At 43.2% G+C, this 122855-nt stretch overlaps 1 protein-coding gene across 1 annotated transcript; it reads right to left on the bottom strand.

The window, feature by feature from the left end:
- Positions 1-9398: 9398 nt before the first annotated feature.
- CASQ2 (calsequestrin 2) lies at positions 9399-72723 on the bottom strand. Its single transcript, XM_047727373.1, has 11 exons — positions 72260-72723; positions 46975-47059; positions 44158-44258; positions 42639-42750; positions 37191-37264; positions 31612-31742; positions 29969-30014; positions 23590-23644; positions 14564-14664; positions 12402-12476; positions 9399-10828 (listed from the first exon to the last, which is right to left on the bottom strand). The coding sequence occupies exons 1-11, from the start codon at positions 72491-72493 to the stop codon at positions 10610-10612; spliced, it is 1233 nt and encodes a 410-aa protein (XP_047583329.1). The 5' UTR covers positions 72494-72723; the 3' UTR covers positions 9399-10609.
- Positions 72724-122855: the final 50132 nt, after the last annotated feature.

Raw genomic sequence — 122855 nt, 5'->3', positions numbered from 1 at the left:
AAGCAGATGCCGACAAAATCAGACTTCAGGTCATGTTTTTGACAAAACGTATTCTGTTCAAACAAGGAAGAGAACGGTAGCAACACACATTTATCCGGTATTGTTGTGTGTTTGGGTGCTGTTCCAGAACGTGAAGTCCTTTGAGGCAGGGTTCTCTCAACTAAACAGGTGAGGAAGGGGACCATCAGAGAGCGGGGGACTTGTCTCACGTCTCATGGCTCCTGAACGGGATTTCAAATCTAATGTGATTCTAGCCCCTTGCTCACTGTGCCTTGAGGTGTGATCTAAATAATCTGGCATTTTGGAAAATGGGGAAGGAACGTGAGGACGCTTAACCTGGACTCAGAACCTAGGGTGAGGTTTCTTCACCCTAGGTGGGTGGTGGGATCCCTTCTGTTCTTGCACTTTGCACCAGAGCTGTGGCCCCCAGGGGAACTTCTCCAGTATGCTGGCAGATTTCTCAGGATTTCTAATTGAAAGAACTTGAGAATGCCCCTCCCCACCCCCCCCAGAAAACCAGCGCCGCCAGCACCACACCTGCTGATAGACCCAGGGACTATGGTTCAGCAGCCAGCCTTTGCTTTTGCCCCTCACCCTCCGCCCTGCCCATGCTGGCTTGGGCAGGTGGGCATCTGGGGCCTTGGGCATAGGGACCTGGGCCGAGGCAGACCTGGACTCTTCCCGAGCTGAGGAAGCCTCTTTCTGGTGCTCGGCTTCCCCGGTTAGGGCGGGAGAGGGAGCACCTGCAGGCCCAGCCCCTCCCGAGGTCTGGAACGGGGGTCCCCTGGCCTCCCTCCTTGACCTACGTGTTCTCAGCAAGCAATTGCAGCCTACTGTTTTCCCCCACATTTGCCCTCAAGAGTTTTAACAGACATAAAACAGAATTCTGAAAACACGGTTTTCCTCTCTTCCAAGGTCTTTAAAGTTTCATCCTGTTGTGCACAAACCACCTTTTTCTGTCCTGCTGTTCACTTTACGTGGAGCACAGGAAAACGAAGATGATACATCTCTCAGCGTGGCTGCTCATTTGGAATCAGGACAGATTTTCAAAGGGTAGAAAGGGAATGATAAAACTAACAGAATCTGGGGACTCTGTGACTCTCTGTTGCCAGGCCCTGTCCCATTTCTACTTAGATAGCCCAATTTGCTTGTTTGACCTGTAAAATAAATCTCTTGAATGGGTTGTTTTCAAGTTCCCCCAATAGAACAACAGATTTCTGACATCTTAAGCAGTACCGGGAAAGTCACATCCAATATGACACTAAAAATCTACAATTTATATAATTTTTATATATAATAAAAATCTACAATTTATATAAGATAAAAAATCTTACAATTTATCTTGCGGCTTAAAAACACCAATGTTTTGTCTTAGTGGGATAAAAGTACTTACTCATCTTAAGCCTGGGGAACAAACGTGACAAATCCCAGACTTCTAAGAGTGTCTTTGACATTTCTTTTGGCACTGAAATAATTCATAAAAATATTTGAATGTACAGTTGTCTGGTTTTTGTTTGCTTATATTTATCGGTGCTTTACCTTGTACTGTGAGCTTTCATTCAGAAGGAGCTGATCACTTAGGAGTTGTTAAGAGCCCCCCCAAAGCCCAAAGCCTAGGGAAGCTTCCTCTCTGAGGCCCAATGACTATTGCTCAGGGAATTAGCAATGGGACCCAGGCAGCTGGTCTGTGGGTGACAAGTCTAGTTTAACTCAACATCATAGGGAATTTAGACAGTTGCACATTGTCACCATTCCAGGGGCCAGGTAGAAAGAGGTGGCAGTGGCTTTTCATTTGCTAGTACCCCTCAGTCATAGAAATAATGGAATATTCACTTAATGTTGTTCATTATTTTTTTTTATGCTGTTCATCAATCTTAAGAAAAAGGAACGCAAAATTCCAACGGTGGTGGTAATTCCTTATTTTTATGATGGATTCACTGTGGGCTTTAGTTATATATAGCAGACTCCCCTGAGACCCCTGAGTTATGACATTGGCCAAATGTGATTTCCAAGCAGTTGTTTATGAGAACAACTATTGTGGAGAGTACAAGATGCTAGCCAGAGTGAGGATGGGTAGATACTGGCTCACTGGTGTGATCGACATAAATCGCCTTATGAATGACCAGTTCCTCAACCACGATGCTAGGGAGAAGCCTAGGGACTTCTAGGGACTAGAAGAAGCTAGGGACACCCGAATCAGTTCTTCTTCAGAGAAGTTCATTGGACAACTGCTTTTGTGTTAAAAGAACTTTTCACTTCTGGATTTCAAACCCAGAAAGTTCAGTGACAAAATCATCTGATGATTTTCTATCTGATGGAATCAGCACTGTTTGAACAAAGATGTGGCCAGAGGTCTTTGTGCTCTTTCTTAGTAGTTAGTACTGCACTTTATAACCAGGAGGGCAGTGCTTGTCAGTCTCTACTCCAGTCACCATCTATGTAGGAGAAAGTCTGAGTATGATTACCTGCATAAATGGGTAGTGGGCCCTGTTGAGGCATTTCAAACATCTAAATGAATGACTCTACCAGCAACTATCTGCGTCAGCACATTTATGAACATTCCTACGGTGTACGCTATGAAATGTCTTCTCACTGTGACATCCAACAGTAAGAATGTTAACGTTTACAACTGACATGGCGTACCTGGCAGCCAAGTTATTTGGTCCCCTTTTGGGTCCCCCATCCCAACTGACTGTAAAACATTTTACATGTTACATTTTTTTATACCGTACAACTTGAAAAATAAACTGAAATCCCAAATTGGATTTTGCTTCTTTTCCTCATGTGATTATTTCAATCCAAAGAGTTGTTTGCTTTTTTAGGGAGGGTTTTCACTCTTGTATAATTTTTATACCCTCTTAAAGACAGCCTGTCAAGGGACACCTGGGGGGCTCAGTTGGTTAAGTATCCCACTCTTGGTTTCAGCCCAGGCCATGATCATCAGTGTCCTGGGAGTGAGACCTACATTGGGCTCCACGCTCAGTGGGAGTCTGCTTGAGATTTTCTCTCTATTTTCCCCTCCCGCTCATTCTCTCTGTCTCTCTCTCTCAAGTAAATAAATAAATAATTTTTTTTAAAAAAGACAATCTATCAAGTTTCTCTGAAAACCAAGCTGATTGTTATAGATTGAATCAGAAAGTGGATTGTCATTGTAACGAAAACTATCTGTTGCAATCATTTTATGCTCAAGAGAATGTTTTAAATGAATAGATTACTGAAAATTAAAATCTTAGGGTCTAAAAAAATGAAGATGAAATGGGCCTTTTGAATAAATCAAGTGAATAAAGGTCTTTGAATCAAGTAAAGGAGAAGAAAAGTGTCAGACCCTGGATTTGTGAGGGGGAGTGAATATTGGATTGTTTTTGTGAGTGGCTTGGTAATTCAATTTTAATTATTGACTAATTTAAAAATAGGTCTATTTAAAAAGAAAACTTGATAGGGGCACCTGAGTGGCTCAGTGGGTTAAAGCCTCTGCCTTCGGCTCAGGTCATGATCCCAGAGTCCTAGGATCAAGCCCCTCATGGGGCTCTCTGCTCAGCAGGGAACTTGCTTCCCTTCCTCTCCCTCTGCCTGTCTCTCTGCCTACTTGTGATCTCTATCTTTCAAACAAATAAATAAAATCTTTAAAAAAAAAACTTGATAATATGAGAAAGAAATGTTGGCGGGGTGGGATGGGGGCATCTGGCAGGCTCAGTGGGTGTAGCATGTGACTCTTGACCTCATGAGTTCAGGCCCCACATTGGGTGTGGAGCCTACTTGAAATAAAATTAATTAAAAAAAAAAAAGAAACGGAACTTGGCTTCTGCTACACTCAGCTATTTTTTTTTTTTTTTATCTGCATAGAGTACTGATAGTACACAAATTCTTACCTATTCCTTGGACAGGAACTAGAGAAAGCAATCGATTTGAAGATTTATTGTATATCTCTGGGCCATCGGCCATGACGTGCATAATTTATATCTGCAAAGCAAACCCTGCTAGGGAAAAGATTCGAGTTGTCTGCAGACATAAACCAAGGACTCTTCTCTTTTTCATTCATTACCCGTCATAGAGCTATAGAGGTTTGGAAGAGTTTTCAGACAACCAGATGATAAACGATCAGATTATGGAAGTGGAGCAAGGGGAATCAGGATGGCACCCATTAAGTCACTGCGTGCATACCCAAGGCCAGAGACAGGGGGCTCCCCCGCAGCGGCAGAGCAATGGGCAGTATCCCAGCTTCCAGGGAGACTTGGCAATTTCCTGTCCGTGTCAAAACGTCATTCAAGCATCTTCTAGGTAGGTATACAGGCTCATGTGGATATGGAAAAACAAAACTACACTTGACCTCTGGCTGGGTTCTCTGTATTTACATCTGAATGTGTAACTGAGGTTGTGAGAATTTTAGTAGTTCAGACAAAAAGATGATAACACAAGGTACTTGAAACAGTTTTCTTTTCTAGACGTTTGCCCAGGCCTCTGATCTCACCCGCTCATTTTTGCCTTCTGGGATCTGCATTTATTAAACAAGCCTTGAATATTTGAGTGAATGAGTGAATGAGAACAAGATGGCTTACTCTGTGCAGAAGCTACCACCTATACCCTAATCATATATGATTATTTTATGGGAATAATTGGGATTTTGAAGGATCCTAGGGTTAACAGTAGGAATTCTAGCCATCACTACTCTGAAGAGTTCAGATTGGTAAAATACCAGATTAATTCAAAAGAGGTCCTTAATTTACCTTGCAAACATTTGGGTGGGTCAGCAGATACATTAAAATGAGTGATGGGCGCTAGGGTGGCTCAGTGGGTTAGGCCTCTGCCTTCGGCTCAGGTCATGATCTCAGGGTCCTAGGATTGAGCCCCACGTCAGGCTCTCTGCTCGGCGGAGAGCCTGCTTCCCCCTCTTTCTCTGTCTGCGTCTCTGCCTACTTGTGATCTCTCTCTCTGTGTCAAATAAATAAATAAAATCTTAAAAAAAAAGAAAGTGAGTTGGCACTTAGGTGGCTGTTGGCATTCTGTTCCCAGAGAGTGGGGCCTGGGACTTCTGCTGTCATCCCCATGCTGCTTTGCTTGCCATCATGACGCCTATATTTCTAGGAGACTTTGCTGACCTGAGTAAAGAGCACCGCACATCAGAAACTCCCCACCGCACCAAAGAGATTCTGTGTTTTGAGTTTTTTTTTTAATCCCGATTTGCTATTCTAAGTGGATACCATTGCCAAAAAGGTCCTGATTGACTTTTGATAGTCACTAGCATATTTTTAATGGTACTAAGAGCTTTTGATAATCACTAGCACATTCTTCGTGGTACTAATCACTGTTAAATTAGCTTTACATAGGGCTTAGAGAGTACTTAGTCAACTTGTCAGCTAAGTACTCTCTTAGGCAAACAAGTTGACTAAGTACCTATCAGATTATAGGCACTGAGGATAGAATGGAAGCCGCTAAAGCCTTTTCCCTAAGCTTGCTTTCAGACTAGCAGGGGGAGGAAGACATACATGCATGACAAATTGTGATTTCTGTAAGAGAGCTCTGTACAAAGTACAGTGAGGCTCAGTGCACAAGGGGGCCAATTCACCTGGGGTACGACTGGAACAGGCACAGAATGTACCCCACTTCACACCTCAGGTAATATAGTTGGGGGTTTGCCAGGCAGGTGCAGATGGGAAAAGACAGGCATTCTAGTAGATGGAAGAGCATGAGCCAAGGCTCGACATTATAAGCAGCCAGGCAGTTTCTCTCAACTTCTGGTTCTAAGTGTAGAGGAGGCAGGTGTCTGGGAAGCTTTGTGAGAGATGAGGCTGGTAAAGTGGACAAAAGGTAGCTCACACAGACCTTGCGTGCCCTGCAAAGGAAATTGGCTTTTACCAATTCTGTTCTACACCTGACCCCCTAGCCTGGTGCTGGGGATGCTGACCCAACTTCTGCTAAAATGACAACTGGGTGCTATAATCCCAAATGAGGCTTGTGGCCGCCCTAATTCCAGACAGATACTCCATGTACACAGTGGAAATTGCCCCATTCAGTCCGATGCTTTGCTAATCCAGGAACCCAGACATCGCCAGCATCAGCATCAGCCCTACTCAGACTTTGCTTTCCTCAAAGGGAGGAGAGACACTTCAAGGACTTTGGGTTTTACAAGACCTATCCCGTTGTTTCTCCTCCTCAACCTTCCACCACACAGCCCAGCTCTACATTCAGCAGCCAACAATCGTTCCATTCATAGCTCACTCTTTAGCCTCTTAGTCTTAAAACAAAAAAAGTTTTTTAAACACCTACTGGGAATAGAGAACCATTAACGAATTTTAAGCATGTGTGTGACATGATCAGCTTCTCATTTCAGAGAGATCACTTGATCACAGCGGTGAGATGGGAGAGCCGCTGGAACTTTGCGGCAAGCCAGGTGAGAGACCATAAAGCCTCAGTAACACAGTAGGGGTGGGCGAGAGGGGAGCACTGCACCTGTTCCCTATTCAATGCGGAAGCAGGGCACAACAAATGGCTCTAAGTCTTCCTGCTTGAGTGAGCATTGTTGGAGGAGGTTGTCTCTTCCCTACTCCACTGCTTCTATGAAGAAGGATCTTTTCCGGACTGCTGCTGGCCTTTTGCCTAAACCTTACTCCCATCCAGAGATAGAGTGAGTTCCCTGGTTAGTGGGCAATAGCCCTTTGTCCATGTTTCTTGGGGGTGAAGTTCTTGGCATGAAGTCATAATTGAAAGTCCAGTTTTTTCTCCTCCCTTTCATCCTTGCCCGCTGAGCAGCAATGGCCTGGGTCTGTTCTACAAGTCTGATTCCCTTGGGTGGCCTGCAATTAGAGGTAGGAAGCTGGGAAGCCCATTTTCCTCATCTCTAAGTCTCTCCAAATTGCTGTTCTTCTATGATAACAGTGATTATTAATTATTATTAATAATTACTATGTTACACTGCTGACTTCTTGACCTAATTTTGGGGAGATCTTTAAACCCCAAAGCTGTGTTGATCCAAGGTCCCTATGGGAGCTCCAGATGAAGCTGTCCAGGAGAGACAGTTGGGGTGAGGGCTTTGGAAACAGGAGAGCCTGGCTAGAGACAGAAGATGTTGGTAACCACCGGCTGGGTGAGATGACCTTAGGTTGTGGACGAGCTTCGGTCCCTGCCCTGGCTTGTGTCAGTCCCCGGTGACCCTTTCTAAAATACAGACTGTCAGGCCCCAGCTCTGGAGGTAGCATGTCACGGTGTCTGGGCTGGTGAAAGGCATCTGTGTTTTCTAAGTAAGTTCAGCAGACAATATTCTGATGCTCACTGAGCAGGGTTGAGACACCCTGGTGAGAGTGGGAAGTTGAAGGGCAGAGCCCCAGGACCCATCTGCACTTAGGAAGCATGTGTGTGTTTGCACATATCAAAGATTTTTGATCAAAAGCTACTTAGTAATGATCAAGTGACATTATTACCAGTGTGGGCCTCTTGCATTGTTAGAACTAGGGCCTAGACAGTACACAGCCTTATTATGGAAAAGACAAGCTTGTTTCTAGTGATGAGATGTTATTTTTTAAAAATACACTGAGTGGGGGTGCCCGGGTAGCCCAAGTCAGTTGGGCATCTGACTCTTGGTTTTGGCTCAGGTCGTGATCTCAGGGTTCTTGGATCAGGCCCCACATCGGGCCCCATGCTCAGCAAGGCATCTGCTTCTCCCTTTCCCTCTCCTCCTCCCCCCATATGCATGTGTGCGGTCTCTCTCAAATAAATAAATATCTTTTTAAAGAATACACTGACAATGATCATGCATTCTTGATAACACAACGATTTTTTTCCCCCAACAGGATGGCAAGTCCTTGCAATTTTAATTAGCCTCCATTTCCAATACGGGATAAGGTAATTATGGCCTCCAGAAGGAAAAGAAAAAGAGTATCTTGGCATAAGCTATGAAAAGGACTATGGGAAATTCACTTGAGTCCATCTCAAGACACTATCTGAGGAAAAGAAATGGAATCCTTTAATTGATTAACTTAAGGAATTTAATTTCATCGAAATCCTTGATTTAAGTATAAAAAAGGGGATTACGCTTATACTCCTTTATTTTTTTTTAAAGATTTTATTTATTTGACAGAGAGAGATCACAAGTAGGCAGAGAGGCAGGCAGAGAGAGTGGGGGATGCAGGCTCCCTGCTGAGCAGAGAGCCCGATGAGGGACTCGATCCAAGGACCCTGAGATCATGATCTGAGCCGAAGGCAGAGGCTTAACCCACTGAGCCACCCAAGTACCCCTATACTCCTTTAAAGTGATTGTGTGACCCTGGGAAAATTTCTTGGGCCTTCTGCATCTTAGTTTCCTCGTCTGTAAAATGAGGGGTAATAACAAGACTTCATAAGAACTTTGTAAGGATGAAATGACATAATACCTGTAAACCACGTAGCCTAGTGCTCCAGGCACATACCAAACATTCAATAAATACCAGTTTAAAAAGGCTTAGACCAATGACTAAACAGCACTACTTCTTACAGACAGTACTAGCTTACCACTCAGTCTTCTAACGCGGGACTACCACACATTAACTTAATGCATATTACTCAGGCCTCCAGGAATAAGAGAATTTTCCTGGGTTGGAGAATAGACCACTTTCATGACAGACCACATTCCTTGGCTATTTAACTTCAATGATTGCTTTGAAAATGTACCTCCCCAAGAGCTTATTAGAAGTGTGCTTGGATCTGGCCAGATGGCGTCATAGTCCAGCTTGGCACGTGTCTGCCTCGCTTTGTGAGGGCGAGAAATAAAAATAAGGAGGTCTTGTAACCATTGTTATCCAACAGTGCTGGGGAATTATAGGTATTCTGGTTAATCAATTATTCACCCATCAGTTCAATAAATGAACATCCACTTTGTGCTGGACAGAGTGCTAGCTGCTGAAGATACAAAGATAAATTAATTCGTTTCCTCTAAGAAGCCTACAATTTAACAAAAGGACAGACAAGTAAATATGTACTACAATTTAAAGGACAATTTCCATGACTGGGGGTATGTGTAAAATGCCCCTTCTGGTTGCCTAAACAAGTAGATACGTGGTGATATCACTCTTCCAATCTGGGACACCATTTAGAGGAGGAGAATTGAGGGCAGAAGGTAGTGAATTGGGGTTTTGCTCTATTGTTTGAATTGCTTGTGCACCCTCCGAACCAAGATGAATGGGTGGGTCTAAAACTAAGAGAGTGGTCAAGGTTAAAGACCCAAATTTGGAGGTCATCGTACACAAGAGGCAGCTGATGGACATGGATGATAGTACCTTGGAAGAATGTTAGGGTTGAGAGATACTGTGACACACTGTCATTTAAAGGGCAGGAAGGGGAAGAGGGGGCAGAAAGGAAAACAAAGAAGGAACAGAGAGGTAGAACAGGAACCAAGAGAGAATGACAGGATCAGAAAAACCAAGTGAGGATTTTTAAGATAGTCTCAATATTTTCAAAGTATAAGTTTAATGACAGTTAGTTGGCTACTATTCCATAAAAGGATTACTCTATTTCCAAAGAATTTGCACAGTGTCTTACACATGTGTTAAGAGATCGAAAATAAATTAGAACATGATAAATGCACACTTAATGCTAAAACTACAAGCACAAGGTAACCTCTAGATAGTTTGGAAGGCACTTTGGGGTTTTCTCAGTGCCTCAGGGCACCATTATGAACTCTAGCTATTGTCCTGCTCAAGTGTGGGAGGGCTGACAAATGGAGCATTGATCGACCTCTGGATAAACCAACTTTCCCTCCCAATGGGAGGGCTCACTCACAGCAACAGAAAAGGGTATCCAGATCCCAGCTCAGGCTAGGAAGCCAGCTGACTCAATCAGGGGCATGAACCCAGCAGGAAAAACTGAAAACATTTCATCCTTCCAGTTCCCCCACCCCCTTGCCTATCATGTGAGACTTGTCACTAAAGGGAAGTTCAGAAAGCAAATCAACCTCCCATCCCATATCCCAACATACCAAAAATGATTGGGACATCTGTACACATGTGTTTCAAGGCCTCCCGATAGCTGTCCAAACACTTGGATCTGAGTTCATAATGGCGTGACATACACTTGACATAATCAGTTTAATAGAGCCAAGAGAACCTGATTTAGAAACTTGTTTCTAAGGCTGAGCCTCTCCTAGGAGGGAACCTCTTGCCTTAAGGAGGGATTGTCACTGATGTTCTAGGCACAGGGGCTAAATGGATTAATCATGGGTCTCCCTGGGCTCTGACTGTGAGATCACTCTATGCTTTGAGTTTTCCAGCTGTCAATTTCTGTTACTGTCCCATCAAAGACAACAAGTAAACTTGAGTCAAGGTGTCAGGGGATTGTTGTCCCCAGACTGCCAGGTTCTGGCACTGCCATGACCATGGAAGTTCTGGCAAAGAACGGGAGCTTTTCCAAGACAATCAAGACAGTCCACATGGGAATAATTCCCCACCTGTCCCTGCTGAGTGGGATTACTGGGTTTAGAGGCATTTGTTGAACGGTACAGCTCCCAATAAGGGGGTGGGAAAAGGGATAGAAAAGGGGGAAGGTGCTGGTGGGAGGGGGCCAGGGCTGCTTGCCGCCCCCCGGGGCTATCTGCAGGGCAGTGGGCAGCTATGATTGTGCTTTCATCCACCAGCTGGAGTCAGAGCTACTCATCATCATCGTCACTGTCATCATTAGACTCCTCATCAGAATTATCACCATCATCATCGTCCTCATCCTCATCATCGCCGCCATCATCCCCATCTTCATTGTCATCATCTTCAGTGTTTATCTTTCCAGAAAGCACATCTTCGATCCAGTCCTCCAGCTCCTCGGCTGTGGGCAGGTCATCGTCATCAGGGATCTCCATCCAGACACTGTCAGCCTGCAGCAAAGGACAGAGAGAGTGAGTGAGTGATGGAAGGACCAGCCAGACCAGAGGATTCCAAGCAGCTGGGCCCTGTCATAGGGAACATGTGCACACGGTTTCATGGGAATGCCTCGATGCAGAATGCTATGTGTAGCAGCCTGCTTGTGCGATGTCAAAGGAAGCATGCGTTCCAGTGTGTGTGTGTGTGTGTGTGTGTGTGTGTGTGTAATGTGCCCACAGAAGTCTCTGGGGAAGGAGAGCAGGTATGGAGGTGAGGCTTTGAGGGTTGTCAGGGGAATGAGTAAGGCCCAGCATACCAGGACTGGTAGCTGCTCCCACCCCACCCCTCTTTGAAATGCCATCTTCCCTACCTTCTGCATTACCCCCCGACCCTGAAGTAGTCCCTCCAGATCAGCAGCACTGCCTGGCAGAGTCCCCGTCCCACCCTAAACTGCCTGTCCTCCTGATCCCCGCCATTAGGTCTAGAAAGTGCTGGGGGTGGCGGGGGAGGTAGCCCAGATTGGAACAGTTCCCAGGGGTATCAAAATCAAGTATTATTATGAATCATATATATTTGCACTGTTTTTTTCTTCTGATTTCATGACTGTATCTACAAGATACCTATGTAATAATAATGACAAACATGTATATGATGTTTCCGGTAGAATAGCCATGAAACTATCACCAATGTTTCCCTCAGGGAATAGGACTAAGAAAGAGGTCAGGGGAGTGGGAAACACTTTTGCTTTTCACCATATATATTTCAAATGTTCCATTTATAAATGTTTTAACTGGAGTAAATTTTTGACAGTATTAATTACTATTATTAATTTAAAAAGCGGTGTACAGAATAAATAAATGTAGAATCCCCCAGGTGACTGAACATCCACCAACAGGATAACAGGACATTGCTAACTGGCCCCCACTCACAAGCATTCCCACCACAATTAATTATGCCTCTAATGACTTCTCTGTGACCATCTCTTTCTGTCCATTATTTATTTGCTCATTATCTGTTGTATTTGTCTTCCCTTCTGTTTTGTTATGATGGAGTTGTATCAGCAGTCAAGACTGAGGTTCAAAATTCCCCACGATCTGCCTGTCTACTACACACCAGCTTTTTCCACCCTCGGTTCCAGCTGTCTGCCTGGTGAGGGATGGCCCTCCAAACTCATTCATGATCTTCCTCCTCCCCCCCCCCCGCCCCATAGCCCCCTCCATCACCCCCTGTGCAATGGCAGCTTCACCTGTGGGTTCCTTTGTGTAAGAATAGTTTGTTGTTGGGCCTTAGGAGAAAATACAGGGTGGAAAGTTGGTGGAAATACTTGGGTAGAAAGTTCCAAAGAGTCAATAAAACAAGATGGGCTGGCCCCGTAAAGGAAACGTGCCCATGCATTTCCCAGGAAGTGCCCAGTCCTGAAGCCATAGATTGAGACAGGCTCAGAGACTAGGCTGGGGACACACACAGCTTGGGCAAGGCCAAGGGTCCTGCTCATTTCAGGGGAGGCTAGACTCCTATCCATGGGGTCATAGTCTGGGCTGCATGGCAGAAAACAGGACAGGTTAGCAGTGACCCGGGTATACTCACATCTGTCACATTCACCACCCCAATCTGTGGCTTGAATAGATCAATCTTGAAAGTCTTTTCCCAATAGGCAACGAGCTGAAACAACAAAAAATAAGATTAGACAGCAGGCAGAGGGCATTCCCTGTCAAAGCCACATTTTGTGGCTGGACCCACCTGCCATCCCTTCATCGGTCACCGTCACTTAAAGGTTTCCAAGACAGCTGTGGGCACTTCAAAAATTGAAGCCTTGGCCTCAGCCCTCAAACACTTTAAATAAGTGTGGAAAAAAAAGAGGTCATAACATCAACTATGAAAACATGTACTATAAAAGCTTCTACAGCTGTAAGAAAGAATATTACAGAGATGGCCCAATGTCAATTCCCAAATGACCGTGGCTCTCTTATACTTCATGAGTGGTCAGGGAGCCATTTTCCTTCACTTCTCTTTCAATGTCCCATTTAAAAATCCCTTACCTTGAACTACTCGGATCCACAAGATGGTGGGGAGGGGATGGTGGTGGAGACAAGGAAGTGTCATGCAAGTAAAGGGAGGGCTTTTTTGTTCACCAGGCTTGGGATCTGCAGGGACTAATCCCTGACTGGGACAGGGCTAAAGGAATCAGGGGCCATGAGGCTAAGACAATGCAAATAAATGTTCAGTGGCAAAAAGTCTCCAATGCAAATAAGTGGCCTGATGGGGAGCGGGGATGGTCAGGAACCTGGATATCCAAACAGTCTGGAGATTTCTCCTTTGCAAACACCAAGGCAAACAAACAGACAGAGCAGGTTGGGACCACTGCAGACCATCTGCAAGCTTACACAACAGAACAGTCCAGATAAACTCAAAATATAGCCAGGCAGAGGCTAACTAAAAAGTTATACTAGGGGTGCCTGGGTGGCTCAGTCGGTTAAACGTCTGCCTCCGGCTCAGGTCATGATCCCAGGGTCCTGGGATTGAGCCCCACATCAGGCTCCCTGCTCAGCTGGGAGTCTGCTTCTCCCTCTGCCCCTCTTGCTGCTCATGTGCGCTCTCTCTCTCAAATAAATAACATCTTTTAAAAAAAGTTATAGTATTTAGGGTCTTATGAGGCCATGACTTTGTTACAATCACCCAAGAATTACTTTCATGATATCTGAAGCATCAGATATCATGAAAGTCTCTGCCTCATTCTGTAAGTAAGACTGGTTTTCAGGACCCTTGAAATCATTCAACTCCCCCAATTTGACTATTTAATCATGATATGATCAGTCAGGTCCTATGCAACAAATAATAATTCCCAGAAGAATTATATCATTTATAACCTAATGATAACTAAACATGTACTGATTACCAGCAGTTAGCTCTACCTAAAGTCTATTGACTGACTAGTAGACAAATCTTTGGCATCAGACAGTTCCGGGTTGTGATAGCTCATCTCCCACTTAGTAGCTTTGTTTTCATCTGTCAGATGGAGATTATGACGGTCCCTGCCTCACAGGATTGATAGGAAGGTTCAATGAGATGCTGCCTGTAAAGAATTTACTATACTTCCAGGCATACAGTGTATTGTTTACATCCATTGTCATCACCACTGGGCTCCTGTTTATTCCCTTTAAAATTAAGCATAATCAAGGCTTTCTGACCATTGATCACTGACACTAGCAAGAGTCTGGACCTTAACTTTCTTACACTTTCAACATGCTAGGACCTGGGAGAACACAATGAACAAAATAGAGTCTCTGCTCTCTGAGAGGCTGCTCCTGCTCTCCACGAAGTTCTTCACCCTATGCAAAATGGTCAAGTCTAATTTTTATTACTTAGCAACTCAGGTTACCTATGAATGATGGTCCCTGCCCAAAACATGAAAGAGGCTATAACAAGGGAGGTGGTGGGATGGGGGACAGGAATGGAAGTACTAGTAGAAGAATTTCACCCAGCTCACTCATGTGGGTGGTTCAGATCCCTGGTCTCCAGGGAGTGAGAATGGTGGGTCTAACCATGTCAGTGCCAGCACCCAGTATGAAGGTCAATGGTGTCCCACCATGTTGCCAAGGTCTTCCACACAAGATAGGAGTGGTCACACTGTGTTTCTGCACATGCTCCTCCTACTGCACACCCTCCTTCATGCTTCTGGGTCTCACACCGAACACACACACGAGACTATGAAGGTGACCAAGACCAGTGCCCAGGGCCGAGCCACTCACCAGAGGAAAGTCATCCGGGTCGATCCACACAATGCTCAGGTCAGGGTTGTCGGTATTGTCCCTGGCAACCTGTTTCAGGATTTCCAGGAACTCGTAGCCATCTGAAGCAGGATTCAAGAAGTCTGAGTAACCCCTGTACATACATGGCTTCCGGCATGTGGAGCCAGGAGTGTGGTCTTTCCACGAGAGTTTCTTAGGCCATTTGGTGCATACCCTCAATTATAGGATTATTCTACAAAGTGAGTCAGAGAAGAACTCCAGCCACGAAGCAGTTTACTCAAAGGAAACAATAAAAATTTTAAATAAAAAATATTAAAAGTTCACAGGGAAGTGGATGATTCTTAAAGCCAGGTTCCATTTGCTGATCAGATCAGAGGAACCCCTGCCTGGTCCTCAGTGCTCTGTGCCTTCTTTTGAAACCAACAATTTGCTATCACTCAGAGTTCTACAGACCAAGAACATGTAGCCTGGACCCTTAGTCTTCTGCAACCTGGAATCTGTAAAACCTTCAAACGAAGCTTCTGATTTACAGCTGGTTTCATAGCTTTGAGATAGTAAATGGGGTTTCCCTCCCTCTCTTACCATTTCCTGGTATGCTCTGCCCTCCCTCTCTTCAAGCAACAGCATTTATGGCCCCCAGGGGAGGGATGATTCATAAGAAAAGCAGAGACAAGCCCTGTGAGCCTCAAGAACACAATTTTTTTTTTAATTAAAAAAAAAACAAAAAACTAAAGCCTAAACCTTTAAGGACTGGTAGCATAAAATTTATACCATAAACAGAAAGTTTTGGAAGAACGTTTAGTAAGAGAAAGCACACCCTAAACCCTCAGCATCCCCACCCCACTCCCAGCTAGAAACAAAGATTCTGGAAAGTCCCTGAGAAGAAGCTCTGCCCCTGTGTGTATGTGGGCGCGCATGCGTGCGCACAGATGCAAGCCAGGGTGCGCATGTGTATGTGTGTCCACACGAAGAAAGTCCAGCTCCAGGCGATCTCAGAGCATAGGGCACTCATGCTGTGTGTCGGAATGAAACTCTGGGAAATGGAAAGGCCTCCAAATCTTTTGCAGAACCCCTTGGTGCAGCAGCATGAGGGCAGAAAAGTCTGCCAGGAGGCCCCACCAGTTCTCTGTGGCTCTGAACATGCACGAAGCCATGGCTGGGATGGACAGGACAGTGGTGGGAACAAGGGCTAGAGGCCACACAGAACCACAGCCAACTCCAACAAGATGTATCCCCCACCTGTCTATGCCTGGGAAGCCACGAGACACCAGACCTCTCGAGATGGTGAGGTGAAGTTGGGGGGCCATCCATGACCAGACCCAGTTCCCATTGGGTACAATACAGGTTTGATTCTAGACAGCAAAGTTATATTTCTGGCCTGGTTGAACGTGTGACCTGAAATGTACACCTTCTCTACCAGCAACTTTCCCCACCTATCTCAGAATTCCCTCTGGCGCTGCTTTTTCTTTGTAAATGTTTCTTCTTTTGCCTGAGGTCCCAGCCACTTTGAGCCCTTCTGTTTAACAAGTCTCTTCTCTTTCCAGGAGCTTTAGCCTTTGTTTGGCTACTTGGGGCCTCTGGGTAAAGGGTTTTCTCTGCACTTCCTCATCTCCTATACATTCCAAGCAAAAAGCATTGCCTTTCTTGGCACTTCTGCTTTGAGTGGGTGAAATCACTTTCAATGTTGTTAACTCCCCACTACTAACTGTAAGATCTAGACTGGGCCCCCTCGACTTTGCTACCTGGAAAGCAGAGGTACTGGTGGGAAAGAAGAGGCCACAGCCCCTTCCTGCGGAGCTGTGCTCTGCCTGCGTGATTTTTCCATCTATTGCAGAATTGTAGGTTTCCCCCGATATCCAAAAGTAGAACATTCCTAAGAACCTAAATGTTGTAAAGTGAAGAAGCAATAACATGTCATAAAATCAAAAATCCTCTTGGGACTTCTTTTCATCAGGAAAAACATATACTAATGTGGGTATTTTGTAAAAGCAAAGCAACATAATGAGAATGTTGGGAGAGCGAGGGAAGACTGTGTATCACTAGTTTCCAGGTATGGCAGACACCTGGGGTGAATAGGGCCACAGGCTTTAGAGTTCATTATCATTGTGGGAATTGGGTGGAGATGGGGTTGGGGGATTTTACTCCTGACTCCTGTAGGAGTGGCTGAGAAGGTCAAACCCCTCCAGAGTTCCACTGGCCCCTGCTATTTGAACCTTATAGCTCCTCCTTCCCTGGGCATAGAACTGTGTCAAAACAGGGAATCTGTGGATCATGTATCATAATACACAGACCATAATGGGAAATTCTCCAAAACACTTTCCATGACTACTTTCAAGAACCAGAAGGAAGTATTCTAGAAGGTGAGAACCAAATGCAAAAGTGAACTTGATAAATCAGAAATTCACGAAGAGGCTAAAATTCAAAGACACAGACCCTGATTCACATAGAAAGTACATCTGAGGATCAAAAGACAGACTTGAATAAAGGGAGGGGAGAAGCCATCTAGGCACCATATTGTAGAGGGACAAAGGCGTCATGAGTACCATAGCTGAACACGCAAGAAAGCATGGTAGATTTCTGATAGAAAACCCCACAGAATGTTCGAACTAATGAGAAGGAATGATGCATATACATCTTTTCTACTCTACATGCTAGAGCAGGTTTGGAGATAAAAATGAAAAGATAGAAGGAATAAAAAATGGGTTCTGCTAGAAAACTTAAATGGATGGCAGTTTTTTTATGTAAACAAGAAAAGTCAAAATTTTCGCTTAGTGCTTAATTTTAGGAATACGAAAAGTTTTTAAGTCCACAGAGGAGTAAGGAAAATTCAAAAAACATTCACAAAATACATCAATAAATGAGGCTGACATTAAAGCAGGAGAAACCTCATCTAGATCCAAGCACAGCTTTTTGACTTTTGAGATGATGAATTCCATAATGGACATAATCCTTCTGCATTCCTGGATATTTTCGAAGAACAGAATGGAGGGGAGGCAGCCCAAAATGATGCTTAAACACACAGACATTGGGGAAACAACCTTGGTCCAAATCCTGGTTCTGCCATTTTGAGTGTGACTTTGGGCAAGTTATTTAAGTCTTGGTCCCTCATCCATAAAATTGGGATGATGATAATAAAAGTACCTATTTCATAAGGTGGTTGTAGGTTACATGAGTTAGTACCCTCTAAATCACTGAGACAGTGCCTAGCACAGAGTAAGTTTAAGCCATTATTCCTAAATGATCTGGATTTTTCTGCCTGAACACAAGGAACCTGGCCATTCATCTCCCCATTCAGGGCATAGGTAACAAGTACAATGATCTGGGCATAAGCAGTGTGTTTGATACAGTCTTGGCACCACACAGTAGAGAAGACAGGCTCGTAGGAAGTCACGCCAGGAGATAGTATGTCATGGGGTGGTTCCTTCTGGCCCCTGCTCATGATTCTATGACTGAAGGCCTCAGGGGTGGCTGTGCCAGCAGTTGTGAATATGAGAACCTTGCCCCAATATGTGGATTAGAGCAAAGTTTAATTCCTTTATTTTAAAGTCATTAAGCTAATTTGGATATTCCTGATTCAAGGTTCACAAGCCTGATATATTCTCTCCCCTTTTATTTGCAGCCTTGGATATGGACCTGCTGGAATGGATTCTCTTGCATCTGGGAAAGCTGAGTTAAGGCAGCTGAACTGGTCTCCCAGGTATTTAATTGTTAAAATTGCAAGTTACAAGTTCAATTTCCTCTTAGGGAGAGCTTCTGTTTCTTTGTAAAACAGGTGTCCAGGCAGGTGTCTTGGAGAAGGGAAATAGCCACCGTGGACTCTCCCTTTTTGACCAGGAAGGCAGGTGCAGGAAGCCATATTTCACTTTTGTAATTCAGTGTAAAGACCAAGACGAGTCCACAATTGTGATTGCATGAATGAATGGATGGATTTGAATGGATAAATGTTTCCTTCATCAGTGATACCCTAAACTTAGAGCCCTTTTGAAACTGTGGCCATGTATCTTTCAGGAGGAAGAGTCCATAATATTTTTAAAAAGCTAGATTTTTTTTTAAAAGGAGGAAATATTATTCCATGATTTGGGGGCTAGCGATTATTTCATCACCAAAACTAGAGGACTAGTCAATGTTTTTAATCTTCACATCTAGTCCTGATGGCAACAGGAAGATTTTCTTATTTGCATTTTAAAGATGATGGAGTTGAGACACAGATAGAGTATGTGGCTTGCCAAGCATCCCATGGGAGCAAGTGGAAGAGCCAGGATTCTAACTCAGTTCTTTGGTCTGCACGTCTAGAACCATTTCCACAATCACTTTCCCTCCCAGTTCTTGGCATTCCTGCCAAAGCTATTGCCATCTTCCTTCCTCAAGATTGTGCTTGAGATTTGTGAGCTGAGTGGGAAAGTTTCCATAGGAGGTAAGCAAGAAGGCAGCACGGGGGCAGAATCCTCTGGAGGACGGAGCCCCTCCCCCTCCACCTCCATGCTGCTGAGCACCCTCCTCCTCCTGTCCACACTGTGTTGGGTGGGTGTGTTAAAGTCAGCGAGGTCCCTAAGTGACTGGAGTCTCAGAGATCCACCTAAATAAAGAAGAGGGACATGGTGTTGTGAGAACCGTGACTCCCTCCCATGCCACACTGACTTGGAACCTAAAGTCCCACGACCCAGGGCTGAGGGCTCGTGTGGAGCCAGGTTTCCCACGGCGAGCAAGAGGCCTCTGGGAATCCCATCTCTGTGGGAGGGGAAACCGGTGATTATGCTCTCCTCCTTCCCAGGCAGGGAGGATCTGGTGGGAATGAGGCTGCACCAAGCCCTGGGGGACCAGTTCCAGGCCACTCAAAACCCTGTCAGACCAGGGCTGGGTCTGGCAGAGAAGTGGGTATCTCAGAGCACAGCCTAAGAGCTGGGAGCCTGGGTTTGAATCCCAGTTCCACCACTTATTAGCTGTGTGACCTGGTGACATTATTTAACTTCCTATACCCTTGCTTCCTCATCTGTACATTGGGGAAGACCGTAAGGATGGTACCTAAGACACAGGGTTGTTGGGAAGATTACATGCATGGTTAGCACTGAGCAAGAACCAAAAGTCAAATTTGATAAACCAGATTTACATTGGGAAGCTCAAATAAGCAGTCAGCACTCTTACTTGAGACAACTGATCTCAGAAACATTTTCCAAGAACCCCAGGCGGTTGCAATCCTGTCGGAACAGGGCTTCGAGATGTTCATTGCAGGGCCAATCCACGCGCGCACACAGCAGCCTGTCCTTGCATTTCCGGCTTGTTAGTGCTAATGTTCCCTGGGCCCTTCGAGGATATCCATCCAGCATGCGCTCATGTGGAAACGCCGCTCCTCGAACCTTTTAGCAGGTGTTATAAAGAAGATGTCAGCCTGCTGCAGACACATCTGGGGGCAGCAGAGGAGAGGTGCTCATTTTCAAACCTGTCAAACAGCAGCTCCAGGGGCATCCTGAGCGCAGTAGCTGGACAGGCCCTGGAGGAGGAAGATGGAGCAGCACGCAGGGCCTGGGGCAAGAGCAGAGCGCCCAGGCTCATCCTTCCAGGGCCCAGAGAGCGGACACTGCAGCCTTGGGAGCAAGCTCACAGCTGGCAGTGTTGGAACTGCTCAGAGAAGCGCCCCCGGGGGACTCAGGTCACTCGGATAGTCGGTTGAATTCCAAATCTGGGAACATCAGTGGACAGCAGGGAGGACAGCTGACTTCTCTTCCTTAATTAGCTCTCAAGCTTCCAGGTGGCTGCGTTCTCCTGCTCTCCCTGCCCCCCTCCCCCAATAGTGCAGCAGCATCACTGGGCGTGCTCAGAGCCAGCCTCGGGCCGCACAGTCCCGCAGGTAGTGGGCTCAGCTGCACTGGGTGCTGAAGAGCCGGAGAGAAATCTAAGTTCGTGTGTCTGCTGTGCCCCTAGCCGCGTGATCTCAAGCAAGTCACCGAACTTCTCTGGGTCTTGCTCATGGTGAGGTGGCGGGGTAATGAAGGGTAGGAGAGAGGAAGGAGGGCGGGCTGAAGGATCACTGGAGGAGGTCGCCAGGGGTAGTAACTGCGAGGGGCCCTCAAGTCTACAGCAAGGCCTCCTGCCACTGTGAAGGAAGTCATACAGCCCTCAGCTTCATTCTTGGCCTCAGCCTCCTCACTTGTAAAATGGGAATAAAACGAGCGGCACCCACATGGGGTTGTGGCCCATAAGCATACAAGAAGTGATCAAGAAGTGATCATCACCAGCCTCATCATCATCAGGCCACGGTCAGAGGTCAATAAAGCCTGCCGGGATTTGAATCACAGCAAGTGATCTGGGCCCTTTAACCTCTCAGACCACTTTTCTCCTCTGAGCTGGGATGGCAATATCATGCATTTATCACAGTCTGGCTTTAGGGACCCAACTAGATCATCTCCATACAGCACAGTTCCTCGAGACTGTTAGCTCTTTCAGGAGAGCTGTATGGACTTCCCGGACAGATGACCGTCTGTCTTTAGCCAGTGGGCAGGGGTCCCGTTGGGGCAGTTGGCCAGGTCCAGCGAGAGCAAAAGTATAGAAGGAACCGCTGTCTGGGCAGCAGTGAAATTCCTGGTCCTACAGCCACGCCCCCTCTGCCCCCGGGTCACACATCAGTGACCTTCGGGTAATGACTGACTAGCTGCAGCGTCGGGACTTTCACAGAAAAGCCTTTCCTAGCCCTGAGTGGGCCAGGCCCTCCCTGGATGAAAAAATACACTTCGATCCCCCACACATTGCCCCCCCCTTCAGTGCCTTTCTTCCAGCTTCCCAGGAACAAGCCCCAGCTTGGGCTCCTTCAGGGAAAGACGCAGCTTCAGGCCCAAGGATATTTGTGTAAGGAGGAGGTGGAAGTAGTTTCAGGAGCTTGCTTCACTGCAGCAGCAATCTCGGTCAAACAGGTTCCAGCAACTTCTTGCAGGTTTCTTTGTTCCATTGTTCCAGAGGGCCAGACAGGCCTCCCCACAATCCTGGAAGAGGGCAGGTGGGGCAGAGGGAGGAAGCCCGCTGGGGTCTGGCCAGCAGGCTGCTGCGGATGGCAATTTCATCTCTGTTCACACAACACCAGGGATCCGACTCTGTTTGATTATAGCTTATAAACCCTGGGCAATTGGCTTCCTTCGGTATTTTCCCCTACAGGGGCAGAGGGGTGGCCAGAAAATGCTGGAACCATACTGGCATTTTTTTTTTCCCAGACAAAGACTAGATATCCTTCAAGAGTTTTGCCAACTCTGCAAGTCAATGATGGGAAAAGTGAGACCTCAGTGAGCATTCAAAAACTAGTAAAAACAAAGGGGGGAGGAAACCCTCAAATAATTTGGAGCATCAATTTGGTTTTGATACAATGGAACATTGTTTGGCCCTAAAAAGAAGTGAATTACTGATATGTGCTACATATCAGATGAATCTTGAACACATTATGGTAAGTGAAAGGGGCCAGGCATAAAAGGCCACTGATTACATAATTCCAATCACATGGAATGTCCACGATAATCAAATCCATAGAGATAGAAAGTAGATTTGTGGTTGCCAGGGACTGGGGGAAGGAGGAAGAAATGGGAGGGACTGCCAACGGGTATGGGGTTTCCTTTTGAGGTGATGAAAATGTTCCAGATTAGTGTACAACTGTGTGAATACACTAAAATTACCACCGAATCGCACACTTTAAAAAGGTGAATACTGTCATGTGTGGATTATCTCTCAAGATTAAAAACTGTATGATAATAGCATTTAGGTTTCCATCTGTAAGAACTATGGAAGCTAAGAGTGTATTAACATCAACAACAAAAACAGGAGTGGGGTTGAAGTGTTGGGGCTCAGTCTTGGTCAGTCATCTGCTTATCCTATCACCTCCTGCAGCTGCTTACTGAGTACCTACTATGTGTCAAGGTGCTGTACAAGGACCAGGTACATACTGAGGACCAAGACAACCTGTGGCTCCTTCATGGCCCACTATGAACTCCTTGTGCCCTCTTGGGCAGATTGCTCAACTCCTTGAAGCTTCCTCGTCTGTCCCTGTGAGTGTACAAGAGGTCTCAGGCAAATACCACAGTTCTGCAGTACCTGGGGCCATGGTTCCTAAACCGGATGGTGCCTTAACACTTGCCTCTGAGCTCTGTGCAATTACAGGTTTCGGAAGGTCCTGTTATAATCAGCCCCAGGTGGCTTTGGTTCTCATGCTGTCACGTTTGGGGACCCCTGCCCAGGCACCTCATGGCCCAAGGCTGGCTGCTGAGCCATCCTAAATGAAGTTCCTTGCCTTCTATGTGTGCTGTCTAGATCGTGCCTAGTCTCCCCATATGCGCTGCAGAATGCCCACTTATATGCTTTGGGGACCCCTTATGTCACAGCATTGCCAAAGGGACTCAGCATTCTACAACCAGCAATATTGATTTTTCCTGCACTTCCCTCTCCACCGATGCTAAAAAGAATGTGACCAGGAAAAAGTCATCCAGGTTCCAAAATAAAACAAAGCTGCTCATCCGTTTATAGGGTCATTTTGCACTTTAGAAATTAACTGCCAGTTTTGTCCAAGCCTCACTCTTTGAGGGAGTGTTTTCTATTAAGTTTCCCAAGCACAGACCATATTTTACGAAGCAAAGCATACTTTGGCTGTAGTTGAAATGTAGGATTGTTATTTATATAGACTAGAGCATAATACTGTTAAATAAACTTTTAATGTGGACGGACATTTCTCTCTCCCTCTCTCTCACATGCACACATGCGTGCACGCGCATACACCCTGTAAAGCTAGGATGTTTTTATATCCCTCCAGTACTCAGTGCTTCTTCCTAGTTTGGACAGCCAAGCAGAAAAGAATGAGGCTCTGATCCATCCACATCTCTTAGCTGTGTGCACAACTGACAACAGACTCATACCTAACTGGCGACCACCAGGGGGTGCCCAATATCTTGCAGTGGACTTGCAGACAAGCACTGAGGCAAGAGCAAGGAAGGAGGGCTGGCAAAGGGGAGAAGTCAGATCTTGCTTAAGGTGTCAAGGGACAGATGGCGGTTTCCTACCTGGGTCACTCCTCTCTGCAAAGGCCACAATGTGGATCCCATTCAAATCATCTTCCTGGAGGAGAGAAGAACCAGAGGTTACACTCCCAGGTGGAGAGATAGAAAGGAAAAAGTCAGGGATAGAGACAAAGGGTGGCATGGAGATGGGAAGGGGGGAGGTGTTGGGGTAGTGGACATGGGGCAGGGGAACTGAGGGGTGCACAGTAAGGAAGGAAATATTGATGAGCAACTGGGCAGAATGCGTGCTGTTTGATCCATGGGTTTACAAGACAGGAGAACACCCACTACACACAAGACATCAGCACTGAATGGGCCTCACTCCTGTGGGCTGTGGGGTCCAGGACAGCAGCAGTAAAAGGCAAAAGGAGGAAAAACATGATTCTGGTTATTAGGAGCTCCCAGGGCAACAATCACTCTGAATACAGCTCAGTAAATTGTCAGTCTGTGTTTTGAGAATTCACCACCCGCAACCAGCAATTATGGGAACGTCTGAATGCCCTCGACAAATCCTGAAACTGTCCCCAGACTGGCAGCAGACAGGAATCTTCTAGGTCAATTAAGACGTGGGTCTGTTCTGTTCACGCAAGAATCATATACAAATGTAGGGCTCCTCTGTGAACACTCCTCCTACTGAAAAACCTGTGTAGTCAGTAAGGGGTGCCTTGCTGACTGTGGCATCCAGGTTCCCACCTTGGGGTCCTTTCTGCTCAGGTCCAAATTTTGCTGAGGGCCTCTAACGCATTTCTGTGAGTGTGGGAGGCTATGGGAAAAGTGGATTTGGGAACTAGGGAAAGTTGAGGGTGTGACGTGACACGTGGGTGTGGCTGCGGGGGCTGAGGCCAAGGCCAAGAATTCAGTGAGTATGTCACATCCCTGAGCAAGCAAACAGCATTGCATAGTTCTATGTTCTGGACAGAAAGGACCGTACACCTGTGTCTCCTTTGCATCAATTCTTTGTGCCTCTTTTGGAGGAGGCTTTGTTGTGAGCAATGTGATTACCAAAAAAAACATGGAGAGGAAGATGTTTAAGAAGGAGGCACACAGGACAAATCTGAGTGAATACAGATTATCGCTGACACAGGGAAAGGGAGTCACAGGGTATCCAGGATATCATATCAGAATCATCCTATGGAAAAAACTCCAGGCATCTCAACCCTCGCATGATCCCCGTTTCCATTTCAATTGATTTTAATGCTGGTGCAATCCTATCTAAATGCTAATTTTTCCCCTTTGAGTTTGGAATGGATAAAAGCTCCAAAAATTCTGAGAGATTAAATGGAAAATATTATTATTAAAAACAAGAGAGTGGGCATGGGCTTGGTCAGATGCTCTGGGGAATTGAATTTTACAGATATATGTGTGTGCGTGTGCATGTGTGTGCAGGTTTATTACACAAATCCAACACCAACCAGAAGGGGAGTCCAAGGTTTCACTGTTTTACATTTGCTATTATCGCCAGACAGAATATCCTGATCAGTTCTCATTAGGCTGTCCTGTGTCTCTGTCTCCTGCCATCAGCAGAAAGTGAGCAGTGTTAACTCTGTAAAGCAGGCTTCATTTCTGTGTGCCCTTCTAGAACACACTTGAAATTGCTTTTGGAATTAAGAATCCATATTCATTTGTTAAGAAGCTGCTCACAATGAGGCTGTCACTCCCCAGGCCCAAGATGGTGCCTGGATGGAGGGCTCTAGCCATCCAGGCAAAGAACCCGTCTCTTTGTAGGAATCAAAGAGTCAGTTCACAAACCTGTAGAGAACACTGGCAAAGAGGCAGGTGCCTGCTTGGGGCCGGGTATTTTCAGTAATAGACTCACAGAGCAAGAATCCATGGGGGAAGCGTATAAATCAGGGTTCCTCAGTGAGAATCCAATGTGCACGGGGGAGGAAGAGCCAAGCTGACCATGCATAGGACTGAGACCCCCTTGGGGGGCTTTCTCGGAACCCCACAGCCTTTGCTCCAGATCACCCATTTAGCCTTTGGATCACATTGCCTTGGAAACTCTCTTTTTAATAGCACAAATCTTACCTTCTCAACCAGATGGCAAGCTCTCTGAGGGAAAGGATTATGCCTTAAAATAACAAGGATAATTACAATAGCCACAATAGTATCTGCCCCCTGCCGTTCTTTGTATCAGTTCTTTACAAGACCGTCATTTCTAAAACATAAATGAAAGTCTTATTCCTATTTAGTGCTTAAAGAATTGAAGTGACTTACCTAACGCCACAGAACTGGTACGTGACATAACTGGGATTCAAGCCCGTTCTGTCTGGCCCCACGTGCTTTTTCTTTCTCACTGAAGGGGTCCAGAATAAGCCACTGTGGCATAAAAATTATTTTGGGCTGAAAGCATATGAATTCCTGAATGCCTTATCTACCTAAAAACAGAGAATCCCAAAAGAACTCAATTGTCATAAACCCATACTCAAGAACCGTTCTAATTTCTCTTCTTAGACAGATATTATCACAGAACTAGCAAATCTCCCATCTATTCCCCAAGGGCCTGTTTCTTTTTCCAAGACATGGTTTGTTTTTCCATAAGTTCCCTTTCTCCCCAACCTTCTAATAAGTCATTTTTTTCTCTCAGAAGTGCCTCTTGCCTCTTCCATTTCCAATTAAGATGGTATATAAGCCCCTTGTTGAGTCACATTTCCTTGTAAACTCCCTTGCATAAATGGGTCATTAAATCTGTCTTTTGCCCATGCTCATCTGTGTTTTGTCAGTTTAATTTGCAGCCCTTTAATACAGAACCTAAGAGGGTAGAAGGAACAATTTTCCTCCTTGACATCATTAATAGCAACAAAATGAGTCTGGTGTCCCTGCAGGGTTTGCAGATGTTTCAAACTCAGATTAGTGACTCTTAGTTAAAGGAGCCTGGTAAAGGGGTTTTATGTAAAATGACTGAGCACCATATCCCCCAAAGAACTGGAGACTTAGGAATACTTTGGTGAATACCCTACTCTGAATTCTCTTTCACTTTGTACATTTATCTATCATAGTATGAGCATACTAGAGTGGTATTAATATGTTTTAAGATTGTTTCATTTGTTCAACCCTGAACTTCTAAGGACACAATAGCAATATTCATTTTTATAAACCCTGTGCTTAGCACAAAGTAATAAGTTCTTATGAATTTCCACTGATTTAAAGAAAAAAGGATATGTTGATAAAAAGCTTACACACTAGTTGAAGAAAATGGAAAGTATTAGAGATACCAAAAAGAAACCACACATCAGTCACCCACCAACCAGGTATATTACCACTGTTACTGTTTTGCTCTGTTTCCTTCCAGGTTCTGTTGAATGTTTGTTCTCTTGAATGAAGCAATGCAAAGAAAAAAACATGCACTTAAAACTACCGACTCCCTGGTGCAATGGAATGTTCTAGGGGCTTATCTGGAGGTTTCTGGCCCCCTTTTGGAAGTACTACTTTGTTATTGCCACAAAGAGAAAAGGTTCTTTCTGAAGGAACTGCTGACTCCCATCCCCATGCACTTTTGCCCAGAACTCCGACCACTTGCCAGGATGGAGAGCTGGTTGGAAGGTAAGAGTATTGAAAGGAAGGACAAGTCGGCACTCAGTCTGGACCACCTTGCCCCACCTTGACGTTCTTTGAATCTAAATAAGCAAATAGCTGTTTAATTTACACAAAGCAAGTATCACTAGCCACCAATTTCTTTAGTAATAATCAAGCATGTGTTTTTTATGGTTTGCTCTTTAAAAACCCACACAATGAGAGAAAGAAAAAGGTCAATAGTTGCTTTAGCTTGACTTAGTTTTCCTATCTTATTTAAATATTTTGCAACGTCTGGGAAAATGGGTGTTGAAGATAAAGACTTCCAAGGTCATAACTGGTCACTTTCCCCAGCTTCTGTGGTTTCATTTGCTGCAGCCCAGTAGTCCATGAAGATGCTGCTCTTTGGAGCAATGCTTCCCTAGGTGGCAAAGGTAGATGGGGAAGGCACTTGGGAAGTGGCTTCCCAGAGATCCCTTTGACAGATTGATTTCTGCTTCTCCTTTTTAAGGATGGAAAGATGATCCTGCCTTCCCTCCGTAGTTGGAGACTTGGGACCGGTGAGGTCTGGTTACAGCTCCTGGGATGTCACGTGGATAGTCCATGATGGTGTGCAGGTAAGAAGAAACCCAGTCTAGTTGCCCTTTTCTCTACCAGGTTAAATTTAATACAAAGCCCTTTCCTGATTAGAAAACAATTGAATATATAGTAATGGTGGAGAATATGAGCCATCAGTTCTATTATAGTGAAAGGAAGTAACTTATCTTTTCCCTTAAGTGAAAAGAGAGCAGAGAATGAGTTGCGGTGAATCCAGAGAGTGAAATTTCTGAACATCTGCCTGTGATATATGAGAGGGAACATTTCTACTGGGCAGTGTGGGGGGGCAAGGGGTATTTGTGGTCAGGGGGAGGGGACAGGACACAGCTCTCCCACCACGGCATATGGTGTCAGGGATGTGATATAGCTGTGTCATTAAGAGAAGGTCTGAAGGAAGGGCTTCTCTTAGGGATGAAGAAAATTAAAAGAACTAAGAACAGAGACATAGCAGAAGAGAGCAGTGACAATCGCTCCCAATTTAAAATGGTCATGAAAGACAGAGAAAGACCAGGTAGCAGATTCTGGTAACCAAGAACTCATACCAGGTTAAAGACTAAAGAATAGAACAACAAACCTCAGATGTGAGATCCAAGATCAGATCCTGGGCCAGGAAAAAAGAATTTTGTGTGTGTGTGTGCTATAAAGGACATTAGTGGGACACTGGTCAGTTTGAATAAGATCCATAGGTGAAATAGAATTATACTAATTTCCTGATTTTGATAAGTACACTGTGGTTTTGAGAGACATTCCCTGTTTTTAGAAAACATCTGAAGTATATAGGGGTAAGGAGATTTGTGTCTGCTAGCTACTCTCAAACAATTCAGGGCAAAAAAATGTTTATATCCATTATCTGTCAAGAAGTATGTGATCAAGCAAAGAAAGTAAAATGTTAACATTTGGGGAATCTGGTAAAGAGATCATGGAATTCTTTACATTATTTTTCGTAAGTGTGAAATAATTTTAAGTAAAAGGTAAAGCTATTTTTTAAAGGAATATTATTTTTAAAACACTGCTACACTCTTTTTAAATCTAGTAACAAGACCTTTTAAAGATTACATTTTTGAAAGGTTTAAATATTAAGAAAATAGGTTTCCATTACTGCTGGGTTATGCTTCGAAAGTCCAATTCTCCAGACTGGATGACTTGCTCTTCAGTGTCTTACGAAATGTTTGTTCTGCCTTCAGACATACAAATAAGTTACCAGCCAGTAAGATATCAAGTGATAAGTTACTTCATGGTTCTGTTCTTCTGTCATTTTAGACTCTGAATCAAAGATTAAATAAATAAATGCTTTCATGTTAATTCCTTTCTTCTCCCCCACCCCCTTGACAAAATGGCACCTCATGGGGATATGCTTACTCTGGGGAACTATACTGAAGAGAACATGAGATTTGGCTCCAGATGATCTAAACTTAAGTCCCAAGATCTAATGCTTATTAGTTATGTATCCTTGATTAATCAACTTAATCTGTACGATCATCAGTTTCCCCATGTAAAATGAGCTTAAGTAATATTTGTTCTACTTCACTTTTTAGAACTCTTGAAACATCCAGGTTAAAAGAATACTTTGGAATGCTTTGAAGAATGCTCCACAGGTGTTGGTTGTTATTGGTTATGGAATTTTATATAAAGCTGATGTGGGATGGGATGGGATGGGATGTTGTACCTCCATGGCCCTCTTTCTATACTATTTTGACTTGCCTGACACATTGTCTATGACATAGACCTAGGGGATAATCTGACTCAGCACCTTCCAGTGCCTTGAGTTGATATTAATGAAAACAGCTACCATCAGTTGGCCAAACACCTCCCAGGTTCTAGGCGCTTTGCAACCACTCATCCTTACGAAAAGCCCTGATTTGAGAAGCAGAAACTAACTAAAGCTCAGAAAGATGACATGACTTGATACAGGATGCAGAGCTACCAGGTAGCAGATTCTGGATGTGAACCCAAGTCTCTATGACTCCACAGCCTGAGTGCCTTCCATGATGTCACCCTGGTCTCTGGTAGTCAGTGACCAGAAGCCAGTAGTGACTGTGGGAAATGAACTCAAAGATAGAGTAGTTTTGCCTTGTGGATACTACCCAAGAGGCTTAAATTAGATCCATGGAGAACTGGGCTTTAATTGAGTGTGATGTTATCCACGTTTCAAATTCTCCATCATCTAGACATCCACTCCAGCAAAATAAAATGTGGTTTAAGTTTGGGAACTCAAAGGGGTACTCCACTTGGTGTGGTGTCTACAAGGCAGAAAGAGTTTCTCATTTCTTACCCATGTTTCAAACATGTCTTCTGGACGCAGGCGACGTAGGGTGGGTCTGAAAAAAACAAAGATGAGCTTCTTTGAGTGGGGATTACCAAGGCAGACACCACAGCCTCAGCGTAGTGAATATAAAATGAGATGCTGGTTCATTTGCAAGGGCATGAAGAGCTCTAGAAATCTCCCCTAAGGAAATGGAGCTGTTCTACCCTGTTACATCACACAGGGAGCTAGCTGGGCCTGAAGCTCCCAGCCTTTTCACAGACCCATTTGATCCAAGGATTATATAAAGCCTATTAGAGGGACCCCTGGGTGACTCAGTGGATTTGGCATCTAACTATTATTGATCTCAGTTCAGGTCTTGATCTCATAGTCATAAAGTTCAAGCCCTGTGTTAGGCTCCACTCTAAGTGTGGAGCCAAATAAATAAGGAAATAAAGTCGATTACAAACAATGGGTCAGAGGGTATAGGGTTAGCTTATTCCTAGGGCAAGAAGCCATTTCCTTCCTCATAGATAGGGCCCACTGCTCAAAGCCCAGAGCAGGCCCAGAATGAGGACACCTGGGAGAAGAAGCAGAAGTAGTGGTTCTCCTAGGCCAGGACTGCATTTTCATATCATCAGGATCATCATTCAAAAGCTCTTTAGGGATGTTTGGAGGAACAAGTAAAATTACATTTTGCTCATGGTTTTATTTCCTTCTGAATGTTGGCAAATTGTATTAGACACACAGAGATTTCCTTCTCCAAATGCTGCCTCCCTATGGGGACCAGGACAACAAGGTGATGGAGTCATAGTGCTCCAGGTTCAGTGGACATATCTGAGCGGGCATTGGAGAGGGAGGGTGGTGTGCCGAGGTGGTGAACCCACTACCACATTCCATGTTTCAATATTGTCCCTCCCTCAAGAGCAGGGGTCAGCCAACCATAGCTGGTGGGCCAAATCCAGCCAGTGCTTCCTGTGTTTATAAATAAGGTTTATTGGGATACAGCCATACCCATTTGTTTACATACTGTCTACAGCTGCTTTCACACTACACAGCAAGGCTGAGTATTACAACAGAAACCATCTGGCCAACAGAACCTGAAATATTTATTCTCTGGCCCTTTATGGAAAAAGTTTGCTGATCCATGCTAGAGCTACTCTAAGTGGTATCAAATAGGCCTCTCCCAGAAGTCTATGTATTAAACATTCATCCATGGCTAAGTTATTTAACTACTCTGAGCCCAATCCCTTGATCTGTAACATCAGGATAATAATAATACTCCATAATGTTGAATATTAGATAAAATAGCTTCCATAAGCACTGGCATGGTATTTGGCAATAAGAGGCTGACAGTAAATCTCTATTGTTATTATTGTAGAATATGACTTGTAACTTACTCTGACTCGGAGGGGATTTGCTGATTGTGGGGAGTTGGTCTACCTTGTTTGCAAGTATAGACCCATACTCAGAAAAGGTAGCAATATCCTGCCCAACTGATCAATGACCAACAAAGCCATACTACTGATTTCAGCTCTTCTGGGGTAGTAACTCCAGGTTATTGCTCTTGGGAGGCCTAAAAATGTTAGGACTGAGAGGTTCTTCTCCATCCCCCAGGCCTTAGACCACTGCCTGTCCCCCACCCACCATCCCCTGCATGTCATCTGAGGCACCTTTGGTGCTCCTTCACAAACTCCACGATCTCCTCTTCTGTGTAAGGTTTGTTAGGGATGGCAATGGGCTCATCCATAAATGGCTCGTAGAAGTCAACCTCATTCATCTTCAAGGACAATTTCTTTGCAACCTGTAACAATTAGAAACATGACAATAATTTCCTTGAATGCTAGTCTAGAGTAGCAGTGGGTTGCCCATCTATAAGAAGTGTGTGTGTTTTCTGGAAAAGATATGAGAGTATACCTACAGTTTTAACTTAAATGTTGAAGTGGTAGAAACTCATTGCCTAAGCCCTAGCTCGACCAGTCAGAGAAGGACAAATCAAGGAAAAACCCTTTTTGGCAAATGAGATCCAACCAGGAGAAGGGAGCGGTAGGGATGAAAAGTGGGGAATCTAACTGTACAATCATCATCACTCCGCTGTATGTGCCAGGGCTGGAAAAAGAAGCAAACGTCAACAGAATGGTCTCAGTGTTCTGAGATGCATGGATTTAATTGAACCAGTTTGGATAGCACAGGCAATTGACAGAAACCGTTTACAGCACACAAGTACTCAAAATCAGAGGTCAACCCATTAATTTGTCCTTGATCATCTCCTTACTCCTTCTTGTGATTTAGACAGAAGCAGGGTTATCTCTCAGTACTGGCTTGTCCAGTGGTTTCTCAGACTCTGGGAACTGTCTGCTTTGTTACCAGACAGAAGGTCACCAACCATCCTGCTTTGTCCAGAATGGAGGGATTTCCCAGGGTTCAGACTCGTAAGCTAGAACTGGGATATTCCCCCAGCAACCCAGGATGAAGGGCTCACCCTCTACCAGATAAAAAGCATGGGGAGCCAGCTTGCAGCCTGGAAGACGTCTGCTCTCTTGATTAAAGTGGCCACATAGTCTCACTGTTGGGGCAGAATGGGTGCTGTGTTTGCCTGCAGGGCTGCTGAGCTCAAGCCTCTTTTTGTGAAATGATTTGAGAGGCCTGGAATGTGCAATGCTTTGTAGAAAACCAAATGCCATTCTTTTCCCGTTTGAGCTGAGGTCCAAGAAAGCACAGGGATGAACAGTGGTTCCCTTGAAACGAAAGAAGAATTGCCTAAGAGCTGACGCCCTGTGGTGGTAACCAACGGTGCAGAGGTCCAGGGCAGCTGTGACTAATTGGGAAGGGGGAGGAACTGGGTATTACATAAACCGTTACACAAGTAAAGCCATTCTGAGCAAACACGGGTGTCCCTATGGCTTTTGTCATCAGTCGCTATTAATTCTGGGTCACCATATTCCAAAAGACATTTCTCATAGGACTTCAGGGAAAGAAACTCTAACATCCTACCCAGAGCTAAAGAAAACAGGCCACGTTAAGAGCTCCAGTCCATCAAAAGAGATTTATCATCATGTTGATATGGTTTTGAGGGACAGGGAAGTGTGGGGTCTTTTCTTACTTTTCCCCCTCTTTGACAGGGTGGGGGTGGTGTGGATGCTGGGGTGGGGAGCGTGGGAAGGAACCAGCGAACACATAACCAGAGGCTGGGTTTTCACATGTTCTTCACAGAGCCTGGCCCATCAGAAAATGGGCTGAAAATGACACTGGATTCTGGGTTGCTGACTTCACTGATGACATATTTTAGGAACCAGAAAACCGTGCTTAAAGGAAGTGGGGAGTGACCAGATGAAGGAAAACAGTAAAGGTAGTAAGCACCCCGAGGACTCACGCTGGGTCGGGCGCTAGTGCAATTGATTACTTTGTACATCTTCACCTGGCTTGCTAAGGTAAGAACCATTATTATTACTTACTTTACAGATAATGAACTGGAGGCCCAGTCTTTGTTTGCAGTTTGTCAAGATCTTGTATGTGGAGGGGAGACAGCCCAAAGCGAATCCCAGGCAGTGGTGTGTTCTAAACTATCACCTAGAATGGCAATCTCTTTTCATTCCCAACTTCTGAAGTGTGTGTGTGTGTGTGTGTGGTCCTTGAATGCCAGTGTCTGGGTATGCAATGTTAAGACCACAAACATGAAGCTGGATGGTGATATTCTTAAGTTTAGGTCTTGGGAAACCTGAAAAAAATTTTCCAGAGGGCTAGTCACTATATCCCACACCATGGAGTGCCCTCAGCCTGTATCCCAAGGAAAGCCCTTTCTCTCATTTTTTTTCAGTTGCATCTTGGCCAATAAACATGCCATCCTTAGCCCTCTGACTCTCTGACTCCATGGGATTCAGATCAGAGATGTCATAGCTTGGTTTAGGATCAGGATGCAACTATTAGTGCTGGTCCCAAACCTATTAGTGCTGGTCCCAAACCTGCAGGTCAGGTAGAATGCCCCCAAGGAGCTCTCTGGAAATGCATGTTCCTGGGCCTGGTCACAACACAAAAAAATACAAGTTTCATCTTAGTTGTGGGTCCAGGAATCCATGATTTTAAAAGCTCTTTGGGGGAGACCCCTACGGACAATGGTTCAGCAGTCCTGACATCCCAGTGTCTTCATGGTTCTCTAACTCATATACTATACTGAATATAACATATTTATTGTTTTGTCTACTTACTTTCTGTCTACCATCTTCTCCTTGTCCCCTCCCCCACCACACTAAACTCTAAATCCCACAGGGGCAGGAATCTGTTTTACTCCTTGTGGTGTTGCTGGCCTCTAGAAGAGATTCCAGCCCATAAAGTGCACTTGATAAATATTCTCTGAGTGAGCAAATGAATGAATAAATGAAAGATACTTCTAGTTGTACATCTTCCCCACTTGTAGTAAGAGAACTCATCAACCCCATCTTATGTTTTCAGTAGATTCTTTTCTTCGATTCCCTAATGTTTTCAGGAGCTTCAGGATCTTTGCTGTCTTGAAGAGGAGTCTTGTAGTCTTGTATTTTTGAATCTTCTCTGGTCTTTCTCTCCTTCACCTCAGTAATGACCAAGTCCTCTTGTCATCTCCATGTCTGCCAGTTGGCTTTTCATCTTTGGGACTGTATTAGTGCCTCCTTGGCGCTGGCCTCGCCTGACTTCACACCTCTAGGAAACACCTTCCCTCCCCCTAGTCCTTCTGGGCTTCCCTCAGTCTCAACGAAGAGTTCTTGCAGCTCCCTCTTCTGCATCAGCGCCCCCTGCTGGACACCATGAGGCTTCCTTGGGCTCTGGCTCCCTCCCTCACCCACAAACTTGAAATTTTCAAGTCCCAAATGGCACTGAGTCCTCTGCGTGTGACTACTCTTCTTTCCATGTTCCATGTAGAGGTAGAGAGTGTGTCTTTCTCCTTTTAAATGTTGTAAAATCCCACAAGGCTACATGAATGGGGGCACTTATGACTCAGTGTCTTACAGAGTTTGGAGTGAAGAGGCTTCTGAGTTTGTAATTATAGCCTGACCTCACCTTCTTCATGGGCCACGGACACAAAACCATATGGTTGGGCTGGGAGGCATGTCTGAAAACCGATACCACCCTGAACTGAACAGTGGGCCACCCTTTGAAGAACTAAGGCTTTCTTTCTTGGCCTAGCCTGCCTGCCTGATTGTGTTCTCTCGGATGAGTTCTGGCCCCCGGGAGCCACCTCAGTCACTGCTGGCCTGTCGTAATGGAATGGCAGTGATGTATTCAGTTTAGGTCTCCCTTTACCTCCCCTTCTCTGCTAAAGTTCTCACCCAACCTCCATTCCCCTGGGCTTAGATGGCTGCCTTTTATGCACAACAGGACTAGCTAACATTTACTGAATGCTCCCCACATATCAGACTTCAGCCAAGAGCTTCACGTGTATTGTTTCTTTCTCTGCACAGCAGTATGAACACTGACCTGAGATTACACCTCAGTCTTCATTGCTCCCTTACTGTGTGACCATGGGCAAATCACTTAATCTCTCGGTGCCTTGGCTTCCTTCTATGTAGATTGAGAATACTAATATGTCCTTTATGGGCACTTTGAGATGACTGAAAGAGCTATGTAAACTCTCAGCACAGAGTCTAGCACGTAAAAGCTACTTAGTAAGTGGTAGTTATTCTTGCTTTTGGTATTCTTGCTCTGGATCTCTCTTGACTCCAATCCAACCAATTAAGGTAAATTTTCTTCAGGTTTAGATTTTATTACTCAGATTATAGACTCTTCTGGATTATTTTCAATCTAGAGTTTTTAGAGCAGGGCTATATCCACAGAGGTAGTTTGATGTACACATATACAGGGATTGAATACAACCTTTTCTTTCATATTCCTTCCCTGCTCCAGAACCTACAGGCTTCCTTCTGTTTTTCACAGAATACTTGGACTCCCATGGTATAAAGGCCCACGAGCCCTGCTCTTCAACTGCCTTACCCCTCAGTAGGTCACCCTCTGATGGACTTTGACTTGAATATAATCAGGATTTAGTTTGTCCTAGACTTATTTGTTCTAGTAGATATGGTGACTGAAGGTTTTTAGGTGTGATATGTGTGTGAGTGTGAGAGACACTCTTATGTGTGTAGGTGTGGCTATGAGTGTGAGTGCGTGTGTACTGAGAGTTATATAAGTGTGGGTGTGGGTTTGAGTGTGAGTGTGTGTGAGGAGGTGTGCGTTATGTGTGTACTGTGTGTGTCCTGTTTGTTGTGTGCTTATGTGTGTCATGTTTGTGAGCTGTGTTTGTTGTGTGTTGTGTGTGTGTTGGGTGTTTTACATGTGCATTATGTATGCATCTTTTGTGTGTTGTGTGTGTCTCTATGTGAATGTGGGTATGTGGGGATACACCCTGAATTTCAAGGGCAGGTACAGAGTCTTCTACTTAAGTGGATGTTACCAAGGAAGGGGCATGGGTGTGCATAGCTGGGATCTCAGCACTACCATTAATTCACTGGAGACCTTGGATATTACTTACTCTTTCTAAATCTGTTTTGTTATATGGGACATGGGACTTCTTGGCTCCCAAAGTTGTTTAAAGGCTTAGAGGTCATAGACATACAATGCATCAAGTTGTACCTGACACACAAAAAGCACTCGATAAGTAGTATCCATTTTAGTCCTAACTGAAGTTAGAGTGGAGTATTCCATCCACAGTGAACTCCAAAAAAATTACCCACTGATTCAAGGTCCTTCATATATGTTCTTTGGCTTACAAAATCATGAGCCACATCCAGAAAGAAAGAAAAATTGAATTACAGATGAGTATATTAATGACATCTCTTGAAGATAATAGGTAACTTATGGAAGCACTCCAGGTTTCAGATGACCAGTAGTCCTCCCCATTCCATTCCTGCATCCTAACCCAACAGAAGGGGAAGTATGCACCCCTGGGAAGGGAGAGAATAGCTCTAAAGACAAGGAAGCAGTGACTAGTGTCCTGGCACACTCTGCTCATGCACTGCCCATTCTTAGTGTTCAAGGTGGTTAAAAATGGTTCATCACTTTTCATCAGCTATTTTTAGAAATGAGCTTACTTCCTCTGAATTAATCATCTTTGTATTCATCTCCCATTCAAAAGTGACTTATTGCTGTATTTCTAACACTTCTGGAGAAAGTGTTAATGGATGGAAGATGGCAAATATTTCTAAAATTTAGAAAAGGACTGGGAAGTTCAAATTTTCATCCTTTATACCTACAGAAGTATTCAAATTGGGGTTTCATAGGTACTTACTCCTTTGTCGAAGGTAGCAAAAAATTTGATATAAGGTTGGAAGTGTTCAGCTGCCTCTTCGAAAGCCTTGTAATCTGAGAGAAAAAAAAAGATCAAAGAAAGAAACTTTTAAAGATGCATGCCAAAGACATTTCTCTTTTTAAATAATGTAGAGAGAGTGGGGAGCCAATTAATTGTGACTGGAAAATTATTTAGTAGATTATTATTTAGATAGAAAATTATTTAGTTCTATTTATTTTTTTTTTTAAGATTTTATTTATTTGACAGAGAGAGACACAGCGAGAGAGGGAACACAAGCAGAGGTAGTGGGAGAGGGAGAAGCAGGCTTCTCGCCAAATAGGGAGCCCAATGTGGGGCTCGATCCCAGGACTCCGGGATCATGACCAGAGGTGAAGGCAGACGCTTAATGACTGAGCCACCCAGGTGCCCCTATTTATTGCTATTTAAACCCACAATTTCCCCCAAGGAGTTTGAGTTGAGTGGTATTCTATTGAGCTAAAGAAGAACCCTTTACCACATTTTTATGTCTTTTCAGAAATTGGTAGATGGGAAGGAGAAAGTGAAGGAAACTGAGAAAGGGAGAAAAAGAGAATATTAGATTCTAAACCCGAGGAAAAAGTTATTCCACTCAGACTCACCATTAGTTATGAGTGTGTAAGCACAGCTTCCTATAAGTGACCACCAGGTGAGAAGGAAATCCATCTTAGTATGGAAAGCAACCTCAATCAAAAATGACATCATGAAAGTACTTTAAACTTCTTAGCAGAAGTCCCCTTTTTGGTAAACCCTCATTTTTCTTTCCCTCTTTTTAAGTTTTCATTCTTATTCTGATTCCTTGAGAAGATGATTTAAAATCAATCAAGCCTATGCTTGACTCTGGTTTCAAACTTGAGCGTGGCCATGCTGTGACTTATTACATCTCGTCAGTTACCTGGAGAAGACACTGGTATTTCAGCCTTAGAGGTAAGGGTAATGGGGATGGGAATGCTCGCAGGGTGGTTCTACATAACATCCATAATCCTGAAAGTTGGTGACACTTTGATTCATTCTTAAGAAGATTAACCTCTTCTCATTTTGTGGAGTTCCCTATCTCTTAATCATTAGAGACATAAGCTTTTGCCTGAGTTCCAGGAGCATGCAGAATTTTTCAAGTCAATCAAAAACATTTCACGATTAATACTGGCTCAGGGAACACAAACATGAGTAAGACAAAGACAATGATCTCAAAGGCACACAACCCAGAGTTGGTATGGACCCTTAAAGAACCACAATGTAATGTGATGGTTGCTAGAATAGAGGTAAGTGCAATAAACACAGATGAGAGGGGATTGAAAAATTTACAAGAATGCCTGTCCATACTGATACACATTCACACAGACTTCTCCCCATAAAGGTAATTGGTTAGTTGGAAAATACATCATATAGCCTGATAGTTGAGGTAGAGAACTGGGCGGATGGGGAAGAAGATGGGTGAGAGGTTTGGAGAATGAATAGACAGAAGGTGGGAGAGAGTGGAAGGGTTAGGGCCATACCTAAGCTATTTACATCTGTCTAAAACTATAGTGTTCTCCAGCAGAATCATCTGTATCCTCCCTCCCTGACCCCCTTGTCCCTGATGAATCTCTCCCCATGTCCTTGAACTCCTCCCCTACTGGAAAGGATGGCCTACACCTGTGTTCAGAGAATTCCCTTCTTCACCTAGGAAACCAATCTGTATCCCTTTTAAGATGAAAAAGGGTAGAGCAAGATAATTCCCCCAAGGTGACACTTCAAACTGTGGTTGAACCTTTAGCTTTTCCCAAACAGTGGTTGTCTTCTAGGGTACCTGGTCTAATCTGCTCTGTTTGATGTCATGTGACATCAGGTTTTCCTGCCCTCATGTCCTTTTCTGATGCTGACCAGCTCCTTCCTGGCTCTTCCAGTCTGACCCTCCGTTTCCCCTTCTGGAATAGGCTCCTGAACAATCAGCCTTTAACTGCCGGCTTACCGCGTACTGCATTTCCTCACCTTTCTTCCCATCTCTCAGGGTTTTCCATACTGGATACTGGCTGCCCACCTCCAGATTTCCCCCAGTTTGGCATTCTTAACTATCTGCTGAGTTCCCCTCAGAAGTTCCTGTTACCCCCTCTCAACGCTAGCATCCATAGCTATGTGCTCAAGTTGGATGTGAAGTTTCATACCCAACTTCCTTGGAAGATGTAGCCCCCCAATTCTTCCAAGTCCTTTCTAATTTGATCTTCTATATCTTAGGAGACTTTTCTCCCAAACCATTCCAGTCTACCTCTGTGTTCAAGCCCTCTAGTTCTCCACTGTCCTTCCATTTATCTGTAGGATAGCTTGGGATCATTTTGCAAAGCCAATGTCTCTGTGCCATTAAATTTCCTTGACCAGTCACCCTCAAACTACAGCAGAAATACAGGATTCTTCCTGAGTGCTTCCCCTGGGTACCTTCCCAACTCCCCACCTATGGACCCCATGCTCTTTTGGACGGCAAGAAGAAACAGGGAGACGTGAATGTCTGAAAGAACTTCGTGATGCTTTCAGTCAGTGTGTAACAGCCATACATTTTTTGTGGTGATAAAACTTTCTGCATGTTTTCTATAACCATTCAAAATTTCACAGTAGTTAATATTATATCTGAAAGTGTAAACTTATTGTATTCTATAATATTTTCTGACTAAGATGTCAACAAGCATGATAGCTGGAGAGATCCTTGGGGAAACTGCTTCCTCACCAGGTCTTCTCAGTTGGTGTGATTGTAACTCTAGTCCAAGCTAGTTTGTCATTAGTAATGTTTTTCAGTTTGTGATACTGTAAAATATTCAGGGTTTGGGGTTTTTTTTGTTTTGATTTCATACACTTGAATGTTCATATTGTCTACTAACATCAATGGAATGAATGTATGACTGCTATTCTTTATCATGTTCAACATCATCATCGGTATTACTAACATGATCTGGGCTTAGACTTTCCTAAAGACAAAGTTTGTCAATTTGAAGATAAAAATTCAACCTTAAAAAGGAAGTTGAGGGGCGCCTGGGTGGCTCAGTGGGTTAAAGCTCTGCCTTCAGCTCAGATCGGGATCCCAGGGTCCTGGGATCGAGCCCCGAATCGGGCTCTCCACTCAGCGGGGAGCCCACTTCCTCCTCTCTCTCCTTCTGCCTGCCTCTCTGCCTACTTGTGATCTCTGTCTGTCAAATAAATAAAAATCTTTAAAAAAAAAAAAAGGAAGTTGAAATGGCTCGCTAGTGATTTTATTACTTAAATCTCCAGGAAAAAATCTCTAAGACTAGTAGAACTCGATCTGTGTATTCTTAAGGAAATGCTTCATTATTATTTTTGAAGTATATAATATGGAAAACTTTGAATTTGAAACCTATTCAAATTAAAAGAATATTACATTTGCCGGTGAAAATGAAAGTAATAGCCATTAGGACTGAAGCAATGCTCATGCCCTTGAAGGACAATTTAGAGATCAGATTTCCTAAATTCCACTTTAAGAAAGACCACTCATCAATCAGAGGAAAAGCAGTAACTATTGCCTTGTCATTTGCCGCCATCCACCTGTTCAAGCAAAGTCTCTTGTTGACTGTGACCATCAAGAAGAGATTGTTTAAACCCTTCACCAGGAGTTGCGTGTCATTGTTTCAAAAGCTATAGTTTTAGAAGGAAGTACAACATTCTCATTCAAAAAAAATCTCAAAATATTTTATTTGGAGGATTTATACAAGGCAATATTGAAAACTTTTCTATTATCTTCTTTTACTATTATTATTATTAGTAGTAGTATATAAAGAAAGCAAAAGAATCTTGTTTTGTTTTGTTTTTTGTTTTTTGTTTTTCTACTAAGTCCAAATCCTCTCCAGTTTACCCCACAGGCTGGGCAAACATCACCACATTTTGTGTGTGCCATGACCTAAAAAAGTGTGTAAAATCTTGAAAGTACAAAATGGTGTTTTAAGTGTGCAAGATATAAAGTCAGATTGATAGGATTTAAATCTTGGCTGTAGGATTTATTTACTAGCTGTGTGATAGTGAGCTAATTTAACTTTTTTGTTCTTTTCATTTCTTCCTCATCAAAACACTGATAATATGGTAACTGCCTTACAGGCTAGTAGTGAGAAATAAGGTGAGGTGTCACTATGGAGCTCCTGGCATAGACCCTGGTACATGACATGTGTTGATTAAATGAAGTTGTTTTTGTCACTGTCTTAGTAGGGAGGAGAGGAACTAGAAGATGTGCTCTTTATCCCAATCTGTGCCTTGCTTTCCTTCTTACCTGCTATTCTGAGCTTAATGGAAGGGAGAGAAACAGAGGACGAAAGAGACTGAAGGGTGGGGACAGAAATGGATAAAGGGAAATAGAAAGAAGTTAAGGAGAAAGAAGAAGGAGGCAGCTGGGGCACCCCAGAGTAGTCAGCATCTGTAAGAAACATAAAAATTGAAATGAAGTCACCCAAAGGAGGGCTGGGCAAACTTCTCTGGATAGCCACCTTCCCCCCAGATACAGGCTTTTATATAGCACAAGAGAAGGCAGCTAAGTCTGGTCACAGGAGAGGGAAAATAGGTGGCTTGCTGGTGAGAAGGCTGAGGGTGCCTGCTGGCATACAGGCAAAGAAACAGCTTTGCCAATAATTTTCAAAATATTTTGGAGTTTCCAGAAACATCATAAGCAGCCCTCCTTTGCATGTCCCCCATGTACTAATGCTACCAGATCCTCTTTTGTGGTTATACCGCAGCTGAGGCTCCAGAAAAAGTCTTTCCTCATTGGGCCATGCTGCCAAAGTTGTTTAAAAAGATCTACTCCAGGAGTTAGCTTGCCTGGTCCCTCCTTTTCCTGACTCCCACTCTCCGCTCTCTCACTCCCATATGGATTGTGGTGATGCTATGATGCATTCCTGTGCCCACCCAAAACCTGACCACAAAGCGTTCAAAGGGATTACACCCAGGGGTGAGGCTGTGCTGTTGAGGGCAGCTTTGGTGGTCGACTGTGGGCTTGGCCAGCAATTTTCCACATTGTGTGATGGCGGCTGAGCCCTGCCCACCCAAATTTTCCTCTAATCCTGTCCAAGTGACTGAGAAGCTCTCCAACTGGCGGCCACACGAACTGCCAACATCAGGGAGAGAGCCCACTCTTTACCTATTTTAGGGAAGAGTCCCACTGGTAGGTGGACAAGTAGAAAAGGGGAAGGAAGACTTTTCTCTCTATAAAACATGCTCCTCCCAAGACCAGAGAACATGGCCCAACCTTTATGCTCTTTCAGCATCTCTGCCTGCTTTGCATACTTTTTGCAGATGGGTCCCATTACACAGGGTGCAAGGACAATTTTCCCTTTATTCCACCCAGCACCGGATATGCTGATGGCCCATCCTCTTCATCGGCAGCATTCTAAATAACTGGTGGGGAATTTAGCCTTTAGACTCATAGGCGGGGCTCAGAAAACTTACACTCCGAGTCCTCACTCTTGAAAAAGCCAATGAGTTTGATCTGGTCCTCAATGCGTTCGAAGGCTTGGACCTCCAGCTTGCTGTTGATGATCTCCACAGGGTCTTCAATTAGCTGGAATGCCACACACATGTACACAAGATATGTTTAGTGAGAAAAATGTTCCCTCCTCAGTGGGGACATCAGGCACACGTGTAGGACGCTTTGGCAGGGAGCTGTGGACCCCATCCTCCTCCAGAGCACACAGCAACAGTGCCTTCTGAGGAATCAGCTTAACTCAAGGGGTAGGCTGACACTAGACAATTCTATTTCTCCTCTCCATTATCAATTTCGGAATGGCATGTGACCCAGCTCTGGCCAGTGACTCTTCGGGTAGATTTGCTGAGAGCTTTGGGGAAATTCTCCTTTCCTTCCAGGAGAACAGTGGAAGCCAGGTCCTCTCCCCTAGCCTGCACCACTCGTTGGATATGAATGAGGAGATGTGACATATCAGCTCCAATCACTGGTTGTCTTACAAGAAACTAGAAAAGAGTCAGCTTGAGGACAAAGCCAACACACTGAAGAGAGCATGATCTCTGATTTATCAGTCAGTCTAAAATCTGCCCTCCCTCTGTTGTTCCATTTGTGCTTTTTGTGTAGTTGGGCATGAGTTCTGTCATGTGCATCTAAAAGCCTCCACTTAGCTGATAGAGATTGGCCCAGAATTTTCTGTTGCCTCCCTCACTTTTTTTTAGGTCTTGCAGGGATGGGTCCAGGAGAGAGCCAGGCAGAGTCTATGGGTGGTTTTTTTTTTTTTTTTTTTTTTTTTTTTTTGCAGGAGGTGGCTTTCCACTCACTTCTGACTCACTCTCTCTGGGTTTTTGAGGCCATGAGGAAAAGGCACCAGGCCACCGTGTGTTAGCTGGTAGACAGGGAATCATCGGTATGATTTACCTGCACAGGAATCTGTTCAAAAGCATTCAGCTTCATGGCTATTATGGAAAGTATGAGTTTATCTATGGATAACATATTTTTGTGTTGTTCCTCTATGTGCCTGAGCAGATGGCTCTGAGAGTGTTGTACCCCCATGGCTGAGAGGGACTGTGATATTGGGAAGCTCGTTAGCTCTGCTCTTTATCCTGCTCTGACGGTAACTCAGCTGATTATTACTTCATCTTTGGGTGATTATCCACCTCTCCTTCCCACTCTCCCCAGCTCTTCTTCAGAAGCCCTAGAACAAAGCCAAGGGGATTTCGGGAGATGGTAGTGTCGAATTGCTAAGAAACTTAATGTGTTACTACAACATAGTCCCGATTAGTGACCCCTAATAAAACAATTTCTGAGGTAACTTAAGGACCAGCTTCCCACCAGAAGAAAATAGCACTGCAAAGTAAGTCCTCCTTAGTTTTTTGTGAAGCCCGAGGAATCAGTCTTAGACCAGGACAGATTATCCAGCTTCTTGGTTCTTACTTTGGGATTTCACTTTCCTTTATATTTGAACTCAAAGAGCCCCAGGCAGGAGCACTGTGCATAAATGCTTACATCCAGAAGAAATTCCACCAGGACGTCAGCAGCAAACTCGCCATCAAACTCAATCGTACGATCACCCTTAAGAACATACAGGCTTCCTTCTTCATCAAAACCTGGAAGAAACAAAGAATCCACAAGACAAGGTCATTCCAATGCAAGAAGAGCCATCCTGTGGGCTGACGTCTGGCTCAGGATACCTCGGTGATAGTGGGGTCAGGATCAGTGGGGCCAGCATTCAACTTAGGATCAGTTCCTTGAAAACACCCCTGTAAAGGGCGCCCAAAGCACATGTTTAAACTGAAATCGTTAAGAACCAGCAGCTCTACCAGGACTTCAGTTTGAAAGAAAAATCTATTCTCTACCCTACCACTGCTTTAATTTTCCAAAAATATTGCCAACCCTATTCTCCCTACCAAAAGTTTCATTGCCCCCTGCCCACTTGACTTCTTAGCCAGGCATTCCAGATTCCAGTCCCTCCACAACCTACCACCAATTCTACCCTTCACATTCTCTCCTGGGTAGACTTGCCCTCTTAATCCCCTGTGCATCTTCCTTGCTTCTTGCCCTTGTGCTGATGTGAGAGGGTGTGTAAAGGAAAAGTCACAGATATTCTCCTGGTTCCCCAAATTTGGAGTGACTTCTACCCTTGCTCCCTGCACCCTGATCCTGGTCAGTTCCTTCAGGTCTCCACTTTGGACTCATTTTTCCCAAGAAGGCCTCCCTCTTGCCACTATTGTTCTTCTCTTGGCTCCATTTACAGTACTCACCGGAACAGAAAGCTCTCCAAAGGCAGAACCAAGGTCCCCTCAGCACCCCAGGATCTTGCACAGAGCCTGGACACATCAGGGACCCCAAAAATGTCCGTGGCCAGAATGAAAAGTTTACTTTTCTACCATCGCTGAATTCTGCACATCTTCTTTTTCCCAGTTAGCTGATAATGCCACAAGGGAAGGTTCTGCATCTTTTCTACCCTCCATTGCTCCTGGCGTAATACTGTGTGCTTTAACAAATGCTTGCTGGAAAACTGTTTCCCCCAGGAATATTAAATAACCGAGGCTGGCATTTAGTTCAACTGCATGGCATCTTTGAATCCTTAGATTAATTTTTTTCCAAGCTCTCTATTAGCTGGAGAATGCTTTCTCCAATTGAACTCTCCTGCAGAATCTCTAGGGAAAAGGAGGCTGGCCCACCGCCTGCTGTATCCCACCCAGAGCACGTCTGAAGAGCCCAGGGCACACCCTGGAGCACCATTTGTAAACCCAAAGGGCCGCTGTACCAGGTATCCTTGAGGCCAGCAATGACTGATCATGAAGGGTACCTTGGGAACATCAGCCGATATCCCGATGTCAGATTTTGCTCTAAGTGAGGTCAGTTGGGAGGCTTTTGTAGTAGTTCAGGCATAGCCTGATGGAGACAAAACTCAGGCAAATGGAAGAGAGGAGAAGATGAAGGAGCAGCTTCACAAGATACAACTCTCCTACAAACTCCGAGAACTGTTTGGTTCAAAAGAACCTCCCCCAGTTCCTCCAGGGTGAGCTTTTCAGGAAAAAATCATGTCGATTTTTCAAGCTCCATCCACTGGGAGAATATCCTTTGGTCCATTCTTATGAAAGCTCTCCCAGCTTGTCCCCTGGCTAAATTTTTATATCACTGGAATACTAGTGCTTTCCTCTAAATTTACTGGAAGTTCTCCCAAATTCAGCTTCCCATGAAAACAACAGGAAAGAAAACTAGGGAATCAATAAATTCTGGAGGAAGAGAAGCATGGCATTGAATTGCTTTTGACTGGGGAAAGAGTTAACACACTTAGTTCTCCTGCTCAAAGGGAAAACATATTCCTTTATTTGTCTCCAGGGAAAACGATACCCCAGACATTCTTAATAATTCATTATCATTTTATAGTCATGACTTTTTATTTGTATCTAACCTAAATACAGTCGCAAAAAATTTAAATCTTAAAAAAAAAAAAGCTGGTCTTCTTGAAAATATAATAAAGGACAATTGTTTGTAATGCCCTCAGATAATGAACTTCCATGTACCTGACGCCACTACTAATCTTTTCTCCCCCACTGTGTTTACTACTCCAAATCCAATTAACCTTTCTTCAAAGGTCCTGTTTTATAACCTCCTGCTATTTTTAAATAGCCTTTCTTCACTGGTCATGCAGAAAAGGCAAAATGGGCAGTACCCGTGTGTGGGTGTTCAGCAAGCAGAGGAACTCCCCATATTCTCTCTCTCTCTCGGTATTAGGGGTGTGAGATTCTTAAAGTGCACTTGGACTTAAGCAAGACACATGGACACAAGATATCCCAACATGCACTGTGCAGTCACATCACCGTGCCTCATCTAAATGCTCCCTCTTGCCCTCAGCAATTATGCCCAGCTGAGGTTTAGCTTTACACGAGAACCACTGTGACCCCAGAGTCACTACTATTACTGCTATCTTGTGTTGGCTGCTTAATTCATGAGGTAAGGAAATAATAGTGATGGGAGAAGAGATTTTTCTCTTCCCCAGAGAGATCACCATGGCAGTGACATAAAGAGGCTAGGCTTTTAACCCCATCTAGGAGCCAAAAAGAAAGGTTTGCCTCTTTTGCGTCAGTTTCTATGATGATGCAAAGCTACATTAGATCATTCATGTGAAATCATTCAATTCAGGCCAATACTGCTTTCATGAAACTCTTCCCCATCCCGAGAATGAGGTGTGCAGAATCATTTCATATTTGCTTAAAAACAGTCCAGCTATCATGCACAAAGAAATGAAACTGTACTCTTTTTTTGCAAGACACATTCATTTCTTCCTGGTATACCTCAGAAAGCCCCACTTACCCAGTTTCTTGGCAAGCTTGGCTTCTTTCTTGGCATCCACCGTCACAAAGCCTATATCTTTATGTTCCAGGACCTGGGCCACAAGCTGAAGGAGAAGACAAGCCAGAGGGTGAGCAGATCGAGGGCAGAAAGATGGCAGAAAACATCATGGGATAATATTATGACGTAATAACGAGAGGATTTTCCTCCATATGTCCTGCTAATCTGACCAATTCAAACAGCATAAAGGGATTCCATGCTATCCCCTCAGCAGAAGGATAGTTTAGCAGAAGGCTGAGAACCAAAGAGAGAAAATGTGAGAATCCTAAGATATAGGATTTGGAAGACTATATCCACTGTCCCATACCCTCCTCTGCCCTCAGGGTGGATAAACTTTGAATTGAGGAGGTAGGACTCAAACAGGAAGCCAAGAATACTTGGATGACCATGGATACATGACAAGAGGCTCAGAGCCCCTTGCTAGCCACCATTTGAACCTGGAGTCAGGTGGCGGCACGAGAGTTCACAATGTGCCCTGTGTGGTCACTTAACCGTGCCCCGTCTAAATCCTCCCTCTCGGTCTTGAAAAAACTGAGGAACACCAGAAAAGCTGAGGAAAACAAAGGAGACTGGTGTCCCCAATACCCAAGCACAGTTCTTGAGCTCCCTCAACCCCTGGGCTTGTGGAGTAGGAATGTGCACTGGGTGTGTCTGGCCGATAGATCCAAGATGGCCCCTGAAGTGTTCCTGCGGCCCACAGAGGAAGAACCAGTGGTACACTGGAACAGAACCATCAGCCACAACAGGGAAGAGGATGCAACAGTGTCCTAGGGGGACAGATGGCTGGAAGCTACTCTGGGTAGACATCAGCACAGATGATGATGTCAAGTGTGGGACTGGCATTGTGTTAACCTCCCTGAAACTCAGTTCTAAGGAAGCAGGAAGGCCCTGACAGACTGAGGTCTAAGTCCTGCCATTTGGCAAATGGGGTCTTAAATAGAAACAGTGGAGAAGTACCAGAGAGATCACAAAATATTAATATCACTTTTCTTTAAACTTTTTAAAAAAGGTAATTGTAAATTACTGTGCAATTCTAAGAAATAATACAGAGATCCCTTGTACATCTTGGTTTTCCCCAAAGTAACATCTTGCAAAACCGCCATACAATATTGCAAACTAGACTTTGGCATTGATATGGTCAAGGTACAGAATATTTCCGTAACCACGAGGACCCCTCATGTTATCCCTTTATAGTCCTATCTGCTTGTTCCTGCCCTCACCCAACTTCCTAAGATTTCTATAAACTTTTCACTTCAAGAATGTTATATAAGTTGAATCATGTAGTATATAACCTTTTCGGATTATCTTCTTTAACCACCATATTTCTCTGGAGAGTCCTTGAGATTTTTGTGTATATCAAAAGGCCATTTATTTTTTAAATTGCTCCATGGTATGGAGGTACTACGGTTTGGTCAATTAGTCATCCTTGAAGGACATCTGGGTTGTTTAAAGTTTTTGGCTATCATGAACAAAGCTGCTACAACCACTAATGCACAGGTTTTTTGTGAAGGTTGGTTTTAATTACTCTAGGAAACATGTTCAGGAACGTGATTGCTGAGTATAGTAATTGCATGTTTAGCGTTTAAGGAAACTGCCAAACTGTCTAACCAAGTAGCTGTACATTCCCACCAGCAACGTAGTGATGATTGATCTAGTTCTTCTACATCTTTGCAAGCATTTGGGGTTGTCATTATTTTTAATTTTAGCCATTTTAACAGATATGTAGTGACATTTCATTATGGTTTTAATTTGTATTTCCCTAATGTCTAATGAGGCTGAACATTTTTTCATGTACTTATTTGACATCTATGTCTTCTTTTCCATGAAATTCTTGTTCAGGTCTTTGCCTATGCATTAAATGGGTTGCTTTTTGATTGTTGAATTTTGAGAGTTTTTTAATTTTAGCCCTTTGTCAGAGATGTGGTTTATGAATATTTCTCCCACTCCATAGCTTATCATTTTTATCCTGTTAATAGGATCTTTCACAGAAGAAAAGTTGTTAATTTTGATGAAGTCCAATTTATCAGTTTCTCCATTTATAGGTTGGGCCTTTGGTGTTAAGTCTGAGAACTCATTGTCTAGCCCTGTATCCTGAAATTTTCTCCTAATTCTTTCTCTAAAAAATTTTTGTGAAAAAATTATTTATTTACTTGAGAGAGAGAGAGAGAGCAAGCAGAGGGAGGGGTAAAGGGAGAGAGAGAATCCTGTAGCAGACTCCCCACTGAGCAGGGAGTCTGATACAGGGCTCCATCCCAAGACCCTGAGATCATGACCTGAGCTGAAATCAAGAACATGATGCTTAGGGGGTACGTGGGTGGCTCGGATGATTAAATGGCTGCCTTCGGCTCAGGTCGTGATCTCCAGGTCCTAGGATTGAGCCCCATGTCAGCCTCCCAGCTCAGCAGGAAATCTGCTTCTCCCTCTGCTTCTGCCTCTCCCCCTTGCTTGTGCTCTCTTTCTCTCTCTCTCCAATGAATAAATAAAATCTTTAAAAAAAATTGGATGCTTAACCAACTGAGCCACCCAGGTGCCCCTCTTTTTCTAAAATTTGTATATTTTTAATTTTACTTTTAATTTCATGAGCCATTTTGAGCTATATTTAGGTAAAGTGTGAGATTTATGTTGAAGTTCTTTTTTTTTTTTCTGTTCAGCACTATTGTTAAAAAGTCCATCTCTCCTCCATTGAATTGCTTTTGCACCTTTGTGCATATCAGTTGACATAATTATATGGCTCTATTGCTGCTTTCTCTCTTCTGTCTGCCAATATCACATGGTCTTGATAGCAGTAGCTATAAAATAGACCTTGAAGGTGAGTAGACTGCCTCTTCCCAGATGATTCTTTTTTTTTTTTTTTAAGATTTTATTTTTATGTAATGTCTACACCCAACATGGGTCTCAAACTCACAACCCCAAGATCAAGAGTTGCATGTTTCCCTGACTGAGCCAGTCAGGCACCCCCACACGATTCTTCTTTTTCAAAGTTGCTTTAGCTAGTTTAGTTTCTTTGCATTTCCATATAAAATTTGAATAATCTTGTCTATAATTACAAAAAATGTTTCTAGGATCTTCACAGGAATTGCATTGAATCTTTAAATCTGTATGTTAACTTGGGGAGAACTGACATATATACTCTATTGTCTTCCAGCTCATGAGCATGGTATGCCTCTCCATTTAGTTAGATGATCTTTGACTTCTCTCACCAGCAGTATGTCGTTTTTAGCATACAAGTCTTATGCATGTTTTGTTGGGTTTATACCTAACTATTTAAATGTTTGGAGTGATTTTTTAATAGTATCATATTTTAAATTTTGATGTGCATGTGTTTATGGCCAGTAAATAGATATAGAATTTGTTTATGTATGTTTATTTTGCATCTTGCAACCCTGCTAAACTATTATTAATTCTAAGAGGTTTTTGTTTTGCTTTTGCAGATTCCTTTGGGTTTTCTATGTAGACAATTGTGTCATTTACAAATATGGACAATTTTTACCCCAATCTGTATGCCTTTCATTTTTTTGTGTTCACTTACTGCACCAACAAGAACTTCCAACATTATATTGAATAAAAGTAGTTAAAAGTGGACATCCATGCCTTGTTCTCATTCTTAGGAATTTGTCTACTTTTCCTTTCAGTTCTATCAATGTTTGTTGCACACATTTTGCTATTTTGTTCTTTGGTGCACATAACTTTAAGATTTATTGTTTTCTTGGTGGAGTGATCCTGGATCTATTTGGCTCTACAGTCTGTGCTGTAAATCCATCGGCTTCCTCTTCTGTGGTTGCTTCTCTCATTTTCTCTTCATCCCTGTCTCCCTTCACTGTTGCCGGCATCTGTGGCTTCTCCCTTGGATTTCCTTCCTTGTTATAACTTCTTTGAGGACCTTCTTTGCCTATTCATTCTTCCCTTCTTAACCTTCTCACATGCTCCTCATTCTCTTTCTTTCTCTCTGCTCCTAACCACTTCTGTTCCTTTAAGGCTAAGCATATTGGTCACAGCTCAGAAGCTGCTCTGTGGAGTGCCCTTGGTGACTAGGGGGTGGAGGGGCAGGCAACAAATGGCACCACCGGCCCCTCAGGCAGTTTTCTCTCCTTTCTTGGATTTTGACAAGACTAGGGAAGGCTTAGGATGAAAGACATCATCATCAGTGTTTATGTGATGACTCATCTGAGCTCTCTTGCAATGCTTAAACAGGCCCATCTTTCTGCAAAGTCACTTGGCTTTTGTCTATGGCCTTCAACTTATTAGACAAGGTCATTTCTGAAATGTAGACATACAAGCCACTCTGCCCTATTTAGTGCTATCAAAATGTTGATGTAAATGTTCCCTTGTCTATCATTCAAAAATAATGATGGTGAGACCTAATGGCTTTGTGATATTAGTAAGTTTCCCTACTCCTGGAGCATGAGCCTCTAGCAGTGGTTCCTAAGTGGCAGCATGCATTTAAATCACTGGCTAAAATGGGGCTTCCTGGGACTCTGCACCAGAAAGTAGAGAACAGAGCTGGGGTGGGGTTCAGAAATGTATGTTTTTGTAAGCCGCACTGCCACACCCATTGATTCTGACAGAGCAGATCTCAGGCCACACACCACACTCTGGAAATCACTGCTATAAAAGATTGTCAGTTCATCCAAAAGTGATACGGTATCATGTTTTTCAACTGTGACCCTCAGGCCCCTGCTTGGCTCTGTTGACCCCTCTGCCTTAGGCACAGGAGAGAAATGCTAATTACAGTAAGAATATAAGTGATGAACTCTGAGAATTGAACAGAAGTTTTACCCCTGACCTCTCCTAGGCATACACCACCATGTTTTGTTGGGCGTTAGGTCGCTGCAAAGATATGCCTCCCCTAGGCATGGAAAGCATGGCATCTATCACCTTATCCGTGTTTATATGTGACTTTTGAACCCATATGAGTGAGAGGTGCTGTCTCAAACAAGCTCAGTCCTGTTTCTTGGGTTTCTTGTTTAACTAAGCATAGTCAGCCACTATCCTAAAAACAGATGGACGAACAGAGTTTGTAGTCACAGATGGGCCAGAAACCCATGTTAGCTGAGACCTGTGTACCTCCTCCTTGGCAATCGTAGGTGCAGTCCCTGCAGTGTCCCATCACTCTGCCCCCCAACCTGATTAGGCCCAAAGCCTGCCCACTTGAGCTCTGTCATCACTCCTGTCAGTCCCAGCAATCACCCCCATGGGCTGAGCCAAGGGTGGCCAGGGCTGGCGGCAACCCAAGAGAAAGCAGTGAGGCTGGATTGGGGGAGAAGTTCTGTGGTGAAAGACTCGGCCCTCCTGGGCTGAGTCCTGACATGACCCAGGCCCCCCAGGACCAAGAATCCCTACCGAGCTGGTGGGGCCAGCCAGACTCTCCAACTTGGCTCCATTTTGTCTCCGACTTTGCTCTGATCTTAAATCTCCAGCTCATATATTCCTTTCTCCACTCTCCTGCAGCCCAGTCTCACTGTGCTCTCTCAGTTGCTGCCAGCCTTGGCACCCCTGGTTGTAAAGCCAGCTCCAGGCTCATCTTTCACTCCAGCCTCCTTTCTGTGAATTCCAAAACCCATGGCAGGGGCATGACACTCTGACACTGACTTTGCAGTCATTAGAGTCATGTATAACCCTCTTCTGCATTGTCAATCTTTCCTCCCTAAGGACACCAGGACCCCATTTTGTGCCTCTAGTCTCTCGAGTAGCAGCTTAGAGACTCAGCATACTTAGATGAATGGATGGACTGGCCCAAGCACTTTCTAAGTTCAAGGGATTTTGAATCAAATTAGGAAGAGGCGAGTGTCACTAATTATAGTGATTAAGAGTTACAAATATGAGTCAGAGAGAAAAAACAGAGTCAGCATGTCTCCTGAATTCTCAGAAAACTGGAATATTCTTTTCTGATCTGATTACAGTTTTCCCCTGTTGACTTATAATCTTTTCCCCACTGGTTTTGTTTGATTGGTTTGTTACTTCTCAGATGGTCTTATCTATTGTCTTTCCTAGAGAATGGGGTTGTCACACACAATGGGGTTGGTACACACAGCCTTGGGTATTGGCGCAATGCCCATTCTTTCCAGAAACATTAGGATTTGCTTTGACCCCGGATGATTATTTTGACTACAAACTAACTTTACAAACAAACAAACAAAAAAAAGTAATACTAGATTATTTGCATAAGTCAGTGTAAATAAGTAGATATCCATAGTATACCCTTTCTCTCTCTCTTTATATTGCATCTTATAGGTACTTATCACACCATTGTTAACTCTGCAATGACAGAATCAAAGTAGATCTTATCTTTAAATGAATAAATTAATCCCATCTTTATTTCCTTCTTATGTGTGGAGTTGGTTTGGTTTGTTGTTGATTCTCCAGTTCTTTAAGGTGTAGAGACAGCTGCTGTGTTCTGGATTTTTCAGTTTTTCTGAGGGAAGCTTGGATGGCTATGTATTTTCCCCTTAGGACCGCCTTTGCTGTATCCCATAGGTTTTGGACCGAAGTGTCTTCATTCTCATTGGTTTCCATGAATTGTTTCAGTTCTTCTTTGATCTCCTGGTTGATCCAAGCACTCTTAAGCAAGGTGGTCTTTAGCTTCCAGGTGTTTGAGTTCCTTCGGAACTTTTCCTTGTGATTGAGCTTCAGTTTCAAAGCATTGTGATCTGAGAATATGCAGGGAATAATCTCTGTCTTTTGGTATCGGTTGAGTCCTGATTTGTGACCCAGTATGTGGTCTATTCTTGAGAAGGTTCCATGTGCACTTGAGAAGAATGAGTATTCTGTTGTTTTAGGGTGGAATGTTCTGTATATATCTATGAGGTCTATCTGGTCCAATGTGTCATTCAATGCTCTTGTTTCTTTTTTTTTTTTTTTTTAAAGATTTTATTTATTTATTTGTCAGAGAGAGAGAGGGAGAGAGAGCAAGCACAGGCAGACAGAATGGCAGGCAGAGGCAGAGGGAGAAGCAGGCTCCCCGACGAGCAAGGAGCCCGACGTGGGACTCGATCCCAGGACGCTGGGATCATGACCTGAGCTGAAGGCAGCTGCTTAACCAACTGAGCCACCCAGGCGTCCCCTCTTGTTTCTTTATTGATTTTCTGCTTCGATGATCTATTTCTGAGAGAGGCGTGTTAAGATCTCCTACTATTAATGTATTCAGATCAATATGACTCTTTATCTTGATTAACAGTTTTCTTATGTAATTGGCTGCTTCCATATTGGGGGCATAGATATTTACAATTGTTAGATCATCTTGGTGGATAGTCCCTTTAAGAATTATGTAGTGTCCTTCTGTATCTCTGACTACAGTCTTTAGTTTAAAATCTAATTTATCTGATATGAGAATCGCTACCCCAGCCTTCTTTTGAGGCCCATTGGCATGAAAGATGCTTCTCCATCCCTTCACTTTCAGTCTGGGTGTATCTTTAGGTTCAAAATGGGTCTCTTGTAGACAACATATGGATGGGTCCTGTCGTTTTATCCAATCTGCAACCCTGTGCCGTTTTATGGGCGCATTTAGGCCATTCACATTGAGAGTGATTATTGATAGATACGTTTTTATTGACATCGTGTTACCTTTGAAGTCTTTCTTTCTGTAGATTGTCTCTATATTTTTGTTCAATGCTATTCTTAGGATTTTTCCTCTTTTATAGAACCCCCCTTAATATTTCCTGCAGTGTTGGCTTGGTGGTTGCATAGTCTTTTAAGCCTTGCCAGCTATCAACATAGACAATATGTCAGAAAGAGAATTCAGGCTAACAATTATCCAGGCAATAGCTAGGTTGGAGAAAGCCATGGATGACCAAATGGAATTGATTAGGTCTGAGCTGAAAGCGACCAGACAGGATGTTCACAATGTTAGGGCAGAGCTAAAAGCTACCAGGGCTGAGGTTCACAATGCTCTCAATGAGTTCCAATCTAATCTAAATTCTCTCAAAGCTAGGGTAACTGAGACAGAAGATAGAATTAGTGATCTGGAGGTCAAACAGATAGAGAGAAAGGATTAAGAGGAAGCCTGGAACAAACAGCTTAGAAACCATGAAAACAGAATCAGGGAAATAAATGATGCCATGAAATGTTCCAACGTCAGAATTATTGGAATCCCTTAAGGGGAGGAGAAAGAAAGAAGTCTAGAAGATATAGTGGAACAAGTTCTTCATGAAAATTTTCCCAATCTCGCGAATGGAACCAGCGTTCATGTACTAGAGGCCAAACGGTCTCCACCCAAGATTATAGATTCCAGAAAAACATCAAGGCACCTGATAGTCAAATTGAGGAATCATAATTGTAGGTATAATCTCTTGAAAGCTGCTAGGACAAAGAGGCTCCTTACTTACAGAGGAAAGCCCATCAGAATAATGTCAGACCTGTCCACAGAGACCTGGCAAGCCAGAAAGGGCTGGCAAGATATATTCAGGGCACTAAATGAGAAGAACATGCAGCCAAGAATACTTTATCTAGCAAGACTGACATTCAAAATGGATGGAGACAATCCCATCTTTAAATAGTTTAACCCAGTGGTTAATAATACAGTGCTTGGTGTCAGAGACCTGGATTCCTGACTAGATCACAAGTGCTGGGACTCTGCTACAAAATATGGACAATAACAATATTTATTTCACAAGGCTGAAGATTAATGAGATAATGCACGTAAAGTTGTTGACACAGTGTGGCAGGCAGTAAGTGCTTAATAAATGTTATTTTTTTTTCTTAATATTATGACAGCTGGATAAGATTCTGGACCTTGTGCCAATTCAAAAGAACCAAAGCCTAATGTATTGGAATGGAAAGAAAGCAAAAACTATTCATCCAGGACCTGCTATGATCGAGGTATGTGCTCAACGAAAAGGTGTAAGATACAGAGTGTGAAGAACTCTGTTATTTCATTAAGAAGGAAGCTAATGAAAAATTAACTGGTAGATACAAAAAGACAAAAGGTAGAAAACAAGGGTTATGGAGAATTAGAGAGAGAGAGAGAGAGCTCATGGGCAGGGAAGTCAAATCACACATAGCCTAGTGGGCTGTGATAAGCAGTGTGGATTTACCTTCCATGCAATCAGAATGAAATCTAAAATCCCTAACACGGCCAACACGGCCCTTCATGGTTTGGCCTGCCTGCTTCTCCAACCTCATTTGGGGCCACTCCACCTCTTACTTAATACACTCTTCCTCAGTTCTTCAAACTGCCAAGCTCTTTTCTACCCTGGGAGGCCTTTGCATGGGGTGTCTGTTCAGCAGTGCTCCCAAGCCCTAGGCTGGGCACCGGCTGCAGTTGCCTGCAGGGAATGCCTTGTTCTACCCACAGAAAGGCACTGAAGGTGTTCTGCTCCCACCTATGTCGTTCCCTCTTTCTAGAAGTCTCTTTCTTCCATTTGTCACCAACTCCAACTATCTTGGAAGTCTACACATAAACGTCAGCTCCTCAAAAGACATGCCCTGACCCCTCGTCTGAATCAGGTGCCCTTTGTATTCTTGTCTGAGGCACACTATAGTTTTCCTTTGCACCTCTTTCTCAATTTATAAAGGACACCTTGGCTTATATAATCACTTAGCTATACTTACTTATTATATAGCTGTAAACAAAGTGTCTTTGTCTGTTTTTCTCCCCCCTGCTCTCCCAGTAACTGACCAGAATGGATCTCAAAAATATTAATTCCTTGCCTTCAGTACAATCTCATTTGAATTGTAGAATCTAAAAACAAACAAAATAAAAAACAAAACTGAATTCATAGATACAGAGAACAGATGAGTGGTTGCCAAAGGTGGTGGGGGTTGGGTGAAATGAATGAAGGGGGTCAAAAGGTACAAACTTCCAGCTATAAGAAAAGTAAGTCCTGGGCATGTAATATACAGCATAATAGGCATAGTTAATAATACTGTATTGTATGTCTCAAAGTTGCTAAGAAGATAGATCTTAAATGTTCTCATCACAAAAAAATTAGTAACTATGTATGGTGATGGATGTGTTAGGTAAAGTTACTGTGGTGGACCATTTCACAATATACATAGGTATCAAATCATTATGTTGTACACTTAAAACTAATACAATGTATGTCAGTTATGTCGCAATGAAAATTGTTTCATTGAAGTGGGCCTGGGTGGCTCAGTCACTTAAGCCTCTGATTCTTCATTTTGGCTCAAGTCATGATCCCAGGGTTGTGACATAGAGACCCAAGCTGGGCACAGAGCCTGCTTAAGATTCTCTCTTTCTCTCTGTCCCTCCCCTGCCTTTCTCCCTCCTTCATTTAAAAAAAAAATTATAATATATTTGTTTCATTGAAAATTTTCATAAAATAAAAATAAGATTTTAAAGTCATCTGATGACACTAACTGATAGAAATGTTATATTACTAAATTCACCTGTAAAATGAAGAAGTGATGAACACTGCCATATTTTTGTCCTGTCATTTAAATTTAAATTCCTGTCATTTAAATCCCAAATTCATAGGATGAACATCCAACTCCTGATTGCCAAGAAAATCTACTTTTATAGATCCAAAAACCTGTCCTGAAAAGAATTATTACTCTCTTTTGTTTCTGTACACTGAATATATTATGATCTGCTATCTGCATGGTATATGAAGTAGTCTATAAATTGTAATTTTAACGGACTATGTGCCTCTGGTAGGAACCATCTTTACAACATGGTGTGAAAATTTTTAAATTAAGCAATTTCATATGGAAATTGAGATTTCCAACTTTCCTTGAAAAATCGGAAGAATTGGAACCACATTGCTACCTTGCAGTAAACTAAAAACACAATTAATTTCTCAAGGAAATGAATGAATACAAGAAGCTACTGCTTGGGAGAGGAGAGGCCCCCTAGACCTTGAATGGCAAGCAGCACATGGATAAGCAGAGGCCAGCAGCAAGGGCATCTCAGGAGGACAAGATGGCAGAAGCAGAGGTTTGGAGATACAGATGTACAGGGAGGGTATGGAACTGAGAGGTTATCTGAGGGTGCTGAATGGAGTGGTATATTTAAGGCATACAAGATAAAGAGGGTAGGGGTGCCTGGGTGGCTCAGTGGGTTAAAGCCTCTGCCTTCGGCTTAGGTCGTGATCCCAAGGTCCTGGGATCGAGTCCCACATTGAGCCCTCTGCTCAGCAGGGAGCCTGCTTCTCCCTCTCTCTCTGCCTGCCTCTCTGTCTACTTGTGATCTCTGTCTGTCAAATAAATAAATAAATAAAATCTTTAAAAAAAGGAAAAGAAAAAGAAGGTAAAGGATTTGAATATGAGGATGAATGGTTCTGAACTGGGGGTATTTGGGTAGGAGAACAATACAGCTAACCGGAGTTGGAGGAGGGTCTATTCTGACCGACAGAAAGGAGAGTGCAAAGGAAGGGTGACCAGCTGAGAGGCTGATGCGTTGTCTGGGAGAGGACAGGTCTCAGACTGAGGCGGTGGCAGGGTATGGAGGTAATGTAGGAAATTATGTTCCAAGTGTAGAGTCAGTCCAACTAGAGCTCTTCCATGGCTTTGGAGAGAGAAGGGAGGGAGACCTCACAAGAAGAGGAGGCAAGATGGTTCCAGGGTCCCCAGCCAGGGAACGAACGGAAGAACGAAACACTGACATCAGATGGGGCATGCCAGACCCGGAGGCGAAGTTCTCCGTTTCGATTTAGATGCAGTGCATTCATGGCAATCCAAGTCCTGCCAAGAGCTGGAGGTGTCAACCTGGCGCTCGGGGGAGGGGTCCCAAAGAGAGAGGTGGAGGGGAGAGGTGGGGGCGGAAGGGCAGGTAGCATCTTCAGGGAGGCCAGGGTGTGAGAAAACCACAGGGTGGGAGACTGGCCGTCTTACAGGAGGCAGGAGCAGAAAGAGGAGCGTGCCCTGGAGGCATGGAGGCCTGGGGGAGGAATCGGAAGACAGGGAACACAGTGTGGGGACTCCAAAGTCACAGCAGGGGAGAAGGCGCAGGTGGCTGGATCAAATATTGCAGGGAGTCATGGACAGTGGGACCACCACTAGGTCTCTCCTTTCAGGACTGGTAAGTCACTGGTGACCTTTCAGAGAGGAGCTGGGCCAGAAGCCAAAGCACTGGGAGTTAAGCATTTGAGTGGGTGGCAAGGACATGTTAGAGCAGGTGTGGATCCCTGGTTCAAGAAGTTTGCCCATGAAAGGCAGGAAAGAGTCATCCGGCTGCACCAGGGGGCACATTCCGAGGGCCGTGTGACCGCTCCCCAGGCCTTGGGACAGCAGATGCAGACCATCAAGGACCCTGTGTTTGACCCTCCAAGTGCAGTCCCTTCATGGCACCCCTTACCTCCCGGGATGGACTGAAGAAAGCTACATTGGTGCCACATCTCATGGTCAGAGGGAAGGTGGGGAAGGCATGGGGAGGTTCCGTTAAAGGGAACTGAGAGTTGGGGGTTGGGGGGTACTTTCTGCAGGATCAAGAATCTGAAGAAAATGGAGTGCTGAGGAGCCTGGGAAAAAAATGTCACAGATCTTTGCTCAAAGTGAACGTCCCTGAGGCTGGTCCTTAAAAATATCTCGGCCACAATGCTGCTCTTTCCTTGTAAGCCAAAAAAGCACCCTTTTTAACCCACTATCCCTCATACCATCTGGCAACGTGTCAAGCCATTCAGCAACTGTGTGTCCTGCCTTGAAACTGGAGAGCTGACGTTTATCCCCAGTAATCTCCCGGCACTTTCTGCCACCTGCAGATGGGGCCCGGGCTATGTATAGCTGGGCGTTGGCACGTGATGGCTCCACGCAGGAGGCAGGCGAGGGAGTGGAACAACTATTTTACGAGATAGAAGTAAATATTGGGACTTCTTGAGGCTGGAAAGGGTGGCCTCCGAGAGAGCTTTAGGGCAAGAGGGAGGCTGTTGCTGGTTTCTACTGGTGTTCTTAGGCTCTGTCTTTTGTCAATGCCAGGGACGAGACCCAAGAACCAGAGCTGTGTGTTCTTTCCACCATGCTGAGAAGCAGTGTAATAGTAAGAAAAAGAGCACCCATTGGGTGTTTTCTATGTGCTAGATACTGCTCCAGTCCCTTACACAGATTATCTTATTGGATCTTCCCAAAATCCACAGAAAGCAGAAGTTTGTAGTTGAGGAAATGGAGGCATAGAAAGGTAAACCAACTTGCCCAAGGCCACACAGCACTTAAGTAACATAGCTGGGTTCCAACCTGACACTGTGGCTCCATTTTCAGAGATGATTTATTCATTTGACAGAGAGAGAGTGCGCACAAGTGGTGGGAGCAGCAGAGGGAGAGGGAGTAGCAGGCTTCCTGCTGAGCAAGGAGTCCAACATGGGGCTTGATCCCAGGACCCTGGGACCATGACCCTAGCTGAAGGCAGATGCCCAACCGACTGAGCCCCCCAGGTGCCCCAAAGTGTGTGCTTCTTTGTGGGGCAATATTGAGGGCTGCTGTTTACGTGTCCTGTTCACCTTTTCCTGTGAATACAGGAGACGCTCTCGTTTCCTTCATAAATAAATAGGGAATGTGTGGTCAGATCCTTTGGGGTCCTGAGCCAAAGTGGCCGTGCATGTGGGTGTGAAGTAGAGGCAGGTGAGCATGTGAGGGAGTACCTGGTGGCTGGCCTGGTCTGCCTCCTGCCCAGCACACAGCAGATGGTGAGGAGCAGCCTGCCTGGCGTGGGGCAGTGGGCAGCAGGCGGACACTCCTGGAACAGGCTCTGCGGGCACTCAGAAGCAGCTTTGGCTGGCGGGGCCCAGCACACTGCAAGATGGCGCACTGGCCATCTTCCCACACGGCTGTCCAAACAGAAACGGCTTATCTGGATAAGACTGCATCCATTTGCTAGAAGAGGGAGCCTCCGAGGCTCTCGGGTACAGACTCAGTGCTTTGGAGGGCTGGCTTTCTTGGTGGAAGAAGTCACCTTAGATGCTAAGGCTGAGCTGTTAATGATATGAAAATCCTCCAGACCAACCAGAGGTGTCCAAACTATAAAAAAAGGGGGCTGCTGTTTTGAAAGAAAAACCATGTGATTCTGAAACATCTTATCCCTGAATTTTTCATCTTACTGCTTCATCTTATGATAGTTTTTAAAAAATATTTTATTTATATATTTGACAGACAAAGATCACAAGTAGGCAGAGGCAGGCAGAGAGAGAGGAAGGGAAGCAGGCTCCCCGATGAACAGAAAGCCCGATGCAGGGCTCAATCCCAGGACCCTGGGATCATAACCTGAGCCGAAGGCAGAGGCTCTAACCCACTGAGCCACCCAGGCACCCCTTATGATAGTTTTTTTTTTTAAGATTTAATTTATTTATTTAACAGAGAGAGAGAGATTACAAGTAGGATTACAAGTAGGCAGAACAGCAGGCAGAGAGGGGAGGAAGCAGACTCCCTGCCGAGCAGAGAGCCCAATGCGGGGCTCGATCCCAGGACCCTGAGATCATGACCTGAGCCAAAGGCAGAGGCTTAACCCACTAAGCCACCCAGGTGCCCCCTCTTATGATAGTTTTATAGTGGAGACTTTCATGGTATCTCATGTCTCCACTTAAAAAATGTATAAAATTGGTAGAAGGTCTACCTAAGGGATATCATGGCCAGACATCCTGTTTGGAATCAAGTATTGGACTGAGAAAAGAAAGTTCCAATGGTCTAAAAACTTCTGAATCAACAGTGTGTTTTCCATCTTGTAAAATCTCTATTAATTCTCTAGGTGGAAGGAGAACTGATCTCCTTCCATCAATTCAAGCCATGATCTTCTAATAGCACTTCTCCCTTTCACCATCTGCCCCTGGGAAGTGCACAGTAAATTCTCATCAAATATTTGGAAGGCACTTGGGCTCTAAGGAGATCTGCAATTTCAGAGCGGGCATGGGTATACATTGTCTGAGAGAGCACTGGTTCTAGGGGAGGATTCGTTCCCACAGCCAAACCAAAATAAGCCTGACCTCATCTGATTTTACAGAGGGCAGCAGGTGCAAGTTTGGAGGATGCCATTTTTGGGCAGTGAACAGTTGGAAGAAATACCTGAATCCTGTGTGTGTTGCTATTCTCTGCCCATAGTTCCCACATCATTCCATCTGTAGATTTACTTGACTCCCGCAACTTCATTTTGCCTTCCTCTCTTGGGGTTTAGAAATGCAATCATAGGGACATTTGCCAGTGCTAAATAGGTCTGAAAGCAGGGTCAGCCTTGCAGAGCCTAGAGGTTTCTGCCCATGCTGGATATATACTTGGAACTGAGTGTCCTGTGGTTTAAAAAAAAAAAAAATCAGTTTTACCCATTTTTCAGTGGGATTAAGCAAGGATGACAAAAATGTTCCTGGATATGACAGAGTCAATCTAATTTTATACTTTTCCACTCAATGCTTCTTTTAATTAATTTAACTTTAAAGAGAGATCAAGGAGAAATATATTTTCTGTATATGCAATAGATTTACCATTGCTTGCCTTTCCTTCCCTCTCTTTTCATCCATCCATCCATCCATCCATCCATCCATCCCTCCATCCACCCATCCATCCAGTGTTTGCTGGATTTTTATTAAATCCCAAGTAGGCATGAAGCATTAGCCCATTTGCTCACACTGTTCATTTCAGTTCAACCTAGTCCAACTGTACAATTAAATGTTGCTCAAGTGTGGGTGAAAATCCAGAATACAAACTAAAGACACTTGTCCCTGTCTAAGCTGGCATTGCTTACAAACACAAAGCAATCCCTCTCAGCTGTTCCTTGGTGTCATGGAAGGAATATGTCATTTGGAACCAAACAGATATGAGTTCAAATCCTGATCTACCATTTTATGGCTTTGTGACTTTGGGCAATTTCTCCTCTTAACTTTTGGGATCATTTCTTTGCATGCATTGTGGAAAAAATGCTGTAAGAATTAAGTAAAATAATATACATAAAGCACCCATATTGGGTACAGTTTATGGTAAATTCATAGTAAGTGCTATCTCCCTTCTCCTTCTTCTCTTCTGTTCATTTAACATTCACTCAACAAATACCACTGAGTGCCCACCATGAGCCAGACACTGATATAAGTGCTGACATATGGTAATGGAGGGAACATTTTGCTTTTGCCTGTGTGGATTTTACATTCTGTAAGGGTGTCAGATAGTGGGCAATGTGTCAGCCTAGTGCTATGGAGAAAGAGTAGGGCAGAGAGGTTAAAAGGAGTGCTCAGAGACTGAGCTATGTAGGAGGTCAGGAAAATAACTTCTTTTATAAGGTGCCTTTTAAAGCAAAGAACTAAAGGAAGGGAGTTCTTAGCATTAATAAAAGAACATCTCTTTAGCTATAGGGAGCCATGTCATCTGTATTTTTTTAAGACTTTTTAAAAGATTTATTTATTTAAATAATTAAATATTTAATTAATATTTATTAATTAAGGGACAGAGAGAGAGGGGCAGAGAGAGAGGGAGAGAGAGAATCTTCAAACAGACTCCCCTCTGAGCTTGGAGCCCAACCCAGGGCTTGATCCCAGGACCCTGAGATCATGACCAGAGCTGAAACCAAGAGGCAGCTGCTTAACTGACTCTGCCTGAGTCTCCCAGGCACCTCTCCCCTGCATCTTGTAAGGAAGCAGGTATAAACATGTGATGGATAAAGGAATGAATATTTCTCTTTGGGTGGTCACAGGGCCATTTCACATTATAGAACACTTACTAGATTGCTCTAAGCAGATTTCCCATAGTTTCCTGTCAAACACTTTAACACCCATACATACAAACCCGTTAGTATCCCATATTCTCCAGGGTTCTCCGATTTGCCATTTCTTTGTGGAAAAGGGCAATGTGACATGGCAACCAAATAAATGATTTTTTTCCTTTCTGAAGGTACATCCTGTACCCTGCCCAAAGCTTACCCTCTGATCTGGCCTCAGAAAAAAACCATAATTCCACTGGAAACCTCTCAAGTAGGGTAAGACTTCGCATGGCCCAAATATCCGCTTTTAAGGAGGTCCAAAATGTTAGTCCCTGGCTCTGAGAGGGGATGGTGGGCAAATACTGGGGCTTGAGTCCTAGGGCAGACCTGAACCCCTACAACCCTAGAACCAAATTATGGCATCAGTTCAAACCAGAGGTATGTCAAAAGACCAAAGATCAACCAGTTGGAACACGATTCTGGTCATCTGGAAAATTTCTCTAGCCCAAGAGACCACTGCTGTGCTTGGTAAACTTTAACCCACCTAGGAATCACTTGGAGAATCCCATTTAAATGTAATAAGCATCCAGGTGATGCTTTGCTCGCTGCTCTGGGGTCTGCATTTTGAGCATCAATTCTCAAGTGTCTACAAGCTTGGCTGCACATGAGAATTACCCACAGAGCTTTTAAAAACTGATATTTTAAAAACATCTCTTATCCCATCACCAATTTAATCAGTATCTGGAGGGAGGAGACCCAAGCACCAGTATTTTTTAAAAAGATTTATTTGAGAGAGAGAGAGGGAGAGAGAGGAAGAGTACACATGCAGGTGGTAAGGGGTGGGGGGAGGCTGAGGAAATGGCAGAAAGAGAATCTCAAGCAGACCCCCCTCTGAGCAGAGAGTACGATGCAGGGCTCTATCTCAACCCCGAGAACATGACCCTGAGATCGTGACCTGAGCCAAAACCCAGAGTTGGATGCTCAACGAGCTGAGCCACGCAGGCACCCCAAGGCACTGGTATTGTTAAAAATTCTTTGGTGATTCCAATATGCAGCCAAGGTTGAGAACTATTGCAGTTAGCCTAGAACATGGTCTAAATTTCAAGCAACAGGTGAAGAGAATTAGCATTTGAAAAGCACTGGGTATATTTCAGGCACTCTTTTAGGCATTCTACATAGATTAATCTCCTAGTATCAGCGTAATAGTAATCAACATAACAAGATAATATCTGATTCTTGTATAGCTTCTTGCAATTTTTTAAAAATATTTTATTTATTTATTTGAGAGAGAGAGAGAGAGAGAGACAGTGAGAGAGAGCATGAGCGAGGAGAAGGTCCGAGGGAGAAGCAGACTCCCCGTAGAGCTGGGAGCCTGATGTGGGACTCGATCCCAGGACTCCAGGATCATGACCTGAGCCAAAGGCAGTCGCTTAACCAACTGAGCCACCCAGGCGCCTGCTTCTTACAATTTTATAAGAAATTTTTATTCACATGCATTCCATGTAAGTCTTTTAACTCACTGGCTGAAACCACATGATTGGGTTAATAGATGAGCGAAATGAGGTGCCTATCCGTGACTTGCTCTGGATCAAAAAGCAAGTGTGAGAGAATTTCAGGCACTCTGAGCTCGGTTGTCTGCTTTTCCTGAGCATGGCGCCCTCATCTGAGGTTGGATATAAGAGTCCGGCCATGCTCAGAAAGAGCACGAGAGTCATGTCAATGACATTGGGCATACTGCAGGGTCTAAAATCTTGTGCCACTCACTCCCAGCCAGAGAGATTTCACTGATAAGCAAACTGATTAGGTGACTAAGTGCTGAATAGAGAAGGGAGCTCAGTCCGTTAGGGACTTGGGTAGACTGGGAGCAGCAGTATCAAGAGACTTCCTTAAGTAGCAATAGAACCCAGAGCCCTACACTGATCAGGATTCTAATTCTTGATTCTGCTACTGATGCTGGAACCAGCCTCCCCCACCTCCCACAGGGCATAATGAATAATCTGTGCCAGAATCACCGTCAAAAATTATTGGAAAATAATCTTCTTACCGGCACTGGAAAATTGGTCATAACAACAAGCTGTCTTCCTACTGGTAGACAGGGCATTTCCAATCATCTTATGTGATGATATGCATTCAGTATCTAAGAGGGCCTGGGAGAGAGCCACCAGGAAGGTTGTGTGTGGATGGCAGCAGCTTTTATGTGGTGAGCGGAAGTGGGACCTCTTAAGCAGGAAGAACAGAAGGTCCCTGCGTGGGGACGCTCAGGAGCAGCCTCTGACCTTGCACCCTAGCTAAGGGTCTGTTGAAAAATACCAGGCGACTTGGGTCGACCTGGCATGCAGCTAGCAGGATGCAATGGCTATTCCTGCAAGACCCCAGGCTGCCTGCCCATCTAAGAGACCTCGCTCATCCTAAACAACCGAAGTGGTTGTCAACTGCTCACAGTGAGGAAAGCACAGCTCGTTCATCTTCTGTTCACTGACTCCATTCATTCATTCATTCATTCACGTATTCATGCTGATGTGACTCAGAGTCTGGTAAGGGCAGTGCATATTTGATGAACTGATAGTTCTGTTCAGGGATTCACATTACTTATTTTCAGGCTCTAAAACATTCTGTAACTTGCCTGAGTAGATCTCCCATGGTTTCTCCTAATCCAATAAATGTGTATTGGTTACAGGTTGGCCTATTCACTCGCTCCCCCAAAACACACATACACAGTTAATAGTGTCATCTTTGAACATGAGATGTGATGTAGAATGCCCAGAGATCCTGAAACCAAGGTCCATGCACGTCTCCTTTCTCCTTTCCTTCTAGAGGTGCTGAGGTAGCAAGACATTGTTTCTATATGGGCACGAAGCTCTCTAGGAAAAAGTTTCGGTCCTCTTTCCTTTCTCCTTGTTCAGGCTGGAATTTTGTTTTCCTGGAAGTGGAGTGGTGTAGAGGAAAGGCAGTGGGCCTTGGACTTGGGGATAATATCCGTGTGAAGGCAGGTGGGGACAGGAAGAAGTAAACAGTTCCCATACTTGCTTGGGTGTTTGGAATGCCAATCCCAGGGAGCTAAGGAACTCCTAATGTGGAAGCCATATTGCTTATGCACAGCCCCCTCTGCCATCCTCCTGCCTCCTTCTGCCATCCAGCACCCTACACCCCCAGATCATTCATCCAGCTGTGTTTTTGACTCACAAGCAGATTTTGGTCCTTGCCCATTTCAATTTGATTCCATTTGCTTTTTTCCACTTTCTCTATTACCAAGTTTGCTTTGAATTCAGGTTGCCCTCCGGAGGTTTCCAATCCAGAGGGAGAACTTCCACATATGTCTCCTTGGAGAGAAAGAATAAGGTAGAAGGAGCTGGAAGGAAACTGGAAGCATCCCTCAAAGACAGACGGTGCCATAACTGAGAATGTGGAAGAAGCCCAGTTCATAAATGGTGTGGGTGAAGTGGCTGAGTATATCAAGCACAGACTCAGCAAAATCGTGGAGATCAGAGGGAGAGCTGCACATGGTGGGCAGACATCAAGAATCTGTGAGCAAGGGCAAGTCCCCTCTGCCCTCTGGGGCTCAGCTGGCTGAGAATAAGCAACATGGCACTGTGTTACCAGTCCTGAGCTCTCTGCAAGTGGCCTGGTGTCCTCAGTCTATAAAGTGGCGGGGTTAGGGTGGGTGGCATCTAAAATGAAGACTGGAAAGGGGAGCACGGGCTGCAAGTTGACAATATTTGTTGAAGTACCTTCCATGTGCCTGATCCACGCTCTTGCCAGACTAACTCATCGTCACACCACCACTGTCTCCACTTTACAAAACAAGGAGCCTGACCACAGACAGACTTCCTCCTTAGGAATTGGACTTGAATCTATCTGATTTGAAAGTCCATGTTTTAAAGCACACCACCTCTCAAGCATTCTAACCCAAGAGAGGTCGGTGACATTGGAGGACTTTCTCCGGCAACGTTTGTGGAACACATGATAGCAGCAATGGCTTGCATTGCAATTTCAAGGGGGAAGTCAAAGCAAGAAACAAAAGAGCAGGGAAGAATCGGAATCATTGGGTAGATCCTCCTCTTGGGTCTGAGTTCTATGATGCTAATAGAATCTGGCCTCTACGGCGTAACTCCGTGTACTGTCTTGGCTGAAGCTGAAGAAAACAGTGTATGAAATTGCAACTAAATGGTGTTGACACCTCAACAGAAAACTGGGGGAATGTCAGAAAATTAATTCATGGGAGAAAAAAATGTAAATGGCAAGTAATTTTATGTGAAAATTCCATTTAGCTAAAAAAAAAAAATCAAAGAATTTCTGATGAAATTGTACGATGAAAATCTAAACAAAGATTTTTAAAACTCTGAAAATTGTGTCAACATCCCAAAATAGGCCACTTATCTTAAAAATATGCATGGTCATACAATGGAATGCCAGGCCAGCATTAACATTACGTTTGCCAAGAATATAACACTCTATGATGATAGAGGAATGCTCACAATATACTGAAATGAAAAAAGCAGGAAACAAAATTGTATAAATAATACAAAACAACTGAAAAATGTATGTTTGCATATAGACAGAAAATATGGGAGAGAAATCTCTCAGTACGTGAACTGTTTCATTCTGGGTGGCTATTATTTTTGTCTTTGTTTTTCTTTTCCATGTATTCTGACATTTCTAAGTGAGTATGTGCTCTTTGTGGATGAAATGCCCAACCAGGAATCGGGATTACCAGCTGGCTGAGTCCCATCACTACAAAGCCACAGCTCTGAAGTAAAGGGTTCAGAGCAATCTAGATGGTTCTCAAAGACAACGTTTCATCAGACATGTCATTCATTCAGCAAGCCTCTACAGAACACCTCTACTGAACTATGTACCCCGCACCACTCCTGGTGCCTTCCAGAGCCAGACCATACCACCCCTGGCCTCCCAGAGCCAGACCCTACCACCCCTGGTGCCTTCCAGAGCCAGACCCAGCCAAACTGAACAGCAGTTTGAACTTGGTGCCTCCTGGTATCATTTTATTTGCACTTTTTCTGCCTAAGCATTTAGTGACCTTACATTCTTTCCCTACTCCCCTTCCCTTTATCAAACCTTGTTCTCACTCAGAACTCAAATTTGGTCAGACGCAGGTACAAGTGATTGGCAATATTTTAAAGGACCTGCCCACAGGGCTTTAACCAAGTAGGAACAAAAACCCTACCCTAAAAGAATGAGGCCATCACGGTCAAATTCTAGGAAAATTTGGTGGGGAGATACTTGAGTGTTGTCAGAATCCTTCCTCTTGCAGTTCCTTCCCCAGCCCTTGCTTCTTGCCTGGTAAATTCCACTCATTGTAACAAACCAGTTCTTCCTTGTCATGCCTTCCACTTCTCTCCCAGAGAGTGGGGCTCTTGTTTGTGCTCTCAGAGAACCTTATAAGCCTCTCTATTATTACAATGAGCCCCTTGCACTGTAGCTTTTGTTTGCCCTTCTTCCATAATGGGCCATGAGGCACCCAAGTGTCTCCTTTTCCTGTATCCACAGTATCTCTCCCCCACCCAAACCCCAACCTGCAAGTGACAGATGTATGTGTGACTGATCAGCATTTCAAGACCCCAAGTCGGGGAGTGCCTCCTCACCCTGCAGACAGGGCTGTTCCTGGGTCTTTTCATGGTCATCCCTTAGAGTGGCAGGCAAAATCCTTTCGAGGGGCAGGAGCTATGGTTAGCTCCTTTAGGTTTTTGTCAGAACGGGGCAGCCCTTACATGACAAGTTATGAGCTCCTAATCCCTAAAATTCTCTTAGCTGGCGGGGGGGCGAGGAGGGGAGTGACAGCTCATCATTGTAGAATGAAATCGGTTTAATGGGTTGGAATCAATATTTTTTAATTGAAAAAGATTCAAAATGACAAGAACAGAACAGAATGAAATAGAAGAAAAAGAATTTTGTTAAAAATCCAAGTATTCCCCAAACAGTAATTGTTCCTTGAAATCTGTGTTTCCTGTGTATGTATGCATGCATGTGTCCACAAGCACTAGGTCATAGTGAGTTACAATAGAAACGTCGGAAGCCACCTCCCTGAACAAGTTGGAGGAAAGGAGCCCACTGTTCCTGCCCTGTCTGCCCCTGCCTGAGACCTCATTCCTGTGGACATTCGCTGGGAGCTGTCTCCTCTTCTCTTAGCCCCCAGCAGTCACAGCCCCGGAACTGGCAGAGGATTTTCCTTAATGCAGCTTGGGGGGGGGGCAGGGAATTAAAAGGACAAAATAACTGTTTTGATGAGGAGGGAAAGATAGAGGCTTATATCCCTTTCTTTCTACCCATGGTATTCCCAGAACCATTTTTGTCCTGGACTCTGAGGAAGAGTCTGCACTTGACAGGTACCCCAGCAAATCCCCCTCCCCTCTCCGGTCATCACTAAGGAAGCAGGGGCTCCTCCCTGGTTGGGACAGCTACGTGACTGGTATCCTGTTTTGGGATGGGGGGGGGAGGTTGCTCTGCGCTTCTCAACCCTGTTGCTGATACAGCTGGCCTCTCCAGGCCCAGGCCCATGGGCGGAGCAACTCTATTTAAGGCAGACTAGAAAGGATCCTCAACAGGGTATCTAGCAGCTAACTAAACATCATCTTATTTGGTTACAGCAGCAGTGCAATGCAGGGGCTAAGACCACCTTCGCCTGCACTGATTGAATGACCCTGGGCAACTTACCCTCTCTGTGCTTCAGTGTCCCCTTCTGTAAAATGGGGATAGGAACTATGCCAATGTCATAGAAATACTGTAAGGATTCAACATGTTAACATATACAAAGTGCTTAGAACAGTCTCTGTACACAGTGAGCATCCAATAAATATTATTGTTATTTAATTATTTCTTACATAGGTATAATGATTGTTTTTCCCATATTTATAGATAAGAAAAAGAGACTCAGAGAAATCAAGTCCCTGCCCTATATCATGTGCCCAGGAAAAGCAAAGCCAAAATATAAAATCTAGATCTCCTGACTCCATGTTCTATGTCCTTCTCCCCCTAATGATTCCCACCTCAGCTTCAGCAGCCTGTGGGACATCGCCTAAATCCCATGGGTCTCTGCCAGGCACTCTTGGATCAAAGGTGTTTGAAGGGATGGTGAGCCCAGGGGAAAGTCCTTTCTCAGGTCTACATGGCCCTAGGACTTTGGGGGAGATACGTTCTTGAGGGAGTGTGTGTGTATGTGTGTCCAAGTGTATGTGTGTGCGTGTGTGCGCATGTGTTTTAATATGCCGGGGAATCAGAAATGGGAGATCGTTACTTGTATTGGCATTCTTTCTGAGTTACAGGCTATCAGACAGTGATGAGCATGTGGGGTAGAATCCTTATGTCTTCAAAGAACTTCTTCAGAAAAGTGTCTCTTGATAACTGAGTAGGGCCATTTGAAACAGAGATGACGATGTGAGTATTTCAGGGGCTAAGCAGCAGCTATGCTGTATGTCCTGGTTTCTTCCAGCCTCTGATGTTCCCATATATAGTACAAAGATCTAAAAACTGTCCCTGCTTTCTCTTTGCTTGCAACCCACAGAGGGAACTGAATTTCCACTTCCAGCCCCAGGATAAGCCTGAGGAAAAATATGGTGGTAGTTGTGATGTTTTGAAAATGCTTAGCTTTTTGTCAACCCAAGCTCTCTGTAATAACCACGCCACCATACAGAAGAGCTCTGAAAATAGGTGTTGTATGATCAAGAGACACTTAGGATTCTCAAGTACTTTTTAAATTATATTTTATGATATTTGAGATGATTTTCATAGAATTTATTGGTATCTATTTGGAGGGATTCAAATCTACATGTGTTTGATATATGATAACTTTGTTAATCAAAATATTTGATTCAGTTGAGCTTTCTGATATGCTAGTTAATAAGCTGCTATAATTCTCAAATAGCCCTGTCCCCAGGTTTGTGCCTCGGCTGGGTGTGGGGCTGAGAAGGGATTTTGGTGACTACTAGAATTCCTGGCATTCACAGGTGCTCCTGAAGTGTAAGCAACCTTACACTGTCCAGGAGGCGTTGTGGGAACCGGCCCTGGACCACTCACCAAGGATTAGAGAATGCACCCCCGTGCCAGGCTTACAAACTGGCCATGTAATACAGATAAAATAAGAACTGACTTCAGCATCTGCCCTGAACACACACCAATAACTTTCTGGGAAAAAAAAAATCCCGCTAATGAACGTGTAACTAGAGATCTCCACATATGCACACTGTGCGATGTTGACTGGACCCAAGAGGCAAAGACTACTTTGTGATATTCCCCATCTGACCCATGTGGAGAAGCAAGGTCAAATGCCTCCTGTCTCTCCAGGATCATGGGGAAACTTCAGGGAACAGAGAGGGGGGAGTTAGCACACCAAATGGAACGCACAGATCATCTCTGAATTGCATTTCAGCCAGGCTTTTCAATGATAGATTTAACACCGACTATTACCCTTGAAAAGTCAAGAGGACCATCAGGTGACAGAGTTTAAATCAGAACTATGTGTTGTGCAACACATCTGCCTGCCCCCATTTTAGGAGCCGGGACCCACACTTTGCTCTTCCCACAGCCCAGCTTTGCAACAAGGATATCTTCAGATTCAAACCAGACTAAAATGCAGCTGGACTTCAGGACAGAGTCTCCGCACCAGTGTTCCCACCTCCCAGCCGCTGGCCAGCCCGTGCTCCCTGGGACAACGCGGTGAGCAGGTCCCCAGCTTACCTCGAGCACAATTTCTTTCAGTTGGAACTGTTTCTGTGCGACTTTGTCTGAGGACACTGCCTCATGGTAGTAGAGGCAGAGCACATCGTATTTCTTCAAAACCTGCTTGAAGTTCTTCTCCGTGAGACTGACCACGCGGTCCTTGCCGTCATACGTGGGGAAGTTGAGCCCCTCTTCTGCCCGGCAGGAGGACAGCAGGTAGACCCCCACGATGAACAGGTGCACTCTCTCCATCTGGGAGAAGTTTCTTTTCACTTTCCCAGGAAGCCTGAGTGCGGGAAAGCGGCCGGAAGACTCCAGAGGACTGACTGAGAGAAGTGGGGAGCAGAGAAGTGGATTTGGTCCCTCCCCTCTGTCCCTCCTGGGCCCGAGGACCAACTCCCCACCTCCTGGGCTCCAACAAGCAGTACTCTTGGGCTCAGGACACACGCGTGCAGAGACTGAGGGCCAGGCTGAGCAGCCAAGCCCCAGATACCTCGCATAGCTCGGCCCAGCCCCTGTCTCATCAGGAACTCCATTTTTAGGATGCAGTTGTTTCAGGCTAAAAATAAATCATGCAATGAATAAAAAAGTTAGATATGCCTCTGTTGAGGGATTCGCTGATACAGTCTGTCAGAGGGGTAGGAAGGGAGGAGGCAGGAGGGAAAGAGGAGAACGTGTGCACCAGACATGAGGCCAGCAAGGTCAAGGAAGAGAAAGAGACTCAAGAAGGAGGGAGAGACGATAAGAGGGGAGAAAGATGGGACAGTAGTGGGACAAGTCAATGAAGATGTTTGCACATACACAGGGCCACCCAGACCTCGGATTTGTTCAACTACTATGGGGAGAGTATTCAGCCTGTCCCCTCCTAGCAGGCTACTTGTCCCCTAACACTGCTCACACGGGAGCCAAGTGCAGCCCCGAGGTGAGCTTCACATTCTGCACCTGCCTTTCCCTGCCTCCCATCCTCTCTTCTTGGGAACTTGGCCCTGGCTGGCCGCTGTGCCATGCATGCTGACATGGCTCTGCCAGGCACTAGGCAAGCAATATAGGGACACCCTGCCTGCTAGCCCACCAGGGGCCACAGTTCCTCTTGATTTTGGCTTAGGCTGTGATGTCAGGGTTCGTGGGATTGAGCCCCATGTCCAGCTCTGTGCTCAGCGGAGAATCTGCTTGAGATTCTTTCTCCCTCTCCCTCTGCCCCTCCCCCTGCTCATGCACTCTCTCTAAAATAAATAAATAAATAAAATATTAAAATATATTTTAAAATATTTTAAATAAAATAAAAATTCAACAGTCTTCCTCAGAAACCGTCTTATATTTTTTTGCTACCACCTCTGTCATATTTTTTTTACCTTAACCCCTAATGTAACATTTTTGCCCCTTTCTTCTTCATTAAGGACAGATTTGTACACAAAGCCTAGAAGTTGGACAGAGAGTTCCAGTCCCCATCTGCCTTTTAATGATTGAATGCACTTTGGAGGGGTCACTCGTTCTCTCTGGTTCTCAGCTCCCCCCTTGTCAAATAACACTCTATTGCAAGGTTTGGAACATACAGATGGAAAAGCATTATTAATCAAGTGTCCAAACATGGTAGCTATCATACCTAACTTTATTCTTGCTGGAGATGGTAGAACATGGGTTATTATAATACTTGTCAATTTCTAATAATAATGGTTTGTGAATCCTTTCTTATCCATTTTCTCCTTGAATCTAGCAGACAATTGGGGCAGAAGTGATTAGTGTTCGTTTCACAGGTGAGCTAACTGAGATTCAGAGATCAGCAACTTGTCTGAGATTGCCTTATTAACTGCCAACATGAGGACTCGGGAATCTGGGGCTCCTGGCTGCCTTACCTCCAACTCAGGGCAATTCCCTGCAAATACCCCCTTTCTTAAGTGGCTCCTCAACCATCACTTCTGGTTAAACAACAGGCCAGGCATGTCTTTCCACTCTTTAGAGTGGTCAATGGCTCTTATAATTTGGACCAAATTTTTGTCTTTCTTGGCCTGGAAAACCAGCTTTGGGAAGAGTGAGGACTCTTTACAGAGGATTGAAGGAAAAGAGAAGTTTGTCATCCTACTTGAGGGAGACCAGACCCCTCCACTGCATCTGGAGGGCCTTATGCTGAGAGGCAGGGTGACAAGGAGCTTGTCAGTCAGGACACTTCATGCCCAGGAAGCCAGGACCTTGGAGAACCCCCCATCACTGAAACCATGAAAGCCGTCAGTTCTTTCTAATGGTGAATTCTGTATGCTTTTAAAGATGGAGCCAAAAATAGCCATTCTAAGGCATAGTTAACTTTCCAGGTCATTGGCAAGCATGAGAGATCCCTGCTTTCTTTAGAGAATTTAAGGGGAACAAGATTTCTGAGTGAAAAAATGTATGTGTTGTCTTTTCAAGGTCAGTTTCCCAAAACTGTTCCCATTGTCTCAATCTCGTGGGGTTACCTTTATTTAGAATGTGCCCCACTTTTCTTAATATGTGAGGTTTTTTTTTTAATTTTACTGAAAAACTGGGAAATATTTAAAGTCAGAGTCTTTGAATTTCCTGACTTGAAACTGATAAAAAGTATCAAGAGAAAGAAAGAAATTCTTTTAAATATATATATATATATATATATATATTAGATTTTATTTATTTATTTGACAGAGATCACAAGTAGGGAGAGAGGCAGGCAGAGATGGGGGGGAAGCAGGTGTGGAGCTCAATCCCAGGACCCTGGGATTATGACCTGAGCTGAAGGCAGAGGCTTTAACCCACCGAGCCACCCAGGCGCCCCAGAAAGAAAGAAATTTATAAAATTTAGTTAAGCCTTCTCTGGCTTCTGATCAACTATGTATTAACTGAAAAAAGCTCCATTGTGGTAAGTTCCTGTCCCCAGATCCTGGACTCTTCTGGGGGCCTCACGCCCAGCCCTGAGGACACATTCTGTAGAAATCAGGCTTCTCATCCTCCACGGTCTACTTTTTAGGTAACCGCCATTTCTCTGGTTGCTTTTATTTTCTAATTTTTTTTCCCTTTGCTTTCTTGCTCACCAGCTCTAATTAATTCATTTGGTAACCAGGGAATGTTTCTGACATTTCTGAATCAACCTTATATCTACCAGATCAGCTGTTTCATTCTGGTTTTAGCTGCTGTCCCAGTGTATCAAGCACACACTCTTAGTTTTTGGGGATTGTGCTGAAGGGTACGTATCCTTATGTACCTACAGCAGGTATTTTTGCTTCGTTTTGTTTGAACAAGAACAAAATAAACAAATGAATATAAATAGATGCTGATTATTGTCGCAACGCAGTCCCTTCTTTTTGCTACCAATTTCCAGTCCTCCACTCTGTGAGTGGGAACTACACACAGTCCTTTAATCTAACCTAACCCCTTTCATTTTTTTTTAAGTTCTTCATAGGTTGCAGAATGATTATGCATGTTTTATTTAATTTTTATTAATTTAATTTTATCTTTACAATAATTCATTTTACAGATCAATCAGGACTTGAAGCCACGGTCTTTCCTTTATTTGTTAATTGTACTTTTATTGGGCATCTTCTATGCACCAGACACTCTTCTGGGTACTGGGGATTAGTTGCTAATCTGAACTCATTTGAGTTTACATCCTCAAAGGGAGATAGGCCATAATCAAAAATGCCAAATGTAACCGTGGGTTATGTGGGCGCGCATGCGCACGCACATGAGTCTGCACGTGTGCGTGACGTAACGCCACATAGAGGCACGTGCTCTGAAAAACGACTGGGAACAAGGGAGAGCCTGTGAGCGTGGCTAAGTGGCTGAGGGTTTGGAAGGATGGTTGAGGCAGGCGTCTCCAGGAGGGAACGTGGGAAAGGAAGGAGAGGGGCATGGTAGGGAGCAGGTTGCTGAGGAAAGCGAGTCGCGGGGAGAAGAGGTGCGAGCCTCCACGCTGGAGACCTAGGGGCTCCACCACGAGACAGCTGTGTCCCCCTGGTCCTTCCTCCTCGCCGCGTCCGTCTTCTCGCTCAGACTGTATCTCCCAGGAGAACTTCCCGATTGGTTCACAGCTGCGCTGGGAGGTCTGCAGGGCAGGGACGCGGTCCGAAGGACCCAGAGGCCGCTCAGCGAGAGGGCTGCGACAGGCAGCTGAGGGACCTGGGTTCTGAGCTGGCCTGATGCAGCCCTGGCTGTGGGACCGACCGTGGTCAACACTCGCCACTCACCTCCTGGCCCTCACAGTGCTCACTTGCGGGGACAAGGGCCAGGCTCACTAGTCTCTCTTGGCCCCTTACTGACTCTGAAATGTTTAAATTTGTTAATGTCTGTAGAGGATTTCCGTTTACCAGGATAGGCCTTGGCACAGCCCACAGGTTTGAGAAGTTTGGCGACGCATCTGCGGGAGGAGGGTTGGATGGGCGCGACTCTAGACAAGTCCTGCAACTAGGACTGCGCGGCCTCCAAAGGTCCCTTCTTCGGCTAAAATACTCCACCCCGTGGACGAAGCAGAGTATGGCATTTTTCTTTCCTGGGTCCCGCTCCTCCCTCACACTAGGCCCCTAGTCCGGGAAGTTAGCCTGCTGGCCTGGTAGAGAGTCCCATAAGTGCTTGTGTCTGGAGCCCTGCGTTCCGCGGCTTTGGGCCTGCCTTTAGTAGATCAGAACAGGCCTGTTAGCCACCCCAAGACCTTCCTTTCCTATTGCCTCTGAGTATCAAGCAGCCCCGGGAACTTGCTCCCCAACACCAGGAAACCCCAAACAGAACCAAGTAGGAAAAGACCAGAGCTAGTCGGAAAAAAGCCCCAAAGCCCTCCCAATAACAAGTCCAGGTATTAACTAATGTCACTTCCTCAGGGAAGCTCTCAGTGTAGCCCATGGCCTGACCCTCCTTGTACACAGTATTTCTCCTTGGAAACATTTCTACCCTGGGGGTTTTATTTTCTCCCAGCGAGACTGAGCCTCATAGGAGCGAGGACAGCATCTGTTCACAGTAATCCTCAAAATCAGTCTGGCCTTTCTCAGTTCTCATTAAATATTTATTAAATAAATTTGAAGCACTTAATTTGTGCCAGGAATTATTCTGAAGTACTTTACAAATTTAAATCATTATCCCCTTTAACAGATAGGTAAACTGAGATACTGGGCGATTAACTAACTATAGGCATAATTATCCCCATTTGACAAGGGGGGTGGGAGCTGAGAATCAGAGCGTGAGTGAGTGATCCTCCAAAGTCTATTCAGCTATTAAATGGCAAAGTGGGGATTGAAACTCATCTGCCCAGCTTCTAGACTGCACCGGTCTTCTATGAGAATGTGGAATCATATATTATCTACTCTTTTTTTTTTTAAAGATTATGTTTATTTATTTGACAGACAGAGATCACAAGTAGGCAGAGAGAGCTTGGGGGAAACAGGCTCCCGCTGAACAGAGAGCCCGATGAGGGGCTCAATCCCAGGACCCTGGAATCATGACCTGGGCAGAATAGAAGGCAGAGGCTTTAACCCACTGAGCCACCCACGTGCCCCATCTATTCTTTTTTTTTTTTTAGTTTGTCTTCTGCCATTCATCATAATTGTTTTGAGACTCAGTCATGTTATTGCATATATTATTCATTCATTTTTATTGCCAACTAGAATTACATCATATCAGTACATACAATGTGTTTATCCGTTCCCTGTTGGTAAACATGGGGTTGTTTTCACACATAAAGCTCGTGTGAATATTAAATTTAGATCTGTGATTTGAGTAAATTTTTTAATATGGTGGAAAGTATGGATCAAATTTGGTTGTGCTGTGTGTATGTGCGTTTGTGTGTATGTAAGGATATCCAGTTGGTTTTGCACCTCTTCTTGAAAAAACTGTCCTCCACTAGATTGCCTTTGTATCTTTGTCAAAAATTAGTTCATTATATACCTGTAAGTCTGTTTCTGCTCTCTCTCCTTTGTTCCTTTGATCTATTTATCTTCTAAATGTCAATACCACATAAATTTGATTGTTGTAGTTTTGAAAGTCTTGAAATCAGGTAGTGTTTACCTTCCAACTTTCTTCTCTTTCAAGTTTTTTGTCTTTTTTTTTTAATTTTATTTTTTATAAACATATATTTTTATCCCCAGGGGTACAGGTCTGCGAATCGCCAGGTTTACACACTTCACAGCACTCACCATAGCACATACCCTCCCCAATATCCATAACCCCATCCCCCCTCTACCAACCCCCCTCCCCCCATCAACCCTCAGTTTGTTTTGTGAGATTAAGAGTCACTTATGGTTTGTCTCCCTCCCAATCCCATCTTGTTACATTTATTCTTCTCCTACCCCCTTAACCCCCCATGTTGCATCTCCTCTCCCTCATATCAGGGAGATCATATGATAGTTGTCTTTCTCCGATTGACTTATTTCCCTAAGCATGATACCCTCTAGTTCCATCCACGTCGTCGCAAATGGCAAGATTTCATTTCTTTTGATGGCTGCATAGTATTCCATTGTGTATATATACCACATCTTCTTTACCCATTCATCTGTTGATGGACATCTAGGTTCTTTCCATAGTTTGGCTATTGTAGACATTGCTGCTATAAACATTCGGGTGCACGTGCCCCTTCGGATCACTACGTTTGTATCTTTAGGGTAAATACCCAGCAGTGCAATTGCTGGGTCATAGGGTAGTTCTATTTTCAACATTTTGAGGAACCTCAAAATGTTTTCCAGAGTGGTTGCACCAGCTTGCATTCCCACCAACAGTGTAGGAGGGTTCCCCTTTCTCCGCATCCTCGCCAGCATCTGTCATTTCCTGACTTGTTAATTTTAGCCATTCTGACTGGTGTGAGGTGATATCTCATTGTGGTTTTGATTTGTATTTCCCTAATGCCGAGTGATATGGAGCACTTTTTCATGTGTCTGTTGGCCATCTGGATGTCTTCTTTGCAGAAATGTCTGTTCATGTCCTCTGCCCATTTCTTGATTGGATTATTTGTTCTTTGGGTGTTGAGTTTGCTAAGTTCTTTATAGATTTTGGACACTAGCCCTTTATCTGATATGTCATTTGCAAATATCTTCTCCCATTCTGTCAGTTGTCTTTTGGTTTTGTTCACTGTTTCCTTTGCTGTGCAAAAGCTTTTGATCTTGATAAAATCCCAATAGTTCATTTTTGCCCTTGCTTCCCTTGCCTTTGGTGATATTCCTAGGAAGATGTTGCTGCGGCTGACGTCGAAGAGGTTGCTGCCTGTGTTCTCCTCGAGGATTTTGATGGATTCCTTTCTCACATTGAGATCCTTCATCCATTTTGAGTCTATTTTCGCGTGTGGTATAAGGAAATGATCCAATTTCATTTTTCTGCATGTGGCTGTCCAATTTTCCCAACACCATTTATTGAAGAGGCTGTCTTTTTTCCATTGGACATTCTTTCCTGCTTTGTCGAAGATGAGTTGACCATAGAGTTGAGGGTCTATTTCTGGGCTCTCTGTTCTGTTCCATTGATCTATGTGTCTGTTTTTGTGCCAGTAACATGCTGTCTTGATGATGACAGCTTTGTAATAGAGCTTGAAGTCCGGAATTGTGATGCCACCAACTTTGGCTTTCTTTTTCAATATTCCTTTGGCTATTCGAGGTCTTTTCTGGTTCCATATGAATTTTAGGATTATTTGTTCCATTTCTTTGAAAAAAAAATGGATGGTACTTTGATAGGAATTGCATTAAATGTGTAGATTGCTTTAGGTAGCATAGACATTTTCACAATATTTATTCTTCCAATCCAGGAGCATGGAACATTTTTCCATTTCTTTGTGTCTTCCTCAATTTCTTTCATGAGTACTTTATAGTTTTCTGTGTATAGATTCTTAGTCTCTTTGGTTAGGTTTATTCCTAGGTATCTTATAGTTTTGGGTGCAATTGTAAATGGGATGGACTCCTTAATTTCTCTTTCTTCTGTCTTGTTGTTGGTGTAGAGAAATGCAACTGATTTCTGTGCATTGATTTTATATCCTGACACTTGACTGAATTCCTGTACAAGTTCTAGCAGTTTTGGAGTGGAGTCTTTTGGGTTTTCCACATAGAGTATCATATCATCTGCGAAGAGTGATAGTTTGACTTCTTCTTTGCCGATTTGGATGCCTTTAATTTCCTTTTGTTGTCTGATTGCTGAGGCTAGGACTTCTAGTACTATGTTGAATAGCAGTGGTGATAACGGACATCCCTGCCGTGTTCCTGACCTTAGCGGAAAAGCTTTCAGTTTTTCTCCATTGAGAATGATATTTGCGGTGGGTTTTTCATAGATGGCTTTGATAATATTGATATGTGCCGTCTATCCCTACACTTTGAAGAGTTTTGATCAGGAAGGGATGCTGTACTTTGTCAAATGCTTTTTCAGCATCTATGGAGAGTATCATATGGTTCTTGTTCTTTCTTTTATTAATGTGTTGTATCACATTGATTGATTTGCGGATGTTGAACCAGCCTTGCAGCCCTGGAATAAATCCCACTTGGTCGTGGTGAATAATCCTTTTAATGTACTGTTGAATCCTATTGGCTAGTATTTTGGCGAGAATTTTTGCATCTGTGTTCATCAAGGATATTGGTCTGTAGTTCTCTTTTTTTGATGGGATCCTTGTCTGGTTTTGGGATCAAGGTGATGCTGGCCTCATAAAATGAGTTTGGAAGTTTTCCTTCCATTTCTATTTTTTGGAACAGTTTCAGGAGAATAGGAATTAGTTCTTCTTTAAATGTTTGGTAGAATTCCCCCGGGAAGCCATCTGGCCCTGGGCTTTTGTTTGTTTGGAGATTTTTGATGACTGTTTCAATCTCCTTACTGGTTATAGGTCTGTTCAGGCTTTCCATTTCTTCCTGGTTCAGTTGTGGTAGTTTATATGTCTCTAGGAATGCATCCATTTCTTCCAGAGTGTCCAATTTGTTGGCGTAGAGTTGCTCATAGTATGTTCTTACAATTGTCTGTATTTCTTTGGTGTTCGTTGTGATCTCTCCTCTTTCATTCATGATTTTATTTATTTGGGTCCTTTCTCTTTTCTTTTTGAGAAGTCTGGCCAGGGGTTTATCAATCTTATTAATTCTTTCAAAGAACCAGCTCCTAGTTTCGTTGATTTGTTCTATTGGTTTTTTGGTTTCTATTTCATTGATTTCTGCTCTGATCTTTATGATTTCTCTTCTCCTGCTGGGTTTAGGGTTTCTTTCTTGTTCTTTCTCCAGCTCCTTTAGGGGTAGGGTTAGGTTGTGTACCTGAGACCTTTCTTGTTTCTTGAGAAAGGCTTGTACCGCTATATATTTTCCTCTCAGGACTGCCTTTGTTGTGTCCCACAGATTCTGAACCGTTGTGTTTTCATTATCATTTGTTTCCATAAATTTTTTCAATTCTTCTTTAATTTCCTGGTTGACCCATCCATTCTTTAGAAGGATGCTGTTTAGTCTCCATGTATTTGGGTTCTTTCCAAATTTCCTCTTGTTATTGAGTTCTAGCTTTAGAGCATTGTGGTCTGAAAATATGCAGGGAATGATCCCAATCTTTTGATACCAGTTGAGACTTGATTTAGGACCAAGAATGTGATCTATTCTGGAGAATGTTCCATGTGCATAGAGAAGAATGTGTATTCTGTTGCTTTGGGATGAAATGTTCTGAATATATCTGTGATGTCCATCTGGTCCAGTGTGTCATTTAAGGCCTTGATTTCCTTGTTGATCTTTTGCTTGGATGATCTGTCCATTTCAGTGAGGGGAGTGTTAAAATCCCCTACTATTATTGTATTCTTGTCGATGTGTTTCTTTGATTTTGTTATTAATTGGTTTATATAGTTGGCTGCTCCCACGTTAGGGGCATAGATATTTAAAATTGTTAGATCTTCTTGTTGGACAGTTCCTTTGAGTATGATATAGTGTCCTTCCTCATCTCTTGTTATAGTCTTTGGCTTAAAATCTAATTGATCTGCTATAAGGATTGCCACTCCTGCTTTCTTCTGATGTCCATTAGCATGGTAAATTCTTTTCCACCCCCTCACTTTAAACCTGGAGGTGTCTTCGGGTTTAAGATGAGTTTCTTGTAGGCAACATATAGATGGGTTTTGTTTTTTTATCCATTCTGATACCCTGTGTCTTTTGATTGGGGCATTTAGCCCATTAACATTCAGGGTAAGTATTGAGAAATATGAATTTAGTGCCATTGTATTGCCTGTAAGGTGACTGTTATTGTATATTGTCTCTGTTTCTTTCTGATCTACTACTTTGAGGGTCTCTCTTTGCTTAGAGGACCCCTTTCAATATTTCCTGTAGAGCTGGTTTGGTGTTTGCAAATCCTTTCAGTTTTTGTTTGTCCTGGAAGCTTTTAATCTCTCCCTCTATTTTCAATGATAGCCTAGCTGGATATAGTATTCTTGGCTGCATGTTTTTCTCATTTAGTACTCTGAATATATCATGTCAGCTCTTTCTGGCCTGCCAGGTCTCTGTGGATAAGTCTGCTGCCAATCGAATATTTTTACCATTGTACGTTACAGACTTCTTTTCCCGGGCTGCTTTCAGGATCTTTTCTTTGTCACTAAGACTTGTAAATTTTACTATTAGGTGACGGGGTGTGGACCTATTCTTATTGATTTTGAGGGGGGTTCTCTGAACCTCCTGGATTTTGATGCTTGTTCCCTTTGCCATATTGGGGAAATTCTCTCCAATAATTCTCTCCAATATACCTTCTGCTCCCCTCTCCGTTTCCTCTTCTTCTGGAATCCCAATTATTCTAATGTTGTTTCGTCTATGGTGTCACTTATCTCTCGAATTCTCCCCTCGTGGTCCAGTAGCTGTTTGTCCCTCTTTTGCTCAGCTTCTTTATTCTCTGTCATTTGGTCTTCTATATCGCTAATTCTTTCTTCTGCCTCATTTATCCTAGCAGTGAGAGCCTCCATTTTTGATTGCACCTCATTAATAGCTTTTTTGATTTCAACTTGGTTAGATTTTAGTTCTTTTATTTCTCCAGAAAGGGCTTTTATATCTCCCGAGAGGGTTGCTTTAATATCTTCCATGCCTTTTTCAAGCCCGGCTAGAACCTTGAGAATCATCATTCTGAACTCTATATCTGACATATTACCAATGTCTGTATTGATTAGGTCCCCAGCCTTTGGTACTGCTTCTTGTTCTTTTTTTTTGTTGTGAATTTTTCTGCCTTGTCATTTTGTCCAGATAGAGTATATGAAGGAGCAAGTAAAATACTAAAAGGGTGGCAACAACCCCAGGAAAATATGCTTTAGCCAAATCAGAAGAGATCCCAATTCGTGAGGGGGGAGAAAGGGGATAAAAAGGGGTTCAGAAGAAAAAAAAAAGGAAAAAAAAAAGAAACTATTAAAAAAAGAAAGCCGATAAAAAATATAAAAAGGAAAAAATATATATATTAGATAAACTATTTAAAAAACGTTAAAAAAAGAAAACGGTAAAAGTTAAAAAAAATTTAGCAGAAGAAGAGAAAAAAAAATTGAAAAAGAGAAAAAAAAAATTAAATTAACTGCAAGGCTAAAGAATCATGGGGAGAAAGCCATGAGTTCCATGCTTTGCTTTCTTCTCCTCTGGAATTCCGCCGCTCTCCTTGGTATTGAAACTGCACTCCTTGGTAGGTGAACTTGGTCCTGGCTGGGTTTCTCGTTGATCTTCTGGGGGAGGGGCCTGTTGTAGTGATTCTCAAGCGTCTTTGCCCCAGGCAGAGTTGCACCACCCTTACCTGGGGCCGGACTGAGTAATCCGCTCGGGTTTGCTGGGTTTGCTTTCGGGAGCTTTTGTTCCCTGAGCGCTTTCCATAGAGTTCCGGAGGACGGGAGTGAAGATGGCGGCCTCCCAGTCTCCAGCCCGGAGGAGCAGAGAGCCCGGGGCCCCACTCCTCAGTGCGCCCTCAGAGAACAGCGCCCAATGACTCCCGTCACCCTGGCCTCCGGCCGCGCTCCAAGCTGACCGAGCCTGCGACCGGCCCAAGGCAACCCCGAGTTTAGAGTTCACTCCTCGGCTCTGTCTCTATAGCCGGCTTCCCTGTTCTAATACCTGTAAGCTCTGCGACACTCATACACCCCCGATCCTTCTGTGACCCTGTGGGACCTGAGGCTGCGCTGACCCCGCCTGGGCTTCACCCCAGTTAAGCTTCTGGAGCGATGTCCCTCAGTGGAACAGACTTTTAAAAGTCCTGATTTTGTGCTCCGTTGCTCCGCCGGGAGCCGGGAGCCGGCCCCTCCCCCCGCGGTCTATCTTCCCGTCGCTTTGGATTCACTTCTCCGCCAGTCCTACCTTGCAGAAAGTGGTTGATTTTCTGTTTCTGGAATTGCTGTTCTTCTTCTCTTCGATCTCCCGTTGGATTTATAGGTGTTTGCAATCTTTAGATAAGCTATTTAGCTGATCTCCCGCTACCTGAAGTAGTCTCAGCCTGCTACTTCTCCGCCATCTTGACTCCTCCGTTTTTTGTCTTTCTTAAGGCCTTTTCATTTCCATGTGAACTTCAGAATGAGCTCATCAAGTTGTATTATATATTTATACGTTGTGTTGAATGTATAAGTCAATTTGGAGAGAATTGACATCTTTACAATACTGAGTTTCCTGGAACATGAGCAAGGTATGTATCTCTCTGTAGATTTAGGTCTTTAATTTCTTTCAGCAGTGTTTTGTGGTTTTCCATATAATTATCTCTCATCTTTTGGCAGATTTATCTGAACTATTTCATATTTTTGATGATTAAAATGATAAACTTTTGAAATACTGATTTCCACTTTTTGTTGATAGTATATATGCATTTGATTTTTGTATATTGGTCTTATATCCTCTAAACTTGCTAAACTGAATTATGAGTTTCTAGAAGATTTTTGGGGATTCCTCTGCATTTTCTATGTAGTCACATCATCTGCAAAAAAGATATTATTTCTTTATTTGAAATTTAGTTGCCATCTGTTTCTTTTGTTTGCCTTATTGAACTGACTGGAACCTTCAGTACAGTGTTGATAGACATGGTGAGATGGATTTCCTTGCCTTGTCTCTGATCTGAGAAAAGAATTCAGTCTTTCACTGCTAGGTATGAGAGTAGCTGTAGATTTTTTATAGATGCCCTTTATTAGGTTGGGGAAGTTCATTTTTTTCCTGGTTGGCTGAGAATTTTCACCAGAAATGAATATTGAATTTACTTTTTGGAATGGGTGTTGAATACACTTTTTCTGCATCTATTGAAATGACAATATGGCTTTTCTTTTTTACTTTGTTGATTTGGTTAATTACCAAATTGATTTTTCAAAGTAAAATCAACTTTGGATTTCTAAGATAAACCCCATTTAGTCATGATATATTGTCCTTTTTAATAAATATTGGATTAAATGTACTAAAATTTTGTTTAAAATGTTTGCACCTTCGTTTCATGAGGGATATTGTTCTGCACTGCTTTGTGAACACCCAGATTGCACATTTGGTATTTTCCTTCTGTCGAAAGAGCCCCTTTATCATTTCTTGTGATATAGCTCTGTTGAGGTATAATTATCTTAGCTTTTGTCTATCTTAACATGTTCTCATTTTGTCTGTCTTAGCTTTTGTCTAATTGTTTTGGCTTTTGTCTGTCTTAAAATGTTTTCATTTTGCTTTTGTTTTTGAAAGATATTTTCAGTAGATGAAAGTTCTAGGCTAACAGTTTTTTTGTTTTGTTTTGTAGTATCTCAAAATTGTTGTTCTGCTGTCATCTTCCTTGCATTGTGCCCTACAATAAGTTGCTGTCATCCTTATCTTTGTTCCATCATACACAGTTTTCTTTTGTCCTTTGGCTGTCCTTAAGATGTTCTTTCAGTCCTTAGTTTTATGCAGTTTGATTCTGATGGGCCTTGATTTAGCGATTTGGTGATAGGAGTATTCTTCATGTTCCTGGTGCTTGGGGTTTGTTGAGCTCCTTGAAACTTTGGGTTTGCAGTTTCCATCTGATTTATTACATGTTAGACCACAGTTTGTTCAGATATTCTTCCTGTCTTCTTGCCTCTGAAGAATTCCACTTATGCAAACAGAGTAACTTGGGCTCATGACTCACTGATGCTCCATTTTCCAAGATTCTTTTTTTTTTTTTCTCTCTGTGCTTCATTTTGGATAGTTTCAATTGCTGTGTCTTCAAGTTCACTAGTCTTTTCTTCTTCAACATATAGGATTTGTTAATTCCAGCAAGTGTATTTTTCCTCTTAGATATTACAGCTTTCATTTCTAAAAGTCTGACTTAGATCTTTTTGTATCTTCCTTGATTTTTTGAACACATAGAATAATAATTATTTTAATGTCCCTGTCTGCTAATTCTGACATCTGTGTCAGTTTTCTGGGTCAATTTCAATTATTATTGTTATCATTATGGGTCTTATTTTTCGCTTTTTTGAATGCCTGATAATATTTGACTTGATGCCAGACTGTGAATTTTATCTATTTGGATACTGTGTTTTATTTTAACTTTTATAAATCTTCTTGAACTTTATTCTGTGATGAAGTTAATTTGGGAGAGGAAGAGTTTAGTCTCCATTCTGATCTCAATGTTAAGATATATTTTTGGCAGGACCAGAGCAGTAATTGACCCAAGATGAATTATTCTCTGTTTCCAAGGCAGGACTCTTCTAAGCAGGCCACCTAGTGTTTCACAAATTACATTTTTCAGCTTGGCTAGTGGAAACAGGCTTTCTTAGGCCATGTGAGCACTGGATACCCTTCCCCCTCGTTTGATCCTTTCGGATTGTTCTTTTACTAGTCTCATGGAGTTTCCTAACTCACGTGCAGTCATTGATGTTCTGCTCAGTACTGGAGGAGGGCCCTCTGTGATCGCAATCTTTGTGGTTGTCTCTCTGTGTAACTCTCTTCTCTGCTGCTATGGCCTGGGAGCTTTAGCCTTTTTGCATTCTCTGGGCCCTCAGCTTCTCCTCAATACAGGGACTCTGCTGTACTTATCCCTCCATGTCTGCTCCCTAGAAGCTCTCTGCAGGCCATGTGTGTTGGGGCAGTTGTAGGGCTTATATCACTGGTTTCCTATCTCTCAGGAATCACACTCTTACATTGCCTAATGTGTTGTGTCTCAAAAACTGTTATTTCAGGTGTTTTTTTTGGATTTGTTTTGGTTGTGATTGTTTCAAATACGCATGTAAGTTGGTATTTGTTACTCCATTTTGACTGAAAGCAAAAGTCTTAGAAAATTGAAATTTAGCTATGGACTGTACAGGCAAAATAGACAAAAATTGCTTTTATGATCTAATGTTCATCATTCTCATAGATTACATTTATCTTCACTAATTTAGTTTTTATCATTTTAAAAGTTTATTTCTAAATGGAAAAGCTAAAGGTATAGCAGTGAAATTATGTTAGGATGCAAGTAACAAAAACCCAATGCGAGCTGGCTTAGCTTGTTTTACTGGAACCAGGGAGAGCTGTAGTATCAGTATAATTCACCTGCTTGATAGTATTTTTCAGGATTTCTTCTGCTTTTCTTCTCTCTCTCCTACCTTCTCTTGTCTTAAACCCTCATCATGTTATTGGCTTATGCCTGGTTGTTGATAGATGACTGCGGACAAGTCCTGGCTCCAGGCTTTCTCTTCCACTTCCGGGAGGACAATGTGGGTACCTTTCCCCCGCTCAGAAACCACCAGCAACCATCTTCTCCAATCTCCTCAGCTAAAATCAGGTCATGTCCCCACTTCTGAAAACCAGAGTCCAGGGGATGTACTTACACTGAATCACTGAGACTCTGATGGGGTCAGCTTCCTCCAAAGCCCTGGACTGCCAGGAAGGAGCATTGTCAAAAGCCAGGGGAATGGGCAGGGGGGAGCAATCACAGTGTCTACCTGGATAGGGATCAGGCTGTTTGTAAATTCTTTGGGACAGATAACACAATGCAGCAGGTGTGAGGCATATCTTTGTTCCTAATAAATGAAAGGCTAAATTTTCTATGATAGTATATTTTGGACTCTGACTTTAGAAATGTTGTCTGTATCTGGATTTGTGAATTAGGATTTGGGTTGGGTAAAGTAAACTCACAGATTTAGGAAGATCATTTCCAGATGCAATTAGAATTAGTTAATTTCATATGTGTCCTCTTGTGTTTCAGCACTGGCATTCTTGTATTTTTTGTCTTTGTACAATAATGTGCTATAGGCACAGGTTAAAAAACATGATGAGTGAGAATAAAGACAATTGAAAGCTCTGCAATAGCCAAAAGCACTATGGCAGCTGAGTGACTGTCTGAGTCAGGAGCTGGCCTATCTGACTCACTAAGGGCCATGTGTACTCATATTTAATTGGAGGCTCTCAAGCAGTTTTATTTTAAGTTGCAAGATATTTAAATTAGTAGTTTGGGGACTTGTGAAAAGAAAAAAGTCTCAATGCCATTAATGTCATGAACGGTTGAACACTGGGAACACTGTCACAACCCCCGAGCTGAGAAGTGCTAGTATAGATCCATCTTTAGGCTCACCATTTGCCAAACACTGCTCTGAGCATGTTACATATAGTAACAAATATATATATCCTCAGATATGTTGTGAAGTAGAGCCTGTGATAATCCACAGTTTATAGATAAAGAAACTGAGTCACAAAGAGATGAGATTCCTTAGTAGTAAGTGGTGAAGCTGGAATCTGAGCAGCTGGGATTCATGCCCTCATGTGTATGTAATTAACCATTCTCCTTTGTTAAGTTCTTGGGGTAAACTTTTATATAAATAGTGGCTTTTGCTTCACAGCTATAAGTAAACCAACATAAATACTGGATATTGAGCAGAGGTCCCTGTATTTCACACTGAGCTCTGCTGTCAGTTAATATTATTGCTAGTGTTGTCAGTTTTTCTAAAGTGTAAGTCCAGAAGGTCAGATCAATAGTTCTCATCTGAGGGCTGACAGCCCAGGAGACGTTTGGCAGTGCTTGGAAACATTTTCAGTTGTCACAAGCCAAGGGGAGGGGATTGGTGTGTTACTGGCACCTAGTGGATAGAAGCCAGTGATGCATGAAACTTTCTACAATGCACAAGACAGCTCCCCGCAACAAGGAATTGTCTGATCCCAAAAAGTCACTAGGGCTGAAGCTGAAAAACCTGGGCTGGACGGAAAGATTGCTGCCCATGTGCTGACTGAGACTCACTCTCTCCGGACATTACCCTGTGTTTTGGTCTTTGTAACTTAAGTAGCAACGATCTTACCCCTGCTCATGGAACCTGAAGAATTCATTCCTTGTTTGGTACGTGAGCACTGGCTTTGCCTAGCCTCATCTCCAGCCTCAGCTGTATAGCTTGTTGCTCTTTATAGCTCTGTCTCCTTGCCTCATGGGCTGCAGGATAAGTTTAGTTTGGGAAAGACACTCTTGTCCTTAACTGTTCCAAGACAATTTGTCACATTGATTAGTCTTTCTGCCTGTCCTGTTTGCTGGGTCCTATGGTAGTAACCACCCATTCTCTGAAACTCCCTGATTATGCTTCCGCAGCACACGGCCAGTGAGATGCTGGAACACGTGTGAGATGTTGTCCTGTGGAGAGTTCGCAAGTACTAAGGAAGGTGTGGACACGTGACCAAAGCGGAGCATGGGGTAGATCCTTCCAGTGTCCCTGTGGTGGCATCCTGAGACTTGTGGGCTCTTAAGAGCGGGGATGACATCCTCTAGATCATCGTCTTAGCAATGTTCTGGGAACAGCCACTGTACCTTGCAGTGTATGGGCTGGGCTTGTAGCATCCAGAAGCATTCCTGTGCCACTCCTTCTGAGGGCAAAGGGACTGCTAATCCTCCCTCTGACTCATAACTAAAACCAGCTTCCAAAGTGGTGAGGTTGTAGTACTTGAGGGAGGGGCCTCATGGCCACAAATACCTCTTCCACCTGTTTGCTGTGTCAACGAATTCCTGCCCATTCAGTTAACATTATCTGTCAGTTCAATTTTATAGATGATCATTCTTTTTTTTAATAGATGATCATTCGTAAACTCAGAGAAGTTAAGTGACTTTCCTGAGGTGACACAAATAATAAGTTAGATGATCCACATCTATATATTTCAAACCCTTACTCTTTGGTAGACTATTATAAGAAATTCCATGGCCTTATTAAATACTGGGTAAGACCAGTCAAATTATTTAAGTGTTAAAGTGACAAGAATAGTTCCGACTAAAAAACTCAAATGAAACTTTTAGACATGAAAAATACCGAAATAAAAAATACACTAGATTAGAGTAAAAGCAGATCAGACATTAGAAAAGACAGTAAAAAGATCAGGAGTTGAAATGAGGGGAGGGACAAATAGAGCAGGGGATTTTTAGGGCAGTGAGAAAATACTCTGTATGCTGTCATATGATGGATACATGTTATTGTACACCTGTCCAAACCCACAGAACTTATCACACCAAGGTTGAACCCCAGTGTGAGCTATGGACTGGAGGTGATTATGACATGTCAGTATAAGTTTGTCAATTATAAAAAATCCACCACTCTAGTGGGGAACATTGATAACTGGAGGGTTATGCCTGTGCGGGCCAGGGGGTAGCTGGAAAATCTCTGTACCTTCCCCCTCAATTTTGCTGTGAACCTAAAACTATTTTAAAAAATGAAGACTTAAAAATACATTGTTTGGTTATTTGTATGCAAGAAATGGACCTCAAACCTCACTTCATACCATGCACAAAGATTAAATAGATTTAAATATAAGAGCCAAAAAAAATAATAGTTTTAGTTATGTGGGAGAAAGTATTTGTGACTTTGGGTTGAGCAGAGATACTATTAAGAAAATAAGAGCTCAAAATCAGAGAGGAAGACAAACCATAAGAGACTTTCAACTCTACGAAACAAACAGGGTTGCTGGGGGCAGGGGGCAGGGAATGGGCTAACTGAGTGATGGGCTAGTGAGGTAATGAGCACTGAACTCTACCTCAGAAACTAATAATACACTATATGTTAATTAATTGAGCTTAAATTAAAAGATAAAATGGTTAGATAATCCGCAAAAAAAGGAGAAAACAGAAAAGCCACAGACTCTTTAAAACATTTTTACAAAACATACATCTGAAAATAACTTGCATCCAGAATGTATAAATAACTCTTACAATTCAATAATAAAACAACTCCACAATAACAACCCAGTTGATAATTGAGCAAAAGATTTGAATTAACACTCCACCAAAGAAGATAGATGAGTGGCAAGTAAACACATGAAAAGATCTGAACATCCCTAGTTATTAGAGAAGGACATATCAAGATGAGAGTAAGAGATTACTACACTACTTGCAGGAAGGTCTAAAATTAGAAAGACTGATCATACTAAGTGTTCAAGAGTGTGGAGAGCAAGTGGAATTCTTTTACATCTCTCATACGCATGGAAAATAATAAGCTCACTTTGAAAAACATTGATGTGGTTCCTTTTAGAGTTAAATGTACCCTTAGCATACAACACAACAGTGTCCTAGATATTTATCCAAGACAGGTGAAAATGCATGTCCGTATAAAGACCTGTATACAGATCTTTACAGCAGCTTTATGCATAATAGCAGAAATGAACCAAAATCATGAATGACTATAGCTTTGTGGTATCATTCATGTGATGGACTATCCTTCATCAGTAAAGAGTGGATACACTACTGATGCATGCTGTAACATGAATAATTCTAAAAAGCATGCTTAGTGAAAGAAGCCAGATAATAAAAGACTATCTACTATATGATTCTATTTTTTTAATAAGTTTGAGGTGGTGGGGGGAAGAATATGCAGCGGGGAGGAGCAAAGGGAAAGGTAGAAGCAGACTCCCTGCTGCGCAGGGAGCCTGAAGCAGGGCTTGATCCCAGGACACTGAGAAGGTGACCTGAGCCAAAGGCAGACGTTTAACTGAGCCACCCAGGCGCCCCTATATGATTGTATTTAAATGAAATTCTAGAAAAGTCAAAACTGTAGCTGTTAATTTTCTAAGAATTTTGTGAGATGATTATTAAACACTGCCAATATTAAAAAATTATATAATTTACAATTAAATTGAAGGCAAAGCTAATAAATACTCATAAACTTTATAATTATTACTTCAGTTCACTAATGTGTATGCTCTCAAGATTCTTTAGATCTGTAGCATCCATGTGGTGGGAATTCTGTGTAATGGTGCTGTATTGCACACTTCTTTCCAATTCTGCATTCACTGACTCTCATGCTGAGGGCGGGAAATTGACCATGGTAGGAGTATTTACACCATGGAAATTGACAAGTGAAAAATCAGGGTTTTGTTTGATTTTTTTGTTTTTCAGGAGAGTGGTTTTTTAAACATTTTTGCCAGCTCACCACTGAATGTACAGACAGGTGATCCTTTCTTCTGGAAAGGAAGGAATATACAGGATGGAAGAAAAGGCATTTCTGGGGGAGTTTGGATTTGAACCAACCCTTGAAGACTAGAAAGACCAGAAACCAGCTGAGAAGGGAGAAAAGGGGACATGTCAGGCAAGGGGGACAAAGCAAAAGAAGAGACACTCTAGTCAGGCTGGAGTGAAGGCTGGAGGAAAGCTTGGAATGGCGGGTACAGTAGACAGCTGCTGTTTTTCTTCTCCCTTACTCTTTCCCCTCCTTTTCATAATAGCCACACTGGAACCAGCCATGTGGCTCCAGTGGATTCTGCCCACCACAGAGGATACCGTGCTGTGGTCCATAGCAGTGGATCCCAGGGAGGGATGTCCAGCCCATGATAGTCCAGGGAGAGCCCTCCCTTTGCTATTTTTTTAACTGGACATGATATATCAATGGATATTTCACCCTTTTCTAGTTACTAAGCTTGAAGAATAACTGTTCAGAGCTGATGTTGCTCACTTTGGGAGGTGATAATGGAATCAATGCATAAACAGAGATAGAAGGAAGAGAAAGAGAAATTTTGAGTCTTTGGTTCTAGTTGACTTTAGATCCACTCCTCCTATCCTTCTTGAAGTTGGATATATGAGTCAATACATTTTCCTTTTCTTGCCTGACCTGGATCAAATTTGTTTTTTGTCTCTTGCAGCCAAAGATTGGTGAGCAGTACCCCCATGCTTGGGATTTTATCATGTATTCTTCATCCCTGAAAACCCAAATTTGTGTGTCTAAGAGCAAAAAGGAGAGGCCCAAGCCTTCTGCGGACAAGTGCCCTACTGCTGGGAGAGGGTTAGTTCCAACCTTTTATACAGTCTTAGGGAGCACTCTACAGATGAGATGATCCTTACAGCTTTGGAACAGGAGGGACCTTTGAGGTCATCCAGGGCAGATATTTGCTTTGGTTTGCAGACTGTGTCTGTACAGCTTTTGGCTTCCACAGAAGTGCCTCATGGAGTCATTAGGGGACCTATAGAGAAGTTCCAGGCTCCCTACTCCAGTAAGAGCAGCTTTGCTTTTATGTTACGTTCTATGCTGCCTAACATAACACTGAATTTGACAAAAGGGTTCCATGACTTAGAAGACAGGAAAAGAAAGCAAAGAGCTCGAGTCTAGTTCTCTCATTCCCTTATAGGATTAGCGAGGGTGAAGGCCTATCCAAGACTTACAGCTATTCTAGTAGCAGGCCCAGCAGTGGGGCCTACAGGCTCTACTTCCCAGGTGGGCACTCTCTCCTGTCTGACTTGCTCAGTCTTTCATACTTGTTTCCACATTACTCCACGTGAATTCTTCCAAAGCCAGTACCCTGAGGTCAGTGTACAGACTTTCACATCAGCCCCTTATGTCTAAAAAACATGTGATTGCCTAGGAATACAAAGTCTCTGAGGGAAGAAAGGGTTAGAATTCATTTCCATTGACTGCATTGCTTTATAGCATCTTTCATTTCTGAGCATTTTGCAACCAAAAAATGCTAAATCACAAATTAGAAAGAATCATACCTTGTATAGAAACCAGATATGCAGTCTAAGTATAGACCAAGAGCTTGAAGGTCTTTGGTCCTCGGATCACATTGTGCACCCAGCAGGAATCCTCCCAACCCTCTCTCATCAGTAGTCCCTTCACCCCTTTTCCAGCACCTTCAAGAGCAGGAAGTGCAGTACTTCAGAAGTAGCCATTTCACTGGGAAACAACTCTGGTTATAAGTCACTTATAACCAGATGTAGGTTAAATCAGTTGATTGAGGTTAAACCAATTGGGATTAAACCTAAATCAGCTTCTGTAGAACTTTTCCTTTTTTCCCTGATTTGCCTGGAAACCTTTTGTAGCCAGTCCTGATCCCCACCAAAGTCTGATAAAAGTTACCCCATACTTCGACATTTTGATATACCTAAAGTGACCGTTTCATTCCTTCATTTCCTAGAAGGAACAGACTTGGTTTCTGTATCCCTTGCTACTCAAAGTGTGACTGATGGAGCAGCAGTGTCAGAACCTGGAAACTTGCTTGAAATGCAGACTCTCAGCCCACCCCAGGCCCACTGAGTCAGAATCTACATTTTAACAAAACCCCTAAGTGATTCCTCAGCCTATTAAAGTTTGAGGAACACTCTTGCATATTGGAACCACTGGTGATAAGGAAGAATGGGGAGAGGGTCAGGCTACCCTCTGTGACACAGAGGTTGACCTCCATTTTGAGTTTCAGTGACAGATCCTGACCACCACCAGCACTCATTCTCAGGAACAGCATGGAAATGTTGATAACTTCCCAAAGTTTCATTTTCTAAAATATGAGTATTGGTGAACTTCACTTGTCCTGGCTGGAGATGAAGACATACTTGAAATCTGGTGTGTAGAGTCCTGCCTTGATGGTTAGAGCAACTGGCTATGCTTAGGGAGGCTTGTCTTGCTGATGGCAAGTCAGCTGGAAGCATCTTGGTTTAGAATGGCTAGCACATGGTATCTACTATGCTGTATTCTGACACATGTGCACACTGAAACTGTTTTCTTAGGAAATCAAACCCCAGAATCCTCCAAGAAGTGAGCAGAGAAGAATGCTGGAAGGAGAACCCATGCAAGGGGGATGGTGGCTACTGAACAAGAGTCCTTGGAAGCTTTCCCCTGAGTTTCACCTCCCACTTGGGATTCTCACCCTGGGGTACATCAATTTCCATTTAAAACTCAGGCTCAAGGGTAGACAAAAGTGTTTCCCCCAGTTCTTCATAACACAGCTGAGACAATCTGACATTTTAAAAAGAATTTAACTAAATACTAAGGGAGAACAAAAAGGAAATAATAGCAGACAATACAAATAGCGAGTTTCCAGAGCACCAGTTTCTGATCCTAAGATAACCACATGCTGGTCTTAAGGATAGTGTAATACTTTGCATTGTTTTTCAGCAAATGGTCATTCCTTACCCTTTCTCACTGTGGGTGGAATATACAACCTTGTCGCATTGGTATTGACTTTAGCCATATGACTTTCTTTGACCACTGAAATTTTCAAGGACACCACATGAACAGAGGCCTTAAATGTGCTCTCTTGGCATGCTTTTGTATCTGGTGATCTGCCATAAGAACATGACTTGGGTAGCACGGACTCCAGCCTAGATCCTAGAATGACACATGGAATGGACCAGAACCCAACATGAAACTAGGAGCCCTGCCTAGATGACCCACAGCCTGAAACAGAGCTTCCCAGTAGCCCATTCTAGATCATCTGAATTGCAGAAAACTGTAGACCATGAGCATGGGCATATATCTGGTGTAGGTGATGCACTGAATGCTGGGCTGCCTTGTTTTCCAGCATCATTCATGACAATAGCTAACTGATACAGATGATGTAATGTCACAGGCCATGTCTAAAATCCCTTTCCTTGGAGCAACTCCTGCGCACCTCACTGTTTGCTACCCACGAGCTGTAGCAGAACATCTTGACCTTGTTCCTGTTACCTGGACAGCTGAGTGAAACCCGAGACCTGCCTCTGGCCCCCTGTAGAGGGTGAAGTTTACCATCCTACTCAGGAGGAACTCATCACCTGCTTCAGTAGTAGGAAGCAGCCTTGCCTTGTAGCTAGCCTGGTCCTATACTGTAGACCTATAGCATAAGATGTTTGAATCAGACAGAAATCGATGCAGTGGATAATAAGACCTACCTGCAATTGTAGAAACCTTTTTTGCCCATCTGTCCAAGCCACTTAGAATGTCCATCCTTCCCTTCTACCTGGAGTGAACCCCACTTGTCTCTCAGCTCTCAGCTCTGCTGCTACTTTCTCAGGGGCCTTCCCTACATGGATCAAGTCCTATAGGGCAACTCCCATAGCTCCTTGCTTCTTCACAGCACTTAGAGATACAGTTTTACATTTTCTTGTGGGAAGATTTGTTTAATGGCAATTTGCCCCCTAGACTGTAAGCTTCATGAAGGCAAGGGCAAACGTCTCGTTGTTTTTGCCCACCATTGCATACTCAGTGCACAGCATGTACCGGACACACCAACCCCTTACTCACCACAGATCAAGCAAGCAGCCTCATTCTCTTCTCCAAGCCTCAGAAGTACCTATTTCCTAGGTCATTATTTGATTTCTGGGCTTTCCTTTCTTTCTGTAGCCGTTTCAAGCTCATGAACTTACATGGTTCTGACTGTAATTGCAGTGTCCCTTCCAGACCCCCAAGGACACACACATGCAAGAACAGAAATATCATCTTCTTTCCCAAAAAGAGCTTATCATCTGAATCTCAGGTGTGAGGGCACATCCCTCTCAATTACAAAAGAGAGAAACCGAGGCACATTGTCTCATACAAGTTTATTCGGCCCACCATTGGCAAGCTGTTGACAGGAAATTTGTTCTGCCCCTTTCATTGTCACTGTGGTCATGAATTGTTTTTGTCCTCTAACGATGACTTTGGCACCAAATACCTTTGGTCTGAAACGCCCGTTCCTCATTAAGCAACCCTGGCTTTAGAGGGTCTGCGGGTGAATAAGGACGGATTGGGAGCCGTCCACTGGCCAGGTGTTTGGTAGCAGCTGCCACTTTCCTTCCTTTGTTTTTTCCACCATCACTGGTTTTAACCCTCATCGAGAAGGCCACTTTGTCTGGGACAGGGAGGTAATTTAGTCTCACGTCTGTTTGGCAGCTCTCTGATTACCAGCTGAGCCTGATTACACAGTCTGTGTGCCTGTCCCAGGACAGACGTGCTGCGCCACGCTGGAGGAGGGAGGTGGCTCCAACTGTGAAATTGCATTTTGGAGTCTCACTTCCAACATTTCTCTGTGGCTAACCCAGACCCAGTTCCCATGGGGAAAGGGCTCCCAGTCCCAAGGTTAATTTCAAAGCTACTTGCGCTCACTTTCTCTGTCCAGCAGGGGGTCCCAGTGGATAGAACAGGCTCTTTTCTTTCTCTCTCTCTCTCTCTCTCTCTCTCTAGACATGTCTTCCCCTTTCCTAAGTGATCCTGGGATTTCCTGGGCTTCTTCCCTTTCTCTAGCAAGATCAACTTCTGTTCATTAATTTAACAAGCTTAATGAAAACACTCGACAAGTATTAATTGAGGATTTCTGTGCTAGGAACTCGAGGTATAGGTTGACTAAGACAGTTCTGACCCAGGAAGCCCTCACAATAGAGATGGAGACAGATATGCAGCACGTTGGGAGTTATAATAGTGGGAACACAGAAGAAGAAACTCCGTTCCTCAGAAAAAGGGTGGAGCAGAGTAGTTCTGGGAAGGCTTCACAGGAGAGGTACCATCTTGACTGAACCTTAAAGGGAACACTTGAAATTTTGTTTCCACGTGAGGAAGTAATGGCAGGATGGTGGAAGTGTCATGAGTGACTCATTGAGACATGAAACCCCCAGCTGAGTGAGGTGGAGGAATAAACAGCACGGGTGACTAGTCTTGAGGGGTTGGACCAAGTCGGGATGTGTCTGGCAGACACACTGTGAGAGGTGTGGGGAAGAGGGGGAACGATGGGCAGCTAGAAGGTTGGGGGCTGAGATCAGAGTGAAGGATGTTATGTGACAAGCTAGTCCACAGTGATGTAGGCAGAGCTACGAACATTGGCACCTGTTTGAGCATGGAGCAGGTCGTCAAAGTTCTGTAGGAAAATACCACTTTTATATGGTAGATATAATAATAAAACCACTTTATAAAATGATCTTTCAAAAACAACCTTCGTTGTTTTATTTATGGCATGTTGTTTTATCGTCCAGAAATTGATATTTCTAGGAAAAATATTTAAAATGGTTATTAAGGATAGACTGTGAAAATTGTCAACCGAAAAGCTGTGGCTGGCATCTCTTGAGCACTTATGGTATACCAGACGTGATATAGACACTTCATGTATGTTTACTTCATTTGACCCTTAGGACACTATGAGGCAACCGTTGTTATCATCCCTGTTTGGTAATTGAAAGTGGCTGGGAGTTAATATTTGGAACAATGGGCATTTGGTGAGTCAGGCAGTTTGAAGCCAACCAGTCTGACTCCAGGGATGGTGCAGACACCTACATGCTCTTCGGGAGACAGCCAGAATCCCCAACAAAGGAATGCCAATTTTCTGCAGACACTAGGGAGCCACGGAAGGTTCAGAGCAAAGGGGAGATCTCATCAGTTGATGATCACTTCTCTGTTGAGCAAATAAGGCTTGCAGAACTTTTAGGGACAGCACTTCACACAATAAACGGGGCACTGGCAAAGGGAGACCAGGTTGGTGGGTAGCTTGTCCTGAAGAAAGGCTTTGTGCTAACTGTGCATCTAAAGAGCCAAACTGCCCAGAGCAACATCTGAGGACAGAGGGCTGCTGGTACACATCAAAGAATGGCAAGGACCTGGTTGCACACTGGTCTTTTCAATCATCCGTATACCTTAAATCACCCCTCAGCAGGAGCACCTGCAATTACGAAGGCAGAGATGAAATCTAACTTAAATTCCTTTTGTCTTCTTGTAACTAAATTCAGCAGTCTAAAGGCAGTCTCGCAGACCTTTACCTTGCCAGCCCAAGCACCTAAAATGTGTGGGGTGAAACTTGTCCACTGCCAGGATGCTGTCAGAATTCCTGCAGCTTGAGATGCTGGAGTTACTGCCCCGTGATTCCCCATCTCGCGGCTTTCCAGCCTTCTTTGTCCTTTTCTGACCACCTTTCCAAATGAACCTCTGAATTTCATTCCTGCTCTTCCTAGGGTCTGCAAATCCTCCGTAATGAGTAGCCATCTGCAGATTTCATTTTTATTCAGTCTCCCCTCCCCCTTCAGATTGGTAATAAAAATATTAAATAGGACTAAAGCCAGTGCTGACCCCTGCAGTGCCCTGCTAGACAAGCCCCCTTGGGATCGGCTGCCTTTTATCACTGGCCTTTTTTTCCTGCTGTTGTTTGGCCAATTTATAGTCCTCTCCCTCTGCCCTCAGCCTAGTCAATCTGAACCGATTTTGAAAATAAAAATACTGAAAGATATTGCAAGATTTTCTAGTTAGAGTCCAAATATGTGTTCTCTCTATACAGCAGGAAACAATTATGGTATATAACAGAGTTCGTTTTTTTTTTCTAACAGGATATTAAATATGAGCATATTTTGATGTGCTCTGGATAGTTGACAAAATGTTTTATTTTCAACAGGTTCTTTTGAATCCTGTATTCATGAGTTAACAATGACTAATATAGAGTACAAATTCTACCTTATTTCTCTTCTTGATCACAAACTCAGGCTTGGAGCATTTTGTGCTTTAGTTTCTCTGGGTGTTAAAAAAAGTAAACTGGCTAATTTGTGTTCATAACAAACTCCAAGGAAATATTTCATAGAACTACAAGAGATTGTTTATCACTTAGAAATGCTTGTTTTGGGACACAAATATTCCCCTGTGTTTGGGGGAATCCCTCCAAGAGAGACGCCACAGAATCCATTTCGTTTTTTTTTTTTAAAGAATTTTTTCTTTTTTAAAAAATGAACTTTATTTTTTAGAGCAGTTTTAGGTTCACAGCAAAACTGAGAGGAAGGCGCTGAGGATTTCCCACATACCTTCTGCCCTCACACATGCACAGCCGTCCCCACTATCAGCATCCCCTCGCAGGTACATTTGTTACAGTAGAGAATCTACATTGAAACATCATTATCACCCAAAGCCTGTAGTTTACATTAGGGTTTACTCTTGGTGGTGTACATTCTGTGGGGTTTGACAAATGTATAATGACATGCATCCGTCATCCTGGTATCTCGCAGAATATTTTCACTGCCTTAAAAATCCTCTGTGCTCCGCCTACTCATCTCTCCTTCTTCCCAACCCCCAGCAACCCACTGATCTTTTCACTGTCTCCATAGTTTTGTCCATTTCATTTTAATTCTACATATTCCACACCGTTGGAAGTCCTGGAAGAATAAAAGTAGCATCCCAGTCCTCTGAGACTGCACTCTGAATGTATGAATGTGCTGGAAACATAAATGCATCTGTTCCTGGGCCATGTTCCTTTTTTCCTCGCCCTCCTGAGACTTGGGGCTCATGGAGGCGAAAGCTCAGGTGGTAGCATCTGGCCATGAGAAGACATCTTTTCAGGCTCTGTTTATCCTTGCCTCAGTACCCTCATCATAGTAATGAGGACGGACGGAGATTTAAAAGCAAATATGATCTAACAAATAGGCCAGACCACTTTCTAATCCATGTCCAGAACAAAAGATAGCACTTCCCAGAATTAGCTCACCAGGGGGAAACACCCTCATCTAGTTCTGTAAAGCCTTTCACTTTCTCTCAAGATATAGATATAGATATAGATATAGATATTTTTTAAGCCTTTTACTTTTATAAGAACCCCTAAAGAGAGAGCCTTCAATATTTGGGCCATATTTTTTAGTTTTTTTTATGACATTTTTCATGGTCAAGAGCTTTAACAGACAAAACTGTCCAAACTAGAAACCTTAATAATGATTTTTACATTAAAACTGAGCAAGAGAGCAGGAATAATAGGAACCCCATCATTCTTGATATATTTAAGCTCTTTTGTATAAAGAGAGGATATGATGAAAGGGCAAAGGGTTTTATAATTCACAGGATACCATTATCTTTCATCACAAATATATTTGTACCCAAGCTATCACCAAACGTGACAAAGAAAATTCTGAAAATAATGTACTATATAGAGTGTATATAATAGATTGATTTTTCTATACACATAATGTTTGGTTGTGTTGTATATTATACAGGCACATATTTTTGTGAATATATTTATAAAAAACATATATAAATGTAATTTCACTGGCTAGCGGCCTCATTGAAATGGTGATGTGGGTCCTCAGCCTGGCTTTCTTTGTATCTCAGTACATCAGGTCTCAGTGGCAATAGAGTGGGAGCTGTCCCGTTTCAGAGTCCCTGAAGCCCAGGTTTGTGTTTGTGTATGGGGAGAGTTAATGAGAACAGAATGGCTTTCTTTCCCTGCTTCCCCAATCCCATCTGTTCAAACAAAAGGCTGAAAGGGAAAGAGAACGGAGACCCTGCTGGTCAAGGGGGGAGGAATAATAACACATATCCTTGGGCAACATTTCAGCACATGCAACCCTTTTATACTGTGCTAAAGCTTTTATTCAGACAAAAGGAAGTCAGGCCAATGTAGGTTCCATTAAAAAAAAAATCATTATTAAAAAAAATACATTAGGCCCAAAGGCTAGTTGTTGTTGTTGTCTTCAATGACTTGCATTTATAAGTCTGGATTAAAAAATGGAAAAACATACATGGGAGGAGAAAGCCATCTGGTTGTAGGGAAATCTTCTGAGTAACCTACCTGTATGGGGAGTGGTAAAAGACAATTTTCACTTACTTTGTGTGAAGTTCAAGGTCCTAGTAATTAACTATATCACAAAAGGAGTAAAAGAAGGCACTTTCTGCTCTTTGTAAAGAGAGTCTATGAAAACATTGTAATTTCCAGTGGTTAACAAGAGAACAGGATGCCCTCTGCCCCTTAGGTCAATGGCTTGTCAACAGAAACTCAGCAAGGAACTTACTAGAAGGTCCGAACTTTCCCTGGAGCAGTTCACTGAGCTTGACTGACTCCTAAAGATGGCTTCTAGAGTGCCGATGGGGCACCTCAAGGTATTATTTTACGAGGTTTGTTGATGTTCTGATGCATGGTGCTACTTAGCAAGGCAGAAGAAAGGGCTTTTGGGGTATTACTCCACTGAATACAGGCCTGAGCTATTGGATGCTCCTACCACAGAGGAGAAAGTGAAGTTGCCATCAAATGATTAATTTTCTTTTATCTGTACTATAAACCTTACATTTTAATAAATCAGTCATCACAGTAGCTGCCTTGCTGTCGCATACATACAGTGTTCTCATTCTTTTGGAAGTATATGAAATTAATACTATGTTCTTCGCTTGAGTTAACTCAGATGTTATCACTCCAGTGACAAAGAAGATAAAAGCTGGAGAGATTCACAAACAGAGACTGCCAAGGAGTTAAGAGGTTTAGCTCACTGCGTACTTGGGAAAGGAAAGAGACCACATCCTCAAAATACTTTCCAAAGGATGAATAAGAGAAAAGAAGAGAAAATAAAAGACAATTATGAGTGTTAAGAAGTGCCATTTTCAGATCTCCTGGGAGTTGTGAATGGTGAGGAAATTTCATGAGGAAACACTATGAAGAATCCCTTATAGAGACACACTGAGGTACGGAGAGCTAACTCATTTCCTAGAAGGTCCATCAGCTATCCATGAAAGGCGAACCAGACCTAAACTGTAAAGGAGCACAGATTCTGAAAACAAATTTCTATGAGGGGGCTTTGAGGTTTTAGTAAAGCTCACGTTTAGCCACTCTTGCTCATTTTGATAGCAATATTTTCTCGTAAGTGTTCTTTTTCATCGAGTAGGGAACATTCAATTATGCATGCAAATGGCAGAGAAAGCAGGGAAAAGACAGTCCAAAGCAGTGATTGATCAAACCGTATTATCTGCCTTTCACCTGCTTCATATTATTCTTTTTTACAATGCATTTTCTTCCCTCATTATTTATTTTTGCTTGGGCTAATTTTAAAATGAGTTTTTATTCCCCAGGCCCAGAATGAAAAACACACCCCTTATAATCCACAGAGAATGTAATCCACAACATTAATAACTGGTGAGCTGACCGCATTTGCCTATCCCATTTCCCTCCTCCATCTCTTAAGGAAAAGAGGAATATAAATATACCTACTTTACAGAATAGATGAGTTTTTAAAGGTTTGGCTGCAAAAGAAATGTTTGGGTAACAGAATTGGATTCTGCCACAGATGTTCATCTGAAAAGTAAAGTTGTGTACTAGATAAATAGTCTCATTCTAGGGGATAATAGGAACCATTCTTAAAAGATAACAAGGCTTTAGTTTTCTGCCCGTGGACGCCGCCGAGTAAGCATCGTTAAAGTCTCCCCTCCCACCGCCGTCATGTCTAAGTCAGAGTCTCCCAAAGAGCCTGAACAGCTGCGGAAGCTCTTCATCGGAGGTCTGAGCTTTGAAACTACCGATGAGAGTCTGAGGAGCCATTTTGAGCAATGGGGAACACTTACGGACTGTGTGGTAATGAGAGACCCAAACACCAAGCGCTCCAGAGGCTTTGGGTTTGTCACATATGCCACTGTGGAGGAGGTGGATGCAGCCATGAATGCAAGGCCACACAAGGTGGATGGAAGAGTTGTGGAACCAAAGAGGGCTGTCTCAAGAGAAGATTCTCAAAGACCTGGTGCCCACTTAACTGTGAAAAAGATTTTTGTTGGTGGCATTAAAGAAGACACTGAAGAACATCATCTAAGAGATTATTTCGAACAGTATGGGAAAATCGAAGTGATTGAGATCATGACTGACCGAGGCAGTGGCAAAAAGAGGGGTTTTGCTTTTGTAACATTTGATGACCATGATTCTGTAGACAAGATTGTCATTCAAAAATACCATACTGTGAATGGCCACAACTGTGAAGTAAGGAAAGCGCTCTCTAAGCAAGAGATGGCTAGTGCTTCATCCAGCCAAAGAGGTCGAAGTGGTTCTGGAAACTTTGGTGGTGGTCGTGGAGGTGGTTTTGGTGGGAATGACAACTTTGGTCGCGGAGGAAACTTCAGTGGTCGAGGTGGCTTTGGTGGCAGTCGAGGTGGTGGTGGATATGGTGGCAGTGGGGATGGCTATAACGGATTTGGTAATGATGGAAGCAACTTTGGAGGTGGCGGAAGCTATAATGATTTTGGCAATTACAACAATCAATCCTCAAATTTTGGACCCATGAAAGGAGGCAATTTTGGAGGCAGAAGCTCTGGCCCTTATGGTGGTGGAGGCCAATACTTCGCCAAACCACGAAACCAAGGTGGCTATGGTGGTTCCAGCAGCAGCAGCAGCTACGGCAGTGGCAGAAGATTTTAATTACTGCCAGGAAACAAAGCTTAGCAGGAGAGGAGAGCCAGAGAAGTGACAGGGAAGCTACAGGTTACAACAGATTTGTGAACTCAGCCAAGCACAGTGGTGGCAGGGCCTAGCTGCTACAAAGAAGACATGTTTTAGACAATACTCATGTGTATGGGCAAAAAAACTCGAGGACTGTATTTGTGACTAATTGTATAACAGGTTATTTTAGTTTCTGTTCTGTGGAAAGTGTAAAGCATTCCAACAAAGGGTTTTAATGTAGATTTTTTTTTTGCACCCATGCTGTTGATTGCTAAATGTAATAGTCTGATCATGACGCTGAATAAATGTGTCTTTTTTAAAAAAAAAAAAAAAAAAAAAAAAAAAAAAAAAAGATAACAAGGCTTTAAAGATCATACGTTTGAAAGAAAGGTCGTCAAGGCTGATTGTTGGGTTACTGTCATTATTCGGTACATGCTCAGTCAGAAAAGACAGATTACACTATGGTTGATACAGACTCCTTAGCTAGGATAAGGACTCCGCTGTCCTTGCCCCCAACCCTGAGATCTCGGGCACATTTAAGGAATGTTTGGTTAGTGCTTGCCATCGTTTTGTGTAAGACGGTCCCCATGCAAGTAAATGGGACCCCTTCCCTGCGCCATCCTGACAAAGCGTATATGCATTTGAAAGAGTGGCTATCTTCTGTGCATTTGACTTAAATTCAGATACATGGACTTACCCCGTAATCATTCATTGTGAGAAACTGAATGGAGGCTGCAAGTGATTTGGAAAGGCTGGCGCCCAGGTGCATGCAAGGGAGCAGATGACACAGTCTGCCAGGTTTGAGGCTTGGATATTTATTTATCCTGAGGGTGGTGAGGAGGCGCTGGAGGTGGTAAACAGAGACAGTGGGAACAGATCGCCACAGCAGTAGTGCTTGTATTCTTTATCTGGTTTAACTGAACTCTTCCTCACTAAATGAATGCGTGGCATTAGGAGATTCCTGTAAAGAAGCAGAAGAGAAAACAGGAGAATGGTAGAGCCAGCCCCAGCCTTCTACTCTTGGCATGAGCTATCAGCCACATTATGGGCTAAAAGCAAAATGGACATACTTAGTTCTGACAAAAAGTCAAAAATTACAATTTATCAGGACTCTTTGAAATATGAATTAGTAACATTAACTATAGGGGACGAGCCATAGATATATATTGTGTTTTCATGAAATGAGGTATCTTTTTGGCCAAGTCTGCCATGAAAACCTAATCGGGAAGGGGGTCAAAAGGTACAAACTTCCAGTTATAAAATAAATAAGTCCTGGGAATGTGATAGACAGCAGCATGGTGATTGTAGTCAATAATGCATTGTATATTTGAAAGTTGCTGAGAGACCTTAAAAGTTCTTATTGCCAAAAAAAAAAAAAATTTGTAACTGTAAGGTGATAGATATTAACTAGACCTATGGTATTGATCACTTCAAAATATATATGAATATCAAATCATTGTATTGTACACCTGAAATTAATATAATATTGTACCAGTTATCCCTCCTTTAAAAAAACTTAGTGGGGAAATAAACTGGGCAAAGAATCATGACTTTGAATTATTACATTGTAAATTATTTTTTTAAGATTTTATTTATTTGGCAAGAGAGAGAGATCACAAGCAGGTAGAGAGAGGGGGGGAAGCAGGCTCTCCGCTAAGCAGAGAGCCGGATGCAGGGCTCTATTCCAGGACCCTGAGATCACTACCTGAGCTGAAGGCAGAGGCTTAACCCACTGAGCGACCCAGGCACCCCACATTGTAAATTTTTAAATGAGGCTTGTTTGCTTTTTAATGAAGTCTTTCCAACTATGCCGCTCTCACCAAAAATGTCATTATGAATTACATTATTAAAAGAACTTGAATAGTTTTTATATCCTTAAAAGTGAAAATAATTTTAGAAATATTCATGAAGTTTTAGAAAGATTAGAATTATTATTAGAAATATTAATTAGAAATATTATTAGAATATTAATTACTATAATTTAATTAAGTCTTAATTTCTATTAATTACATAGAAATATTATTAGAAAAATTATTAGAAATATTGATGGAATACTTCATCTTTTTCTTTTTCCCAGTTACCATGACTGTAAAGCAGATCATCCCCAAAATTAGTAGTTTAGAACAACAACAATACTGATTTTGCTCACTATTTTACAGTTAGGACTGTGCTCAGCAGGGTTAGCTTGTCTCTGTTCCACATGGTGTCACCTGGGTCAGCTCAGAGTCTAGAATCCAAATCATCCTGTCAGGGAGTTGAGGCCGACTATCAACTTCCCTCCACCTTGGCCATCTACTCTTGCGTGTCAGCTCAGGGCACCCAAGGCACATGTGCCAAGAGAGAGGCAAGCAGAGCAGTATCTCCTTTTATGACCTATTCTAGCCGGGTGGTTACAAACTTCTGTCCAGGTTCAAAAGGAGGGAACACAGACATCACCTCTCCTCAATCAAGGAATCTCAGTATCATGTTGTTAAAAGAATAGGTGGGAATAAATTATGTTGACATAGACATCTAAGAGAAATACAATTTTCACAGATTATCATTTTTATTATCTTGCTATGTTTTATGTGTTTTACACAGTACATCTGTATATGCTCATGTTTTATCCCTAGCTAAATATGTATATATTTATAAAATTGTTAAAATGTTTTCTAAATTAGGGCATGTGATAAGAATTACTTGAAAATCTCTGATTTAGATAATTGAGGGCAAATAAAGCAATGTGGGTTTGCATACTGTGGCAGGCATGCAACATAATTTTAGCTTTTTGGTTCTTCCTTATTGGCCTCTATACTAGCAGAGAAGTCAGTACCTTGCAAAAGCAGTGTTACTAGGACTCCTCACCCGAATTAATCTCTTTCCCCTATATTCTGATAGCATATTATGCCTTTGGTACCACATTGCATTACATTTTTTTTTCCTCATTCAAGTTATGTATGTAGAAACCATACAAGACCATGTCTTACTCAGTGCTATAAACTCAACAGCAGTAGGATGCTTTGTATATAGTGGGTGCCCCCTCTCCAAACATTGAGTAGAATGGACTTGCCAAAGTTTTAGGGCCTTTCTTCTTGGGCAGGAAGGTGGTGGCAGGAAAGCTGATTAGCTTAGGAGGAGGGAAGGGAGAAGGGAGCATCCTCTGATACGTGTTCCTCTGACCAGCAGCTCTCGCCATCGTGTCCTATACGTCTTCCAAGCCGACTCTGAGAGCCGTAATAGTAAGTAGGCAGAGAAGATGACTAGGCCCTTAATCAAAAGGACGGACTGTAAATACCTGCCTTTCACCATTGGTACACCATCGGTACAGGTACTGATGTCTTTGCTCCCATAGCTCAGGGTGAATGGCAATAGCTCCAGATTATCAGTTATGACATGTGTCACTGACAGAATACAACTTTGGGCCAATTAATTCTTGGTTTCCTCATCTGTAAAAGGGTGGAATTGTTTTAGTAAGTTCTCAGGTGCCCTGCAGCTCAAAATTGTGGTTCTCAAAACTCCTGAGATAGGACTCTGTGTAGGTGCTCATGATGGTGAAGTAAGAGTGGTGGTCCCGATTCATGGTCTAGATCCGGCATTGTCCTGCAGCCTATGGCTTAATGAAAACCATTGAAAGTAGAGGTTATTCCCCACTGCCTCACATAGTACCTGGACCACCATAAGTTCTAGAATATTTGTTGAGTGTGATGTAATAAAAAACACAGCTGGTCTCTGTCCTTGGTTCCTGGAACAGAGTTCCAAAAATCCTTGGAATTTCCTGTGTGATAGCAGAGCCTTTATTATCATAAGAGCCCCTTGACCATACCTGAGTTTATGCTAATGAGGTGACTCTTGATGGGCCTTATTGAATAGTTTCAAGGGAGGAACTGGTCATGTCAGAAAAACCAAGACATGATTATGAGCAGAGTACTAGAAATTTCAATCCCACCCCCTGACCTCTGGGGAGAGAGGAGGGACTGGAGATTAAGTTCCATCATGTGACCAGTGATTTACTCAGTCCTGCCAATGTAATGAAACCCTAGATAAAAACTGAAAACCAGTGCTCAGAAGAGTTTCCTGGTTGGTGAAGAAATGGATGTGCCGAGTGGCTCGCACACCCAGAGTAGGCAAAGAAGCTCTGTGGCTTTCCCCCAAGAACTTACCCTATGTACCTCTGACATTTGGCTGTTTCATGGCTGTAGCCTTTAGTCATTCTAGTGAATTATCAAACCTGAAGGAAGGGTCATAGAAACCCCTAAATTTGTAGCCAGGTTGCACAGAAGTGCAGGTGTCCTGGGGATACCACTTGCAACTGGTGTCTGAAGTAAAGGCAGTCTTGGAACCTTGCCCTTCATCTTGTGGGATGGGGTACTAGTTTCAGATAGTTAGGTCAGAATAAAAGGACTTTGCCCTTAACTTCTGGGCTAAGTCTCAGTAGTTAGTAGCAGAATTAAATGGAAATGTAGGACCCCCCAGTTAGTGTCAGAGAATTGGTGTTGGAACACAGTGTTTCCACAGTGCGTAGGTGATAATAATGGCATTAATGAGCACTTACTTTGTTCTAGGCACTGTTCTGAGTGCTTTACAGAAACAGTTTCATCTAACCCTCAAAATGAAATTGTGAGACATTATCATCCCCATTTTACATGTAGGAAACTGAGGCACAGAGTTGTACGTAGTAAAATTTGCATTTAAACCCAAGCAATTTGGCTTCAGAGCCCGCATCCTAAACCACTCACCCAACACAGTCCCATAGCTCAGCTTTGTTTTCTTCACCATCAGGCAGCTGACACAAAACTAAGAGTCAGACATGAAGATGTTGGGCATATCTGATGGCAAATATTCAGAAATGTGGAAAGGATTTCTTTGAAGACACCTCATAAAAGAGGCTGTGATGTAGTTGCCAGTTCCCTGAGAATTGAAATGATGCCACATGCCTCATCTCAATTCAGATATTAAGTGTGAAATTTCTCAGACCCTATTAATCAAAGCAATCATCAGAATCAATATTCATTAAACAGCCCTGTGCATGAACCAAAGTTAATCACAAAGAAGGCATAGATGCCGCACCCAAGTTGGCTCTGCTTATAAAGAACGATAACACTAATGGAGACAAACCTTCCTTCCTGTCTTGAGGAAAGAGAAGGTGGAAGAGAGTTCCACTTATCCGAATGGATGTGAAGCACTCCACATCTGCCCCTATGCCCTCCTCATATCTCTTCATATGTAAAGTATTTTCTATTTGGAAGACAGCAAGACTAGATTAATAGCAGGGCTGGTGACCCCTATCTGTAAAGGGCCTTGGCCTCTCATAAAAATACTTAATAGAGTTCTTTCCCTTTAATTGCATGCCACAATCTTTGGGGGCCCATCCATCTCTATGGATGCTCCAGGCACTAACCTCCCTTTGTAATGTGGTTCTGCCTAAGTGTGGAATCAGCTGATGAGGCCAGGGGTCCCAAGGCAGTACACCATCTGGTCAAGGTCATGGGTGGCAGATTACCAATTAGGAAGCATGGCAGGGAGGATGTTGTGTGGCTTGGGGCCAGGAATAGATGGTGGATCAGCCATTAGTAAGGGAACCAGTGTAGGTGTTGCAACAGATTAATACACAAATCTTTGCTCCCAGGGGATTCTGCATGAAATCTTAGATTTGGTCACTAGGAGCTTTCAGAGGTAGATAATGAAACAATTTTATTAAAAGATGAGCATGCACTTAGAGCAGTGAATCTCAAACTTCAATGTGCAAATGAATCACCTGGGTATCTTGTTAAAATGCTGTTTCTGATTCAGGGAGTCTGAGGTGGGCTTGAGATTTTACATTTATAAAACCCAAGAGATGCTTGTGCTCCTGGGTCATGGACCACTCTTTGAGTAGCAAAGTATTAGAACACATTTTACTGGCTTCTCTCTTTCCTTTTCAGAATACCTCTTCTACAATAATCTGTATCATTGGAACATGGTTTCTGTAGACTTGCCTCCTACTGAACCCCTTGTATTAAATGAGATCCTTCTGGTATGTTAATGGTAAAGAAGAAGGAACTGATCTCTGCACTTCATTTTTTCTTTTACTTTTCATTTGCATCTCAATTATACAAGTAATACATGAATATATCTGGAATATTTCAGCCAACTCAAATACCATCATTTAATCTGTGAATGCTTCCTTGTCTATCTCTAACATAAGACTCTTTTAAGACTGCCAACCACAATACCATTATTATTCTTAAAAAGTTAACAATAATTCTTTAATATCATCTAATATCTAGTTCGTGTTTAATTTCAGATAATTCCCCCCCCCAAATCTTTTTTTATGGTTGGTTGGTTTGAATCAAGATCTAAATCATATCTACAAAATTACATTTGGTTGATTTGTATCTTAAATTTCTCTTAATCTTTAACAGTTCTTATTTTTTATTAATTATTTTTATTAACATGCAATGTATTATTTGCGCCAGGGGTACAGGTTTGTGAATTGTCAGGCTTACACATTTCACAGCACTCACCATATCACATACCCTCCCCAATGTCCATAACCCAGCCACCCTCTCCACAACCCCCTCTCCCCAGCAATGCTCTGTTTTGTAAGATTAAGAGTCTTTTATGGTTTGTCTCCCTCCCGATCCCATCTTGTTTCATTTTTTCCTTCCCTTCCCCCCAAGCCCTCCATTCTTCCTCTCAAATTCCTCATATCAGGGATATCATATGATAATTGTCTTTCTATGATTGACTTATTTCACTCAGCATAATATCCTCTAGTTCCATCCACGTTGTTGCAAATGGCAAGATTTCATTTCTTTTGATGGCTGCGTAGTATTCCATTGTATATATACACCACATCTTCTTTATTCATTCATCTGTTGATGGACATCCAGGTTCTTTCCATAGTTTGGCTACTGTGGACATTGCTGCTACAAACATTTGGGTGCACGTGCCCCTTCGGATCACTACCTTTGTATCTTTAGGGTAAATACACAGTAGTGCGATAGCTGGGTCATAGGGTAGCTCTATTTTCAACTTTTTGAGGAACCTCCATGCTCTTTTCCAGAGTGGCTGCACCAGTTTGCATTCCTACCAACTGTGTAGGAGGGTTCCCCTTTCTCCACATCCTCACCAACATCTGTTATTTCCTGACTTGTTAATTTTAGCCATTCTGACTGGTGTGAAGTGGTATCTCATTGTGGTTTTGATTTGTATTTCCCTGATGCCGAGTGATGTGGAGCATTTTTTCATGTGTCTGTTGGCCATCTGGAAGTCTTCTTTGCAGAAATGTCTGTTCATGTCCTCTGCCCATTTCTTGATTGGATTATTTGTTCTTTGGGTCTAATAGTTCTTATTAATAGTTACTACTGTTTTACTGTTTCAGCTCATTTATTTGTTTAAGAAACTAGATTATTTGCCCTGTAGAATTTGCTTCATTATGAATTTGTCTGAGTGCATTGTCTTGGTGTCATTTAACCTGTTCCTTTAACCTTGTGTATTTGCTGTTATTGGATAGTTAAAATCTAGTCACTTAATTAGATTTAGTACTCTTTTTTTTTTTCCAGTAGTACTGCATGAGTGGTGCTGTGTGCTTTCTACTCCATTACATTGGGAGGAACATATGATGGATTGTTTCACTTTTCAAGATGTTAGGATTGACCACTGGGTTCAGATAATGTTAACTTAAATAGTCTATTCTAACCTGTTATAACATATTTGGTGATCATTACTGTGGAGTTGCTACTTGCATCTGAAAACTATAGGCTGGGACACCACTGAGCATTCTACCAGGCACAGGACGGCCCCACAGCAAAGTATTATCTGCTCCAAAATGTCAGTAGTGCTGAGGTTGAGAAACACTGCCTTAAAACAATCTTTTATCTATTCACCAATTGTCACGTTCAGTAGTACAAACTCTCAGACTTTTACATATAATGTCTTCCAACTAAATTCCTAAAATTCCACCCTCAAACTCCTTGGACTCTTTCTTCAGAGTTATTCAAGGAATAGTTCTGGCATCTTCAAAATCAGAATTCCCAGTTGTGTCTCTTTTACCAGCCAAATCTCTGCCTCCCAGTCCCAGCCTGGAGTACCATATTCCCTTTTATGTTGTATTTTAAACTCTGCTTTTCATACCTCATATTATTTTAGGAAATAGAGAACAGAAATATACAGAGCAACAAATGAAACAAATGAAAATCTTTCTCCCTAAAATACTTACTCTTTCTGAATAGTCCCTACATTCCCTTTGTCAGAGTTAAGGAAGGTCCCCCTAAGGTCCAGTTAACCAGGGCCCTTTTGGGGGCCACTTGCATCCAAAATTAAGAGAGTCATACCTGGCAGAAAGGTAGGATGTTTTAACCTTTACTAAATTGGAAAGCAAAAATCTACGGCACCTCTGCCATTGCTGAGTACCTTAAATATTCTGATGAAGGTAGTAGAAAACCCAAGTGATAAAGTCAGAGAGTTACAGAAGCTCTCAAGTTCTAGCTCTTTTCCTTTAAATAAAGAGTTGTCTCCATGATCCTTTCCAGCTTCAGACTTGGAGTCTGTGTCCACTCTTAGGAACAGAGGGCTAGATTGAAAGTAGTCAGAAGAGATGCCTAAGTGGGCAGGACAAGTTGGAAATAATTACTTCCTAAGCAGAAGGCAGTGGAAAGGGAGATGGTAGCAGAAGGCATACTTTCCTCTTTTATGTTCTTCTCTGGAGATGGTTGTCTTTTCCATTCAGGATCCTGGTCATACATGGAATGTTAGATCCTGAAGGGACCTCGATGGCCTGCAGTGGGTGCAGCATATCTCCTGACTCAGCCTGCACCCTCATCTCTTAGTATGTTTTCTGTTTGAAATGCTGGAAAGTTCCCAAGCTTCCCTCATGGCTGGGGTCTTGCATACACTTACAGGTAGTGCACCAGCAAGATTTGAACTGTGAGGGAGGGGCTGTCTTCTTCCTGCATTGGTTGTTGTTGCTGAGCAAGGTCCAGGACAGAGGGGAGTCCTGCAGCAGTGTCAGTCTCTAGCTTTCTGGGGTATGGAGGTGGTTGTGGAGGAGTTAGCAGAGAATGTGGATCCTTGGTTAGCAGGCATGGCAGTGCAGACTTGAACTCTGCAGTTCTAGTGCTGGCTTTCTGTAACCCAGCCTAGAATCTACATCTCCAGCCCTTATAGTAACTTGCTACCACCTTATTTCCTGTGTTCAATTCCTTTCTGCTTACAATACCCAGATTTCTGTTTTCCACCTGGAGCCCTGCCTCATATAAGGTCATGAACAGGTAAAGAACCTCCTGTCTTGCTTGTCACTGATCTAGGTGCAGAACTGAGGGCCACAGTGCACTAGAGAGCAGGAGATAATGAAGGAGAAGCAAAACCAACACGCGGCAGGGCCTGGAGGGCCTGAGTGGCTTTACAGGTATGTGCAAGGATGGGTTCTAAGAAGTCATTAATTTACCTGAAATTTGTAAAAAAGTTCCTAGTGCCTAGGCTTCAAGTTGATACCAAGAATGGGCCTGGACTGCAAGTTGAGCAGAAGTATCTGTTAATCTATATCCTTTCCGGGATAAATGTGAAGAGGAGGTGGATACCACTCATTAGTGATTATCTCATGTTCTGTAAATAAACAGACCGAGTGGTAAAGTGAAGGGAAAGATTGCACACAAATAGCTTCTATTCACATAAAATTGAACCTCAGATTTCCTGGCTGTACTTCATACCCATTGCTGAGAAGTTTAATTTCCCTGTTGTATCACAGCACGTTATTCGAATAACCTATAAATTTACACCACAGTGATGTATTACATTTCTAGGGCATACTGTAGATTCTCACATCTGTTGTTCGGGGCAAATTCTGTTCTACAGAATCTGGAAATTGCCTGCAATTATGGGTCCAATTTTGGCACAACTATCTGGCAAAAAAAACAAACTGGAAGAGTGGAGGGAGGAAATTAGGCTTTTTGCAAAGGCTGAAAACAAAAACATGAAGTGCTTTGTTGTATAATAGAGGTCAGAGTCAAAGCGAGCTCCTAGAGGCCACATGGAGAACAACAGGGTGACCTTGGATTATGAGAGGCTGGAAAATACCCTCCCCGTGTTTCAGGCATTCTTGCTCACTCTGTGCAGTACACGAAGTGTCCCACTTAGCTTGTTTTTGCGGGGCCTGACTCTAAAGTTGCCTACTCTGGGGTGAAATACTGGGTTTGGGCTATGTGCTTGTCCCAGCTGTCTCTTCTGCCATCACCCCAGGGTAGAGTATGTTGGGGTACCCAAGACCACCCTCAGTCTCTGCGATTTGCTAGAGGAACTCACAGGATTTAGGAGAGCTATTTTACTCATGGTTAGGGTTTATGACAGTAAAAGGACATACATTAAAATCAGCAAAAGGAAAAGGCATATGGGGCGAAGTCCAGGAGAAATCAGGTGCAAGCTTCCAGGTGTCCCCTCCCAGTAGAGCTGATGGGGATATGCTTAATTCTTCTGGTGGCATTGTGTGAGAACACATGCCAAGTGTTACCAGCCAAGGAAGTTCACCCAAGCCTTAGTGTCCAGGGTTTTTATGGGGGAACGGGGGCTGTCATGCAGGCATGCTCTGCTGTGTGTCTGACATCAGCGACTCAGACCTCAGCCCCCAGAGCAAAACAGGCGCTCCCCACAAATCACATTGTTAGCATAAACTATCTGATCAAACTGGTAACATATGGCCCAAGGCTTCAGGCATACAAGAACAGTCTTATCAGGCAGAATATTCCAGAGACTCAGAGCTCATCTCCCAGGAGCTGGCCAAGGCCATTCCTGAAGCGAGGTCTTTCTCGGGAACATGCAGGGTTTGAGAGACCCAGACTTCCTGAACTAATCTTTTCCCACATGGGGAGAGGGGTATACCCTCCCTTGGCTGGTGGCCCCAGGACTGGAAGCCTCACTCCATGGAGAACACCCCACGAAAGCAGTGGCTTGGGACGCACAGGCATCCAAATAGACTGTCTTCACTGAGCCTAAGGATTGACTGGTGTCACACTACCCACACAAGGCCACCAAGAGTGGACCTGTGGGTGGAGGCGGTGGAGGCAGCTGAGGATGTGAGTCATCCTCCCGGCGGGGGTGGGGTGGGGTGGGGGGGCGTGCTCAGCCCTTTGCTCCCATCCAGAATCACTTATTAGGAGCCCCTGTGTTATCTGTGAACATTTTTCAAATCTTCTTCCCTCTGCTCGGCATCTGTCATCCCACGCCAGTACCATTGCAGCAGCCTCCTTTCTCACCTCCAGGCTTCCTGTCTCTTCCCCACTGCAGCCTGAGGGAGTTTTATGCAACCAGTTTGCCCTTCAGTGGCTGCCCATGGTTTGCTGGGTGAAATTCAATCCCCGTGACTCTGAATGGTACATCTCTTGTCCCCACTCCAGTCTTCTGCCTCCTCTGCCTCTCTCTCTGCCTGTGGTAACCCAAGTTGCTTCTCATCTTCTGTACAGAGTTCATCATTTCTCAGGCTGGTCTGTGCCTTTGCAGGCACCCTAATGGCTGCAACATTGCTCTCTTCTCACTTCCTCACCTTAGCCTAGCCATCCGCTCCTCCTTCCCAACTAAACCCAGGTGTCACCTCTGAAAGTCTGCAGTTTCCTTTTCACCCGCACAAGCCAGGTTAGCTGCCGTCCTCTGTTCACTTGCCTGCCCGCTTCTAGACTGTTCTCACTGAGGGCAGAGATGGCATCTTAGTAGTTTGTTTTTATAAATACCCAGCACAGTGCCTGCCACACAGTAGATCATCAGTCATTGCATAATATATGAATAAATGAATGAATTAACTAATATCTGAATGAATAGATGTGAGAATGAACCCAACTTGAGCCACACATGGCTTTGTGAGAAGTCATTTTCCCTGTAGACAGTTTCATGCTCTGGTCAGAAACATCAATTTTGCCTGTGTATGTGTGTCAGTGCTGCCCCTTAGTAGCTATGTGAGCTCAGGGCAGTTACCTAATCTCTCTGAATCTCAGTTTCATTATAGTAAAGCAGTATAGTAATATTTTGAGTATTAAATGACATGAGGTCTGTGAACTGCCCAGCACAGTGCCTGCCACATAGCTCATGGTTCATAGGTGAGATGAAATTCAATCCCAGTGACTCTGAATGGTACGTTCTCTTGCCCCCACTAAAAATAAAACAATAGGGATGGTTTTTATTGTTCCCAGTTTATTTGCCTCTGCATCCCAGCTGGTCTTCCAACTGGACCAAATGGAAGAGCCCTCATTGCTATAACTTTCCTGACCCTCCACGTCTCATAACTGGCTGATGGGAAAGTGCCTCATTCTCCTGAGACTAGGAGTTTGGGTAGGGGCGCAAAGTCCCAAGACTGCTGACATTGTTTACCATTGTTTTCCTTCTAGATCTGCTAGTCACTGGCACCCTTGACTCCAGGAGCTAACTGGCCACCATTACCCATTCTGATTCTACTCTCTCAGAATTCTAATGCCAATTCTCATTGCTGCTGCCAGTAGGCTCAAGTTCAGGCCCTTATCCCTGAGCCCCAGTCCTTTGAAGTCCTGTCCTTTCCTACCACCTCTCCCCTAATCATTCTGCCTCTGACCCATCCCCAAACTGCTGTCCAGGTTCACCATCCTCAACAGGTCATTATGAAGGCCAAGTAAGTGAACGCGGGTGAAATGTTCAGTAGGTTGCCTGGATCACCGGCAGTACTCTATAGATAGTCACTGTTGTCAGATCTGGTACTGTGTAAAAGCTTTCACTGGTTCCCCATTGATTACAGAATGCAGTCCAAACTCCTGGGCACAGCATTCAAGGCCCTCAGTGATCAGAACTCCACCTACCCTAACCTTCTCCCGCTTTGTCCTTATTTTACACTGCTTCTGCCTTCTGGAATACCTTTTACTATTTTGCCTGTTGAAACCTGCCCACTGAGGCCCAGTGCAGATAAAATTTCCATGAAGCATTTCCTGATTCACTTTGTGGTAATTAATCATCTTTTCTCTTGGTCTCCCATAGGGTTTAACTTATATTTCCATTCTACTCCTTTTGGCCCAATGTTTGTATTAGTTAATTCTGTTACCAGATCTTTTTTTTACCTCCATTCAGCTAGAGAATAAACCCACAGTACAAACAAATGTTGGCTGAATTGTTGAATATAGGAGATGTTGGCTCCCAGCAATAGAAAAATATGTGGGTAGGGCAGAGCAAGTGTGTGAAACAGAGCTGCAGGAAAGGTTACTGGGGTTGAATGAGAGAAGGTGCGTGAGGGCAGGGAAGCTTGTCAGGGTGACCCTGCTGGGACAGACACTCAGCAGTCAGTGGTCCTGGGAAGGTATCTGCTCTTCAGAGAAGATGTGGACTTCACCTGAGTGGACACGGATTAAAGTTTAGCCAACTCCACAACCCCAGTGACCACACTGCCTCAGAGACACAAGAAAATGGAGGTAGCACTTCCTTCCTCTCACAAGTGGATAACAAGAGTTGAGCACAGGCTCCAACTCCACGGTTAGCTGACAGGTGAAGTAGAAGGTTAGAAGCGGGGAAACACCTAACTGTGCACCCAGTGGAAGGGGGCGTGGGTTCCTCCTGCATGTGGCTTTGAGGGGAATCCTCTGCACCTGTGACAGGCAAGACAGGGTCAGCCTCGGGGCAAAGGAAAACGTGTCCAGCTCACTCTGTCACAGTTCCCTCTCACACACAAAGCTTCTCCTTTCTTCTTGCTGGTATTTCTGTTGTTACTTCTTTCTCTTCTTCTTCCTCACATACCTGAGTCACCTTACGTCACCTTGTCTTTATAATTGTCCCAGTGCTCAGACCAACAGCTTCTTGTTCCAGGCTAATGTTCACAATATAACTTACTTTCCTAGAGTAAGTATATGGTAATCCCCAAAGACAAGTATCAGGAAAGCCACCACTGGGGGTGTTTTCCATCACCATAGGATTTGGAAATGGAGGATTTGAGACCTGACTGTCCTTATACTGACTGTGTCTATGCTCTCCTGTTGTGGTTGGGGTGGAAATGCACAATGTACTACTTTATTACTTTGGCCTTGGCCAACCTCCATAGGAAATTATCAGTTTTATTTAATGAGCCTTTGATGGGCAACTTTCCTAGAGAGCTAACACCTAAGGTACTCCATGGGGCCCAGGAGGGATGTCATTGCAAATTTTTCTCTGTTCATAAAAGAGTTCTGTCCTGCTGCACTCTCCAGTTTTCTTTGCTTTTGTTCTGTAGTCACCAAGGATGCCTCCGATTATGGTTCTTTATCTTGTAGGCTCACCACAGAAGATGTGGTGGTCAGCAGACCTGACAATCCAGCCTACTTAATAATTGTATTTCTCATGGTAGATCTAAAACTTGGAAATTGGCTTGAGAGAGAAAGGAGGGAAATGACGTAAGACTGGAGATAGCACTATGGACTCTGTCTCCTGTTCTCCAGTCCCACCCTTGACCCGTCCCTTCACATATTCTTATCTAAGGGAATAAATGGAGAGCCCTGAAGAGCAAAAATAAAAGGTGCAAAAGAGCAACCATTGGTCAGAGGGGAGTAGGTGGGAGTAGAGAGAAGCTTTACTGAGAAATTATGAAAGGATTTTGCGGCTGGTTGTTGCTAGAGCCTGGGGCTTTTCAAGGCCCTAACTGGGGGAGCCTCATCCTAACTCCATCACCTACTTCCCCAAATCAGTGCCTGCGACTGTAAACTGAATTCAGCCAACCCACTTCAATAAATTTATAGCAAACTTACTGTTCCCTAGTATGCATGAGTAATCAAATCAGTTAACCCCTAGATTTTAATAAAAAGGAAAGAAGTCCCTCTTGGGGCACAGGGATCAGATGGAAAACATAGAAAGCACCAATCTAGTTCTTGTTTCCCCAGGCACAGTGTGGCATGCTCCCGCTAAGGGTTGAGATTATTGTTTATGAAATGGTGAGCAATTTTCTGTCTTTGCTGTGCAGGGAGGAAACCTCCAAAATAGAGTTGGGTCTGTAGGTATCCACCTGATGAAAGGAAGTCAGCAACCCAAGTTTGAGGACAGAGCTCAAATTGTTTAAGATGCCCTACTTTCCATAATTATCCAGTAAACATATTCCCATGGTCCTCCAAATCATTGTAATATCATTGTTAGACATTCCCTGTTAAGTCCTATCAAGGTGGACAGTGCTTTAGCTCTATATACCTTCTTGACCCTCTTCCTCTCCACAACATAGTAGTAACATAACTATGTTTTATATTTCTAATGTCTGTAAAAATATGTAAACCCCCCTCTTTCTTGTGTTGTCAACTCTGGATTTCTTACTTCATTAAGGATAATAAAAGTCCTACACTTCTTTCTGTTTCTCCTCACCTCGTGTCCCACTACTATGATCAGCTACGCTTTTTCTTTTGCATTTCCAAAATTGATAACATTCTGTTTTGTAACTATTATGATGTCTACCATAATTTGTCTATGGCTTTATTCCATAAGGTAAAAATCAATAAGCCAAATATACTTGAATCAATGAAAAAATATATGTTCTTGAGCAGGAAGGTTCAACATCATAAAGATTTTTTTCTTCCTAAGTTAGTTTATAAATTCAATGTAACACAATAAAAATACCATCAGACTTTTTTTATGGAGCTAGAGCTAGATAAATTGATTATAAAGTCCACTTCAAAGGAGAAAAACGTGTAATAGTAGCTAGAAAAACTGAGAACAGTGATGCCAGATTGAGGGCCTAAATCTACTAGATATTAAAAGCACGTCACAGAGTTTCTCTAAGCCTTAATAAAAACAGGATGGTATTTGCCCATGAATAGACAGAACAATGAAAAAAGTTTTTATAAAATACAGCAATATTCAGTTGCTTATGGAAATTGAGCATATGATTAAGGAAAAATTCTGTTATTAAGTACATACACATTTAAGATTATGTCTTCTTGGTAAATTAACCTTCTTAACATTATGAAGTATCCCTCTTTTATCTCTAATAATACTTCTTATCTTAAATTCTACTCTGATATTAATATAGTCACATCAGATTTCCTATGATTGGTGTTTGCATAGTTTATCTTTTTCCATCCTTTCGCTTTTAGCCGATTGGGACCTTGAATTTAAAGTGCATCTCTCTTTGAACTTGTCATTTGAGCTGGGGGGGTTGCATTTGGCTGCAATTTCAGATATTTTTGACTCACCTTTAGACTGTACTCTGATAAGTTTCCAGAATGCAGAAAATGCACAGAACTGGATGATTTCTCTGCTTATTAGTCCCTCCTTCACTGGAAAAACTTGGGTAAAAATCCCATTTCTAGGAATATGCCCTAAGTATGCACTGGCAGAAATGCTAAATGACATATATACAAGATTATATATGTTTACTAGGTAAAGAACTAAAAACAACTTTTTTATTATATTTATTTATTTGACAGCGATTACAAGTAGACAGAGAGGCAGGCAGAGAAAGAGGAAGGGAAGCAGGCTCCCTGCTGAGCAGAGAGCCCGATGCTGGGCTTGATCCCCAGGCCCTAGGATCACGACCTGAGCCACAGACAGAGGCTTTAACCCACTGAGCCACCCAGGCACCCCAAACTAAAAATAACTTTAATGCCCATCAGTAGAGGACTATCCTATAAACTATGAAACATCTACAAAAAAAGAGTATATTGTGCAGCTACAAAATGGTATTACCTAGGAATAGAATGATTTGAGTTCTATGCTGAGTGTATGTTTAGCTTTTGAAGAAACCAACAAGATATGTTCACAGAAATACTGGTACATGAATGTTCATGGCAGCTTTATAGGTATTAGTCAAAAACTGGATATAACCCAAATACCCATACGTAAGTAAATGAGTAAATAATGTGGTTTATCCATTCAATGAAATACTACTCAATAAAAAGCAACAAACTACTGATAGTTCCAACAACATAGATGAATTTTTTTTTAAGATTTTATCTATTTATTTGACAGAGAGAGACAGCACAAGCAGGCAGACAGGCAGAGAGAGAGGGGGAAGCAGGCTCCCCGCCGAGCAGAGAGCCCGACGCGGGGCCCTGAGATCATGACCTGAACCAAAGGCAGGGGCTCAACACACTAAGCCACCCAGGCGCCCCAACATAGATGAATCTTAAAAGTGTTGTGCTAAGTGAAAGATGCCAGTAAAAAAGAATACATATTACATTATTCCATCTACATGAAGTTCTAGAGAGTGAAATCTGATCTCTGGTGACAGAAAGCTGATCAGAAATTGGCTGGAGGGGTGCCTGAGTGCTTCAGTTGGTTAGGCACCCAACTCTTGATTTCAGCTCAGGTCATGATTTCAGGGTCATGAGAGGAGTCCAGCATCCAGCTCTACACTCAGCAGGGAGTCTGCTTGAGATTCTCTCTCCCTGTCCCTCTGCACCTCCCCCTGCTCGTATGCTTGCTTGTGTGCACAAGCTCTCTCTCTCTGGCTCTCTCTCAAATAAATCTTAAAAAGAAAAAAGAAATTGGCTGGGGACAAGGGTATTAGTATAAAGAGGCACAAGGAAACTTATGAGAGTAGTAGAAGTATCTGTTGTCTTGACTGTGGTACATACATATGTAAAAATGGATAAAAGTTCACATTTTAAACATTTGCTTTCAAATGTTTATTATCTTTCAACTACTCCTTTAAAAAATATTTTAAAAAGAATGTGAATAATTCTATGTGTTCCCGTGGAGCAATTTCCAGGATATATCAAAGGAAAACAAAATATGAAAAGAGGTACATATAGTGTGCCACCATTTAAGAAATTGAAAGATATGATATCTACCTATATTTATATGTATATTTGCTTTTAAACATACTTGCTTACATAAAAAAAGTTGAGGATAAACCATAAAAGCAAGTTTTCTTTAGGGAGGAGAAGAGAATATAATAGGTGGTGATGAAAACACAATGTCAATTCTTTAAATACATCTAATTCCTTAAATATGACACTTGAAACATGTAAACAGTCCACATAATTCTAAAACAAAATTAAATTTAAAGAAGCAATTCTGGAAAATTGAAAGCAAAATGAAACAAGTTTTCCCAAATACAAATCCAGTTGGTGGTATTGCCACACAGAGAAAAACTATTTCAAGAAACTTATAATAAATATGACTGTGTATCTCTAGTGGTATATACCTGTAAAAAAGATTTTTCCAGAAAAAAAAAATCTTAGAGTGTTTCAGTTGTATTTTTCACAGGAGTTTTGTTTCTGTTATTCTAAGATTGTACTGTGTTTTTAGGTAGGATAAGGCAAATAAGTAATTATATTTTTGTCATTGAGAACTGGTATATTCAGCCTGGGGGAAAAGAGAGGTAAAATAAAAAAGGGCAGCTAAAAGCCCTTCAAGCTTGAATACAATTGGAAGTAATGATTTATCCTAAAGCAAAACTAGCAAACAAAAATGTATTCTAGCTCTCCAAATTGAAAAAGTGCTGTAACAATGACCAGGCCAGTAGCGACGAGAGTACCTATACCCAGACTGATCTACACGCAGCTCTGCACACTAAATAAAACTAGGGCACCTTGGAGGAATGGCTGACTCAAGAGCTCAGGAAG

Source organism: Lutra lutra, chromosome 4, assembly GCF_902655055.1.
Source record: "Lutra lutra chromosome 4, mLutLut1.2, whole genome shotgun sequence".
NCBI classification, from domain to species: Eukaryota; Metazoa; Chordata; class Mammalia; order Carnivora; family Mustelidae; genus Lutra; species Lutra lutra.
The sequence above is the reverse complement of the archived record's forward strand: the minus strand, read 5'-3'. Positions and strand labels throughout refer to the sequence as shown.

What these genes read in the sequence shown, in the direction of transcription:
- CASQ2 (XM_047727373.1), bottom strand. Translation starts at nt 72,493, where the DNA reads ATGGAGAGAGTGCACCTGTTCATCGTGGGGGTCTACCTGCTGTCCTCC. An exon ending in TTTGTGAAGGAGCACCAAAG is followed by an intron (nt 30,015 to 31,611) that starts GTGCCTCAGATG and finishes TGTTTTTTTCAG; the next exon opens with ACCCACCCTACGTCGCCTGC. An exon ending in GGGTGGTGAATGTGACAGAT is followed by an intron (nt 10,829 to 12,401) that starts GTGAGTATACCC and finishes CCTTTGCTGCAG; the next exon opens with GCTGACAGTGTCTGGATGGA.